The sequence below is a fragment of the Strix aluco genome, chromosome 1, assembly GCF_031877795.1.
Source record: "Strix aluco isolate bStrAlu1 chromosome 1, bStrAlu1.hap1, whole genome shotgun sequence".
Classification (NCBI taxonomy): domain Eukaryota; kingdom Metazoa; phylum Chordata; class Aves; order Strigiformes; family Strigidae; genus Strix; species Strix aluco.
The window spans coordinates 105,155,111-105,299,289 of NC_133931.1; the positions used below are offsets into that span (position 1 = coordinate 105,155,111).

General features: G+C 39.9%; 1 protein-coding gene across 3 annotated transcripts; it reads left to right on the forward strand.

Annotated features, from left to right (window-relative positions):
* Positions 1–12,355: 12,355 nt before the first annotated feature.
* On the forward strand, positions 12,356–117,218 carry TPPP (tubulin polymerization promoting protein). 3 transcript variants are annotated; one of them, XR_012623919.1, is made up of 5 exons: positions 43,642–43,752; positions 57,929–58,243; positions 92,085–92,238; positions 94,333–94,490; positions 108,889–109,017. XR_012623919.1 is itself a non-coding variant. In XM_074830168.1 (4 exons), the coding sequence occupies exons 2-4, from the start codon at positions 57,933–57,935 to the stop codon at positions 109,077–109,079; spliced, it is 660 nt and encodes a 219-aa protein (XP_074686269.1). In that variant the 5' UTR covers positions 12,356–12,416; positions 57,929–57,932; the 3' UTR covers positions 109,080–117,218. The 3 variants fall into 3 exon arrangements, 2 of the variants coding, with proteins under 2 accessions (XP_074686269.1, XP_074686260.1); XM_074830168.1 differs by lacking the exons at positions 43,642–43,752; positions 94,333–94,490 and adding an exon at positions 12,356–12,416 and having other exon boundaries at positions 108,885–117,218; XM_074830159.1 differs by lacking the exon at positions 94,333–94,490 and having other exon boundaries at positions 108,885–117,218.
* The last annotated feature ends 26,961 nt before the right edge of the window (positions 117,219–144,179 follow it).

A 144,179-nucleotide genomic window follows, 5' to 3' on the forward strand; every position in this document is an offset into this window, starting at 1 on the left:
ATGGACTCAGGTAATATTTATATGCAGAATTGCTGCATTTTATTAACAATTAGTTATGAGATGGTATAATAAAAATTCATTACCTCTGAGCTTTATTAAGCTAAGTAAGCTTTATTAAGCCTGGACTATAGTAAATTTTTAGCCTTCAGTCAAAATAATTAATTTTGTCCAAAAAATCAGGATATTTCTATTCACCTTCTCTCAAAAAATATTTGTCTGAACACAAGATATCTAATTATAATGAAATGCTAATATTATTATGTTTGCTTTATTTTTCTCTCCAGAGTTTATTTTAATGAAGATGACTATTATCCCATACAACTTTTTCCCACAGTTTTCATTTAGTTGGCATTGTCAGATTTCTACTATGGAGATCAAAGGAAGGTAACTGCTGTAGTCTCCTCCATAAAATTCTCATCATTGTCTCATTTCTTGGAAACTTTTGCTAAAAGCTTTATGATAAAGTGACAGATTTTATAAGTGAAAAATATCTCAAGTAGATTTGAAAGAAATTATTTATGGCATCTTTGAATGGTAAATTTATTATCAAACCAGTTGATACAGGTTGCATATTGCTGTCCTCCTTGGTTCCTCATTTCTTCTAAAATTACTGAACTACTGATTTTTTTCATGACAGCAGAAATGCTATAGAATGCACTGCAGGCATTTGAACTTCATCCAGCAGAGCATACCTGACCATGTTTAAGCAATGAAAAAAAAAGTGATCCTTTGCAGGATATGTATAGGGTAATTAAAACAAGATATGGAATCATAGAATCATAAAGATTGGAAAAGACCTATAACATCATCAAGTACAACCATTAACCTAGCACAGTCAAGTCCACCACTAAACCAGATCCCTAAGCACCACCTCTGTGAATCTTTTAAATACCTCCAGGGATGGTGACTCAACCACTTCCCTGGGCAGCCTGTTCCAGTGCTTGTTAACCCTTTTGGTGAAGAAATTTTTCCTAATGTCCAATCTAAACTGCCTGTGGTGCAACTTGAGGTCATTTCCTCTTATCCTATCACTTGTTACTTGGGAAAAGAGACCAACACCTACTTTGCTACAACCTCCTTTAAGGCAGTTGTAGAGAGCGATAAGTCTCCCCTCAACCTGCTTTGCTGCAGGCTAAACAATTCCAGTTCCCCTGCCACTCCTCGTAAGACTTGTTCTCTAGACCCTTCACCTGCTTTGTTGCCCTTCTCTGGACATGCTCCAGAACCTCAATGTCTTTCTTGTAGTGAGGGGCCCAAAAATGAACACAGTAATCGAGGTGTGGCCTCACCAGTGCCAAGTACAGGGCGATGATCATTTCCTTAGTCCTGCTGGCCACGCTATTTCTGATACGAGCCAGGATGCTATTGGCCTTCTTGGCCACCTGGGCACACTGATGGCTCGTATTCAGCCAGCTATCAACCTATACCTCCAGGTCCTTTTCTGCTGGGCAGATTTCCAGCCACTCTTCCCCAAGCCTCTAGTGCTGCATGGGGTTGTTGTGAGCAGCACTTGGCCTTGGCCCATCGACCCAGCCTGTCCAGATCCCTCTGTAGACCCTTCCTATCCTCAAGCAGATCAAAACTCCTGCCCAACTTGGTGCCATCTGCAATCTCACTGAGGGTACTCTTGATCCCCTCATCCAGATTAAAGAGAACTGGCCCCAGTACTGAGCCCTGGGGAACACCACTTGTGACCAGCCACCGACTGGATTTAACTCCATTCACCACAAATCTTTGGGCCCGGCCATCCAGTCAGTTTTTTATCCAGTGAAGAGTACACCCATCCAAGACATGAGCAGCCAGTTTCATCAGGAGAATGCTGTGGGAAATGGTGTCAGAAGCTTTACCAAAGTCCAGGTAGACAACATCCACAGCCTTTCCCTCATCCACTAAACAGGGCACCTTGTCATAGAAGGAGATAAGCTGAGTCAGGCAAGACCTGCTTTTCATAAACCCATGCTGACTGGGCCTGATCACCTGGTTGTCCTGTACGTGCTGTGCAATGATACTCAATACGATCTGCTCCATGACCTTCCCTGGCACCGAGGTCAGACTGACAGGCCTGTAGTTCCCCAGATCTTCCTTCTGGCCCTTCTTGTAGATGGGCATCACATTGGTAACCTCCAGTCAACTGGGACTTCCCCAGTTAGCCAGGACTGCTGATAAATGGTTGAAAGTGCCTTGGTGAACACTTCCACCAGCTCCCTCAGTACCCTTGGGTGGATCCCATCCAAGGGATGGGATTGGACTTGTGTGTTTCTAAGTGGTGTGGCATCTCACTAACCATTTTCCCATGGATTATGGGGGCTTCATTTTGCTCACTGTCTCTGCCTTCCAGCTCAGGGGGCTGGGTACCCGGAGAACAACTGGTCTTACTGTGAAAGACTGAGTCAAAGAAGGCATTAAGTACCTCAGCCTTTTCTTCAACCTCTGTCACTATATTTCCCCCTGCATCCAATAAAGGATGGAGATTTTCCTTAGCCTTCCTTTTGTTGTTAATGTATTTATAGAAACATTTTTAATTGTCTTTTACAACAGTAGCCAGGTTAAGTTCTAGTTGGGCTTTGACCCTTCTGATTTTATCCCTGCATAACCTTTGTAGTCCTCTGGAGTTGCCTGCCCCTTCTTCCAAAGGTCATACATAAACTCTCCTTTTTTTCCTGAGTTCCAGCCAAAGCTCTCTGTTCAGCCAGGCTAGTCTTCTTCCCCACCAGCTCCTCTTTTGGCACATGGGGACAGACTGCTCCTGTACCTTTAGGATTTCCTTCTTGAAGAATGCCCAGCCTTCCTAGAATCCTTTTCCCTTCAGCACTGTCTCTCAAGGGAATCTGTCAACCAGGCCCCTAAGCAGGCCAAAACCTGCCCTCCAAAAGTCCAAGGTAGCAAGCCTGCAAACCCCCCTCTTTACTTCTCCATGAATCAAGAACTCTATCGTTTTGTGATTGCTATGCCCAATGGCCTCCAGCCATCACATCACCCACAAGTCCTTCTCTGTTCACAAACAACATGTCCAGTGGGCTGCCTTCCTTAGTTGGTTCACTCACCAGCTGTATCAGGAAGTTCTCTTCCACACACTCCAGGAACCTCCTGGACTGTTTCCAGAGAGGTATTGTATTTCCAGCAAACCTCTGGTAAATTGAAGTCCCCCACAAGAACAAGGGCTAGCAATCATGAGACTTCTCCCGGCTGCTTATAAAATATTTCATCTGTTTCTTCATCCTGCTTGGGTGCCCTATAACAGACTCCCACCATATCTGCCTTGTTGATCTTTCTTCTGATTCTTACCCATAAACACTTGACACTTTCAACACCATCATCAAGCTCTAGACGATCAAAACGCTCCCTAACATGCAGAGATACTCCACTGCCTCTCCCTCCTTGCCCATTCCTTCTGAAGAGTTTATAGCCATCTATTGCAGCACTCCAGCTGTGTGAGTCATCCCACCATGTTTCCATGATTGCAACTATATCACAGTTTTCCAGTTGCACAATGGCTTCCAGCTCCTCCTGTTTGTTGCCCATGCTGCATGCATTGGTGTAGATGCACTACAGATGGGCTATGGATCCCGCCACCTTTTTTGGGGGACAAGCCCTAATACCTATGTGACTTTTCTCAGGCACTTCCATGGTTTCTAACATATCAATAACCTTTGTGTCTTTACTACATGGATCTCTGTCCTCTATGCCCACTGAGATCGCAGGCAGATCTTACTGTGTGCAAGGAATTTTTCTGCATTTTTATGAAAGAAAAAAAAATTGCTTTGATATTTAACTTGAGCCTCACCTCAATCCCTGGAAAAGTGATGGAGAAAATCCTCCTGGAAACCATTTCCAAACTACTTAAGGACAAGACAATGATCAAGAGTAGTCAACATTGATTTACAAAGGGGAAATCATGCTTAAACAACCTAATAGCCTTTTACAATTAGGTGACGAGTTTGGTGGGTGAGGGGAGAGCAGTGGATGTTGTTTACCTTGATTTTAGGAAGTCTTTAGACGCTGTCTCCCATAACATCCTTGTAGACAAGCTGACAAAGTAGGGACAAAATAAGTGGACAGCAAGGTGGATTGAGAACTGGTTGAAGGGCTGGGCCCATGCAAAATGTTGTGGTCAGTGGCACAAAGTACAGTTGGAGGCAGGTTGCTAGCAGTGTACCCCAGGGGTTGATACTGGGTCCAGTCCTGTTTAACATCTTCATTAATGATCTGAATGATAAGGCAGAGTGAGAAGCTCAGCAGTGTTGCAGATAGTACAAAACAGTGAGGAGTGGGTGATGGAACAGATGGATGTGCTGCCATTCAGAGGGACCTCACAGGCTGGAGAACTGGGCAGAGAGGAACCTCATGAAGTTCAACAAGGGGAAGTACAATGTCCTGCACCTGGGGAGGAATGACCCCATGCACCAATACATGCTGGGAGCCCACTGGCTGTAAAGCAGCTCTGCACAGAGGGGCGTTGGCATCCTTTGTGGACTACAAGCTGCCCATGAGCCAGCAATGAACCCTCACATTGAAGGCGGCCATCCGTGTTCTGGGCTGCATACAGCATAGCTTTGCCAGAAGGTTGAGGGAGGTGATCCTTCATCTCTCGTCAGTACTGGTGAGACACATCTGGAGCGCTGTGTCCAGTTCTGGGCTCCCCAGTACAAGCGAGACATGGACTCACTGGAGCAATTCTAGCACAGGCCAACAAGGATGATGAGGGGATTGGAGCATCTCTCCTATGAGGAGAGGCTGAGAGAGCTGGGACTCTTCATCATGGAAGAGGCTCAGGAGTGATCTCATCAATGTGTACACATACCTGACAGGAGGGAGTTAAGAAGAGGGAGACATTCTTCTCAGTAGTGCCTACAGACAGGACAAGGGAAAATGGGCACAAATTAAAACATGTTTTATGGGTTGCTCAGTTTTGATACTCTCTGTTGGGCTGAACCACATATCCACTTCCCCCATGCTGTTCCAGTTAGCTCAGGAAGACATTACTCTCCACTAGTCATCTCAAGAAAGACTGTTTATACAACCTAATGACATACTAGTACAGTCATGTATCTAAAACAACATCTAAACCCTCCAGTCCCCCTTGTGTTGAGATAAGTTCAGCTTTTTTAATAATAATTGGTGGTCATTCTTTATAGTGTCCCTGAGATAATTATTATTTTGGTCATCTCTAAGCCTTCTTCCATTGTTGGGATGTGTTGGTTGATTACAGTGGTTCATGATTAGAGCAACTAAGCAGTAAGGAAGAATAGTCATCCACTGAGCAAAATATCAGGACTTGAAGATAGATAACTTAATTAAGATTCAAGTGAAATAAATTCAACCTACAGATATATATCTTGAAAGCTGCAGCTGCAAGCTGTCATTTATTGGCCTCCTTTCCTGTGTCATTTTGCTGCTCTTCTGCCAGATCTCTTTTGTTGTATTCTGAGCAGTTTACTCTCTTTAGTAGTTTATTTTAAATTTTTATCTTATTTTTGTTTACTTTTAAAAGTTCTTAATGAAGTCTGAACTCCTATGGTTTTGTATATTCCAAATTAGGAAAAATATTCTATTTGAAAATATGCAACAAGATGTATTTTAGACATGGGATATGGGGATGTTTAAAACAGTAAGCATTACTAATATTTCCCCAAAATGGACTGTTTCACTGGCTGATTATTAGATTCTATAAGTTTACATCAACTTTTGTTTGATTGCAAACAGAATCAAATTAATTGAATTTGTTCAATTCCTGATCTATGACCATGAAGAAAAAGCTTCAGTTTAGACCTTGCTTGGTTTTTTTAAAGGGTGGGCAAGGAGCGGGGAGAGAGAGAGACAGAGAATAAAGACGGAGATATAAAATAACTTATTCAACACAACATTTATAGATATACTCCCACACACTTGTATGAAAACTCAACTGAAAGCAAGCTGGTTTGTCACATTTCTAAACCAAATCAGAACTAATAAAAACTTTTTGTAGTAAAATATTCAGTTGAGGACATGAAGAAAAAAAATAATGGAATTGTAAAGGCATGACTTTATTAACTGTAAGAATTTCTTTTCCAGTTTAACTTGCTAATATAAAAATAATATTTTTAATCTGCTTGTTATGATCTTCTCTGTATTGTAAGGATTTCCTGTTATCAGATGTAGATTTTTTGTTGTTAAATAATTAAAAAAAAAATCCCTTGTTGATTTGCATTTCCTTCTAGAAATCAGTTTTATTGCTCCTGAGTGCTGACAGAACTGATGGAGACCATCAGTGCATTTTAATTTTGTTAATTTTGAGGTACGGGACCACTGAAGGCTCTTTAAGGCTTCCTTGCTGAACTGCTAGCTATATCTGGGTCTGATAAAGACAAATTCTCAGGAAAATCCTCAGCTGCAGTATAGCAAAACACTAAAACTCAACAACCAACTTCGTAGAAAAAGTCAAGATGTAAACTATGAATTTCAAAGAAATATGTGACTAAAATAGCATTTAAATGTGTGTTATAAAATTACATTTTTTGACAAAAAGAGATAAAGCTGGTAATAAGTTAGCATAAGATTGTTTTTAAATTATTAACTCAGTGTTTCACTAATCCATATATGAAGGAGAGATTTTGAAATTTCAAAATTAAAAGGAAAGAGCAAGTTTTAAAAACTATTAAAAACATGGGGTTTAGGGAGTTTTTATTTCAAGTTTTCTCTGGAAAGTGGAAAAAAAAAGATCTTAGATCAACCATAACTGTAGATCAGCCTTGCTATACTATTTGACTTAAACCAAAAATATTTAGTTTTGATTTAGATAGCTTTAAGGTCTTCTGTTGATATTTAAATAGAAATGTAAATTTAAAGCAAAGTTCAGATTCTATGAACTGTTCTGGTACTCCCTTTTCCATTAAATAGAATGAATGAAATTCCACTCTTAAAAGTAAATATACCCCCTCTTTCATCCCCTCAAATTCTCAGATTTTCCAGGGTTTAACTTTGAGACAACCTGGAACTTGCCTGAAGCCAGAGATGGGGAAAACATTGTTTTTCCTGATAGGAATGGTAGAATTTTTTTGAAGTGATTTTTATTATTTCTAGACTCTAGCACTCTGTTTTTGTAAATAAGATTTACAGCAGTTTGAGGAAGAAAATAATTCTTTTCAACACTTGACAAAAGTTATGAAGCTTAGCTTTTCTTTCTTTTTCACTTTAAACTATGTGCTATAGGAAAAACTTACACAGCATAGAGAAATAAGTAATCTGTATTTTCTTTCCCAATGCAGCATTTTGAAATGAACCTCGTAGGAAACATGTATATGATCTCATAATAACTTTGTGATCATTGCACAAAACAGTAAAGCAATGAGTATTTTCAATAAGACCAGAAACCTTAATTGCTCTAAGGGTTTTTTTTCCGTTGCTATTGTGATTCTGAGAAAACTCTAAAGCAACAACTGAAGCAACTTCCTGCCATGGAAGCAATCCAAAAATCAAAACAAAAGCCTCCTACAGACTGGACATGACGTCCTGGATTGTTATCATTCAGCATTCATGTCTTAGTAAATTAGCAACCTTTCCTTGTTATAATGCCTAGAATGCTTCAGCTTCTTGTCTAAGGGCGAGAGAGCAGGTAAGTGTATTTGGGGGAAAAGTATTCAAATCTTTTAACTCACTGAAACTGCTTCCAGTTTTACAACAGAGAAAGTGGGTAAATGGTTTTGACATACTTAAAGCAGTCACTCGTGTTAAAAAGGCATCAGTACTCTTAGGGAAAAATGCACTGTGTCGCTCTGAGTATCTTCTCCTGATGAAAATTACTGACTTTATTTTCATTCCTCCTTTCTTTGGATAAGTCTTCTGGTCTGTGGGGATATGTCCTTTATTTATTTATTTATTTACATTTTAAAGGTCTCTGAGGCTTTGAAATTCGCACCCACAACTGCGAATCCTGACTGATGGAAACCTCTCACTCAGTACACAATCTCATTTCACACTTAACCGCTCTCACCAATCCTACTGATGTGTGAGAACTGTGAATTGAGACTTGTGAAGTGAAAGCTGTACAACTCGGGGGCTGCTCCAGACTCTGCAAATGAGAGCACTGACAGAGATTAGCAGGAGCATTGTCATGTTTCTGCTACTTCCTTTGTTTATAGCAAAGACTCCTGGACTCCTGAGTGGAGGTTTTCCTGCTGCTGATGGAATTCCTGAGGTCAGGCATAGGAATACAGTATGGCAAGGAAAGGGTGGGGAAAAAGCAAGTTGTTGCCACCTCTCCTAGTCCCTTCCAGGTCTTAACCACGTGTTCGCCTCATATTAGGCCATCTTCTTTTGCTGTTGGAGAAGCAATTTGGACCCATCCTGCTTACCCTTGGAGCAGCTGCATTCAGCCCTTGCCTCTGCCATTGAGAAATCTCAAGCCAGTTAGGAGGCAATTAAATGAGGAGACAGTAATAAGGCTGACATCATGGATGGGCGTTTTTTTATGTTACCGATTCTATGATAAACTGAGAATTATTTTGATTTATTTTTGTATGAGACATACCCATATTTTGGTGAAAAGATTTGCTTTCAGAAGAGTTATGTATTATTTGAGAAATAATTCCCAGAAGTCTACATCTATAAAGGAAACCTGCAGACATAAAGTCTAGTCATCTTCTCTGTTAAAACTCAGGTTTGAAAATGTCAAACTATACTCATATCTTTAGTCAAATACCCTCTGTAAATGGTAAGAGAAACATGGAAAATCATCTGGGTATTAGCAGAAATTTCAGAGAGAGATGTAAATCCGTCTTCAGAGAATTTAAAGCTAAACATATCATTTACTAAATCAAGTGACACTAGTCTGCTACTTTTTTTTCCCCTGTACCTACAGTACTGAAATGTTTTGGCACAGGTATAAATATTCTTCTCTTCTGCCTTGACACAGAACACTGGACTTGGGGCCAGCAGTGCTTGCAAATATGGTTGTCTAAATAATTGCAGAGCAGGGGGTAGAGGGCAAAATGTAAAAACTATACAAAAGCATTCTTGCACCCAGGCAAAAGAGAGTAGGAACAAAATTCAGAAAAGTGTGTTCATAATGTAGATTAAGCTTCATGTTATTCTTAGTAGAAAAAATAGTGGCAGCAGTGCAGGAAAAAACCTGGTATATTCTGTGGTTTCCAGAAATGATTTAGATGGTCCTTGAATTCAGCAAAGCCTGGAAACATTTTTAGCCAATGTGAGACATCTCCATGGGCCTTTCAGCTTAAAGAAGTCACTTTATACCACAGCAAATTAAAGAGATGGTGTTGATGAGCTATGGCAAGCAATTGAATTGCAAGGGTGTTTTCCAAAACACGGTGCTTAGAATCTATAGTGGCTGTTTCATATGTATGTGTCTACAGGATAAAGGTATTCCAACAAAATAAAATCTTTCTAATCTATCATGCTGGTCCTACTGCATTATATGCTGAAGATCTGAGATTTTGTTTGTTAGTTCTTTATTCTGCTCCTAGATACTGGCAACTGTTTGAAATTTCCTTTGTTAAATTGAAGGAATGTTTCATGAATTTTTTATTTTTTTCTGAAAGAGAAATTTTGTGGGTTTTTTTTCCTACCTTGCCTAGTCCAGGCCATACAGAACTGAAAAAGTATTTTAAAATGGGAAATAAATAACCACAGAGAAGCGTTCCATACAGTGTCAAAACACTGGCATATCAGATGCTGAGTTCAGTACTTTCTTGCTAGTATTTAAAAATAACTTTTTTTTTTTTTAATCTGTGGAATTAGATTCTGCATGTTCTTCCTACAAATGGATTTGAAGCAACAGGTGAATTCACTTCTCTCCAGATCTTTGATTCAAGATTAAAATCTTTATGTGGGAAAAATTATTAATTCTGGAAACCTCAAAGATAGTATTTTGTAAATGATCTTTCATTCAGGATAGGTCCTTTAAATTTGAAGCTGCAGTGAGTGCTTGGGTAGGTATTTTCTGGAGTGCTAACAAAATTCTGAGAGGAAAGGTAGTTATAACTTCCTTTTATAGCCTTCATTCCAGTTCAGCATTGTTTTGTTCACTTACAAATTCCATGTGGCTTGTGGGGAGGGGGGCATTATTCCCCCAGTAGGTTACAAATGCCTATGTAAAGAAGTGGCCAAACTTGTTTCTGCAACCTGTGTTGCTGCAGAAGATAAGAACTGTCTTGTCCTTCTCCATTTTTGTCTGGACGGTATTGTGATACACTATGGAGGTGTGTGTGTGCATACATAACCAAAATGAATGTATTTTAGTCCACGCTGAAATGAAGTATACTTCAATCATTGATATGCCTAATAGGTAGGAGTTTTAAGCAGGTGCAAATACACTTTCAAATTCATGCATTTCATTAATTAAAAATTTGAATAGTAGGAAAGCCTGGCTGGCTAGAGAGCAACTAATCCACTTCCCTAAACCTTAAATCTGTCTGCTCCTGTTCTGCTGATGAGCAAGAACCATAAACTTTGCTGATCTTTAGATCACAGTCTTGAGCATAAATGAAAAGTTTAATCAGAGTAAGTGTAAACTACTTTAGAGGAGTGTTTGTTAAAGTACTGAAAACTTGTAAATACAAAATTCTTCTGGTGGCATCCTGTAGTTCAGTCTGCCTTTTTTCCTACCAGTTTTTTTATGCCACATATGTATGGTGATGGAAAAAAAGAAATCCATTTTCTGTGTTATGAGAATACATACTGGGTTTCTCTGCTTGACTTTAAGTACCAGAAGAGCCATTTGGGTCTCATGTGAGCTTCATTAAAACCTCATGTAAAACAGAGAGAGTGATCATGTGGCTCTTTGCTGCCTTAATAGGAATAAGAAGGAAGACATTCTTTCCATGCTGATGAAAAATTGGTGGGACTAGAGGTAGATGATTTTGTTTGCTTGTTTTTAATAGGAACCCATGTGTGAGCCATTCCGGCATTAACTTGGGAAATAACTGCTGTGGGAATGAGGGACAGGATTTGCACCTTGGTCCCCCACATCAAAGGCTGCTGTCTGCAGTCAGCCACCAAATGAACAACTGAGTTTGCTGTGTTAATGTCCCCAAAATATCATGAGTTGTTAGTAGTCATTGACCTTCTTTGACTGTCCAACTGTTTTCATGAAGCGATCTTGTAGCATTCAAATTTTTAGTAGGTTCTGCAACACTTTACCTATCATCGATCCCTTTTACCACCTGGACAAAAACTGCTGGCTCAGTGGAATGGGGTGGAGCAAGGGGTTATTTCAGTGAGAAAGATCTGGAGACACTGAACTAAGAATAAGGTAGTAACAGGTTAGTTTGCAGGGCCTTTCCTTCACATTTAATTCCTTGACGTTCAGCTGCCTTTCTAAAGCTGGTAGGACCTGCAAGGGGCTGCAAGTCCTGATTAACCCTAGTTAAATACTGTTTTGAGGACCAAATAATGCAGAAGTCACTTGCACATTTTGTGCACTGGTGAAGTGCAAAGAATTGTCGGAGATTACAGACAGTAAAAGATTGCTTTGAGCATTCTCAGATCAAGCCGCTCTGGTTGGGTAAGGGTCAGGAGCTTAATTAATTTCTTCACTATTTAGATGGCTATTTAGATATTTACACATTTAAGAGTGTAAGCATGAGATTTACTTTTTGTGTTGCCCTGTTTTTTGTAATTTTTGTGTCTGTTTTGACAGGGCTTTCTGCCAAGGTCTAAGTGGCTGGAATATTCACTGAATTGAAAAATTGCTGTTAGTGTTTGTTTAACTGTGAAAGTATTTGTTGTAAACACCTGTGATAATCAGTTAACTGTGGCACTTCATGCCGTATCTGCTGAGATTAAGGACACAGTTTCCATTGGAAGGACCTTTCTTTTTAAAAAAAAACCACCAAACAACAGAACAAACCAGTGTAACTTCCTTTGTTTCCTCATATCTTTTCCCTTTAATTACTTTTATAGGAATTCCCAATGTCTTTCTTTTCAACACTGGATCTAGCATGAAATTTTGTTTGGTGAGGAGTTTTTGTGCATTTCTTTTGTTGTTTGATCCACTGCCCCCAAGTACTGTGTGTCCTGAGTCAGATCTGTTAGTGCAAGGTGTGAATTTCTGGCAGTATCTCAAGTAAATACTTCATGGAATCATCCGTTTGTTGTTCAACTGACAGCACCCGTATTTCCCACAAACCAAGAAGAAAATAAACACTTTCACAGAATTTTGCTGAAAAATCCTGAGATGGAGTAGATATTGGTTTTAAAGGCTGGGTTTTTTGTTTTAGCTGATTCAGGATTCTTGTCTTAGCTTACTTACTCGCACTTCAGAAATATTGCCTGCCAACTAGGTAAAAGCAGAATGGTTTGTCAAAAAATATGGAGGCACTGAAATGTAGATTTTGTCATTCCAGAAGGAGTTACAGGAGAAGTTTAAACTACAGCCACCCATTGAACAGCTGAGTTAAGGTGTATTCAGTAGTTTGAAGGTATGTATCACATGGATGTCATAACATTTTTGTGTGGCAAATGTTAGAGTTTATTTCTTGTTCATAGGGAAAGGCACCTGGTGGGTGCAGTACTGTACAGTATGATTGGCAAAGCCCTTAAAGAAAGTTATATCCAAAAATGAAGATGTGTTATTTTCAGATGCACCATTTATTAATACTTGTTTAAATAGACACTCATCAGAGAAGACCCAGTTGTTTGGTGAGAATAGTTCTCATAGCCTTCAGATGGAGTATGCAAGACAGAGCAGTAATGAGGAGCATATACCTTGACATTTTACTTAGCGTTGTTCTTAAAGTAGCCTTTGTCCAGTACCCTCTGGGACCATAGGTATGGGCAAGGTGCTTAGCAGGAAGAATTATTTATCAAGAGCATGAAGTAAAACTAGTGAGCCAACAAATGTTTTCAAGAATTGTCCAAGGGAGATCAGAGAATAAAGAAAATGTTGCTCGTGTTTTTTGTTTTTTTTTTAAGGAACTGTTTATTGTTGCACTGTATTGTGACCTATTGAGATGGTGTGTCTCTACATATCTGGCCTTCTTTGCTGGCTCAGTAGAAATGTTAATTTTCTCTTGTGTGCACACATACTGTCTCTCACAAAATGTCAAGGGGGATATTTGTACCTCCAAGATACCAGTCTGACTATTTTTCTGCTGAGTGGTTGGGGTTAGCAGTGTCTGGAAGTGGATTGTTGTGGAATGTATGTAAAGAGAATGATGATTTCTTTATGATGATTAAAAATAGAGTCCAACTAACTGTCTGTGCCTGCTTTGTTTGTTCCCCATACAAAACAATGAAGAAATTTTTTTTAAAGGCCTTGTAAAAGCATTAGCCTCTCTTCTGCACCAACCCCTGATGGCTTACCCTTCACTTACTCAATTGTTTGGGTTATGTTTACTAGTCATTATTGACCTCTTTGTTAACATAGCTACTGTTGACATCATTCCTTATCCAACAGAGATAAGCCCTTGTGTTCTGTTGCATCGTTACAGGGCAGCTCTCCAAGTCCAGATTGTTCATCTATATTTGAAATATTTATCTTTTGAGCTTTGTAATAAGACTTGTTTACATGGGGGAGGGAAGGAGAAAAATCCCTGTAAATGAATGCAGTAGTCTCAGTGTAAAAACAATAATTCAGTAAGATAATAAGGAGAATGTGTTTTCCAGCTGCTGTTTGTAGATCCCTGTTGCTAGGGTGCTTGATATCACAGAGTATAACCTTGTCCCATGGTTACAGTTTGCATATCTTTGCTTTTCTTGACAACGAGGTTAAAGACTATACCCTCATCACTTATCTGATTAGCATTGGCTCAGAAAATTAATGCTAAGAGAAATAAATCTTATCCAGCCCATGTAACCATCAGGATGTTGGATTTCATTAATGAATTGTTAAACCTGTGAATGACTCATTGGAGGGGAGGACATGAAAACCAGCCTTGCTTGAATTCTTTTTATTGATTAATTAAGGGAAACATGTCCTTCGATGTGATAACTTGCTGCTGTAGGCAGAAAGTCTTTGCAGGAAAGGGAAGCTTTTACTCTTTAGAACAAGGCTGGCAGCTTGCTTCTTACATTAAAAGAAACAGCCATTTAACCCTGTGGCAACCAGATCATACATCTCATTGCCCTCATCTGTGTTTGTAGATTGTAGAAGACCGCCCCTTCTCAGTTAACTCAAACATCTCTTTGGTACCGATTAGCCAGTGTCAAAATGTGTCCTAGGAGCTGCACAAAGAAAGCAAGCAAGAGTTTGTTTTTTCTTGAAAAATCCCTATGCTCTGTGCTTGAAGAAAGACTAAAACAAAATAACAACAAAAAGAAAGAAGGTAACACACTAACACCTGTGACTGGAGGAAAAGAAAGCAGAGGTTGGAGGAAATGGCAAAAGTTTATTAGTGTTCATAGTTACCAAAATGCCCTTTTGGGCTTTTATTTTTCTCTACTTTATAATATGATCCATGCCTTCAACAGTAAACCTTGTTTGTTCATTATCTGAATCAATCCTCTCCTGACCTCATTAGTCTAGTTGTTGGCTGTATTCTAAGATATGTGGCTCTTAGTTGCATATGATCTGCTATTCTTTTTCTGTCAGCAGTCAGGACCAGAACAGCTCACAGGGCTTTAAACTCCCAAAGAAATCTAACTGCTGTTAGTCTGGGCTGTAAATCCACTGGTTTGTTATAGTCACTCAGTGTAGTGACCTGCACAATACTTGAAATGTTAAAATGCCAAGACTGTGGCTTTTATAAAGCTGAGAAATATACATGCAATAGGCCTTTTAAAAATAAGTCAGATAGGATATTTTGATTAAAAATACTTTAGTGTGTTTCCCAGTTTTTCATTGCATTAATTCATCGGCATTAAGATAAAGAATTTTCATCAATAAATTAACCTTCTCTGAAAGATGTATCTTAAAAAGGAGACTCTGACCAACACCTTTCAGTTATCTTGCCATGACTCCTCTGTTCTGGGAGGCATCTTGGCCCCAAATCCCCAGTTTGTGATAAAGCAATCTTAGGGTTATTGTTTTTACATCAGTAGTAAGTGTTCTCAAAATGGCTGTTAAGAATCATTTGATTGTTATGCCTCCTTGGCTGTGCTTTCTCTTTTTTGGCTTATGTCCAAACATGAGAGCAGGAGTGAAAAATTAAGATGCAACTGGTCACCTGCTCTACTTTCAGGAAGTGACATTCTTCACTTGAGTTAAAGTAGCTAAGTTGCTTCATACAGCTGGTTTAAAGTTTGTAGTTGTGAATCTGTCATACTGAGCACATTTCAGTTAGAGAGCACCATTGATTTTATTCATTTATCTATTCCATTTGCTTAGGCAACTAAACTATTTGAAAACAAGAATTACAAGGATTACAGGCTATACTCATAATGTGACTTATATATGAATGACCAAACATCATGGTCCCCATTTCAGGAGGGACTTGAAAGGAAAGCTGTTTAATGGACAAAGACAGGGTCTAACTTCCACTGCTATCAGTAACTTATCAGTCTCCTGTTTTAGATAAACATAAAATGTCTGTAAATGAGCTTCAGACATTCACTTAGCTGTATGTGAATTATAAACATATTGCAATATGAAGGTAACTTTAAAATGTAAATGACCAGTGCTAAGGAGGCAGAATATTAGGCCAGGAGAAATCATTGTCTGGTTTGGCAGGAATTAATTGAAGAGTATCAAGGAACACCAAACTGAGTATTCTACCAGAAAGATGCTCTAACCACTCCTAATGTTCCAATATTCATGAGTCTTCTAAAAATACTTTTCTGAAAAAGTAGAGATTGAAAGAATCACCGTCAGAAATGAAGCAGTTCTGCAAGAAAGGTACTGAAGATTTAAGTTCCTATAGTTTCCTTAAAATCCTTAACCTTAAAACGGTCCAACTCCTTATGAGCAGTCCTGTGTCAAATCATGGGTAACAGAGGTGTTAAGTTACCAAGTTCAATTCCAAAAGAGCTCCTGTCTGTACAGATGTGGCTAAAAATAGCTGATGTTACCAGTTCTTAGTCTTATCAGGAATTTGTTTGTCAAACTAACTACACCCTAGATGGGAGAGAATCTGTATCTGCTCCTGGAGGCTCATGGATGCTGACATGGGGGTTCTGTGAAATTCCCTGGTTTGTCAGCTGGATTTTCTTTTCCCCTGTACCATAATTTTATTCCTTGTTTCATTGTTGTTTGTATCATTTTTCTGTTTACAAAGGGTCACAGAAATACTAGATCTCTGGAGGTTAGCTTGTCTGACCACCTTGGTCAGCTGCAGCTTTGCCCACCTGAGTCTTGAAAACTTTCAGGACAGGAGATATCAAATGTCTCTGGCAACCTGTCCCAGGGCTACACAACCCCTTAGGGGAAGCTTGTCCTGATGTATTCCCTGACTTCTAGCAAGAATATGATAAAACAGGGCCTGTGTACTTAATCTTGGAACAAATCCACAGCTCTAAAATAGCATGTAAAAAAGCAAGACATCTTTCTTCAAATGTTGTCCAAAGTTTTAGCTATCTGTATTTTACAAGGGAAGAAGTGGGACTTATTTCACACCAACATTTATCCAACTAAACAAGGTGAGAATTTGTATCGGGTTGAAAAGTGAGCATATCACATTAATTTTGCTGTTTTCTTGAGGTGAAAATCTGTCAATCCTGGAAATTAAAATTCACTTTCCTTTCTCCTAACCCCCACCTGTCACGTCTTTTTAAGGATTTTCCACACACATTCATGGCCATCCTTCTAGGACTGGTTGGGAAGAGCATGGAGACTTCTGTAAGAACTACTTCATTATTAATGTCCACTGATAAAGGGATGCTCTATAAAGAACTATATAAATCATGCACAAGCTTCCAAAGCCCTAAAGTGGTCTTAACTGAAGTCAGTTTTTTTTCCATGTGTGAGATAGTTCTTCCCTTCCCCACCTCCTCTTCTTACTTAAAATCTGTGCTCACGCTGCCTTTGACAGGAGTGTCATGAATCTGTGCCACACTGCACATTCTTTTTCTTATAAATGACAGAAAAACTTTGTTGAGGTCTGCCAACCCACTTCAAATTGTTGTGAGAAAAGTGGTGCCTTCTTTTTGCAGTCAGTGTTGTCTTTATGGGTTTGGGGTTATTTTTCAATATTTTAGCTTAAGTTCTGTGGGCAAGTAATAAACATGCATTTGTATGTTTGTTTTATTACTGAACATTAGTATGCAGCGGGCATGATGAAGCAGATTATATTCTCTGCTTTGTTGCCTTTGGGAAGGACTCAGGCTGTCACAGACTGGCAGTCAGTTTGTTGGAACAGCAGCTTTACAGTATGACATAATGTGCTTTCGAATCACTTCTAAGCTGGGTCAGCTGAAAAAAATGAAAGATTGACCACAGTGTTCCTTAGAGAGGAGATTTGCCTACCTGTCAGGCTGTTGAGGGGCTCTGTACACCTAGTAGGAGTGGGACCATGGATTTTTCTTTCCTGTTAGTACAAAAACATTGAAATAGAGGATTCCATTCCAATTTGAAGTGTGCTTTGGCACTGGTTCTAGGACAGGCCCTGTAATCCTGTCTGTTCTCACCTAAAACTTCATTTTAGTTTATTTATAAGCTTAGTCTTGTGAACAATTTCAGTGTGGGTGAGCAACTGAGAAACTGTGCTACAAATTATTTAATTCCTCTGAAAATAATCCAGCAACTATTAACACAACAGCCATAAATGGATTGCTTGTGACTTTAAAAGTGAAACAGCTGTAGAAATCAAGCTTCTATGAGAAGTGCCTGGGTGGTGCTTTGCATTTTACTGATTCTTCTGTAAAACAGCTTTCAACTGTATTGCTGATCTTTGACTGTATATTTTAACTTTTTGTTTGATTAGCTAAATATAACCTCCTAGGAGAAAGTAGCACATATTTTTCAAAAGGCAGATAATATTGCACTGGGAAGCAGTGTTTTCAAGAATGGTGCTCCTGGCCATTCTGTGTTCTCATATGAAGATAAAAAGCTCTTGGAGGAGTGCTAATGTCCATGACATATTTCATTCTCATTTCAGGCCATGATTTCTGGTACTCCATGGCCTCGGTGTGCTCATCGCAGCTTTGATTTCCCTCTGAAGATCTACTTAAAGCTGTGGTGTTGCTTTGTACCCTACTCTATTCCCGTTTGATCCAAAGGAGAGAACTGGTGGGAGGTGGTGGGGAGGCTGACTGGCTATAGCAGGAATGAAATTCAGTAGTAGAAAAGATGAGAGAGTGAATTTGGTCATAGACACCAGGCAGGCTCTGGCCTCATGTAAATGCAGTTCTTCCTTGTTGCTATCAGGTTTCTTTTATGCATTTAAAAGTGAAATAAATTTGAAATGCTTTAAATAAGACATTTAGGTTCCTTGTTTAAGCAGAGCTGTAAAGGCACTGTAGGTGATATGCAAGAGTTGCCTGGGATTTCCCACCTAGTCCTGTTCACTAGAACTGCCTGGCCAGCGGGGAGTGGTGTAGGCATCAACTGCTGTCTTTTGATCACAGTTTAGGGTTCTACACAAATTAAATTTCGTCCTGACCTTCCTTTAATGTTTTTAATTGTTTGACAAAGTACTAGTTTTAATTACATTTGACTTTGTAAGTGTCATTTTTATTTCAGTAATCTACCTTGTGGATTCCCAGTCTGAACACAAAGCTTTAAGAAAGTTTTGACTTGCTGTGTTTGTGGTTAGGTTTGTTTAAGTTCTAGGAATGTACACTTTTGCATTCAAAGTCCTGAATACAAAGTTGTATAGACAAACTTCCAAACTGGGTGGTTTCTCAGATAAATTAGTAAGAGTGAGAGTAGCTAAACCCTGCCACAGATTCCACAGAGAGGTCTGTCTGGAGATAGTGGAGAACTTGACTGAATAAAACCCCAAGCGCTGAGCTTAGTTCTGCCTTTGCCATAAGTGTGGAATGAGATGACCTCAAGAAGTCCCTTCCAGCCCAAGTTATTTTACGATTGATCTGAATACATCCTACAATGCTTCTCAGGGGAAATTTAATTTGTATTACTGGTAACAATTTTTTTAGAAGACTTCTCAACTGACCTCTGAGAAAGTTACCATTTAAAGACGCGAAGAATTGAAATGAATGGACTAGTACTGATTACAAAGTGAACCAGTGGTGAAACTGAATTTCTTTTACCACTGCTTATTTTTCATTTTCAAAATGTTTGTTAATATGTATGTAAAAGAGCAAGGGATCTGATCAAATTTATTTTAAACCTCTTCATTTTCCTACCTTTCTAATGAACTTGGGTATACAAAATGGAAAATAGGAATTTTTTATTCTTAAGAATTCTGTTCAATAATTAGTAGCAATTCTTAACACTCTTGTATCAGTTATCTGCTCCATTTGATCTTGCACAATATTTCAATATCTTATTTTATATCTTTTTAACATTCTGATTAAGGTGTACATTTTAAATAGCCTTCATGGTAATGAAAGATCTACATGGGGATGTTTTCTTTTACATATTATCCTTATTGCTGTATTCTAGTGCATGTCTTCTGTTGCTTAATAAAGTTATGTGTTTATTTTATTAACTAGCTTTCTGAACAAATTAGAGATGGTAAGGACCCATATCATGAAAACATGAAAATGCTTCAGCTTTCCTATGACTTATTGTGAATGGTTTGGTTTCTTTTAGTCTTTAATAACACCTGAAATGTGTACGCACCTGAAAAATGTTTTCCATTCCTTTTATACGCTAACAATTTTGTCTGTGTGCTGAAATTATAGCTGGAGAATTTTAATCTATCTTCTTTGAACAGCATAGCTTTTGTTAGCTATGTTCCCCAAAACATGTATAAAATGTTTTGGCTTTTATGTGTGAATACTATATAATTTTAGGTAAAGAACAAGTTATGTAATGTAATACTGAGAGAATAGAAGTGAAAAGGCATGTATCCAAACAATTACTTAGTGGGTGGAACTATTTGACAATATTTATGATCTGTTTGCTGTTAGTGATATTCCTGAATAAAATGTAATACATATCAAAACTGAGTACAGATTTTTCTGTCTAGAACCTTTACACAATATACCCAAACACATTCATTTGCCTTACCATTTATGCATTCGTTCTTTTCAGATTTTAAAGTCCATCTCTAGGTACAGGTTTTGATATTCTGCAATGTGTTCTAGCTGCAGTGTTTTTTGCTGACTATTTATAATTGCCTTGTCATTTGATAATGAAATTAGTATTTACTCTTGTGAAAACTGGACTACTTTAACAAAGGCTGCAATGGCTAATTAAAAGAACTAGATGAAGAATGTCAAAACTCAAAGCTTTGTACCCATTTTAATTTGTACTACTCTGCTGAAGAAACTAGAAAGAGGGAAAATGCAATAGTTCAGAGTTTCTTCCAAGCAACTGAATTTCCTGAAGAGTGTACAAAGTATTGTTGTTCTGTATGCTCAGAACTGGCTGATCTAAACCTGAGAATTTTTCCACAGCCTTTGGTCATTTTGTATTAGCATTTGGTTTTATTCTGTAATGGTTAACTGGATGGCCAGAGATATACAGGATACGCATATGAAATTCTCTTGTGGAAAAATGGCCAAAAGTTTTTGAGGCTCTTGCTCTTAGTGACTTATATGAGAAGGAACAAGTCACACTAGAGGCAACTGCACCAGCATGTCTGTTCTAGACACATGCAAAACAGGCACTTGCTTAGCAGATTACTAGGATTTTCAGGAAATATCTCTTTTTGTCTGTTACAAATAGAATGTTATTCTGGTTTCGGCTGGGATAGAGTTAATATTCTTCCTAGTGGCTGGTGCAGTGCTGTGTTTTGGATTTAGTGTGAGAATAATGATAACACACTGATGTTTTAGTTGTTGCTAAATAGCACTTATCCTAAATTAAGGATTTTTCAGTTTCCCATGCTCTGCAGCAAGCAGGTATACCAGAAGCTGGGAGGGAGCATGGCTGGGACAGCTGACCCCAACTAGTCAAAGGGATATTCCATACCATAGAACGTCCTGGTCAGTGTATAAACTGGGGGCAGTTGGTCAGGAGGGGCGGACCGCTGGTTGGGCATCCGTCAGTGGGTGGTGAGCAATTGCATAGTGCCTCACTTGTCTTTTCTTGGCCTTTATTTCTCTCTCTTTTTTATATTCCTTTTCATTACATTTGTTATTATTACATTTTATTATTATTGTCATTATTTTAATTATGAAACTGCTCTTACCTCAACCCATGAGTTTTACTTTTTTTTCCAATTCTTCTCCCCATCCCACTGGGAGCAGGGAGGAGTGCTGACAACTAAGCATCACACAACCACTTGCTCGCTTCCCCCACAGCGGGATGGGGGGGAATTGGAAGGGTAAAAGTGAGAAAATTTGTGGGTTGAGATAAAGACATTTTAATAGGTAAAACAAAAGCCACACACACAAGCAAAGCAAAACAAGGAATTCATTCACCACTTCAATTGGCAGGTGTGCTCAGCCATCTCCAGGACAGCAGGGCTCCATCACACATAACAGTCGCTTAGGAAGACAAATACCATCACTCTGAACATGTCCCCCCCTTCCTCCTTCTTTCTCCCCAGCTTTATATGCTGAGCATGACACCACACAGTATGGGATATCCCTTTGGTCAGTTGGAGTCAGCTGTCCCAGCTGTGTGCCCTCACAACTTCTTGTGCACCCTCAGCCCACTCGCTGGTGGGGTGGGGTGAGAAGCAGAAAAGACCTTGACTCTGTGTAAGCACTGCTCAGCAGTAATGAAAACATCTCTGCATTATCAACACTGTTTTCAGCACAAATCAAAAACACAGCCCCGTACTAGCTACTATGAAGAAAATTAACTCTACCCCAGCCAAAACCAGCACAGTGAGCAGCTGCATGGTGCTTAGTTGCTGGCTGCGGTTAATGACAGATGTAATATAATATTATTTCTCAAATAGTGCAGTTCAACCTCTAGACATTTCTTTATGTCTTCACCTTTTTTTTTTTTTTTTTTTTAATTTTCTTTATTTGCTTGGTATACTTTATTTGGAAGAAGCTATGTGCTAGGTTTTGCTGGGTGACAATTTTTAACTTCGTGTATAGGGTACCATAAACTGCACAGTGCTTTTCATAACAAGACTAAGTTTTCAGTAGGTTGTAACTTTGAAATAATTGGGACTGAAATCTTGCATGAGACATATTTCAGCCACTAATAAAAATCCCTCATAGGGGAAACCTAGCAAAAGAGTTTAGCGCTTCCACAGTTTAAAGAAGAGACGAACACTTGCCCATGTTACATGTTTTATAGTTTTTTTTCCTTTGGAAGACTGCATTTGTCAGTACTTTGCTGTCTGGGGAATCGGAAAAGAAGGGGAAGTTTCCAGATACTAATGTGTTTTGTTCATGCTAGAAGACATTTGCCCAGTGATGAGACATCTGTTTCTACATGTTCAGAAGACTTACTAAAGCTTGAAACTTATCACTGGAAGATGTTCATGAGCTACAGGGGCTGAACTGGCCTCTCTCTGATGGCTTGGAATCCTGCTGTGATAACTGCCAGAATATGGAGACTTTTCAGTTCTCCCTCCTCTCTTCATTGGTGCCCTGGTGCTATGGGACAGGGAAGTTTAACTGACTTGAATACAGAGCTGAAGCTAATAGACAGGAAATGAAGTCTGGGAAGCACTGAAGATTCCAGAGGTAGCGCTCAGTTCTTCTGCAGTGCAATGGGTTGTATGTGTATGGACTCCTCTCTTGATTCAGGGGTCAGAACCAGACTCCTAATAGCATGAAGGACCTCAAAAGTGTAGAGAAGTAAGCTGCTGTCAGCAGAGTCCTGTAATCTTTGGTGCTGGGGTTGGGCTGTGACTGAGGCAGAAGCATTCATGCAAGGGAAGAGAACTAGCCCCTGGAAACTATCTGTGTTTTTTTAAATGGGATATTTTAAACAAATCTATTTGGCTCTGCACCTATTCTATGTCATTGTGCCTACTTAATAGGTGTTAGCAAAAAACCAGCAACTTGAATTATTCTCTGTGCAAAAGCTAGTGGAGAGTATTAATCTGCCATTCTAATCCTGATAAACTGTAGAAAGTACTTCAAGCAGTGGATGCTGTCTACCTACTTTTCAGTAAGACTGTCTCCCATAAAAACCTCATAGACATGCTGTTGCTGTAGGGACTGGATGAGCAGACAGTGAGGTGGCTGAATGGCTGGGCCCCAAGGGTGGTGATCAGCAGTGTACTCAGACTGATCCAAATCAGCTAGTTGGAGGCCAGTATCAAGCAGTGTATACCCTCCCTGGGGGGCAGGGTGCATACAGTATCCAGTCCTGCTTAACATCTTCATTAATGATCTGGATGATGGGCAGAGTGTACTCTCAGCAAATCTGAAATAACATGAAACTGGGATGAGTGGGTGATAGACCAGAGTGGGGTGCTGCCATCCAGATGGAACTTGACAGTCTGGAGAAATGGGCTGACAGGAACCTCATGAAGTTCAGTGAAGGAAAGTTCAAAGTGCTGCACCTGGCAAGGAACAATTTCATGCACCAGTACATGCTGGGAACCATCCAGCTGGAAAGAAGCTTGGCAGAAAAGGACCTGCGGGTCCTGGTGGACACCAAATTGAACATGAACCAGTGATGTACCCTTGCTATAAAGAAGGCTAATGTCATCCTAGGCTGCAGTAGTAGGAGTGCTGCCAGCAGGTTGAGGGAGGTGATCCTTCCCCTCTACTCAGCACTGGTGAGGCCACACCTGGCATCCTGTGTCCAGCCAGAAGAATGATATCTAGGGCTATTGGAGCGAATCCAGCAAAGGGACATGAAGATGAGTAAGGGACTGGGTTTTCATGGGAAAATCTAGTTAAATCCTATAAATACCTGAAGGGAGGGTGCAAAGACAATGGAGCCAGGCTCTTTCCAGTGGTGTCCAGTGACAGGACCAGAAGCACAAACTGAAACACAGGAGGTGCTGCCTGACCATCATGAAACACCTTTTCACTGAGAGGGTGGCCGAGCACTGGCACAGGTTGCCCAAAAGGGTTGTGGAGTCTCCATCCTTGGAGATATTTAGCATCCATCAGGATGTGGTCCTGGGCAACTGGCTGTAGGTGGTCCTGGTTGAGCAGAGGTGTTGGACCAAATGACATCCAGAGTTCCTTACCAACCTCACCCATTCTGTGAGTCTGCGATATTACCTCGTAGATAGGAATAGGGAAAGGAAGGGAGCTAAGTAGTGTTGCCAGTAGTGGGCACACTTCCTCTGTTATGGCAGTCATGGGCAAGAAGTTATATGCAGTTGTCCACAGGTCCTATATTTCAGTGCTATAGTGAAATGTCAGGGAAGTGTAGTATGGTGCTGTGATATGGAGCCCACAAGAACAGGCCTGTGGCTCAAAAGAGGGCAGACCTTTATCAGTGCTGCTTTCTTTAGTTCATTTGAAAAAGTAGAACTGGGCTTGGTGGCCTTGCAGAAGGAAGTAAAGGGAAAGCCAAGAACAGATGTGCAAGAGTGTGTATGTTCGCCTGAGTGAGAGCAGAAGTGCTGAGATGTGTCTGCACTGTGTCTTCCCAGTGTGGGAACATAATGTTGTCAGGCTCGGCACCACATGAGTGTGAAGAGCCAGCCTGAGCCCAGCATAGTGCCAGGATGGTGAGCACTGAAAGCATGAGGCAAGCATGCTCAAGTGCTCAGCAACAGCACTTATCAGGCCAAATAAATCTTGTAGAGCCACATGGATGTTTGCCCTGCTCCTCCTAGCCCTTTTAATATCATCTATATTAATAGAGGCAAACCCACTCCCCTAGCCACTAGTCGATGGCACGCTGTTGTGGGCAGGGCACATCCTCTCTGCTCCCATCAGAAAGATGTGCCCAGGTCTCAGCTGTCTGGTGGGAAACGTTTTCTAACAACTGCCTGATTTTTTTCACAGTCAATGTATGCCTGATCTGTCAGTGTGCCACCCTAAAGAGCTCTTCTCTATCTCTGTGTTTACGTAGGCGGAAGCAGTCAGACAGCTGTTTCAATAGGTTAGTCTACTGAAACTCAGCCATCTCTCTGTATTATTCTCTTCTAAGACAAGTTACCCGTTCACCTGAACATTGTAGTAGCCCTTCTTTCTCTCTGTGCTACCTGAATTCATCTTTTGTTTCACTAATAAGCCTGATTGGCCATGAGTACTTCCCAGGTTTACTGGAAAACACTGTTTAACACAGTTTTTGAACGTGTTTGCTTTTTAATAATCTATGGGTTTTGTTTACTGATAGCAAATACCTGTCTTTATGTTTAGTTTCCAATTAATTTTCAGTTTTTCTTCAGCTAGTGCCCAAGTTTTCATATTTTATACTGTCCACTTGAAAGGTGTTGCTACAGTTCTCAGTCATTTGGTTTTATTGTTTGATATCTTCCTCCCCTAAACTGACTGTGTGTCCCAGCTGTGTTGCTTTATATGGGCATTCTCTTTTCTTGGGCCTCAGTTAAGGAACATGTTAAACCAAAGGCCCAGATGTTAAATTGAATACCCAGGCCCTTTAAGAAACACAACCTTTAACATCCCTCTAGTTATGGCATGGAGTAGGAAATACAGTGTTTTGTTTTGGTTTGTTGTATGATCTTGAAGAAATAATTTTATCTCTCTTTTTTCTTTCTCTCTTTATTATGTATCTTTAATAAAAGACCTTCCCTCTTTTAGTGTTCTTTGATGTCTAAGAAATGAGGGGAAAAAAAGGCAAAAACAACTAGAAGAAGGCTGGGGGTGTATGGAGAAGTTCAGGCAGAGATTACTATATCCTGGGAGGCTGGCATCATTTCAGTGACGATACTCGTCACTGAAATGACCTGGATTTGACTGTTCAGATATTCTTGGCTGCACATGGTTCCCTACACTAAGCATGGTTGTCAATGTTTTGGTAGACGCGGGGCTGCAGGGATGACCTGTGTAGGAGCAGGTCAGATATGGCCCTGTGCTGCTCACAGCTGCTCAGCAAATGGACAAGAAGCCAGTTTATGGCACCTCTGCAGAACTGTATTTAAGGAAGGGTGGTAACCACTAGGAGATGTAGCAGAGAGATGTCAAGCAGAACAGACGCTGAAGAAAAAGAGACATGGGAGTGGAGAGGGACAGAACAGGGCTGGACAAAATGGCTGCACAGGGAGAGATGCCAGCAAGTAGCTGTCTGAGCAGGGGCTGGAGTAAAGAGCCACCCAAAAAAGGCCTGGAGCAAAGAGCCACTGCTAAGAGACAGAGAGGAGACCCAAGGGGAGGTATGACTCTGAAGGTCCTGTGGCTGGTGGAGGAGCCCATGCCAGAGTAGTTGAGTAAGAAACAAGTAGCAGCAAAAGAAAAGGAATGAAAATGCACTGAGGCCAGCCTCCTGCACCGACTGCCCTTACCCATGGTACTGAATGTAACTCATGGCAAGGAGACTGGAGACCAGAAGCCAGGTGCGGAGAGGTGTCTGGAGGGAAGCTGAGGTGTTTTCAGAGTGTTTGTTTGCCATTATTTCTCAATATTGGAATAAATAATTAAATTTGATAGTTGCCAGTTAACTACTTTAGGTAAAATTCCACAACTTGAAACTGTTTTTTGTGACTGTGACACTCCCCCATGTATTGCACAGTTAGACCTGTTCTGCTATGTTAAACCAGACCAGGAAAGGGTGCAGACATCTGGCTGGGGATATATGCTACTTTTTATCATAGACTGTTACATCTATATTAGTGCAGTTCATTGCAGGACCAATTGATGTGGCATCTAATGTAAGAAAACGCTTTGCAAGACCATACAGGAAGGGATGATCGTTTTTATTTTAAAGCTCATCTCACTTACGCTCACTGTCTTACATTCTTTCAGACCTGTTCTTTCATACTGACATATTCAGAAGCACCAAGGTGTGTGTATCCAAATGGTCTGGCCAGCATTACTTCTGATGACAGAACAAGCAGCACTTGTTTGTAAATCCTCACCACACCTCCTGGATTATTCTTGATTAGTAAGCACATCCTGGTTCTCTGGGCATACTTTTTGTACCTTTAGAAGTTCACAGTGACTGTCATCTTTTGCTTTTTCATCATGTCCTACCTCTGAGAGTCATTATGCAACATCACTAATTTACTAGTTATCCTTTGACTCCTTCTCTGAAAATAGTCTGTCCTTTGTTTCCCTAAACTAGTTATCTTGGTAAGGTGCGTGGTTATGTGCTGAGATAGTGCTGACCTGCCGTTCTGCACCAGGGTCTGGGGTGTGGGTGAGGTGAGAGATACGGTGCAGGGCTCTTTCTGCAGCTTGATAAGAAAGGCCTGACAGCAAATGGCTTAATAAAATAGCTGTTTTAATGAGACAGAATAGAAAGAGGAATATAGATAGTGAGTAAACCTTTTGTCCCTTCAGATGCTGAGCAGCACACATGCGTGCAGCATCAGATGGACCCTGGATGGATTTTGCCATGGCACACTGTGCAGATACCATCTGTGGAGAGAAGTTCCTCCTTTTTGGTCCTTCGAGATACTAAATCATTTTCCTACAAGAAAACGTCTCTACTCCTAAAGGCTGTTGATGGAAGGACCTCTGGCTGCAATGTTAGACGTGGGTAAGGATGTTCAGGTGCTGAGCTGGAGCTGCCTGCAGGCAGCCGAGTGTGAGGGCTGAGGGGACCATGGGGCACCCATGGGACACACACAGGGCGGCACAGCCTGAAGGCCACGCTGGACGTGCGGCACAGCACAGCACAGGCCTGCGCCTGCTCATGTGAGCTGCGATGTGGATCACCAGCTTCTCCACATGCAGTGGTATCCTGCTCAGGATCAGTACACCACCAGCTGATCTAGGTGTTATCAGCACCTGCAATTTGTTTTTCCCCTCTGCTTTCACACTTAACCATTTCCATCCCTGCTTGGTTCATAGCAGTCTTGATGTTTCTGTTTCTCTGCAATACTACGTTTGTATGCTTCAGGAAGCATAGTGTGAACTCAGTGCTTTTCTTCCCATCAACTCAAAAAAGATATGAGATAATGAGTTTAGCCTCTGAAAGTTTTTACTTGAAAAAATACCTACTTGTGAAACTAGTTCTCTTTTAAACTAAAATGCACTAAAATCCAAAATATGGAGCCATCTTGCCATTGGAAGTTAATGAGTACCCCATCTTGCCATTGGAAGTTAATGAGTACCCCATCTTGCCATTGGAAGCACAAGAGTGGATTGTCAGACTGGTGGCCATGAAACACAGTGCTCTGATTTATTATACAAAAACCGATTCTGGCCATGAATAACTGGTGGAAGTGTTCTGAGACAGTCATTATGTAACCTGAATTTTTTTAGATGTTTCTGGGAGTATTCAATACATAAAGAAAGCCAGTGCAAAATTTGATGGTTTTATTGCTGCCTTATTTTGCTGGGAAAAAGTAGTCTGTGTTGCACATTGTAAAACTTTGCAGAATATTTTTCACAGAGGTTTCTCTCTATAATGCATGATGGGTTTTTTTTAACCCTTATATTTCCCTTTGCTTTTTTTGCTTAGCACTTTTCTGCTTTACCCAACCGGTAGATCAACAGTGTTTTTAAAAAATATTTTCCACTTGTACTTAATAAACCAAAGTGATATTATTTTAAGTCAATTATTTATGAATCATTGGCTCACAGGGGAATGTAACAATTCACAGAGCCAGAGCTTTTGAAACTGAGCTATATAGCTCAGTTGAGATGGTAGCTGCTAAATTACAGCTTTGAGTACATTGCAGTCAACTGCTGTTAAGGACTTTGATGTCATTTGAAACTTGAAGAAGCTGCCCCTCTGATTTTAGTTATTCTCAAATCTCTCTGCATTATGAGAGAAATTATTTTTTCTGGCTCACATTAGAAGTTCTGCTGCTGTAATAAGAGAATGTGGGAGCATATTGGACAAATTTCCAATGTTGAAACTTTTTTGTTGTTGTTTGATAATTTAGTAATGGGGTTTTTTTGTTGTTGTTGGGGGTTTTTTCCAGCACATCAAGTATTATCCCTCTGCATCTCTGTGATGCAGTCAGAGTGCTAGTTATTGTTCTCCTAAATAGGATGCATATCCAACATAAAAGCACAAAGCTGACAAACTATGTAGTGTTTGCTCTAAGTAACTCAACTGACAGGGTTTTAGTGATCATTTAACCATGAGCATTTAAATGTGATCTGAGACTATTCTAGGAAAAGCTTGATCCCATGCTGGGATCTGGTAATGCAAACACTGTAGCCTTACTGTTTGGCAGACATGACTTCTATGGCTGCTCCATGTGCAGAAAAAAACCCCAAAACAACAAAGAGCAAGGACATAGCAAACCTCCAGATTTGAGGCTTCGAATGTCCTCTAGCAATTCATGTCTGATTAAACCTCAGTTTAATGCCTGATCTCTTTTCCTCCTTATACCTATCTCCTCTTGCTCACCACAGTTTTGCACTCCTAGAGCAGAAGCAGCAGAGGATGTTTCTGTGTTCCAGGTACTCTCATTCACAGTCTGACACACAGTAACCTACCCGTAGCAGTACTTTGACACATGAGAGTATGAAATTGGCTGTTCAAGATGTGGACAAATACTCCACTTGGACATCCTGTTACAGTGGTGATAAAAGTGGAAGAAGTCTCATCCAAACACCTGAAGACAAGTATATCTTGAACAGCTTCAGCAGAAATTGACAGAGTATGTCTATGCCTTTTAGTGTGAAAAGAACAGCCTTCACCTCCATTGGGTAGCAAAAAGGATTCTTGTATTAGCTCTCATTATTGACCAGAAAATACTCCGATTTTACTAGCTGACTTTGTATTTTGTAGTTGCTTGGCTTTTGTTTGTAATAGTTGAAGGTCTAAATTAGGAGTGGGACTCAGCTATTCAAATACTTCTACGGAATAAGCACTAAGTGGCAAAATATGATATTAGACATAAATCAAATAACAACACAGAATATGAGAATCTTTATTGTATTTGGCCCTTTGCTTCTTGTCATGTTGAACCACATGCTCCCTAAGCAGTACACAAGAGATTCAGTTTTGGTTTGTTTTGCTTTGCTTTGCTTTGTTTTGTTTTTAAACTGACTTTTCTATGGCTTATTTAGTAACAGTATGTGAGAAAGTATGGGAATTGCAAATGAAATGCTAACTCCTTTTATGTTAATGGTAAAACTCTTAGTTTTAGTGGCGCTAGAACTTCACATGTTGATTCTAGGCTGAATTACAATACATCCACATGCAATATCAGCATATATTCATGCTGATGGGATGAGCTCTCACAAAGCTCTGCTTGTCTTAACACCACTAGAAGAAAAAAGTATCACAACTAAGACTGTTGGATAGGCTTATTTTATTGTCTCTAGTCAAGAGGAGGTAGCTGCTTGGATAACAATCACTTAGTTTTAACACAAATCTACATCTCTTATCACTTCATTTCCTAATCAATGAACATTTGTTATCAGTAGTCTGTTATAAAATGTCACAGTAAAAGAATTCTTGCTTTTACACAAAGAAAATAGTTGTGGAATTTAGTGCCAGGGACAGTCAGTGACATTTGAGATGAACAAATGGGTGAGTTTAAGAAACGCTTCATATATTTTCGTATCTGCTCACACAAAGTAATTTAAGCTAAACTGAACAAAAAAGTACCCAGCTTCTCAAATTCCAGCAGCTAAATGCTGCGAGTATCTGAGGGCTGCTTCTGTTCTGTGGGCAGTCTTGGTAAAGTTTTTATCTTTCATTTTGACTTCCCCACCTCACCCTGAAGCATTTGAGAATGTAGGTCACCGGAGGCAGAACAGTGCTGAAAAAGTCTTGCACTAAGGAAATAGCTTGGTATGGCCATTTCCATATAAATGCCATCAGGTTTTTTTTACTGTCTTAACTGCAATGCTGAATCTTTGGTATCAAACTTCACTGATGCTTACCTTCCCTCTCTGCAGTTCTGAGGTTCACTTCCTGGCCATTTCCCTCCCTGTCAAAAAGAAAACTGTGATTTATATCTCCTTCTGAGAGTATTTTAGGGCTCTGAATAAATGCTAAGCTAGCAAAGATATAGTGAAGTTAGGACTATATGCGATAAATTGAATAAACTACCAAAAAGTACAACAAAATGTTTTTCAACAGTTAACTGAGGGAAAAAGAAATCAGAAGATGAGTAAGGGCTGCAGCAACTACTTTAGTCTCTGTGCATTGTATGAAGTGATACAGAATATAGATATTTGGAAGTGTTTAAGTGCTGTGGGCTTTTGCATGTGCCATCTTTAACTATTAAGTCAGTGGATTTAGCTACAAAGTCACTTCACATTGAGCTAAGATACTCAGTGAATGAAGGACCTGCCTTAAAAAGCTTTTTTTAAAAAACTGTCTCTTGTCATAACCTTCACATCATTGAATGCTTCCCTAATAAAGACTTTTTCTTCTTTTTAAGTAATGGTTTTGTGCCATGATATTTCTATGCCTCTCAGATATTCTTACTGTAAAATGGATTATCCCCAATTTATGTCCACAGAACAGATGCAGAGGGAGATGGAGCATGTTGCTAGCTGCTCCATGGAAAGCCTGTACAAAATACATGACTGGAATTCAGGCTTCTTAAATCTTGATCCAAATTATTGGATCTGCTGCATAAATTTATCCTTTTCTAGAGCTGTTCTGCATTGTCCTACTTTGTTCCTTTTTGCTTTTTGGTAAGGGGTTGGGTTAGACAATATAATATGGGTTAGAATAGCATTCCATCTGAAAGAAGAAGCATGTGGTAAGGAGCTCCCCAAAAGGGTCTGTGTGAATCAGGCTGTTTTTAACTTCATAGCTTCTGAAGGTCTATGTGCTCTGATTCAAGCTCAACTTTTCATTAACGTTGTTTTTTGATGGGAGCTTTGACAAATAAAAATAAATAAGAAAATCTATCATGTTCAGGCATTTGCAGGACTGTGGTCTGTATTGTTAGTGTGATCAAGTTATTTCATTAATACATGTATACAACTCTGGCTTTGCATGATTTTATTATTAATTTCTATTTCAGTAAAATTGATGAGCACCACTGATTCCATAAACATAATTGGATTAGTTTCTATACAAAGTTACAGGACAGCACATTGCAAAATACAGAATGTCCAGAGTCAAACTTCCTGTGCACGAGAATGGCCCTTTATGCTTGTCTACCTATTTGAAATTCTGCCACATTTTTTACACAATTAAATGTTCCTTGCAGTTTTATGTATAAAAAAATGTATTTGTACTGCTAGTGGAGGTCTGGCAGGTAGCTAGTTTTGCCCTCCTGTAAATGACTGAGACTATACACACAGCTGGACATAAATTGACTATGTGTAACATAATATGACATATTGACAATATGTACGTTGCACATACAAATGACAATATATTTATGACTATCTGTATAATGTGGAAGATAGTACTTGATTTTCACCAGATCAAAGACTGGAGTAGACTTGATTGATTTTTAGTTTCTGTAACTATTTCAATCATTAAAAAAAAGCAACAGCAACAGAAAAAAGCCAATTTTTCTAAATGTTGTACCTAGCATTTAAAAATTATTCCATCATTTTGATGGAAGTTTCAACCAAGTTAATACTCTTTGTTTCACACATTCTGATTAAAACTTATCACATTTGACAATTACAAGTGAACTAAAGTGACCTTTTATAATAATAATACAATCTGGTGATACATTTTCCTATCCAGGCCTGAAGACTTGAAAAATCTTTTTACTTACTGTTTAATAGTTCTGGCTCAAGATATGATGTAACTGCTGATTCACTGACCACCCAGTGTTTATGTAATCTATCATTTTGTCAGTGTTGCATCTCATGTACTAACTCAGTCCGGGAACTAATGCTGGCCACAAAGTTTTCCAACTCTGGTGGAACTGGCTTAATGCATTAGTAAATGAGCTGCCTAAGCAGTAAATAATTCTCTGTCATGAACTAGGGAAGAAAGGAGGAAAAAGAAAAAAAATATTTAAAATAACCAAACCTTTAAACATAATTCATATGAGGATATACATTATAGAAATAACAGGGATGGACAGTAAGTATAGCAACTTGAAAAGAAGCTGTGTCAACTGCAGGAAGCAGATCTGCATCCCTCCCAGAAGACTTTGTCCTGAAATGAAAGAACTGGCATATTAGCTGATGGATGAGGAGAGTGAAGTAGGGAACAGTTTTATTTTGAATAGATCTGTGTACTTCTTGTAGTGTTAATTAAAGTCAGTAATATTCTGGAATTCAGCATGAAATCTCGTTGTGCTTTTCTTATTGTGAAGCTCTGAAAAGGGAAACTGTAGGGTCAGTTCTAGTCTCTGTTGCCATCAGCCCAGAGGCAAGAATGTTCACCCTTAAACTATGGCTTGTAGGAATTTTACATTCCAAAAAGTCCCTGTGGGACCCAGGGTATGGCCAGTGCCTGCGCTCTGCTCCATTCCTGGATTCTAAGGAAACATGCTCCTGCTGCAGTGGCTTGGGAATGTCTAACAAGAGTGTGTCAGAGAGAATGATGTTTGATCAGTCAAGTGTTTATTTAGAAGAACAAAAGAGAATTTAAAATGCTAGGTCACAATGACAAATCAGGTCAGGCTGCATGTGAACTTGCTTACACAGTGGCCTGTGCCTAGAAGAAAAGATGGTATCCTTCAGCCACAGCTACAGCCTACAAACACAGCTGTACTAACCTCTTTGGGAAATGCAACTAATCTTAGGATAAGATACTGAGATCTCAAGGTCATGGTCAAGGGTCTTTTTTTTCTTGTGAGGGAATGGACTTCCAAAGGAGATCAAACTAATCAAGGGTTGGACTATTCTCAGGATTTGCCCTGTTCTCTGGCAAAGCCCTACTGTCTTATCAGTGTAAAACTGAATAGATTATTTTTTGGACTGAGAAAAATCATTCTTTGTGCAGGGATGACAGAAGGCTTCTGGGAGCTCTAGGGAATTCCTCATAACAGTGTAATTGTATCATGTAAAGTAAGTGTATTGAATGCTGTAGAACTGCCCAACATAGATGCATGTTGACATTCACATAATTTTATTTTTTTAATAAGTGTCCAAGGCACATATAACACGTCATGATAGCATTCTTGAATTAAAAATTAAAATAAATGCAGACAAAGAACTGCCCAATGTCCTGTTTAAAAAATGGAAGGAATTAATTTGCACACAGGATTAAAATGAATCCAAAGTGACATTACTTTATTAAGGTAGTGTGACAATATGGTGGGTTGACCTTGGCTAGCTGCTAGGTGCCCGCCAAGCCACTTCCCTTCCTCAACAGGAGATATGACAAAAGGCTCATGAGTCAAGATAAGGACAGGGAGATCACTCAGCAATTACTGTCATGGGCAAAACAGACCTGACTTTGGGAAATCAATTTATTTTTTTACCAGTTAAACAGAGTAGGGTAGTGAGAAATAAGAACAAACCTAAAAACATCTTCCCTCCACCTCTCCCTTCTTCCCAGGCTCAACTTCACTCACTCCCAACTTCTCTACCTCTTCCCCCCGAGCAGTGCAGGGGGCCAAGGAATGGAGGTTGTGGTCAGTTTATAATATGTTGTGTCTGCCACTCCTTTCTCCTCACACTCTTCCCCTGCCCCAGCGTAGGCTCCCTCCCATGGGAGACAGTCCTTCACAAACTTCTCCAATGTGGGTCCTTCCCATGGCTTGCAGTTCTTCATGAACTGCCCTAGCGTGGGTCCCTTCTGTGGGGTGCAATCCTTCAGGAACAGACTGCTCCAGCATGAGTCCCCTGTGGGGTCACAAGTCCTGCCAGCAAACCCACTCCAGCATGGGCTCCATGGGGCCGTAGCTTCTGACAGGAGGTGCTCCAGCGTGGGCTCTCCACGGGGTCACAGCCTCCTTCGGGCACAGCTACCAGCTCAGGCATGGGGTCCTCCACGGACTGCAGGTTGAGATCTGCTTCACTGTTAACCTCCAGGGGCTGCAGGGGCACGTCCTGCCTCACCATGGTCTTCACCACAGGCTGTAGGGGAATCTCTGCTCCAGTGCCTGGAGCACCTCCTCCCCCTCCTTCTTCACTAACCTTGGTGTCTGCAGAGTTTTTTCTCTCACATATTCTTACTCCTCTCTCCTCGTGGCTGCTGTTATGCAATGTTTTTTACCTCTTCTTAAATATGCTATCACAGCACATTTCCACCAGGCTCAGCTTTGGCCAGCAGCAGGTCCATCTTGGAGAGAGCTGGAACTGGCTCTGTCCGACATGGGGGCAGCTTCTGGCATCTTCTCACAGAAGTCATCCCTGTAGCCCCCCTGCTACCAAAACCTTGCCACACAAACCCAGTATAGATGATCCTAAAATGGGCTTTTGTGATTTTATACAACACTTCTATAAAAAATAGTTTGGAAGGCGTAAAAGACAGTTGTCTTGAAAAACAAACATCAGTTGAAGAACAAAATAAAGAAAGTAACCTTTTTTCTCATCCCCACTCTGGCCCCTGGAGGGTGAGCTACCTGACAGACTGTGAACTAAAGGATGGAATGAAGGCCAGTGAGGATTAGGTTGGCAGAACATGCTTGCCCTGAGGTATCCTTGATTTCTTTTTGTGACTCATTTGTCTTTACCAAAACTGGATGATGGCACATTTTCAACAGTATGCATTCAGGACTAGAAATTAAATTAATAAATTTAGTTAAATTAACTTGCTAAATTAAACCTCTAAATCCCTCTCTATTTGAGGACAGAGGGACTTCAAAGTGTGACCAGAAATTAAGTGTTGTTAGGTTAAAAAACCTCATCTCCACACACTAAATGTAGCACAGAGCAACAATGTTCCTTATGGGGAACTCAGAGAAACAGATCCCCTGTCCCAGTGCCCCTCAGGACTGTCAAGAAAGAGAACTAACACCCATCGTTCAGGTCTGAAACCCACCAGATGAGTCTGTAAAGGTTCTCCAGAGCAACTGGAGTGGGGGGCTACTGCTTATGGGATATAGGATACATTATGGGATGCAGGGGAACAGAATAGGATAGAATAGAATAGAATAGAATAGAATAGAATAGAATAGAATAGAATAGAATAGAATAGAATAGAATAGAATAGAATAGAATAGAATAGAATAGAATAGAATAATTGGAAAGGACCTACAACAATCATCTAGTCCAACTGCCTGACCACTACAGGGCTGACCAAAAGTTAAAGCATGTTATTAAGGGCATTGTCCAAATGCCTCTTAAATACTGATTGGCATGGGACATTGACCACCTCTCCAGGAAGTTTTTCCAGTGTTTGACCACCCTCTTGGTAAAGAAATGTTTCCTAATATCAAGTCTGAACCTCTCCTGACATTCAGGGAATCTTGGGATTGCACAAGACTTCTTATGGCATGTTTAGGGGACAAACCAAAGGGAGGACCATGGTGGCTTGGAGAGGAAGAAGTGTGGGTAAATAGAAGGCTAAGAGGGCAAAACGTGTTGCTCATGTAAACAGGCTGCTGGTCAGTATGCTTGTCTGGCCATGCCCTGCACCTGACCATCACCTGCTGTCCTGCTTTCTTCTTAAATTCCATTTCTAACTATTTTCCTGGATGAGGGGACTCTCTGTTCTGTGTGGATGTGATCATATGGAGGTCTAAGTGTCAGCAGCTGGAGTCAAACCATGAATTACAGTGCCCGAATATCAGCAGTGTCATCAACTGGAGGGACTGGACTGAGTGAAACCAAGTGCCAACAACTGCAGTGCAGATCAAGGGTCATGTGTGTCTGTGGTGTGAGCAATTGGACCAAGCAAGAGTACAAATATCAAGCCAAACTAAGTGGAAAGGAGGCTAAGAGGCTGGGGAACAAGGTGTGTCTCTGGGAGTGAGGCAATAGGAGAAGCTGGCTTCCAAAGGGACCAAGAGGTCTATGCCAGCTGATGGAGGCTATAAGATCTCAAGGTCAACTGAGAGATGAGATGGCATGTGTGTGTGTTTCTGTGTGGGAGGCAACTTGGGAGAACAAGGACGCAGGCTGGATGGACTGTATGTCTAAGCTACTGGGTAGTGTGTGCTCAGTTTGCACGTTTATGTGCTGTTATGTGCAAGGAAATCTGTACCAGCAGATGGACTGGGACTGTGGGGTCTGGGGACTAGCATGCCCAGGTGTCAGCAACTGGGGAGACCTGGGATCCATGGCCAGTTACTGGATGGACTGTGTGTCTAAGCTTAGTTACTGAGAGATCCATAGTGTGTGTGTTTGTGAGTGAGGGGGTATGTACCAGCAACTGGAGTGGGTTTGCAGGCCTTGGGGGTTCATACATCACAGGGTACAGCAGCAGGGGATATCAGGGATTCTGGTACCAGCAGATCCATAGTGTGTGTGTCTGTGAGTGAGATCTGTACCAGCAACTGGTGTGGGATTGCAAGTCTTGGGAGCTTATATGTCCAGGGTACAGCAGCAGGGGAGATCAGGGATCCAGGGATAGACTAAGTATCTAAGTTCAGCTATTGGAGGAATCTACATTATATATATGTATACATTTCCTACTAATGGACCTTCATCCTGATCAGTCAAAGGGGAACAAGATGAGACCATTGGTGCTGTTTGTGTTTGTGTGAGTGCTGAGTGTTTCTGTCTGATCTGTGTAGCTGTCCATGTGTGTATACGTATGTATGTGTTGTGGAAATGTGTTTGTATACATGTGCCTACTGGGAATACCTGTTTAGTCTCACTACTGATTGGAGGTGGAGGCATGGAGCTGCAGCAGCCTTGCCTCTATCACACCACAGGATCTGACAAACTCTAACAAGTTTGGAACCATGCTCTGCCCTCCCTGAGACAGAAACAGGAACATCTACCAGAAAAACAAACACTATCAAGGGGATCCTGTATCCTCCCCTCACCAGGCAGAAGGCAGTAACTTAAAGGAAAGGAGTGAATGGAGACCTGCCAGTCAGAGAGAGACCTGGGGGTGTTGACTGACAGCCGGCTGAACATGAGCCAGCAGTGTGCCCAGGTGGCCAAGAAGGCCAATGGCATCCTGGCTTGCATCAGAAGTAGCGTGGCCAGCAGGGACAGGGAAGGGATCTTACCCCTGTACTTGGCACTGGTGAGGCCGCACCTCGATTACTGTGTTCAGTTTTGGGCCCCTCACTACAAAAAGGACATTGAATTACTCGAGCGTGTCCAGAGAAGGGCAACAAAGCTGGTGCAGGGTCTGGAGCACATGTCGTACGAGGAGCGGCTGAGGGAACTGGGGTTGTTTAGTTTGGAGAAGAGGAGGCTGAGGGGAGACCTCATCGCCCTCTACAACTACCTGAAAGGAGGTTGCAGAGAGCTGGGGATGAGTCTAACCAAGTAACAAGCGATAGGACAAGAGGGAATGGCCTCAAATTGCGCCAGGGAAGGTTTAGACTAGATATTAGGAAGTATTTCCTTACAGAACGGGTTGTTAGGCGTTGGAATGGGCTGCCCAGGGAGGTGGTGGAGTCCCCATCCCTGGAGGTGTTTAAGAGTTGGGTTGACATAGCACTGAGGGATATGGTGTAGTTGGGAACTGTCAATGTTAGGTTAATGGTTGGACTAGATGATCTTCAAGGTCTTTTCCAACCTAGATGATTCTGGATTCTGTGAGGCAAGCCTACATTCGAGGTGACAGGCAAACCGCCGCCTTGCCTACCTCGCCTTCCCAGGTGCCTCTATACAACAGGTATGATGCTCTGGATTTGGAAGGTCAGTCACCTGATGATGTGGCTGATGGTCCATCTACACCAGAGGTGTTGCCAAGGTCAGAAAGGCCTACCTTCTGTATCACGACCACCACCACAAGGAAGAAAAGATGGGTTATAGTTGTAGGTGACTCCCTTCTGAGGAGAATAGACCCTCCTCATAGGGAGGTCTGCTGCTTCTCTGGGGCCTGGGTTAAGGACATCACTAGGAAGCTTCCTAGTCTGGTACAGCCCTTGAATTATTACCCATTATTGCTCTTCCATGTGGGTGGTGATGAAGCTGCAACACGTAGTCCAAAGGCAATCAAAAGAGCCTTCAGGCCTTGGGATGGTTGGTAAGAGAATCTGATGCATAGGTAATTTTTTCCTCTACCTTTCCAGTTGTGGGCAGCAATACTGGAAGAAACAGACAGACCCAGTCTATTAACACATGGCTTCATGACTGGCGTCATTGCCAGAATTTGGGGTTTTTTGATAATGGGATGGTCTACATGGCACCAGGCCAGCTGGTGTCGGATGGGCTGAATCTTTCTCAAAGGAGAAAGAGAGTCTTTGCTCACGAGCTAGCAGGGCTGATTGACAGACCTTTAAACTAGACTTGAAAGGGGGATAACATCAGGCTTGCTCATTACAAGGTTTGAGGGATGGGGTGTAGTGAGACCCCTCAGCCTGTTGCTGCAAGATGTGCTGGGCACACTGGAGCACACTTGAAGTCTTAAGGAGATGAGCCAGGGGCCCCTGAGGTAGTAGGAATCAACAGGGAAACACCAGTGAAATACCTCAAAGGAATTAAATGTGTGCTCCTCTAAAATGGTGACATGGCTGACAGCCCAGCTGAAATACCTCTACACCAATGTATGCAGCATGGGCAACCAACAGGAGGAGTTGGAAGCCACCATGCTGCTAGAAAGCTATGACCTAGTTGCTGTTACTGAAACTTGGTGGGATGAGTCTCATGGCTATTGATGACTACAGGTTGTTCAGATGGGACTGGTGAGGAAGGAGGGGCAGAGGGGTTGCTCTAAGTCAAGAAATGGATAGAGTGTGAAGAGTTATATCTGAAGAATAACCATGAACAGGCTGAAAGTTTATGGGTAAGAATTAGAGATCGAGGCAACAAAGCGAACCTTGTGGTTGGTGTCTGTCATGACCCAGACTGGAAGCCCAGAGAGTTCTATGATCTCCTTGGGTTAAATTAAGGTGAAATGATACCAAATGACTGGTTAAAATATTTTACTTGTGGTAGAAAACAATTTAAACTTGGAAAAGGATAATAAGCAATGTGGTCTCTTATAAATCTATAAGAAAGAAAATAAAGGAAAGGAAAGAAAAAGAAAGGAGAGGAAGAGAGTCAAAGAAATCCAGATCACCACCTCTGGATCCAGCATTGTCTCAGGTCTGGTAATCTTGGGTGGTGGGTGCACGCACAGTAAAGTTTTTAAGTTCATCTTATCAACTGATTAGCATACTAGATGAGGAGGGGCAGGTATTCCACAAACTCATTTCCATGACAGACAAGGAAAAAGGTGGAGCATGGGTTCTGCACATATATTGAGGAAGAATGGGGTTGCACCGCCCCTTGTCCAATTGAATCAGTGGTCATACTCATCCTGCCCACCTTTGGTTTTTCCTCTGTTCCCACAGACTTTTTCTGACTTCATGCTTCTTGAGCAACCATTGGCTTCTGGGGCAGAAATGCTCACCTCTTATCAGGCCTTGTCACCTCTTTGGGCTTACTCAATGGAGCCAATGATTAGAGGTCCTTGTACTTGATGGGAAACATTTGGTTTCACTCAGTCCACGTTTCCCCCCTTTTGAGGCCTATCTAAGGAGTTTGTCAATACAACTGCAAGGGGGGGGTGGGGTGTGCATCCTCAGTCTTTACTGACAGTCTCTCTTCCCCACACCTCTTGAGTGGATGGACTTCAAGGCAGGGACTGGGGAATCAAAGTCCCTCCCACTGTAACAGAAGATCAGATTCGAGACCACCTGAGGAACCTGAACATGCATAAGTCTATGTGACCTGAGGAGATGCATCCCAGAGCCCTGAGGGAATTGGCTGATGTAGTTGCCAAGCCACTCTCCATGATATTTGAAGTCATGGCAGTCAGGTGAAGTCCCTGGCAACTGGAAAAAAGGAAACATTGCACCCATTTTTAAAAAGGGTAAAAAGTAGGAACCTGACAAATACTGACCTGTCAACCTCATCTGTGCCTGGGAAGATCATGGAACAGATCCTCCTAGAAGCTACGCTAAGGCTCATGGAGGACAGGGAGGTGATTGAAGACAGCCAGGACGGCTTCACCAAGGGCAAATCTTGCCTGACCAACCTAGTTGCCTTCTATGATGAAGTGACTACATCAATGGAAAAGGGAAGAGCTACAGATGTCGCCTATCTGGACTTCTGTAAGGCTTTTGACATGGTGTCCCACAACACCCTTCTCTCTAAATTGAGAGATATGGATTTGATGGGTGGACTGTTCAGTGGATGAGGAATTGGTTGGATGGTCGCATGCAGAAAGTAGTGGTCAATGGCTCAATGTCCGGATGGAGATCAGTGATGAGTGGTGTCCCTCAGGGGTCCGTACGGGGGCCAGTACTGCTTAATATCTTCATCAGTGACACAGACAGTGGGATTGAGTGCACCCTCAGCAAATCTGCAGATGATATCAAGCTGAGTAGTGTTGTTGACACACCCAGGGGATGGGATGCTATTCAGAGGGACCTGAACAAGCTTGAGAAGTGGGCTTATGTGAACAAGGCCAAGTGTAAAGTTCTGCACCTGGGTCAGGGCAAACTCTGGTATCAATATAGGGGTTGGGGGATGAAGGGATTTGGAGCAGCCCTGTGGAGAAGGATTTGAGGATACTGGTAGCTGAAAAATTGGACATGAGCTGGCAATGTGTGCTCGCAGCTCAGAAAGCCAACCATATACTGGGCTGCCTCAAAAGAAGCGTGGCCAGCAGGTTGAGGGAGGTGATTCTCCCCCTCTGCTCTGCTCTTGTGAGACCCCCCTGCAGTACTGCATCCAGCTCTGGAGTCCTCAGTACAGGAAAGACATGGACCTGTTAGAGCGGGTCCAGAGGAGGGCCACAAAAATTATCAGAGGGAAGGAACGCCTCTCCTATGAGGAAAGGCTGAGAGAGTTGGGGTTGTTCAGCCTGGAGAAGAGAAGGCTCCGGAGAGACCTTATTGAGGACTTTCAGTCCTTAAAGGGGGCCTACAGGAAAGATGGGAACAGACTTTAGTAGGGCCTGTAGCAATAGGACAAGGGGGAACGGTTTTAAACTAAAAGAGGGTAGATTCAGACTGGATATAAGGAAAAAATTTATGATGAGGGTGGTGAAACGCTGGAACAGGTTGCCCAGAGAGATGGTAGATGCCCCTCCCACCTCCTAGCTAAACCATTCTACGATTCTATGAAGTTTGCTGCTTTCTCTGTTGTTTTTATTGTTTTTTTTTTTTTTTAAATGAACCATAAATAAATTGTGAAATTTGTCTGAATTCTATCACACAATCAAATTTGGGTAATTCTGATTCTGCACGTTTTCTAAGATTGATGGCATGGTTTGTGACAGAAAATTCTACTAGAGAAACAGAAAATCATATTCTAAACTGTGTGGCATGGGAGAAATAATTGAAAATAATGTAGGACCACCCCATACTAAACACTAGGAGAATAGTCTCCACTGGGTTATTTACCATACCTTGTTTCATGTTAATCTATATTGCTTTAATTTTTGCCTTCAAAACTAGGGTCTGATTTAAAGCTGTTTCTCAGCTGTATGGGAGGGACTCTTCTTGAGTCTCAAGCCAGCTCAAGCTTCATATAGGGTAGGTTTTCTGAGTCTGCATGGAGAAGGAGAAAACTTGGAGAAAAAATGCAACATGATTTTGGTTTGTGTTCTCATGAGAGACCGCAAGTGCATTTGCCATACTCTACCACAAAACCTTCATCAGTAGCGCAGCCAAACTCAGCCCTAATATGAGGGGGACTTAAAGCATTTATGATGTTCTGGGTCATTTCAATAACTGCCTTAAGATACTGAAATAAGAGTATCTTGTATATTACTGTGCATCTTAAGGCAAGTATAGGCACATGATTGTTTTCATAAGTTAGCTACGTATCTATCCTCCATTTGAAAACCTGACACTCCACTGCACATGAACTGGATCTTTTTGCTTTTCTCCCTCACCTCTGCAGGCAGATTGTTTTACTTTGATTCCCGCACAGCAGCTCCCACGTTATGGTCCACCAAGCTCTGAGAGGTCACTGTGGAGTCTGGTTATAAATTCATGAATGAGGATGCACAACAGTTCATTAGATTTCTGCTGACTCCTGAACTGCCTCTGTGCTCTAAGGTTTCGGATGGCATTGCTCCAGATCAGGTTAGCGGCTGCACCCTCCGCTGTGCCAACCCCGGGCCTGCTCCCGGGCAACCGTCGAGCTGCGGGAACGCGAGGTTTTACGGAGCGCCTGCTGCGCTGCACAGCCCACTCTGTTACACGATTTTTATTTACTTTATGCCAACGCCCACAGCTTAAAGCACAGCCGAGCAGCGATCCGGACCCAAACCTGCCAGAGCCCGGCAGGGCGCAGAGGACTGTGGCACCCCTCGGCCTCTGCTTCTCCCTCGGGAAGGGGGGAACGGGATGCTCGAGATGGCGGCAGCTGCCGGGCCCGACCTCGACCCCCGCCCCAGCCGGGACGGGGGGGCACTGGACCGCGCCGCGCCGCCTCCGGCTCCCGCCGAAGGGGGCGGTCAGGGAGCCACCGCCGCTCGGCCCCCGCTCCACCTGCCCCTGCCCACCTGCTGCCGGGCCACAGGCAGGGAGGGAAGGCAGGCAGGGAGGGAAGGCAGGCAGGGAGGGAGGGAGGCAGGGAGGGAGGCGCGGGCAGAGCCGTCGCCAGCCGCAACCAGCCATTTAAGGCAGCAACGGCAGCGGCTCCCCCCGCGCTGACTCCCTACCTCAGGCTCCGCGGGGGGCGGGCGCGGCCGCCCGCCGGACAGCCCGCCCGGCCTATGGGGGCGAGCGGCGCAGGGGCGGGCAGGCGGTGCCGGGCGCCCGCCAATGCCCGGGCAGCGGGGGCGGTGCCTGCCGGAGCGGCCGCGCCGGCTTGACAGGGGCTGCCGACAGCGCCGGAGCGCGGGCGAGTGTCAGGCTGGGCTGGGCTGGGCGACCTGCCACCCCGCGAGAGCCGGCGGTGAGTGGGCACCTCGCGCGGGGCGGGCGAGACGAGCCCCCCTTTTTTTTTTGTGTCGTTTGTTGTTTGGTTTTTTTTTTTTTTTTTTGGGGGGGGGGGTGCAGGTGGGAGGGGTGCGTGTTTCTTGCCCTCTCCCCCCTTTTTAGCGCGCTGGCTAATTGATTTCCGTGCGGCGGGCGAAGGCGCGGAGGGGGCGGGGGTGCCAGCGGAGCGGCCCCGGGCTGGCGCCCCCCCCCACCTCCCTCACCGGAGGGGCGCGCCGCGCGCTGCCGTTATGTAACGGCCGCGGGGGGCTGCGGGCGAGGCGGCGGCGGCTTTTCTCCGCAGGATTAACCCCTCGCTGTCGCCCCTGTTTTTCCACGTCCCTCCTGCTCTCCCGCCAGAGCCCCGGGGAAGGGACCGGCGGGAAGCGGGGCTCGGCGCCGAGCTGCCCTCCTGCGCCGGCCCCTCGGGGTGGGCCGTGGCAGCCGCTTCTCCCGCCGCCCGCGGGGAGGGGACGCGCGGCCGCAGCCCGGGGGGGCGGGGGGCGCTTCCCCGGCGGCACTGCGGCAGCGGGCCGGCGGGTGGGCGATGCGGCGGGGGCCCGGCTCCGCCTGCCGGCGTCCCCCGGCGGAGCTGGGGAAGGATCCACCTTGCGCACACAAGCCGGTGCTCTGCTGTTCGCTAGAGGCGACGGCAAAGCCGCGGCTTCGTCGGGTTGTTGCGCAGAGCAGGCGGTCTCCTTTCATGGGGATTGATGGGTACAGACGGTTTGCCTTGTCTCCTTTTTGTTTGGTTTTTTTTTTTTTTTTTTTTTTTTTTTAACGCCCAGCTGAAGGGGCTTTGTCTTTGAGAACTGCTCCTATATGGCGTCGTCTGTGAAAACCCGCCTCAGGTGTGGGAGACTGTTTAGGGACTGCGGTGTAACACCCGCAGGTATGAAGCCCTCTAGGGTGAAAAACAACACGAGACAAAATCCTGTGAATTAATCTGCGACCTCAGCTAGCTAGTTTGAAAGCAAGTACACCACTCACCCACCCGCAAATCAGCAGCGGTTGCGAGTATTGCTGCAGCCCTGGGTGAAAGCTCTTGTACCTGCGTGAAATTCTTCCACGGGGAGTTGGGGTGTGCGCTACAAGGTGCTGAACACGCCTGTGAAAAGTGTGTGTCTTAAATGTTGACGGCTTTGAATCTTGCAGTAGATGCTGCTGACAAGTGGTTTCCCTGTCCGTGTTTTCCAGGGTCTACATGAGCAAGTTCAGGGGGAAAAATGATTTCAGATTTTAAAGAGGATTGCGTAATCGCTTATGTTTATTTAAAAAGAAAAGGAGGGGCAAACCCAACCCCCAGCCTGAAATGAAACGCACAATATGAGACTGTTTTCACTGACTTTTACTGAGCCATCACACTGTTTTCTCAACTAGTATCATTAAGTAGCATGCTTTAGAAGGTTGGCAAGTGTTAGCATGATAATGAAACATGAAGGTTTGTTTGTTTTTTTTTTTTTCCTCTAGAGCTGTGAAAACCTGGAGGAAAACAGAGATACCTATACACTTTCATAGTCTCAGGCTTAAAATAGCATGACTGTTTATCAAGTGTATACAATTTATCTATTTTTAAATTGTCAGTGGCCATTTTTGTGGCGTGATGAGCGACTTCTTTTTCAAATTTTGTTTTCTAGAGGCCCTACTGCAGCTCAACCTCACCCCTTCCAAAACCAAAATAAAGTGCCGTTTTGAATGCTTTTGTACCTCTCTGGGTCAGTGTCATATGCCTTTAAATAGTCCATAATTTGTAACTGCTGAAGTGCATGTCCAGTATTAAATCATAGTACAGTGTAATGCTTAGACAGCATGGCATGCAAGGATCAGATTGCAGATAAAGTTCACATAGGAATCTCCTGCGGTGCTTGCACTTGACCCTTGTAAATGTAAGAAAAGATCTTTATAAATGGAAATATATATCCAGCAAGTAGTTGTTTCTGTGCCCACTCTGGATTGACTGTGGTGAAAAATGTCTTTTTAGTTAATTTTTATGGTAGTTATATTCATTCCAGTTATTTTCTCTAAGCAGCTGTATGATAGAAGTTATTTTTACATCTTGTACCTTGAGCTTAATTTGAAAAAAAACAAAAAAAAGGGCTCTTTTAAGGATGGAGGCAGTCAGTTATGTCAATTTATGTTTAGTGTATTCTGATTATAGGTAGAGGCAATTAATCATACTTAATATATATCAGAATGCTTTCGAGAATACACTGTACAGTGTTTAAACTTGATAACTTGCTCTCAGATGGTAAGATACAAATCCAGATAATATCAGATATTTTTCTTGCTTTGCATCCGTCGATTTTGTAAGTCTTCACTGTGAGAATGTGACTGTATTCACAAGCCTGTATCACTGAAAAATTTGTAACAAGAACAGTCTTTCCTATGGTGCAGTCACTCGATGATGTCATGTCGTTTCTATTTGTACATGCATATTGCTTGCAGCCCTTGCATAAATGAAATGGACTCTTCAGCAAGCAACAAACAGGTTGGGTTTTTTTTTTTTTCTCCTGCCAAAGCCCATTTTTATGTCATGCGTAACTGAAATTAAATGCAGGTATGTAATTTTCACGCCTAGTGCTTCTCTGCCATACTGGCATGACTACTATGGGCATAAGAGCTTTTAGTTGCCTCTGACAGTTAGTTGAAATATTTTGCTTACTGTTTGTATTGCCATAGTGTCTGGGAGCTGTGATCAGGGACCTTAACTAATGTGTTAGGTGCAATATAAGCACGGAACAGAAACTTGGGCCTGGCCCCCAAAATATTATGATCCAAAATACAGAACAAGACATTGTAAGTGGCACAAAAAAAGGTAACGCAGCTGTTGTTAAGAAGGATACATTGGTACATGTGTGTGCATTATCCAGCTATGTATTTTCTCTTTATCGTATGTTAGAGGAAAGGGAATTGTAGAACTTACTGTAAGACTTGCACGGTTCTCTGAGGAAAGTTCTGGTATCAAAGGGCACTCCTGGGATGTGTGAATAATGGCTTGGTTTGAGAAGATTTTTAAATGTACTGACCTTGAGTAAATGCTGAAAGTTGAAATAAAATTTAGAAAATCTGAATTGACCTAATATGAAACATTTTATATTCAGGCTACTTAATTTTTAGCATTCTTTAAATTTAAGGTCACTCTTAAAAATTTTGAAATGGAGTTTTAATTTCAAAATCAAAGAGTTACACAGGTAAAATCATATGCTTTGACTTTTCTGCAATGTTTTCTATAAGCTGTTTTAGCTCTTTCTTCCTCTTATCTCCCTCATGTGCCTAAACCCACAAAAAATGGGTACTAACAAAGACACCTTCTGCAGAAGGAGATTTCTTAGTGAATGCATTGTCCTGCCCATCCCAAATTGCCCCTACATAGAAGTATTGCAAGAATTTCCCATTACAGTGGAGTCTGGTTATTGGAATACTTTTAAAATAGTAGTGAAAGTAACTGTACATTGAGAAGATGTTATTGGTAAAATACCCTGATATAAAATAAATATGGTCTAAGTACACAGGGCCTGTACATGTGGTTGAGGACAAGTACACATAGCCTGTTCAGGTTTCAGGACTCTTTTTCTGAATGGGTGTTTATCTCAAGTGCTGATGGAGCAGAACAGACTGATTTTTGTGCTGGTCGTTTTTCTTGGCTGTGGTATGTCCATCAAAACAGATGGGAAGGTTTTCTCTATTGTTACTTGTTATGTGTAGTGGGTGGACAATTCAGTTTGCTCCTGCTAAGAGGGAATCTTAGCTGTGTCAAGACTCTAAGGCAGATGTGGAGAAGCCTAGGTTCTTACTTGTACTAGTTGTCTTAAGGTTCCCTCCTCTTTTTTCCTCCTCATCTTTCCCCTGCCTCATTGTGTCCTGAGTGTGTGATACGTCCTGGATAGAAAACCAAGAGCTAGAAACCAAGAGTATGCAGACCAAAGCTTCAACGTGTTATGTGGAAGATGAAAAGTCAAAAATGAATCTGCAGTACAACTGTATTAAATAATCTTATGAAGGTAGTTCTTGCCCAGTTTGGCTAATCTCAAGAAAATGCTTGTGTGACAGTGTTCAAATATTGGAGCATTCGGCAAAATAAGCACAGAGAAACTTAAAATAAGAATCAAGGATGTAACAGTTTTTGCTTGAGTCTCTGAGGGATGCAGTCCTAGTTCAAACAAGTTCTTAAATGCACAATTGAGGAATGGATCAGCGCTAAGGAAATTGTTGCAATGGAAATTCAAAGGGTAAGAGGTCTTGTTCACAAAAGCTTTATTTCATTGTTGATAACTACTTATTTTTAAATTAAAAACAAATCTGCATCTGCCTGTCTCATCTGATTTCACTATCAAAAGGACCAGTACCCAGACAGTTCATTTTACAGGAGCTTATAGATGTGAAAGAAGTTACTGATGATTTAGCAAGGGAAGTATTCCCCTCCTATTTTGTATTGAGCTGTGGGTAGTTGAAGAAAATCTGTTATTAAAGGTTAGTTTATTTTTTGGATTCAGACAAAACTGAAGCAGCAGACTTTAAGAACATAAGGGATCTTTAGACAATCTAATCTGACTCATGTGTTAGTTATTTTCAGTTAGTTATCTGGGACCACTAACATTTCATAAAAGTCTATCTTTCAGAGATGCTTGACTAAGTGTTATATATTAAATGAAATCTAATGTGCTGACATCAGGATGTGAAGTATTTGCAGCTATTCTTGGAAGTTACCTTTAGTATTTCCAGTGGTTGATTGTGTCTCCTTAAGGAAGTCTTATTTCTAATTTGCATTGGTGTAACCTGAATTTTAAGCTGTTGAGTTTTTTGGTATCTTTCACAGTACAGAGCCATTTAGTACGTGATACAGTTTCTCTACACAGGTTATTTGGATACCTCAGTCAAGTGACTTCAATTACCTGACAAATTACATTGGTGGAATTCTTTAAGTCTCTCATGGTAAAACATCTTGTCTCATGATTTTGTAGCTTATACCATCTCCAGTTCTTTGATCAGAGGTGATGCTTTATGACTATTAAATCTTACAGTGCTTTCAAGGCTTGTGAGTCTGTTACCTCAATTTTTGTTTGATCTAATTCTGTCCCTATCAATAGCATCATTGTGGTTCTCTTGGTGTTTTTACCTATACGTGGTACATAAAGCCCCCTGTCTTACTGATGTTTGAAGTGATCTCCTTGCTGTACAATCTCTGGTCTTTGTTCACGGAGTGGATCTTCATTACTCATTGCTTTTGCAGAAATATTTTGAAAGGGTTCTATTGAAGTTCAAATTACTAGTCTGCTCTGGATGTGGTGGCGGGAGGGGCAAGGCATAGTGTATGAAGAAGCAAACTCTCCAGTTGTAATGTTACAAGTCTGGGAACCTGTACTCAACTAATCCAAAAGTGATGATAGGCCCAGCATGTTATTTGGAGCTGTAAATGAATTGTATGACTAACTACTGTGGAGAGCAGCTGTTGTCTTCTAGACTTCTTGGATCTGTGATTCCCAAGTCTTTTGTTGATACACCATGAAAAAATACCTCATCTAAACAGTTGAGGCTCCTCTTTTGTTGTGCTTTAATCAGTGTCATATTCATTTTGTTCTGTGAAGGCTGTTCTAGACACTGTCTTGTATCCTTGCCTACGTGTGGAATTGCAGAATATTTGTGTCCAGATTATTTCTTCATCTACCATCAATAGCAGCCCAGCAGAGCTTAGGATGGATACTTAGTAAGTGGAATCCTCAAATGGGATAGCCACATAATGGAAAAAAATGCACGATAAGAGTTTACCAGTACATAAATGTGTGGTGGATGCCTGTATTTATGCTTTTACCTTCATAGTGGAAACCTTGTGTAAGTGACATGGTGGTATTACAGTATATTGTAGAGCTAGTTAAGAGTTATTTAGTTAGATAAGGAGTTTTAAGTGTTGTCGGGTGAACATGTGTCTTTCAGAAGAAAAGTTCTAACAACTATTGCTGATAAAGATGTGTGTGTCTATGTGTATAGGTGCTTCATTTATGCTTATATAAAAAGGTGATATTTGATGAGGTGGTTCTTTGGAATGGAGGAATGCAATTTACTAAGAACTAAACTTAGTTTTGTATATAAGTGATATTGTTGCAGTAAATATGTAGGCAGATAGCAATAGTTTTCAGAAAAAGAACAGTAACAGCCATTTGTCAGCAATCAAAAATAATCTCTGCACTCGATAATGTGATTTCTAAGGTTGTTCCTTCAATGGCATATGTAACTTCATCACAGTCTGAAATACTGTTTTGCTAAGGAGAAACATTGGACAACTTGAGATACCATCTTTTTTGTTACTTTGTGTGTGTCCTGCTTGAAGGTCTTAATGTAGCTGTATGATCTAGCCAGCCTTGCCCTTGTCCAGAGTGCTAGATACAGGTATATTGTTAAGAGAACTTGAGGTTCAGCCATGCGGTTCCTCATAAAGCCTATGAAAGGATTTAATTTTCTTTAAGTAGAGATGGGTTTAAATGTAGATAGATTTGTGTTAGCTTTGCTTGGTCTGCAGTGTTCTCTGCTCATTTTCCTTCTGTGTTACATGCTAGGGAAAATGGGTGGCTCTCATTCACTTGAGCACCACATGTGGAGAAATATGCCCAGAGCAGAACTCAGAAGAGAAATGCCTTAACTCTGGTTCCTACTGATAGCTGTGAAGGAAGGTTGAGGGAAGCTTTAAGACCATTGTCTAAAGCATTGCATTTTATCAGGAGGATGATGCATTTCTCCAGTTGTTTATCCCTTCCCTCAGCTTGAATGTTTACACAAAAATGTGGGGAAAAGATTCCATCTGCTGTACTTTGTCTCTGCTGTTTTTATTTGGCATAAATAATTACAGACAGAAAATAAATGAGAATCCCCTTTAACTGCAATTCTGTAACATTTTTAAAACATGAGGAGGATAGATCAAGTACTAAAATAAAACAGATGCAGTCAAACAAATTCAAATGCCTTGTACAGTTTGATAATGTTATGAATCCAATTCACTCATAAAAATAGCACCTCTCATGCTCATTGAAGAGTTACTTTCTTTTTTGCTCTGGATTGGCTGGAAGATCTTAAGAAATATTGGATGGCAACTATTTGTGGTGTAGTGGATAAGTTTTACTGACAGTGGAGAAACCGATTCTGGTAAAAATTACACCTTAAGCACTTGCATGTGCAGGAATGATTATCGGGAGAATGAAAGGTAAAAACAAGTAACAATTAACATAGAGCTACTGGGTTGTGTGCCTGTGGGCAGAATTCTTTGTAATACGCCTATTTTCTAAAAGCTAATGACCTTTCAGGTTTAAGACCATCTAAGAAGTATAGTTAGGAAGGCTGGTAGTTTGGCTAGGCTGAGGAGCTGAGAATATAGATGTAGAGATGTTGAGGCTGATGCATTTATAAGAGAATGGTGTGGAAATAGGAAGCTTATAGTAGGTTAAAACAGAAGTAAAATGGTTAATGTTAGCAACATATGGTTCTTCAAATCTTTATGTAATATTGGACTTATCTCAACTTGCTGGCTGCCTTACCTGCATTGCTAGGGGTCCACCATCTCTCTCCTTTCCCCCTACTTTATTTCTAGTTCTCAATAAAATCAGTAGATTCCTGGTTACTGTTTTCTTGAGCATTCATTCAAATTTTTGGTGTGATCATATACATGAGAGATGCTATCTGTTTGAACTGAGAATCCTATTTTTCTTGGCCAGCTAAATAGATGTATAGATGCTTTTGCAGATTAATCTATTTTCCCCACTTTGGAAGATGAGGATGCAAGGAAGAATAGTTGGATGAAATTCACTCATGAGCTAGGGAATTTTTTGGTCTGAATACCCATTACAAGGAGGGAGAGTGTTGGAAAGCATGCATACTCATACTTGGTTTAAGGACTAGCAAAAATGGAATAGAGTGCTTGAAAGATTTTTTTTTTTTAACCTGCTGGTGACATTTTGCAAATAGTAGAACAGCATCTTTGTAAGTCTAGGGTTTGTGCTGTGGATTACCTACTTGCCCTTCTCATTTGACGGATCATGGAGACAAAATGTGCAATAGAATTGCTGGGTGGCGAGGAAGTTGCAAAAGGACTGTCTGGGGAATCTCTGTTTTGGATTATATCTTGGTGGATATTTAGGGTACAGTTAGGGTACCATCTCCACTCTACCTTGTGACCAAAGCTCTATGGTGCAACTGTAAGCAAAGTAGAACCCTGGACTTTGCGTAAAAACAACAACAAAGGGAATTGCAGAACAAAAGAAGGTAAAGGACAGAATTTGTAGATTTTTGCTTCTTAGTTGTCTGGGGCATATGATAGAAGGGGTTAAGAATTTAGGGAGGGATCAGGGATAATATTGAGAACTTGAGCAGATATTCCATTTTAGGGCTATTTTATCCTAGTTACTGTCTTTGGGCTCAAGATGAGGAATTTGTACTGCAGACTTTGGATTTTAGCTAGAGCATGACCCTGATGCTCAGTGTAAACGTAACTTTGGGGTCTTGTGGAGTTGTGTTGCAAGTTGCAATGGAGCTAGGTGTTGCATGTGAGACATAAGGTTGGCATATGCAAAGGTGAGCATTACAGTGAGTAGATGTTAGTAATATCATTATTGCATGGCAACTGTGCCATTGTATCTTTTCTCCAAATTCATTAATCTCAGCAGTCTCCTGAAGAGAGGCCTGCTTGATGCTTGAATGCTTTCTGCCATTAAAAAGCGTGAGCTGAAAGTTTGCCTTAGTTCACAGGACTCTTGACTTCGTTTTAGCCAATTCTTGGTTGGTAAATATTGTAAAAAATGAACTTGTAAAATAATCTGCCTGTTCTATTAACTGGATTGTATCTGAGGCTGTAATAAGTACTATAATGTTCTATCTAGTCTTTTGTGCTGTCTTAGACAAACACACTTTTATTCATTTCTGTGGCAGTTAGTGCTGCAGGAGGACTTCCATTAAAAACTGGTTTTGTAATACTTGCTGCAAATGAAAGCAATTGAACTTGTATTGGGACAGAATATTCCTAGCATGCTAGAGGCAGGCTAGACAAAGCAGGTGAGAAAGTACATGGTATAGCCCAAAAAGCTAGGCATTCACACTTCTGATAGTTTCCTGCTGATTTTCCTGGAAAAGCATTTTTTGGTGTGGAGATCATAAACTGGTTTAATACATTTGCAGCTAGTGAGACTATATTTATACTTCCTCCACAGAGTCAGAGAACGTTGGTTCTTCAGAGCACTCCATACAATCATGCACCTGCTTTATGTGGCCCAATAATGAAAGCAGTGTGGAGTATGGCCCCCAGGGTCCTCATTATGTTCTGAACTCTGGCAGCAGAAGGCATGTTTCTTCATCCCTCTGCTTTGGTTTCCCTGTGTGTGACATGGCAGCAGTGCTAACTTCTTTTACAAATACTAATCTATCTGCACTTCGTGAGCAGATTAGCCGTGCGTTAGTTCTCGGGAACAGAGCAGGGAAGGTGTTGCTGAATTCTGACCAGGTAGGATACATGTATATTCCATAGAGTTGCATAAGCTGCTGAAGTTGCTGGCAAAAATACCCTGGGTTTTAGTAAGTCTTCAGGTCCTCCTTCTTGGAGCTAAGAGGTGATTGCTTCTAAGAGCAATTCTCCCAAATCGAAATCAAAGTTGCACCAGAATTCTTGCAATATGTTGACACCTAGAGAGAATGTGGGTAAGTGAAAGAGTGTAAGTTAATATAAATCTTCCAGTAGAGCTGACAGTTGGTCAGTACTGAGCCTTTGGGCTTATTTATATGTACCTAGTATTCATGGAGAATCAACAACTGGAATTCACAGAAACAATAGCTGGGTGTCCCCTCATTTTTGGAAGAATCCAGATTAATATGTGACTTTATTTAGGGGAGTTCTCCTAGCTGTCTGCCTGCAGATGAGTAGTATGTATTGTAGTCTCTGGCTGAAAGGAAGTTTGATGATATGAGAAAACCATATTTTTCTAATGGGTTAGGCATGTGCTGAGAACACAGATCTGCGCTTTCAGTCTATTTTAGCATGAGTTAGTCATGACCTCAGTCAGTTTGATCCCTAGCTTATTCTCTGTCTGTATAATATGCTGTATTATTTACCTATTGCAGAGGCAGAGAAGGGACAAGAACTGTTTTTTTCATGATACTGAATGAGTATTACATGACACAGGCTATAGCAGTTCATAAACACCCCACCTAGTTGTCTAAATATTTCGTGGATTTCTGGAACTCCATTTTTTTTTTTTGGAAGTTGTTCTTTCACAAAGCTTTCTGAACTCTAGCATCTACTTATATCTCTTTCTTAATGTCTTCTATGGCTGCTTTTGGTGATGTGGACCTGCTAGGTTGGAGCCAGCAGTATCTGGAGAGGATGGGATTGGTGACTAGTCTCGCCTTCCTTCCCTCTGTTGGCGCTGGAAATATAGTATTATCTAACTGTGTGCATATTAGACTTTTTGTATGGTGATGAAAGTTGTTTCTTTGCTTAGCTGTAATTGTTACAGTCAGCATCTACGCAGCTCATGCTTTTGAACAGTGGCTTAATTTTGTTTTACTGAATTTTAGAACTGGTATTTTAGTTACTTTCTTTTTTCACTTCCACCTATCATGCTGCTGTGGCCCCTCCCCAAATTACTGCTAGTCTTTACTTCTAGCAGAAGCTAGCAAGCATGTTCTGATCCCTTTCTCCAGGGGAAAAAGGGTAAGGAAGACTCAAAACTGCATTTGATCTTGAGTTTTTGGTAAGCAGGTTATTCTGTATTTCTTTTTAAGAGATCGTTTCTTCAATATGGCATGATCTCCTTCCTTGTCTCTAATAACTAAAAATAGTTAAAGGAGCTGACCCTATTAAAAACCTGATTTCATATCCTGTGTTGTGCATTTCTTTACCTTCTAATATAGTATATTAAAGAGTCTGTTGTTTGTAGTGTCAAGAAACAAAATTTTAGGTTGAGGCTAGGTCAGTATTTTCATAAATCAGGCAGCTTCTTTTTAATAAATTTCATGCTGTTATGTGGGATTTTAACAAGTAAACTGTAATTATGGTTCAACAAGAAAAGGAGTATCCATGACAATTTTGGCAACCACAGCAGAGCCCTAGTTTTAATCTATCCTTAACCTTCTGCTTTAGATGGTGAGGATTTCTTTGAAATGAGTCTGCTTTGCATACCACATTTCACCATTCAAAACTGAAGCCTTTTCTATAGTGTGTGTCATGTTCCCCCCCTGCCCAGAACTAGTCAAAACACCCCAATACAAAGTTCATTTATTGATGTCCAAGAGAACTAAGTCTAGAAGTGAACTATCTTTCTCAAGGCCAAATATGTTCCTTTAAGTATTTTTCCTATACCATGTTAATAAACTTTTAATTTATTAGCAACTGAAAGTAAGTAAAAAATATTTTCAAGATGTAGCTGTCATATTGAAGACAGTATAAGACAGTATTACGGACAAAAAATAATGTAGTCTTTTTAAAAAAAAATCACACGATTCAGAAAATCAGAGCCCTTTCAAGTGTGGGTTTCAGCTTATGATTTGAAATCACTAGTTGCTTTTTAAAGCACATTTCTGCTGTGCTGTGCAACATTGAGTTATGGTTAGGGGTGAGATGGGATTAGGCAAAGTTGGACAGCAAGGCAGCTAAAGAAAGATTTTGTTCAGGAGATACTTCAAAATGTAGGCATGTGGTTATTTTTTTCTAATTTCAGATGAGACAGAGTGGCACACGTTTTCTTGCTTATAGTTTGTAAACCGTGAAATTATATCTTTCAAGGATATTCACATCGAACATAGCTGCTTGACAGAATTGCTAAGAGCAAGAGGGGTCTATCCCCAAAAATCTCTTAGAAGGTTTATTTGGCGCAAGATAAAATTGCAAAATGGTAACTGTATATACCTTTCTATAGAAGATCTCCACCTTCTTTTGTCCTGTTAATTGCTTACAGAGGTAACTTTGCTTTTTAATATCCTGTACAGACATTAAAATACAGGCTTTGCTTTTTGCTGATGTGTACTCTTTTCCTTTCTTTCTTTCTCTAGCCAGTTAGTGTTAGCTTGGAAAATTTCTGGTTCTGGTTTCCAGCTCCAGTGGATTTGAAATGGTGCAAGCTTGGAAGAGACTTCTGCTTTTGGAAGTCAAGCTTTCTCAAAGGTGGAGGTAGATCATAGGTCTTCATGATCTGATTTTTAACGTAATTCTCTTTTGCATAGATTGTGTCAGCAGTGTTTTTGTTTTCTTCTTAAGTTCTCTCACCACTGTTTTCATAACAAAAGAACGTGTGTAGCCTGATGAATCAGACAGTTTAGACTGATCTAGACACTTTTGTTAAAAATGTATGCATCTGTAATACTTGCAGTAGCTTACAATTTACTGTGTGTGCTTATTGTTTTGGAGTTTCAGTGTTGGGAGACTTTCAGAAGAGTTTGTTGAGGTAAAATTACTGTTCTTTGGAGAGCAGACAGGGTGCAAAGAAAATAGAAATGGGAATTGGTTACATTTTTAACTTTTTAATGAACTTCAAATTTTCAAACTCTTTTTTCCTCCCCTCTGTGCTTTTTCTTTTTATTTCATAGGTGCACATATAATTTTCAAGCTACAGTTAGTAAATTCCTGTCACATTAATTTTAATTTAGCATTTTTAGTTTTTTGGCCAAAACTTGTGCTGACAGTGTAAACAAAACAGAAGGATCCCCAGGCTAAAGATACAACAAGATTTTTAAGCATTTACTTGAATATTTTCAAAATAGACAGTAGTGCTTTGGCCATGCTGCATTTGCTCAAGTGTAAAGAACAAAGGCCCTTTAGTATAGTTTTTGTTAAAGGGTTGTTTCTAATAATGAAGCTTAACAATAACTGCTGCATAGCAGGTAGTTATGGTTAGTTCTGTTGCAGCGTGCAGAAAAAGGTATGCCTTGGTTGTGCAAGTGATAGAGGTTAAGCCATATTGGAAGAGGTAGAATTTTAGAATTGTTTCCATTGCTGAAGAGTTTGTATTGAAGTACAGTATATAAGCCAAAAGAACTTTCCATCTGATGCAGAAATAAAACCTTAACTAGAAATACATACCAATCTTTGCATATGTTAGTTGCCTACCATGTACGTCTGTGACTTTAGAAGAATGGACATGGTAAGTATGGTGGGCTTTCCAGCCCTTATCCAGTATTTGCCAAACTTCTGATATCTGAAGCACCTCTTTATGGGTTAAAATTTGTAACAGGGCAAGAGTCTGCATGTAGCTGTTGGGACAGGCACACAGTGTATCCTATCCCATGGCTTTTCAGTGCTCTTACTTCTGCTAAGCTAAGAGTGGATGGGCAGAAGGCAAAGGCTTCTGTGCCATGCTTCTGGCGTGTTAGGAGTTTTTTCTTTATGAAGACACCTGAAAATAACTTTAGTGTTCTGTTGCTCAGTTTAATGTTTCTTTTAAAAGGCAAATCTGTCCTACATGAACATAGGCTAATCTGAAAGTTGTTCTTTGCAGTAATGACATCCCTTCTCAGTGCTCCTGCATCATAGTTGTGTTCATTCCAAATTAATTCCACAGCTACAGTTCTTTGGGCATAAACTTGAGAAATGAATGGTTTTGTTAACAAGAGAATGTCTAAGCATTTCTGAGGCTTCCTTCCTTGTTAGACCTTACATTATATAACATAAGGATTATAACATTAATATTTTTGCTGCAATTTCCAAATATTTCATTTTTCAATTAAAAAAAAAAAAAAAAGCCACAGTCCAGAAAATAAAGGATTGGTTTTTTTTTTAACTTCAGAAATACAAGTAGGTAGTAATGCCTACAATGTAAAGGGCATACTTTTATTAGAATCAGTAGAGTGGCTGTGGTGATTGCCATTTAAAAAAAAAAAAAGAAGCAAACACTGTGTTCTCTTGTTGGCTGATGTAATGACGGTGAAATTAGGTTTGTGCCCTATTTTGGAATGTTCTTTCCCTGACTCTTTTTTTTTTTTTTTTAATATGCTAGAATTTTTTTCTAGATGGGCAGAGTTACATAGTTCTATGTATAGACTGTTGTTTGATGGTGGAGGGCACTGAGTTCTTGCTAACTTTATATACCACTTATTCATACTTTGTGATATGGACTGTAGCCTGTAGCGTAACAGAAAGTAAATTAGTGCAAATTAATGTAATGAGTTTACCCTCCTCTTCTTTGTAGCACAATGGCTGACAATAAAGCGAAGTCAACCAAACCTGTGAATAAGACTCCTCCAAAGTCTCCTTCAGATCCAGCAAAGGACCGAGCAGCAAAACGGTTATCCTATGATTCCAACAGCTCCCATGAGGGAGCTATGGCAGGAGAAATAAGTGCTCTGGAAGAGGCCTTTAGAAAATTTGCCATCCATGGTGATACAAGAGCCACAGGAAAAGAAATGCATGGGAAGAACTGGTCAAAGCTATGTAAGGACTGTCATGTGATAGATGGGAAGAATGTGACAATCACAGATGTTGACATTGTCTTCAGTAAAATCAAGTAAGTTCCTTTATGCCATCATTTCTTTGTCTCCCCGACATGTTTTGTAGATATCATCTAAATTTATCTTCTGTTGCTTACAGATGTGAGTCACTGTATGTCTTTGCCATAATCAATCTCTTTCTTGTTCTTTTATGAAACTGTGTTTCTTTGACTGAAGGTGCAGCTTTCAGCTTCTGTCCTGCTATCTTAAAGTGACTTCAGTGTCATAGGTCTTATGCTGTACAAAGAGGAAAGAGGTATGATGTGATCAGGACAAGTGCAGGTTATTCAAAGACACCGTGTTTGTTTGTTTTTTTTTTTTTACTGCAATAAATTATATGAATGTTTCCTGAAGGATATCTGAATGAAGTCAGGATGTAGTTTTACCTCTTGCCAAAACGCAGCCTCAGAGGACTGAGGCTAAGGTTGGATGTGTACTTAAAGCCATTATTCTAACAGTCCTGATGTCCAGTACAACACCTACTCAAGTTTAAAATGTAGGGCCATGCCAAACTGATGGTGAATTTGTGATGCAGACCCATGGCAGTGATTAATAGGTTAGGATTATCTCAGTAGTCCTAGCTTATTCTTGTAAGCAGACTGGAGCTTTAGTGAAACTTTCTCCCCACATTGAAAACCTAGGCAGGCTTGATCCAGAAACTCATCGAATCCAAGGGAAGACATTCAACTCTTCTGGCATATTCTGTATGAAGCCCCAGATAATTTTCTTTGTTCTAATTTTATGCGTGGAATTGGAACATTTTCACCTTTCCCCTCCCCCTGGTATCCAATAGCTTTGTTTAAATTGTCTCACACCTCCTTGTGTTGAGGGACAGGCTTTAAGGAAGGGTCCCTTAATTGTAGGTTGTAGGAACGTTTATTTGGCTTGTGCTCTCAACTACTGTGGTTGTAATGCTGGGGAGGGCATGCAAACTGAGTTGCTTACAAGGGTAGTTGGGAAAACTTGCTACAAGCACTGACCCTTTAGTGTGCATCAAAGCATAGAAAGGCAGAGAAGAAAAGGCCCCTTGATCTTGAAAGGTTGTTCAGTATAACATGCACAGTTAGAATGACATTACTTATTTGATTTCTGTCTGTCTGTCTGTCTTTTCTCCTGAGGGCTCTTCTTTAGGCAGTTGAAAACACTATATATGCACACTCCAATCCTCTTGTTTTTGTATCAGTCCACTTTCTCTTTGAGTCCCTACTTGTATTTTTTTGGAAGTTGTGTTGTCAGAATTGGGTATACTATCAGTGAAGTAGCTTATTTGAAATGGACGTTTAGGCTGTAGGGTTGTTTGTTTCTTTCTTGATCTATGATAGACAATGCTGGCATTCATTTTCAAATTTCCTTTGGCTTTCACAGACTTAAAAATTTCTCTGTATCTATCATCACAGGAAATAATAAGTCTTCGTGCTACTTTCTTCTGTTGGTATCTGGGCAAGTTAGTGATAGGACAACCCCATGATATGGCATAAACAGTTATGAAACATTAGCAGATATAAAGTAGTATCAGTTTTGGTGCCTGCTGGGGTAGAAGGAACCCAGTCCTGTTCTCCAGGAATGAGTTGTGAGGTGGTGAGGATCTGAGGCTCAAGGGGAATGTCAGCGTATCCCCTTGCGGTTCAGCAGTCTTAGCTCAAGGGTTCTTGTCTCTGCCTCTGTGGCGAGGTGCCTGTTCAGCAGTTTCTCAGACCTTTCGCCCGTGACTGCTGTGAAGTGTTGTCGTTTCTCTTCAAAAAAGCACGCCATCTTTTCCTCTCTCTAGTATTAAATAGTTTAGAAGACAACTACATCAAATGAAAAAGCATTTTTCTCTCAATTGTTTATCAATTACATGCTCACTCCTCACTTGTGCATGTACATATAACATGTATTTTATATATTCTTCTCTTTTAAAATTATTTTATTTTTAAGTTAATATTGCTTAAATGGCAGATGTGGAAACTTATAATAGCTGAGATTTGTTGTCTTTATTAGGAGGGTCTGTTTTTTCATGTGCATACTTTCAGTAGGTATACTTCCCCATTTTCTTAAGTGTTGGGGTTTGGGTTTTGTTACATTTTTATTCTTGAGAGTGTATGTCAGCAATTCTTTTTAGTCTAGATCACATTTATTTCACATATAATATTTTAAGTTTTAACAAGGGAAGATTTAATGGCTCTAGTTACTCAAGTGTTAGTAATATGCTGTAACTTAGGAGGCTTATGCATAGGCTAAGTATACAGGGTTTCTCGAGCGTGTTCAGACAACTGCTTTTCCTTGCTTCCTCTTTTGCTTCACGTTTAACCCTAAGCTAAAGGATAATGATAGATTTGGTGATGTATCAAAACAAACATACTTGTAAAATAAACTCTTACTCATTTCCATTTTACAAGAAGCTTTTTCCCAGCAGAGCGCTAAGGTTTTTTTTGACAACCCGAGTTTTTCCTTATCTGTGTTGAATGAAAAACATTAAACCCTATGAAAGAATCTCCAACTCCTCAGAAAGTGCAGAGTACTGCTTCCATGCCCCAGTAAGAGTAATGCTTACAGCTGTCAGAAGGCTCTGTGTGTCACTGTCGGTTTTAGGTTCTTCAGCTAGGCTGCGTCTCATAAGATGGACTTTGGCCTGGGATTCTTATGGTCAGCCATAGTGGTTCAGTGAGGTGGGGCTGGTGAATCTTTGCAGTTGTAGTTTGGCCAGGGAACACACCAAAAGATAAGAAGAGATGATTGTCATACCCGACTACAATTGTCATCCAGTATTGTGATAGAACTTCCAAACAGGTTTTCTGTTGGGTCTGTTACTGGAAAGCTACTGTGTTTAGCAGGATTTGTTTTCTAGCCGTCTATACTTAAAGTTTATGACAATGGCACATGTTGTTGAAACACTAGAAAATAATTGATTGAGTAGAATTGTTCTTTGGATTTATGAATTACTATGTCTCTGTATAAAACCCATGTTTGTCCTCTTGCTGAGTTTCCCAGGCTTCATTTATTGTTCTGCTACTAATACTAGCAAAATAGGTAGGAACTATGTGTTGCTGATAGTCAGGGTAAACTAACAGGGAAATTAGTAACAGATACGTTTAACTAAGAGCTACTGAAAGATAATGTTTTATTCTCTGATTGGTAACTTTCTCTGCTGCAGGAGAGATTTTATCAGTTCAATCCTGAGAAGTAATGACATTTTTGTAGAGTGAACACCCCCCTCCCCACCTCTACCTAACCAGGTGAACAAAACTTCTGAAAGATTTGATTAGTCTGTGATACTTCTTCAAAGCTGGGATTATGTGCCTGTGTTTCAGAGATTAGTTCATTTTAGGTTAAGTTTATGTTGTTATAAAGATTGAGGAAATTCTGATGAACCTTTGTTACAAATAAGAAATGTAGAATGCCATTTTTCCTTCTGTGTGAGGATGTCAGGTCAAACTGAAGTGTAATTTGGCTATTCATCTTGCATAAAAGGTCCACAGAAGGCCTTCATGTAAGCACAGCATTTGTATGTACATTAGGATAAAAAGAATGAATGGTCTAATGCAAAGAATGCACAGTAGTAGACATTAGAGACGAATTGCTACAATTGCATTGTTTGGTAAGAAATCCCCCCTTTTCCTTTTCTCCCCCTGCCCAAGGATTTTTTTAACAGTAATTTGTAGGTTCTTAAGGGTCGCACAAATCCTTCCAGTTTGGTGGACTGTAATATAAATTGTTGTGTGTTAAAAATTGATTTAATAGATGTCTTTCTGCCCTTTTTTTTTGCTTTTCTATTTTAAAAACTTTCTATTGTCATCTCAGAAAATACAAGAAATTAAGCAGCAATGAATTTTGCGATGGAATTACTTGAAATGAAAAGCCAAAGCCCACTTGTAAGTAGCCATGTGTATGAATATTTATAAGTTACACCCCTAGAGATCAGAGGAAAACCACCTACATTTATGCCAAATACTTGGATTGCATTATTACAGTTGGGATAGACTGCAATTTGTATAATAAGTAGAAAAGTAAATTTTTTTATTTTTAGATTATAAAAACATACAATAAAGGCATTTCATACAATATCGTTATCTTTCTATGCATGTTGCACCTGGAAAAGCAAAAGAAATTGTGAAGAGTGAATTATAAAGTTTTACAATATCTTATGGGAAGAACTCTATTTAAAATGGAGCAAAACCAACAAAAGTGTATATAACTGTAAATGCAATTATGTAGTAAGCTTTCCTTACTGTATTTTATAGTTTCACAGTCAGAACTTGAGATGTTGGACTCTTTTCTTCACATGTTCATTGGATTGCATAAAACAGTATCATGATGGTTGCAGGGTAAATTTTTATTTCAAAGCTAGCTCCTTGCCTAAAGTTATGTAAAAAAGTTCTTTTGCTAATTAGTATCAGGATAGCTTTTTCTCTTTAAATGGCAAAAATGAGGCAACCCCTTCTGTGAAAAAACTGCTCATATCATTGTTTTAAAAAAGAATGCTAAAAATACTTTATAGGAAGTAATTTTTTTAACTGTTCCCTAAATTCACTGCCATACTTGAAGACAAGGGTAAGTCATAATCATATTCTATGAGAAGGAAAGTTTTCATAAGTTACTGTATGTGAAATTTTCATGACAGGACTAAAACCAGTATTTCACCATTTTTGTAATGATAATAACTTCAACTTCCCTGTAGCTCAGGCTTCTGCTAAAATGTAGGGGTTTAGTATAAATGTCTTGGTAATACTAGATCATTCCAAGCATTCATTTTTCACATACTATCTGAACCTTATATAGACATGTTTCTTTTATATTTTGCACATTGAGTGATAATGTATTCTGGGTGTACTGAATTTAGAGACATAGAACTTACAGACATGCAATAGCATTTGAAAATGGATGATTTTCATGAGAATGGGAATTCCATGTGTATCTTTTTAGTAGATGAAACAATTGCCTGCTTTTTTGGAAATTTTCCTCATTAACTGACTGTTTCTTTTTATGTTACTCTTCCAGAGTTGCAAAAGTTTGTAGACTGTGTGTCTTGCATTGTGCTTGCAGAGTGTAAATATGGGTTTAGTGAATCTTGTTGTCTTGGAGGAAGCAAGCTCATTGGTGACACAGGAGAAGGGCACAGAAGTGTTCTGGATTTGGTATGAAAAGCAACATGTGGCTGCATTCTTCTTCTTAATCCAGCAAGACAGTGAGACAACAGTCTAAGAAGTTCAGGGTTTTTGTATTAAGGAAAGCAGAATACCCAAGAAGAATACATGTTCCTGATCTTGGACCAACATTCTGGCATGTTGCCTTAGGAACTTAAATGTCATTGTTTATTGGGGTCAACAACTGCTCTGGGAAATTTGATATGTTAGCTATGCCATACAGATACTCCACATGTTGTATGTAGTTAATATGGTAATAGTAATAGCCCTGATATAAATACCTCTGCTCTTATTTTAGAAGTGTTGCCACTCAGCACTGCAAGAATATGGTTTAAGCACTGCCATAAAACTTCTAATTCTATGACATTATTAGATAGAAAAATAAAAATACTTCTGTTTACACTGGCATGTTACTATGGTTGCGGGCAGGCCTGGGTGACGTCACGCCTTGGATCCATTGTGAGCATTTATTTAGGTAGCTGTCTCTATGGAAACATTTGTTTGTTTTGATGTTACTATGTGTTAAATTTTAAACAAATTTTTGTGGTTCTATACTGGATTGTTATTGAAGACTAGTTAATCTACACAAGCTTTGTAAATATACCTTACCCTCTAAAATATTTTTGGTAAAAGATCAAGTGAAAGCATAATTGTGCTCTCAAATTCCATTAATAGTTTCTTATGTTGCTTTGACATGTTTTCTTGTTGCTGAGGAAGCCATGTGTTCTAAAGGCCAGAAAATACTCCTCCATCTTTTTGAGAAAGGAAGGTTTTGTTCCCATGGAGAATCTTCACAACACACTTTTTTGTGCCCTGACTTTTGAGCAGTCCCACCCATGCTCTATCCTTAGTACATCTTGCACGGTCAGCTGTTTAGCCTAGTTCCCACAGTCTAGATCAGTCAGGTCTCTACAGGAGTGCTTCCACCTGAGACCAGCTGGGTCTTAATTCAACAGTAGTTCACCATTGCTGCAAGACTGTGGAAGAATTAAAATGGATTATGTTTGCTCTAAGCAGCTGGCAACATAACTCGTGGCAAGAATAAGTACATGTTTTCCCCATTTGTCAACTATAATATAATCATATTTTCTTTGTATTGAACAATTATGATACTTCTTACTTAATATATTTGAAGGGAGTAGTATTTTGACACCTGCACTCATTCAAAATAAATATCTCTCCATGAGGTTTCGCTGAAGTAATTTGTATTTAACAGAGATTTTACTGAAGCCTCTCTTAAATTTTTTAAACATGTAAATAGGTATGAAGTGGTCTTTATATGTAAATGAAGCACATGGGAGTTGCAAATTGTGTTTTACTTCCCTAATGGAGAGATCCTTTTAATAGTGACATAGAATCTGATTTGTGTAATCCTACTTTATGCATGAAGTAGGCATAACAGTGAACTTGTGTACTTTAATATGTCTGCATCGGGAAATAAGTTTTAAGTGGATATAGAATGGTATGCAGAACATAATCTGTGCTAATAAATCTCTCCGTTCCAAGCAAATGGTGAAGTAATGCAGTTATAGATAGAAAAGTAGTTGAGTTACACCAGAAAGTGTTCTTTACCACATCATCTATACTTTATTTTCATTGAAATTAAGATCCAATTTCCTTTCTTGTCTGAGAAGCCAAATATAATATTGCCTTTTGCACTTTATACTTGAAAGGCTTTTTATTTAAAAAAAAAAAAACAAAGCAAATCTTCTTCCCCTTCTACCAAGAGGCATAAATTCTAAAAGTAAAACCATGATCACTTATGAGAAGGATGGATTTAGATTCACTTGCTATTATGCAGGCTTGTTTTGTGCATGCAAAATGGATAAGTTCTGTATCCTTAATGATGTATGATAACTACAAAGGTGTTTAAAAACACCTTTTCATATGACTAGACGTCACATGAAAACCTATAGATAACAGCGGTGGCTGATTCATTTCCCAGCTGATATGGGATGCTGCATGATATCATACACAGTACTACAGAGCAGCTTGCTTAGTGTTTGCCACACTTTGTGGCATAAGCTACTTGTGGACTACAAGGACTTCTACTGATGTAGATGGAAGTAGGGCTCTTTATGTCTCATGGGTTTTTAGAGGGTTTTTTCCCCCTTCCCCCTTCCCCCCACCCCCCGGTCAGCCTAATTTCATCATATTGCACTATCATTTAAAATAGCCTGTTATTCATTTATAAAAGCAGCTATGTGAAATCTGCGTTAGTTACACAGTTACCTCATTTTACTGATTAACAAGCAAGTATTTTCTGGACTGTTAAACATCAATGTAGACTTTGTCGCTCATTTTCCATGGACTAAAGATGATTTAAATGTAAAGGATGAGGCAGCCTTGGCTGCAGCAACCAGGTGACTGTAAAGTTTAAGGTCGTGAGAGGAGGGAGCAAGGTGAACAACAGAATTACAAACCTGGACTTCAGAAGGGCAGATCTTGGCCTGTTCAGTTCCCCACAGGAAACTGCCCTGGAGGGCAGAGGGGCCCAGGAGAGCTGGTTGATCTTCAAGACAGCTTCCTCAGAGCACAAGAATGGTCCATTCCCATGTGCAGGAAGTCAAGCAAGCATGGCAACAGGCCCGCATGGATAAACATGGGGCTTCTGACTGAACTCGAACTCAAAAAGGAAGTAGACAGGAGGTGGAAGCAGGGAGAGAGGTATGTGGGAGGAATATAGCCCATGCATGAAGGAACAGAGGAAACCCAAAGTGCCCCTGGAGTTGAGATTAATGATGGAGGTGAAGGACAACATGAGAGGTTTCTGTAAGTACACTGGTAGCGAAAGTGTTGGCCGACTGCCAGGTGTGGCAGGGGACCTAGTGACAAGGGACACGGAAAAGGCAGAGATACTCAGTGCCTTTTTTCCCTCCCTTTTCAATAGGTAGGGCTTGCCCTCAGGGTTCCCAGGTCCCTGAGCCTGCTAGCAGTCTGTGGGCATGAAGCAGTACCCAGAGACTGAGTTAAGAATCACTTGAGCCAATGACACATACACGAGTCCATGGGACGAGGTAGGATGTGTCCAAGGGTGCTGAAGGAGCTGGGCAATCTCGTTGCAAAGCTGCTCCCTATCATCCTCAAAAGGCACGGGAGCTGGGGGAGGTTCCCAATGACTGGAAGAAGGCAAACATCACAGGTGTCCTCAAGAAGGGCAAGAAGGAGGATCTAGGTAAGTACAGGCCAGGCAGCATAACCTCAGTCCCTGTGGAGGTTGTGAAGCAAATCCTCTTGGAAGCCCTTTCTCAACACACAAAGGACAAGAAGGTGATTTGGAGCAGCCAGCGTGGATTTGCCAAGGGTAAGTCAAATCTGATGGACCTCATTGGTTTCTATGATGAAATGACTGGCACTGTGGGCAAAGGGGTATAGTATACCTTGATTATGGCAAGGCTATGGCCCTGGTCGCTTCATCACCAGATTGGTGAGGTATGGGCTGGACAGTGGGCTGACAGTCTAGGAAGCAGCTGTGGAGGTCGTGGTGGGCACCCAGTTGGACGTGAGTCCACAGCAGTCCTTGCAGCGAGTGAGTTGTGGTAGGCAGGAAGGGTAGGCGCATCCAGAGCTGCATGAGTAAATGTGTAGGCAGCAGGTCTGGGGAAGTGATCTTGCTGTTTGTGGTGGTTTGACCTTGGCTAAATGCCAGGTACCCACCAAGTCGCTCTATCACTTCCCCCTCCCTTCCCCCTTTTTTCTTAACAGGGCAAAGAGGGGAAAGAAAATAAGATAGGAAAAAAGCCAACCCTTGTGGGTAAAGCAAAAGCAGTTTTAATATAAGCAAAGCGAAGCAAAGGTCCGCGCGCAGAAGCAAAAAGAAAACAGATTTATTCTCTACTTCCCAGTAACAGGCGATGTCGGGCCTTCTCAGGAAGCAGGGCTCTGATACACGTAGTGGTTGCCTCGGAGGACCAAGGGTGACCCTGCCCCCTCCCTCCTTTCTCCCAGCTTTATACTGAGCAGACGTCATATGGAATGGAATATCCCTTTGGTCAGTTCGGGTCAGCTGTCCTGGTTGTGTCCCCTCCCAAGATCTTGCCCACCCCGTCCCACTGTGGGGGGAAAATGTTGGAAGGAGCCTTGGTGCTGTGTAAGCACTACTCAGCAGTAGCCACAACACCAGTGTGCTGTCAACACCCTGCTGGCTCCCAACATAAAACACAGCACCGTAAGGGCTGCTCTAGGGGAGAACCGATTGCGGCTCAGCCAGACCCAGTACACCGTTCTGTTTGGTGCTTGTGAGACTGTATCAGGAGTGCTGTGCCCAGTCTGGGGCTCCCCTGTGCAAGAAAGAGACTGAGACACTAGAACAAGCCCAGTGCAGTGCCACCAAGATGGTTGGGGGGCTGGTTACAGTATACCATGACTGTGGCAGGGAAAGGAAAAATGTTTATGTATAGACCATAGAAATTAACTTGCTGTTCTGAAGTTAGAGGGGAATTTTTATAGGAAGAAAGTGTGTGTGTCTGCATGTATGTTGTTTGACTCCTAAAAATAAGGACATGAACTAGAAATCATCCATCTCATAAAGAATATTGATAGATGATAAATGTTGTAATTAAGCTATATTTAATCTGCCTATGTGTATAAAGCTACTAAAAGAATTAAGATGTGGTCCACTTAAGATGTGATGCTGGTAAATGGAAACATGCACCATTTACTGCAAATTTTCATCTTCCTTCCACTTTTGGTTGGGTATTTTTTGTTTTTGTTTTTTTTTTTTGGGTTTTTTTTTTTTTTTTTTTCCAAAAACAGTGGTTGACTTGGGAGACACCAGTTCTTGTGTTCTGCTCATTATCTAGAAGTTTAAGAGGACTATTTTACAAGTGAATCGGAACAAGTCTCATTAAAGACTGGTTGTAACTTTAAGTTGAAGAAGGATTCACCAACACTCTAGCTTAAAAAAAGCAAATATGAGCATATGTCATGTCCCACTCAGACGAGGGAGACAAGTGACTCAGATTCGCAAATCCCCAACGGAGTGGACAACGGTGAGACAAGTCTCAAAGTCCACACATTTATTAACTTCCCACAATGTACTAATTGGATACACAGTAATTGGCTAAGTATATAGTGAGTTGTGGTAAGCAATACAGTATGCCTTGCATTTCTTAATGGTAGTAAAGGAAAAGGGGAAGAAGGAAAGGAGGGAGATGGAGATAATAGAGGAATAGAGATAACCGGTCTGGGTTCCTGCCTTGATCCTGCCAGTGAGGGTTCCAGCAGGTATCCATCTTCTTCACTTCACTGCAGTCTCAGGACCCTCCCCACCCTTGCCCCCCCCTCTATTTATACACACTTTCCTTGGGTCCATCCCCTAGGTCAACCCACATACCTATGTATCCCATGTATGGGGCGGGGTAAGGTGTTTCATGGGATGATGTAATTAACATGATATTGTTAGTCTTCGTTAGCATATTCAGGGTGTTAACTTTAATATGCATTTCATACATAATGAAGCAAAGGTCTTTCACCGGCATTTCATGGCCCTTGAAATTTGACCAGGTGCACCAGAGCAGAACCGTCCTGTCTCCACAGGGCTCCTTCCTCCAGCTGCATACTGTGTTATTCGGGCAGCCTTATCAGCTTCGACCTCCACACCATCCACCCCATGACTATAGTTTCACAGAATCATCTAGGTTGGAAAGGACCTTGAAGATCATCTAGTCCAACCGTTAACCTAGCACTGACAGTTCCCAGCTACACCATATCCCTCAGCGCTATGTCGACCCGACTCTTAAACACCTCCAGGGATGGGGACTCCACCACCTCCCTGGGCAGCCCATTCCAACGCCTTCATTGCTTGTGAGTGTTTGAGACGTTCCTTAGCTTGGAGGGCCTCCACTCCCCCCGCTATCCTTTATCTCTTTCTCAGTCTGTTTTTCTCAGTCCTTGTTTCTCGCAGACCTGTTTCTTTCAGGACCTGTTTTTACAAGTTGTCTCTCACAGTCTGTGCAGTCTTCCCTATTCGTTTTCGTCTTCACTACCAATAGGAATGTAAAACTCTCCCTCAGAGCAGTGTTCACAGAATCAGTAAATCACAGAATCATCTAGGTTGGAAAGGACCTTGAAGATCATCTAGTCCAACCGTTAACCTAGCACTGACAGTTTCCAGCTACACCATATCCCTAAGCGCTAAGTGTTGGCATATAGCTTTCAAGTTTGTGGAAGGCCATGTTAATCAGGCTCCTAGATCCCGTGATTTATAGTTGCTTGGAGTCTTGAAATGCTTGGGAGCTGGAGCCTGGGGCTAATATTACAGAGGAGGAAAAGAAAGGATCAGTTGTAAATGCTGAGTGTGCAACGTGTCATCTGCCCCTTAAGGCTGGACACTACATGGTCTTATTTTGACGGAGCTAGGTCTGGGCCAGGCAGGTTTAACTTACTGATTTGAAATTGTTCCTGGCAGTGATGTCCACATACAAGGCAACTTCTTAATGTTCGTTGGTCTAGCTCTGGCTGGTCTACTAGTTGGATGAGAAGTTTTAGGTGCTATATATAGTTAGGACTTGCAGTGTTAAAACACCCAAGTGGTGTTACTGGAAACCACTCCTCTGAAAGTCATCACCCTGATTAATTAAAATGGTGTTAACTACTTTCTGGCTTTATTGAAGTGGACTTGCTTATCACTTTCTTTTGTGTGTGTGTGTGTCTGTGTGCACGCTAAACTGCGGAAGCATGAACGAAATCCAGACTTTTCTTTGAAGCTTGATTTCTGTTCCTGACTTTCTGCAGGTTTTTTTAATGCATATGCATGTATTGCTGTGAATTAAAAATAAGAAGGCCTTTTGGTGTGGAGTCTTGGTATAATCCCTCCAAAAGGAAAAGCTTTCCCTTTTTTCCATTTCATAGTCAGTTTTAGGTTCTCTTTCGTTACAAAGGTTCTGGATGTTACTAGGAAATAAATAATTTTTAAAATCTTGCTAAGAATGCTGACAGCATTGGTGCTGATTCTGAAGGCTCCCAGAACATTTTAAATACATAAACAAATCTCTATGGCAACGTTTTCTAGGAAGAAATGCTGTTAGATACTAGAGTTTCATGGTTGAAGGAGCAAATACAGAGAGGCATCCAGTTTCTGTGAGGAATTGGGGAAGGATGATGACAGTTGACAGAGTGTATCCAGGAAGACCATGGCTAAAACGTTCACCCTTCTGGTAAGGAGTAATACTAGCACCTTAGCTACTGCCTATCACTAGCATTTTCAGCAGTGCAAGCCCTCCCAGCGCACTGCTGCTTTTCTACACAGAAGTATCGTTACTGAGCTACTGGTTCCTCTGAATAGCAGCATCGTATCCTGAATAGCCAGCACCACTTTTTTTGCAGGTCTCCCATCAGAGTGTTAATATCACTGATTTAATTTATCACTTGAGAAAAGATGATTGTTTAAAAAAACAAAGACAACAAAAGAACCAAACGGGTGGGAGGGAGTAATGCTCACAGTCTGCCATTTTGTTAGGTAATGTTTGCCTCCAGTACTTCCTTTGATCCACTGGTTGCTAAAAAGACACAATACCTAAGGTAGGAAGGGAATGTTTCTGTACTATCTGTACGTTAGTAATTCAGGCAGAAACCCCCAGAAAACCTGACTGCAGTGTTTTGCATCAGGCCAGTAAGTTTCTGCTTAAGCTGTGGAACAGCATTAAACCAAAGCTGAATCTTTGTCAGGGATGGTAAGAGTGGAAAATATCTTCAGGCAAATTGTTTCAGTGGAGATGGGAGTTCATTGTAAAACCCATGCACTTCACGTCTGTTTTGAATGTATGATATTCCTGATGTCCAGTAGCTTTTCATGCTGCATTTACTTTCCAGTAATTGGTTGTGGAGATCCTTTTTGGGAATGGTGCCGTGTTCTGTGCAAAGCCACAGGGTGCACAGCTAACGAGAGCTTGCCACGCGCTGTGCTAGCTGCAGAAATGGGAGCAGCGCAGCTCCAACTGTGTGGTGCTGCACTGCTCTGGTTGTCCAGCCTGTTGCATTGTGCCAGGTGAATGCGCTTGGCATTAGCTTGGTGTTTTAAACTGTGTGCTTCGTAAAAAGGATGGCAATGAGTGCTGACAGAAGATGAAGAACATGCATGACCTTATCAGCACTGAATCATCTTTCTTCTTCTTTGCCTCAAATTTGTTCTGGATGGAAGAGTCCTGAAAGTGTGGGGAATCTTTTTAGTCTTACGCTATTACCCTATTTTCATGATTGTAGCACAAGCTTCATAGGATGCTTAGAAAAGAAAAGAGCTTTTTGGAGTGCTCCTTCAGTATACATAAAAGTACAAGACTCTAAAGCAAAGCGTAAGCCATTATCGTCTGGTGAATAGGAGTTAGTGCTGTGGACCTGTTCATCTCTTTGTCTCTGCTGATACAGCAGAGCATTGTACCACTTAGTGCCATTTGTGATCATGGGCACCAGCAGCTGCAGAATAGTGGTGATCTTTGGCACCAGGCTGTGACTCTCATGATGCATGACAGCACTTGCTTCATTGCCCAGATGTCTTGGGTCTTTATTCTATGCCCTTCAGTTGCAAATATTGTTTAAAAAAAGAAAGTAAGCTAATGAGAGGAGCGGTTGTTGTGCTTTCAGAGGCTGTATTTTTTAATGCTATTTAAAAGATGCAACTGATAGCTTTTATATCATCATAAAACTGTGTACAAGGATATGTTCTTTTTCTTTCAGCTAACAACAGATATCCAGTGATACTGTAACGTAATGATAGTTCGTTACTGAAAAATCAGTATGAGAAAATAGGATAGGTCTGTGCTTATTGTTTGGAATCTAACTCAGTTACACAAGATCTCCAGATACACTCATTACAATTCCCAGTGCAGTACCAATTAACCCTGGATTTGTCTGCTTCATGATATATTTGAGGTGTTTGTTATTCAGTGTGGGGTGGTGTTTGTTAAGCTTCTGAATGGAACTGACAGTGCTGAGAATGGAGAATTTACCTGATGCAGAGCAGTGTGGGAGTAATACAGGAGGCTACTGAGGAGAGGGGGCAGCTCTTACTCATCATGTGCAGTCTGTATTTCACAAGAAGGTGTTGTGTGTTCACTTCTGCAAGAACAAGGCTCTGTGGTATGGGATAGATGAAAAACGGTGACTGCACTCTTTACCATTCTGTCCAGTTGCTTCCCTGTGTATAGCAGCTACTACTGCTGCATGCCAAGCTAGTTGGTGGCACTGGGGGAACATAATGAACCCTATTTTGATACTTTTAATGGTCAGTCTTCCTGTGTCTCAATCTGAAACAGGTAGTAACCTTTCTTCCAAATTTAAGCTATTTAAATTTTTTTCTAGTGATGGATGCTGGATGGAAACAGATTCCTGGGGCACTTGTAGTCCAAGTAGAGATCACTGTGCTCTTGTGGGTAAATTAGCATGTGTCATACTGTTCTCATTTGGCATGGTGTCCACAGAAGGTTTTGCACCTTTGTGAGCAGTATGCATTGATTAGTGTTTACACTTTGCAAGGGGGTGTCTAGGGAGAAGGCTTCAAGTGGGTTTTTTTTTTTTGGTGGTGTGGTTTTTTTAGCAAAAGAAATGAGCAGGTAAGTTCATATTCTTAAAAGAGCCTATAATAGACAAAGGAAGAAAAAGGGAGTAATTTGTCATTTATAGGGTCTTACATTTTTTATCTGAGGTGCTTTGTAAGTTGAGAGATAGCTTTCAAATATAAGAAGACAGTAGGAGAAGGTACTGAAATGTAGCTATGATGAAAGAAAATGTATACCCCATATGGTAGTTGATATCCACTCTATTAGGTGATATTCTTGTGTATATCCAAATATAAAGAATTTTGATACTTTTCAAGCACTGTATTGGAAATAGGTGTTGGATGAACATGGTGGTGAGCTGTCTGTGATTTGCGTTTAGGACATTTTCTTGTGCTAATAATTAAAGATAATGAGTGGTGTGAATGTAAATCTGAGAGTAATGACTATAATCTGATTAAATGTTTTTTGCTCCCAGTAGTCTTGGTACTGGTTTAAAATGAACAATGAAGAGTATTCAGTTCAGTAATTCCTTGTGAAGACCAATACATTGTCATATGTTCCAGCACTTTATCCTTTATTAAGACAGCACAAATAGCATGATTTGTTTTCCAAGCTTTTATAGTGAGAATAAACAAAAATTATTTCCTTACTTTTACAGAAAAGCTGGAACTCTGGTTTCCTCTTCCAGACAGGTTGCTTTTCTTTCATCACTTCACCTCAGATGAGAGTAATGGGAGAGCTTTACATTATGCTGAAGTGGATGACGTAGCTGGAAAAGCTGTTGAACTAAAATGCACAGAACTAGCTTGATCTTCTCTTTTGTCAAGACAGCACACTGTGGCTTATTGGGTCTCCTCTAGCCAGATGAAGAAAGCTATAGAAAGGCTACTGAGAAGTCAAAGAAGCTGTTTGGTTTTCCTCCTGATGTACCTATAAGATGAACGTCTCTTGCTGATTTAACAGTCTGGTTTTGAGTTTGACCTGCAAATCCAGCTGACTGCAACTTCAATCAACATTGGCCATTTTGAACAGTTTGTCTGATTTTAATAATTCCTTTTCTGATTTAGTCCTGTGCTCTGTGACCAGCAAAACAGTATCTCCTGCATGCTTGGAAGATTGTTCCTTTTATTCCCCTTTAGGTGCTACACTGTGCCACCCAGTCATTGGCTTCCCTAATTTCTAGTTCTACATCTTTAAGTATTAATCTGTGAAAGGCATAGTGATGGACATAGATGGACAGTGACGTGACAGTCACCTGAGATAAACAGTAAAGGTATATAACAGCTATCAGACTTAAGGGCTACACATAGGGAACTGGATTTCTTTAATGTTAGGGACTCTGATGTGATGTTATCTACCGTGACATTTGCACTTTTTGGGAGTGTTTCAATTCCATTTGTCAGAGCCTTGAGATAAAGAAGATGACAAGATGTACTTACTGGAGACAGTTATCCAAATAATTTATGCCAAGTGCTGATTAGATTCCTATATGTGCTTGCTGCAAGTGTAATCTCTTAATCTTGGAAGAAGTCATTTACTGAACAGCACAGCTTCTCCAACATACATAGTGATTTTTAAAGGAGTTATAGTATTGACTAACCTTTCAACAGTGTTGTGGAGTTAATTGTCATGCTGTTTAAGAAGATGGAACACGTTAAGTGTTCCTGATTTACATGTACTCAGAAGAATTCTGACCAACATTTCTGCTTGTTGTCTGCATTGAGCTCCATTTGAAAATCTGTGAGGCTTTTGAGGGCTTTGAATAGTGAGAGGATTTGACTTCTGATGCCTCTAAAGGGATGGACACGCTACCTCTGCTGCAGGGTAGAAAGGCACGAAGACATACTAGTTTTTGTAGCTCTGGTCTCACAGGGCTGCTTCGACCTATCGTTTAGGATAAGGTGTTTAGTGGTGCATAAAGCTTGCTTTGGTTATGTTCTACCCTATCAGACTTTGTTTAGTAATTGAAGCAGAGCATTGGCCTGAACGAGTTTCTGTTGAGCGAACCTCCTGGTTTTGCTATCCTTATGTGGGAAGTTAACTCAACTATAAATACATGCATCGAGTACTTAAGCTAGTTTTAAATTAACTACTTGTATAAACATACCTAATATAGAGATTCTGTGGTAAAAACGACCAGCATGTAACCCTGCAAAGGTGTTTGTCCATTGCTTGTTATGGGGGGTTTCCACAGTAGACCTGCACAGGCTGGTATATGCTGTGAAGCGCATAGAATTTAACAGTGTATATGTACAGAGTATTGTCTTAATCTGTTGTTTTTATGTCATCCTGTTTTTTTGCAAGAGTCAGTTTGCAGTTTCGCTTTATAGGCTATGAGGATATACTCAACTTGCTTATGAACAGCAATCTACCCTACAGGCAGTGCTAATGGAGTGTGAGAGACCAGATGTTGAATTAGTTCCCATGGAAATTCATCAACAGTCTGCATTCAGAAGATTTTATATCACAAATAAATGAGTATATAAGAATCTGGTAGGTAAGACACTCTTCTGACATACACACTGGAATAAGAGCACAGAATTCTAATACTAATTGCACCATTAACTGGCCACAATTTAAAAAACTTACCCTTCTGTACCAAACATTGTGAAAATGGATATTACTATAATGAATATCCTTGCACCAAAATAACATATTGTCAGCAAATGACAGTTTGGAGCAATACTTGGCTTTCTTGCTTCAGCTGGTAAAATCAGTGGCTTTGAAGAAAATGTCAGCTTCAGAATTGAGATGGTTACTTACATTCAGGAAATAAGACTTCACATCTTTTTTTCCTGAGTTACTAAGAGCTGCTAGATATTGCTACTGTAAGAATGTAATAATTCCTGTTTGGAAATAAAACAGAAAGTGCCCTTGTACAAAGCAAAAGTCAAGAGGGCAGCACATATTTAGCAGTTTGTATTCAAAAGTTGGAGAGTTGTGACCTGACAGGGAACGAAAAAGAGATGCATGGAAAGGGAATTTGTATTCCTCTTCAGGAAGGTTTCTGATGTTTGCTATGGCTTCTTATGTTGTGAGAGTTATTTTTTTTTGTTTTGTTTTGTTTTTGTTTTGGAAGGAAAAGCTTCTAAGGTATTTTGAGCTTATTAAATGCTATTAGCTATTCAGTGGTATCTGATCACAGCAACGTTGTTCAACTGGACTCATCTAAGGACAGCTTCAGTTTCATCCTGGCATGCAAGGGGGGTCCTGTGCCCTGATAGATTTTGCAGCAGGTGTAAGGGATAGGCTAAATTAGGTAGAAATTTCCCTAACAGTTCAGTAACTCTAGCTGCTTCCTTAGTTCAGTCACTGAAGTTATGTTAAACATCTCCAAAATTGTTGGAATCTTTCTCAGCACTGGCTTGATACCTTCCTTCAGTAGCTGTTGATCTAAATAAGTCACAGATTTCCAAAAGAATGTACACTTGTTCTTTCATAGTCTCCTCTCTGCTTTCACAATTCATTACAACATCTTGGAGGCTTCCCAATCGTTCCTTGTCATTTTGGTTCATGACAATGATGTACGCAAGATAGAAAACTATGTGGGTAAACCTCCATTTATTGTAGACTTTTGGATCTTTTAAATACATCCAGTGTTTTGAATTGAGAGAAAAGTGATGTAAATGAGAGAATACCTGTATTGGTGTTAACTGTCATAATTTTCTGCCTTTCTTTTGGATTGGTTTCAGATGCACATGAGTCATCACTGTAAAGACTGATAAACAAACATTTAATCCAGGGGAGGAGGTAGATTCCTGTAGAGAATTTGGTCACTGTTTATAGCTTTCACAAAGTGCCAAGACATCATTGGCATGGACTGTTCCTCAGATTCTGTGGTACAACTGAGAATTCCACTGGTAAGATATGTTTCCCTCTTGGGACACAGAGAAAGGATCAGTCTCTCTTACCCCAAGGAGGACTGTCTCAAGATCAAGATGGCTTATTTCTGAAGCTGGATGTGGCTTTGTTGTAACTACTTGTTTGGCAGACTTTCTCTGGTAGAGTTATCTTAGGATTCTTAACTTTAGCTTAGATTTTTTATCAGGAAATAGGTAGAACTCTGTGGTTTGCAAACCCTCTATTTTTTTCTCTTCAATCTCTGCTTTGCCTGCTTTCAGTTGTTTAGGTCTCAGAGCTAAAGGGCCTGCACTTACTCCTTGCAAGGTATATTGCACTTTCTGCAGATGTTCCTTGTTATGATTAGTAGGAGAATCTTCATTCAGATTGATGGCTGTCTTGTCCACTTCATGTTGGGATGGGAAGTGCATAGAGATGGCTCTTGAAATATACAAAGTAGGCAAATGCATTACCTATTTTTTCCCTAAGCTGTGCAAAGGTGCATATCTCCACAAGATATGGGAAGGAAAAATGATACAGGCATAGCAGAGGAACTTATTAAAGAATATTCTCTGCATTGGCAGTAGCATACAAGTCTTTAGACTTGTGGATCTGTAGAAGAAATGAAGCACCACCTTTCTCATATACAAGTGTTATATAGCTTTTGCTACTGTATAATTTAGCCTGAAGATTTCCTGTCTGCATTGACAGCTACCCCTAGCCCCAATTCTCTTTCTGTAGGAAAGATAAATTTGCTTCCAGAGAAATTAATAAGGAGGGAAACAGTCCAGAACTGGTACTTGATAGGCATGGATAACAGAAAAGCAAGTATTTACCTCTTAATTTATGTATATCTCTATGGCACGCATGAGCAATAATGTTTTGAGACCAGCTACAAGTGTTAGAAGAATGTGAGCCTTTTCAGCTTCTACATGAAAAGTCTTGCTCTTTTCAGTAATTAGAAACTGCTCATCACTCTGTACATTCTCATGGAGGTTATTTCAGTGTCTGTTCTGCAAAAGAACAGTAAGATTTTTCTGGAAATTACATTGATGCTTGAGTGAGCAGGGAGAAGTAACTTCTGTAATAGAACGTGCATCATTGCTTTATGGTAATGTTGCAGCAGAGTTTGTTTCAAGAATGTATCCTATGTATGAAGACAGACCAATCAAAGCTAAATTAGCTTCTTTGGGTCCATACGAAAAATTAAAGCACTGTGTTTAAATAAGGATCCTGTTGACTTGACAATTGTCCTACACTTATTCTTTGGTCTGAATGGAAGCAGCCTTCGTTTATGCTTCGTTTAAGCTTTGGTTGCTTGTCATGTTGGTTTGCTTGGTTTTGTTTTCTTGTCACCTGATTGCAGCATCAGCTCTGAAAAATCTGTCCTGTTTGTTTTTATTGAGCTGTTTTTCACTATACTTCAGTTTCAGCTTAACTTGAAAGCATTTTATTATGTGCCATGAGAAGAATTCAATGTGTTTGTTGTTCCCCTATTCATTCACTGTGGTAAGGACATATCTAAGCTGTTGTGAAAGGTAAACTGAGCAAAACTGTGCTCTTGACATAGAATTTGTCTTCTGACATTCTCTTGAACACCCCACCTTAGAGAATTAATTTTCAACATAATTTCTGAGTAGGTAGCAGTTTTGCATATGTGGTTTTCAAAAATACCGTGTTCACCAATTAAAACTCTTTGTTGCTTAAAACCTTCATTTACATGCATAGTGTTCTAGATGACTTGTATATAATGTGAATAGGAATGAATGATGTCTACCAAATAAGAACAAGAGCAAATTCAGAGATATTTCTGAAAACTTGGATTTGATATCTGGAGTACCTTTGGCTTTTTGTTTGTTTTGTTATGTGAAGAAGATTTAAAAAATGCAGGACTGGACATTTTAAAGTTCTTAATGCTTGTTTAAATTCAGCTTGCTTCCTAATTTTTCATATCAACAAGAATTAGCTTGGACTCTTAGATTTCCCGTTTTGTTTCCTGTCTCCTGTGGTTTTATTTTTCCCCCCCATTTTTTTCTGAATGATAGGAAAATACTTTTTTCACAAATTTTTCTGTGCATTCAGTTTTTAAGTGATCTAACTCACTTTGTTCCTGGTGGAAGTAACTTGATGTTTCTGCAAGTTTGTAGCTGGTTGAACAATGCTATACCCAAAGCAAGAACGTGATTTAAATTGTTGAAATGTCAATTGGATACATCTCATATTGGTGCAATTTTTTTTTTTCCTGTGTGTGTGCTTTTTTTACTTGTGGGCAAAGATGAGGAGAAACATTTTGCACATCAAACAACTATAGGTTTCCTGTTTTTCTTTTTTAAAATAGTACAGTTCTCTTCAGATGGATATCTCTTCAAATATTCTCCTACTCTCATTGTAACCTGAGAGACTCTTTTGGCCAGTCTGCCTGTTCTTCTGTCTTGCTTTTTGTTTTGTCAAATGGGAATAACTGCTGACAATGCAGACAATTGCATTACTAATTTTAAGGCTCTAACTGCTATTTCAGAAGACATGAAGATAAGAGGGATATGGGGAGCTGGATATTGTGAATATTGCTGTTTTAACACAGATTCAATCTCTCATACAAGGGATACACATAGAATGGGAAGACTGCAGACCATCTGCATACTCAGAGCTTTCCTGTGACCATCAATTTTCTCTGTCCTGTGGAAAGGCAATCTTCCAGAAGGGGAGGCATGTGCAGTTTCTTTGTTATTTAGGTTATATCTTGTTTTGCTTGAAAGAGAACTTGTGATAATTCTGCTGTGTGCGTACCTGCAGTCTGGAGTCTCCCTTCTTGAAGATTGTGATTTGGTCCTTGGCCATTGGTTATGACAGATGTCTTGTGGGATTCTCTGCATGTGACCTCTGGATATGGGCTGTCACTGTAGTTAGTTTCTCTTCTTTCACTTGGTGTGTCATTCTTGATTTCACACCTTTCTATCTCCATCCACGGTCAATGATTCCCATAGACTGAGCTTGCACTCTCAGTTACCACCAGCTGTCTATTTTTAATGCTGCCATCTTCTCATATTGCCAGCAGAAAATGTTAGCAGATATATGTACATCCATGTTTTCTCCCTGTCTTCAGGATCTCTAAAACAACACCTCCCACATACACACACTTTTTTATGTACCTGAATATATCTGACCTCTCAGGAGAGTTCACTATCACTGAGCTGTCACTGGGTTCAGAAATTGCTTCCATGCTTATGTGTAATTTGACGTGGAAAAAATTCCAACCCTGTTGGAATTGGGGCTGGAATCTTGCTGTTGTAAAACCATCTGACAATGGCATTTTCTTATTAGGACAGTGATAAAAATCTATTATTTTTCAATTCTGTGTTATTAAACTGTAAAGTGAAGTCCCACCTTGGATTAGATGAGACTGATGGTCTGGCTTCCATAGTAGCATTTTTGGAAGCAATGAGCTGCTATTACAGTCCACAGATACATCAAGCCATGTTATTTAATGTTTAAATTATGTTTCAGAAATAGCTATGCAAAGACACTTGCTAAGTGTAGTGTTAAATGGTATTACACTTTTCTCTCAAAAAACCCACAAACCAGTCTCTAACTGGAGATATTTACTTGGAGGGTAGAGGGGAATGTCCTGGTGCTGGAGGGGACCTGGGTACCTCAACTATCAGCTAGTGCCTTCTAAATTTCTTGGCCACGAAATATGAGTAAACTTGCTGTTTCTTGGCAGTATCATTAACAAACAGCTGCAGTGCCTGAATAATAGAGTAAGTATACTCTATGTGAATTAAAGGTTGCTTTTTCCATCCCTTTCCCTTCATTTTTCTTGTCTTCAGTCAGAGACTTTTTTCTTTGTACTGAATGGTGTAATTTCTGAATTAGGATGGGAGTTTTGTTAGAGGCCTCACTGGAACAGAGTGTTCCAGACATCTTTCCCTATAGGAACAAGCAATAAAATGTTCAGCTTGCATTTGTAGTTTTACTTGATCTTCATAGTGATTTTAAAAACATGTCCCCGCAATACAAACCCTTTGCCTTGCCACCAGCTTGCATGCCACTCTGAGGTGGATTGGCCCAACGTAGCTGAAATGGCCATTTTGGTAGCTATAAAGATCCTGCATGGGAATTAAAAAACCCTCATAATATTAGACATTGTAGAGATACGGAGCTAGGCTTTTTGCTGAAACAACACAAGATCCCAGGAGGAAAACAAGAAAGATTCTAAGAAAGTTAGCAACACATAAAAGGCTTTTTAAGACTGTTACTTTAAGGAAAAACTGGGAAGAACTTTTGGATTATATGTTGCTAGAAGGAAGCTTGGATCCTCACTGTTGTTGCATAATAATGAGTGAGTTGGATTCAGTTATTATTCTGTTCCTTGTGCAATGGTTTGCTTTAAAGGTCCAATTCAGTCTTACTGAAAGCATAATTTAAGCTCTAATATCTTTAGACTTAATGAGTTAAGATCTTACTATGTCGAGTTCTATTTAATAATGCCATTGTTCTTTGACCTCTTGTAGTTGTGTTTGAATTTTGTCTGAGTAAGGTGTCGTATAATAATCATCCAATATCTAGTCCTTAGTGAGATACTGAGCTTTTCTGTTCTGAGTCTCATTAATAAAAATATCACTGTCTTATGTAACTGTTCCATTTCTACTCTGGAGATTTCATCTTTCTTTCCTCTATAAAATGCTATGTCCTGTTCTTGGTTAACTGGTCTCATCAAAAGAGGGAACTTGTCTTCCCTGAATGTTAACACAGTCAAAACATAGATACTGCATGTGAAGAGAAGGCAGTAAGGAAGGTTACTGGCTACCCAAAGCCTGAGGGAACTGGGCACTAACACAGAAGTTCATTGGGTTACATCTCTTTTCCTATCTCTGATTGTCATGTATCTATATGAATTCAGCTTAATAACATAGCAGAAGTCCTGAAAAATAGCTAAGAATCTGAAAGGTGTCCTTGAGAATCTTTTTCTTTTCATACTTACGAACAATTTTCTATAGTTTCTATGGATTAACTGCTTGGGATCACATACATTCACTTCTGCTTACAGGACGTTTGGCTGTGCAGCATTGGCCTTGTCCACAGTCACGGCTTGTGGTGGTATTCTAGCTTCCTTTTAACAGTGTTTTGTGTTGGACATTGTTTCATTGTACATAGACTGGTCTCCTTTTTAACCAAGTATTTTCACACTGCTGGGGAGTGAATCAAAATAAACCTAGCTGCTGGGTTTTTTTTCCTGGGACATGAATGAGATGTGTCAGCTCATATGGGATTGCTGGTGAGCTCTAGGACACCTTATTTGTGTTTCCTACTTTTCTTTCTCTGGGTTATCAGGCAAGGAGTTCATGTACACTACTTTAACTGGCAGAAAAAGTACAGGTGATGTTGGTTCTTTGCCCTGACCGTTCAGCTGTAATGCTTTTGCTATAAGCCTCTGCACTTCAAGAGCAGAAAGAGCTTTTGAAACTGTAGTGGGTGTGTCAGCTGCTTCAGCCCTTGGAAAGATAAAATGCTAAGCATTATTATAGGAAAATAGCTTCTTATCACTAGCTTATGTAGTAAGCTCATCACAGCCTGGGGAAGACTGACAGATGAAATGATTAGCTATTGAGGATTGTTAGTAAATCTGCAGCTATCCTTAACTGCTTTCATTTATTGGTAGGAGACTGACTTAATGAGCACTCTGACATCATCCTCTTGGATTTTCATATTTTGGATGTGCTCATCAGTGTACCTGTCAGCTGTGAACTGTATTAGGTTGTTACACTGTGGTTAACAGTTTCTGCTCCCTTCCCTTATGATCTATGTGTATGTGCCCAGTCTAGTGCATATCCTTAAGATGACAAGAAAGAACCAAAGAGAACAGCAAATAAATTGAACCCTCTGGAGAAAAAATGAGCATATCTGCAGAAGCCTGATTCTGAGGCACTGTCTTCCCGCTTCAGCGCTAGTTTGTCCCCTACCATTTGGGTCTAAGACTTGTCTGCAGCCTCTCTTTTTTTGCTGTCCATTTCTTACATCATTCTGTACTTTGGCTAACTTCTTTGCTGCTGTCACTCACCTCTGCCATGTCCTTTAATGTCTAACTTCCATTTGAGTTGTGCTGACAAATAGTGCTAGTCCTTCATGCACCCAAAAGATAGATTTCTTTGTTACTGAACAACATGCTCTGTAAGTTGCACGTCATTTATTGGATTCTTTCACAGAAGCAGACAGCATTCTAAGGATAAGGGCAATAAGCTTGTGATAAAATTGCTATCTTTTATCCATTGTGTGTGTACAGTTATTACATTCTTTGTGTAGAGTCCAGGGGATTGACAGCCAGAACATCTCTCTCCTTTGTATGATACCAGTTAAAATAAAGCCTGGTATCAACTTTGGTTTAGTGAGCTGCTGAAGTCCTCTTGCTTCAGATTTTCAAAACATGGCCGTTCATAAGCTGTCACAGTTTCCAATGCTTAGAATGAACTAGGCGTGCTCTGCTTTACCCTTGCTCAGTAGTGAGACAAAAAGCACCTGGAGGGAAACTGGCACTTCCAGGTTCAGTTCCCGAGTGAATGATGTGTGTTCTTCTACCCTTGCTGCCCACTCCCTGACTCCAGAGGGGTTTCTGCAAGCCATGACTATTGTGATATATAGAGAGCATTTTACACTGCATTTTGCATTGTGCCTCTCTTGTTGCTTTGCTCTCCTGGAATGATGAGAAAACTGATGATGGCATTCCCTTGTGGTTGTGAAGCCATTCAGTCCAACTCCGTATATCTGACTTGGCCAAGATGCTAGAAGTTTTATTTATAGAGTAATTGTGAAGGTCATCTGGATGTCTTTGTCGGCCCTAATCTTTCAATCAAGGGAATCCCCTTTTGGTAAATAGCCATGCACTCAAAGCTGTGTGTGTTCCAGAAGTGGCCACTATCTTAGCTGAAGATCTCTGTTGTATCTTCTTCCTAGGATCATTTTTCTGAGGATATCTTCTGGAAGGATATCTTCTTTCCTAACAATTTTCCAATTTATTCCTGCTGCATTAACACCCAGATGTCTGATTTCAGTATCCCAGTTCTACCCATTAATTGGGCAGAAGTTTCTGATGCAAGGTGATACCTCAGGTTTTGTCTTCTTAACTGGTTCTTTTACAGCCACCTTTCTTTAGAACTGTTAGTGCAGCACAAAGAACCTGATAGAATTGTATTGCAGTATCTTTCCCCCAACTCCGCTTCTCCCTTCAGCTGTATTTGTCAAATTTTTACACAAGTGTCTGCTTTGGGTTAGTCATACATTGTTCAGTTTTATCCAAGAAACTGTGTTCTCTTTTTGATTTGTAAGGTTTTTGGATTGTATGCTTAAATTTTGTAATTTCATCCTTGACTAATATGTAACAAGAAACAGATCTTCACAGGATATGTTAAATACTGCATTAGATGGTAAGGTTCTAGCAGGCTGGTTATCCTACCTAGGGACCTAGCTTTAGTTTGGGACTTTTTTTTTTTTTTTTTTTTTGACTGCAAATTGTGGGGCTGGTGGCCTGTAAAACTGCTGAGCTGTGTATCCCAAAGAGAGCAGAAAGTGAAAATTGTAGACCACAAAAGGGAAAAAATAAACTGCCAGCCCCATGTCATAATTTGCTTCTTGGTTAAACAGATTAGCCTTTGACTTTGTGTTGGTAACATTAGAGCAGGCATTCTTGGAAAAAAGAACACACCTGTTAGATGAGTGATGTATTTTGCAGAGACCAGTACACACCTTTTTTGCTTCAAGGAATTTGTCTGTGGTACCTCTTTACTGTCAATATGTACAGTACAAATACCACTAACTGTTGCTATTAATGTACATTATGTTTATAAACTACAATCAAGAAGACTTGTTGTGTTATCATAAGTAGTAAGAAAAGAATAAATGTCAGTTCTACTAAATGAACAGGAGTGAATGCTTTGGGAAATACCACAGTAATAATCATAAAGTTGCCGCTGTAAAGTGACAAATTAGAAAAATTGATTTGTATGAAAATCAAAGTTTCAGCTGTAGTGAGTTTTTATGGCAGATTGCTCTTGGGAAAAAAAAAGTAAAAAAATCTGGACAAGTTGAGCAAGATCCACCTATTATTTCTCTTTAAAAAAAAAAAAAAAAGAAAAGAAAAAATGACATCTGTTTTAGAAGAAGCTCTTCACATTTCCCTTTTTTTGTTTCCTTGCTAAGATAAAGTAGAAACAGTTCAAAGTCTGGTCTGAATGTTATTAGGAAATATGCATTTGTAGGGCTTGGGGTAAAAAGTCTGACTTGTGGTCTGTTCTCAATGTTGTCATGAGACCTTTATATGATTAATTTCAATAATTTAAATGATTCATTCTGATAATTCAGGAGTGCTTCTTATTATTTGATTATCAGTTACCTACATGAATGTGGGAGCAGTAGTGGCAAATCAGAAATTGTCCAATTAAACTTACTGTTCCAGTAAGTCAGAAACTGTGACAAACAAGCCACTTGGGCATTCTCTTGCCATCACAGTCCTTCATTCTCTATTCTGAATGAATGAGACTGCCTTGGAAAGGGAATAAATATAGCGAGTACCCAAAATCCTGTTTGTTCCTATTTGCAAGAGATGATGCTGTTGATTTTTACTTGACTGCTTGGTTGACTGAGACACCCAAGTCCATGGTGAATTTAGACTAAATAAGCCTTATAAACAAAACTTGTATGAGAGTTTATGCAGAAGTATTTGTTGGGCTCCCACCTCTAGTTATGCTGTCTTCAGACCCTTGTCACACTTTCTGTGCTCCTTAGACTTCTGTGGGTAGATGACAACTTCCACAGCAAAAAGTCCTGGTTAGTGTATGCTGCTGTAATCCTCTCTGGTGTGCTAGGAAGAATAGAAACTTCTCTGAGTATTTTTATATCTTCTTTCCCCTCTTCAGTCTAAGAAAATTGAAAAGAAAAGTGACCTTTTGGGATGGGAGTATGGGATGACTGTTGGTAGCTCATAGATTAAGACAGAAAACTATTAAGTTGGAGACTTTGCTGTATTAACACTGAATTGTAATGCTATGGAGGTAAAGATTTCTAGTATTGGTGGAGGATTTTGTGTATTGGGCATGTGGAGTGTATTTGTATAGCTTTTTCAGCTAAAATTGTAGACAACTATTAATCCACATAGTATTCAAGTCCAAATGACAGAGAAGTATTAATTTGCAACAGTTTTCACACGGTTGTTCTAATCTTGTGAACACAGGACACTGTGAGTAGTAATATTTGCAAATGAAAACTGCATCACTTGCTACCGCAGTCTACTTTGGGCCAATGTTTGGTCTTTTACAGGTTAGGTTCGCTATGCTGATGTCCAGGATCAGAACTGATGCTTTTACATATGTGAACTTGAGCTCCCAAGAGCAAACTGAGGAGTTCGAGCTTTAGTTTAGAATCTCCCCATCTGTGGTGGTTACATGTGAAGAGACCCATCAAGGAAGGGGAAGTGATGACAGGCTTCCTAAAATTCTTCTGACTATGCTCAGTCTGTTCCCAGAGGTAGACATAGATACAAGCAACTTTCAGGAGTGTACCATGAATACACTGTTTCCTTCACCAAAGGGTGATGTATTAGAGTAATTTGTTTGTTGTAAGAAGCAGAGCTTAAAATAGAATGTCATGTAAGAATGTATCCTTTTTAAACATAAAGGTTTCTTTGTGGCATAACAAAATACAGGGCTTTAAAAACGTATTTTATTAAAGCCCCTCTTATATATATTTTGTTCTTTTCATTGAGGTTGACAACTTTATGATGCCTGTTTTCATAAAAGACTTTTTTCCCCCACCTTCCCTCTATTGTTACTGTTTTCCATTTTGACTCATTTTCTGGTCAGATAGCTTTAACTTGCATTTCCAGTGTCTGACTGTGTCATGTTTCTGTAGCTGTTCACACATTCCTTCTATTACATTCATCATATTTTTTTTCTTTTTCTTTTTTCTTTTCTTTTTTAATGTACAGTATTTTCTTTTTTCTAGGTCTCTATTAACTCTCTGCAGTGCTAAACCTAAAAGAAGAGTGTTAATAGCTGAGAGATCACCCTTGGCATACTTAATTGTAGACAAGTTGTTTGAACTTGTAACACTTGGAAAATGAAAGTTAATATATTTGTTTTGTTATTCCCATGGAAACGAGATATTTATAATGAGCTTCTAAAAACAAGTTACAAATATACACAAAGAAGCTGATTCTTTGTAGCAATTGCTTAATAGAAAGAAACTGGTTTGTTTGGGGTTTTTTAGGGTTTTTTTTATAGTTTAACTTCATGACCTCTGAAAAGCTGGTGTCAGGAAGGGGCTTCCTGAATGTGAACAGGGCATTAAAAATGGTGGAAATAAACTGAGGGTACAACTGCTTTGTGTGGTGTGTCATGCAGTCTTCATAGTATTACAATTTTTCATAAAATACTTTGACTTGGAAAGGACCTTTAAAGGTCATCTAGTCAAACCGCCTTCTGCCATGAGCAGGGACATCTTCAACTAGATCAGGTTGCTCAAAGACCTGTCCAACATGACCTTTGGGCTGGGGAATCTACCACCTCTCTGGACATCCTGTTCCAGTGTTTCACCACCCTCATCATAAAAAAATTCCTTCTTATATCTAGTCTGAATCTACCCTCTTTTAGTTTAAAACCATTACCCCTTGTCCCATTGCTACAGACCCTATTAAAAAGTATGTCCCCATCTTTCTTATAAGGCCCCTTTAAGTACTGGAAGGCGGCTATAAGGCCTCCCTGGAGCCTTCTCTTCTCCAGGCCGAACAATGCCAACTCTCTCAGCCTTTTCTCACAGGAGAGGTGTTCAGTTGTTCTGATCATTTTTGTGGCCCTCCTGGACACTCTCCAAGAGGTCCATGTTTTTCCTGTGCTGAGGACTCCAGAGTTGGATGCAGCACTGCAGGTGGGGTCTCACCTGAGAGGAGTAGAAGGGCAGAATCACTTCCCTTGACCTGCTGGCCACGCTTCTTTTGATGCAGCCCAGGGTACGGTTGGCTCTCTGAGCTGCAAATGCACATTGCCAGCTCATGTCCAACTTTCATCCACTAGTACCCCAAATTCCTTCTCTGCAGGGCATTTTTGTGGACCTGGAGGGGGCTGAACCTTTGGCTTGAGTGTATAAATCAAGAGCTATGTAGGTTTGTTGGCAGACTTTGCCTGCGTCATTTCTACCTACTCAGTCTGTTGTCTCCTCTCCATTCAACCCATGTACAGATAGAAGAGAGGGTAGGAGCATGCTGTCCTGATGAGTAACGATGACAGCAGCTGCTCAGAGCTCTTTGAGACCTGCCTCTAGAGACAGGAGGGGTTGTAGCATTGCTGCTTGGTAATTTAGATGCTATGGTACATGGCATACAGGTACTGCACATGGCATATAGTTACCATGCATAGCATACCAAAAGTGCCAGAACATGTGAGTTAATCAAGAGTTATGTTCTTAGGGTTCTCCACAAGATTTAGCGTACCTTGCAACTATAGAATTTTTAAGTTAATTATGATGCTTTTCAAATAGGTTTGATAATGTTGTAATAGATGGATGGTGGAGAGAGGATGTTTTTTGGAGTGTAGAAAAAGATAACGAATTAAAAATTAAAGCTGCTTTATCTAGGAAACTTTTACTTGGCATATAGTTCAAAAAATTCCTTAACTCCCAATCCTGTTTTTAGTGTTACTCCAGTTAGTGTTTTTTGCTGGCAAAGAATATCTGCCATGATGCACATTTTCTTTTGGGTCTAGCAGCAATACTACATTGCTCATATATGTATCCAATTTGTGGTTACACCTTAAGTTGGATGGGAAAAAAACTCATTTCCTTTCCCTATGTTAGCGTGACAGGGAAAAGACCAAATATGAGAGGTAGGAATGGCAATACCTTAGACTAGAAGATGCTCTTTGTTCCTCTTGGCATCCTCATTTATGTATTTTTCCTTTTAATACAGAAGAAAAAAAAAAAAAGTCATGTTTGTCTATTTGATAAGTGCAAGAATCAAAAATTCTACATGTGTTAGTAAAAGGAATCAACATGAACTTCAACAGTTTTTGCTGAAAATGGTCATTCTCTTCCCTATTGTGATGATCGTGACTGATGGTCCAAGCTAAATTGTAGCAATCCTATTTGGAGACTTCCAGGTAACCTACGTGCTACAGAAAATTGCATTTGAAAGGTCTGTATTTTAGACTTGCCTGTGAGTCTGTAGTGAACAAGGGCCTTAGTGTGGTGTTATGCTGAAGCTTTGCAGTGATTGCCAATGCCATCTTTTTCTACATAAGAGTTAAAACAAAATGAAGTCCTGACCTCTTGAGCTAGTTAAAAGTTCTTGGACATATTGCATCAGAAGAGGGATGCTAATCCTATTAATGAGAATCCTGGACAAATTCCAAGTAGTTAGTTGCAGTTTATTCCGTGTGTCTTTCTGATTAATGAAATATTGAATTGTATTCTTCATTTCCACTGTCGTGATGATCTTTTACTAGCTAATTCCATGAGATACTCCAGCATACGCTTTACCTAAAGCAGACAAGTAGTTGCAAGCAGCAAAGTTTGGTCAAAAAACAAGTAAAGTTTATTTCTGGCTAAAATAGAGAGTGTGAGGAATGTAGGGATTTGCTACATGTTGGGCTGTGCTGAAAATAAAGGATACTAGTAATGAATGGTATGTAAAGGATTGCATTAGTGTTGAATTTTGTTGTGAATAACCAATTTCTCCTTACTTTAAAAGCCTGGGATAAAATTTCATTTTGTGTTTGTTTAATTGAAATAGGATTCACTTCCTAACTGTTAATGTCTAAAACTGCGAAATCTCACTTACCCCTTTCATTAGTGGAGGCCCCCTACAACTGAGGGGGATTTGACCTCTGAAGGTGTCCAAGAGAAGATCAAAGATAAATTGATCATAGAGAGATTAATTGCTCTTTGAAGTGGCTCTTTACGGTGCCTAAATTAAAATTAGATTTCTATGCATAGTTTTTCTAGCCTGAGATTTCTGTTACCAGTGCCCAATTTCTCTGTCCTTGCATCTATTGTTTATTTCTGTATAAACAGCTGTCACTGTTGGAAGGACTGGTCTATGTTTTGTGATGTGGGGATTTTTGGTTTTTGGCTTTGTTTTTCTCTCATTTGCTTGAAATGCTCTCTAAATTGGCATAAAAAGAAATGCTTAAGCAGTGAACAAAACTCATGTAGTAGCATGTTTCCCAGTAACATGGACTCTCAAATATTTCTTTGACTTTGAGGGTTTCATAATGTTGTAAGCAACTGAAAACATCTGCTATTAAAGATGGTACTATTTAAAGTTACATCTGCGTAAGTATCAGAACATCTTTTTGAAATTTTTTTTATTTGACCTGTTATATTTTAGCTGAAAACATATGGCTAAATTTTGGTGTATAAATTCTTGTTCTATAGATCAGGGAATCTGTAATCTAATAATACAGGAAAAGGTATGTTTTGTGTGTGATAGAATTAATAGAAAATATTTTTTTTTTCTTTTAAATGGTGAGTAATCTCACTAATGCTGTGGCCCCCTACCTGAATTTTAAAATGAGAAGCACTAAAAATAGTTCTGTATTAGGGAAAAGAAAGGAACAGTGTGTACTCCACTACATTACCTTAGAATCACAGAATCATCTAGGTTGGAAAAGACCTTGAAGATCATCTAGTCCAACCATTAACCTGACACTGACAGTTCCCAACTACACCATATCCCTCAGTGCTATGTCAACCCAACTCTTAAACACCTCCAGGGATGGGGACTCCACCACCTCCCTGGGCAGCCCATTCCAATGCCTAACAACCCGTTCTGTAAAGAAACACTTCCTAATATCCAGTCTAAACCTTTCCTGGTGCAACTTGAGGCCATTCCCTCTTGTCCTATCGCTTGTTACTTGGTTAGACTCATCCCCAGCTCTCTGCAACCTCCTTTCAGGTAGTTGTAGAGGGCGATGAGGTCTCCCCTCAGCCTCCTCTTCTCCAAACTAAACAACCCCAGTTCCCTCAGCCGCTCCTCGTACGACATGTGCTCCAGACCCTTCACCAGCTTTGTTGCCCTTCTCTGGACACGCTCGAGTAATTCAATGTCCTTTTTGTAGTGAGGGGCCCAAAACTGAACACAGGAACCGAGGTGCAGCCTCACCAGTGCCGAGTACAGGGGTAAGATCACTTCCCTGTCCCTGCTGGCCACACTGTTGCTGATACAAGCCAGGATGCCATTGGCCTTCTTGGCCACCTGGGCACACTGCTGGCTCCTGTTCAGCCAGCTGTCAATCAACACCCCCAGGTCCCTCTCTGACTGGCAGCTCTCCAGCCACTCCTCCCCAAGCCTGTAGCGCTGCTGGGGGTTGTTGTGGCCCAAGTGCAGCACCCGGCATTTGGCCTTATTGAAACTCATACAGTTGGCCTGAGCCCATTGCTTCAGCCTGTCCAGATCTCTGGATTTTAAAATGCTAGAAAACAGACTTGCATTAATCCCCTTTTGGTTAGCACATCTCTGTAGTGAATGCTGAGTTTCTTAGTATGAGTTTTATCATTTGAACCGTTTTGGCTTGATGGGTGTAAAAGATCTCAAGGAATGACTGTATAAAAAGTGTGAATTTCCCACTCTACCTGTCAGATTTTGCACTGTACACTGCAATAGCAAAATCTTCTCCACTAGAAGTAAACCTAAGCAAGTAATCTACTAGTGTGGAAATATGGACTTCCTATTAGTGAAAACAACAGCAAGTCTTCATCTCTGAATTTCTGGGGGGTTTATGAGTTTATCAGACTGCTATATTGTGTTTTCCATGAACCTGTGAATGTTTTACAAAGGTGATGGCCTAAGAAGGAAAACAGGTACTGAATTTAAATGCGTCACTTCAAAATTTGACAGTCTTTAATAGAAGAGGAATGTCAAACTTTTAAATGCTTTTCAATAGTTTGCTTTGCAGAACAGCATTATTTTTAATTTGCTTGTGAATACATGAATAGTGACCTATGAATATGTCATAACCTTATTCAAAGAGGGGTAAAAATAATTAAATAACAAAAGTCAGCTAAGGTGCTTCAGTTCTTGTCTTTTATGCATGCAGTCTTTTCAAGTGATCAACCAAATGAGACTGTATTTGATTTGATGAGCTGCAGGCATTCTGACAGCAGGGCAGGTCCCTTTAATTCCTCTTTATTTCTGAATGTTCATCAAGAGAAGTTTCTAAAGTGCTATCCTACTGATGTACATAAAAAAGCAAGTGATGTTGCTGGGATATGTTTTATTTGACACCATAAATGGGCTGCATGGGTCTTCCTGTTCTTTTGTGGTTTTCTGTTGTTCACTGTGGTAAACTGAAACCATTCTGCTATTCTTGGAATGCTTGTTGTGCTCTCTTGTAATTTCTTTCAATTTCTGTGTGTTTTGACAGGGGAAAATCTTCCAGAACTATCACTTTTGAGCAGTTTAAGGAAGCTCTTCAAGAACTCTCCAAGAAGCGATTTAAAGACAAGAGTGATGAGGAAGCAGTTCAAGAAATATATAAACTAATTGAAGGAAAAGCCCCGATTATATCTGGAGTAACGGTATGTTACTGATTTAATGAATGGATTGTTCTAGTTGTACTTTGATCTACTGCGGTGTTGTATTCACCTGCTTCCCATTACAATCTACAAATCCAAGCAGCATGCCTCTGTGGGCCTGAAGGCAACAGCTGTGCTGAGCTGAGTGGGAGCAAAGATTATGCAACAGTCAAGTACTGCACTACTGTGTATTCTTGCGTGGCAGTGTCATTGCTTCTGCTAGGAATTGTAGTATCACCCAGCAGCATGGTCAGGAAAATTCAAGGCGAGCTCTTGTGTGTAGTTAGAACATAGAAATGGTCATGACGAGTGGTGTATCCAAATCAAAAAGAGTAGAAGGGAATTAAATTTAGAACCTCATTAAACAGTTCTAAGATTGTGTTGTGTGAAATACCAAAACGACTAAAGCGAAGACATCCTAAAATACATTAATAGACAATGTGGATCCCAGAACACTGGAAATCTGGGAATAATTATCATGTGGTCTGATCTTTGTTTTTTGTTTGTTCCAAGTCTGCCAGAATGCTAATGTCCTTTCTTTTTCTTTTTTTTTTCTTTTTAAAATATTGGTATTAAGTTTTATATATGAAAAGAAAGTTATAAAACCTAGTGTACATAAGTTTGGTTGTCTTTTAAATGCTCAGATCAGGCAAGATTTTACACTCTAGTTTAGGAGATACTGGAATGTTTACCAGCAACTTGAATACTCCTGTCAATTTACTTCATTGCTTAAAATTTGCGATCCTCCTGAATTTTGGCTGTAGAGCTGTGGATGAAAGTCTCATTGAAAATAATCTTTCCAGAAGTTGTTTTTGCACGAATGAATAGTGGAAATGTCAAGTGGAGATTTTGACTTGTACAATTTGTCAGATTTTTACAAGATTTTGTTTTGTTACTCTTGTACCCTTATTTGAAACAAGTGGTAGTTTTGATACAGACTTAAAATAATGAACGTTTGTTTTTGTCCTTCACTCATTTTAGTTTGAATACCTTGTTCAGCTGTCCAGAGATGATCCCTTTGTATTGTGCACATTCTTCTAGGCCTCATTTTCAGTATTTCAGCAGTCAGATACTGAAATGATCAATGCCTGCTAATTGGGGAACAGCCTGTTTCTGTGTGGATGACAGGGTGATGAGAGAACTTTGCAGATGCAGGGTAGTATCCTGTAGGTGCTGCAGAGGTATCCGAATGTGCCAGGGAGAGAGGAATGGAGGAGGAATATGAGCCCACAGTGTGAGGCTTGCCTGTACTCCTATTGTATGTGCAGTCCTGGGGAGGGTTGGAGAAGTGGTGAAGAAATAGTGGGAGAGCAGGGGGGGATTACAATATTCTCTCCTGCTTGCTGGCAAAGTAAGGAGCAGGAGGCAGAGTTTAGAAGGAGGGAGATTGCAGGCTGTGAGTGTGTGTGTGTGTGTGTGTGTGAAAACCCCAAATATTATGTTTGTTTTATCATGCTAATTTAGTTCCTGGGTAATAAAAATGAACCAAACACTTGGTTATTAAAGGCATTAAAATTATTAAATACATGGCCACTGTCCACCCAGCAATCTGGGAATGCAGATATGAAATCTATATGCAAGCATTCTAATGCTTTGTTTACTTTGGGAAGTCTATGTCCTGGAAGTGTTAAGTTGGACTGCTTTCTATATGGTTAGACAGAGTTACATGCAGCTTTTCTTAAACTGTTCTAGGGTAACTCAGTCATGCCATGTAGTATGTCCCCTGCTCTGTATAGCTCTGCTGTAGGTCATGTAGATTTAGTTCAGGTTTCAGTCAGAAAACTTTAGTGTGACTGCTGATACATTTATCTAAACATATTAAGGAGTGAGTTAAAAGCATGATTAAGTGAGGCTTGTGGATAAGTATACTTCAGCAGCATTTGGAGATTTTTGTGTCTTCTTATGTTTTATGCTCTCTGTTTGGGTGGGGGAAGGGGAGGCAGGGCAATATGTCTGTACTGAATGGCAGCCTGGGGAAACCACAGCTTCAACAGGATGGTTGGAAAGTTTACTTTCACATCAGACAATGAGGATTTTAGTGTATGCTGTAATAGAAGATTTTTTTTCTGTTTCTGTTTATTTTTTCTTCTCCTTCAGAATGTGGTAGAATTACAAAAATCCCTGCTTGTGGTTGATGTGGTTGAGAAGGCTCAGCAGCCAGACATTGAAACTGAGTGAAATTTTGGGCTGCTTTCTAATCTGCAACGGAAGGTGTATGGTTGGCTTGGTCACACAGGAAGAAAAACAACAGGCAAGTGATAGGGGTTAATTAAGCCATGGCTTTATTAGCTCATACGATAGTGATCTGGCAATAGAATATACAGTGCAGGTCGTATATCTTTGACAGTTTACAATCAGACATGTAAACGAAGTCTAGGGCCTTTTAGTTGCCCTCACTCCTACACAAAGGCTACAAGAGCAAGACTGAGGTTTGTTCTTTTGCTTTACCAAAAGCTGTGTGCTGTAATTATGTGAATGCATTTCTACACCTCCTGTGGATATAAATGCTTGGTCATTGATGGCTCTTGAACTGAAATCGATTGAACCTCTGTATATTCAACAGGGTCACTGACATAGCAATGTAGAATAATTTCAATTGGAAGGGACCTGGGATGACCTCATTCAACCTTCTGCTCACAGGAGGACCAACTTCAAAGCTAGATCATGTTGCTCGGGGCCTAGTCCAGTCAAATTTGCTGTGAGGGTGGTGTGGGTGGCAGGGCAGTACAGCAGTGACAGTACTTTAAAAGCTAGGTGATGGGTGCTCAGGGTGATGGTGCTGTGGGCAGGATTGTATTCTCACAAAAAGGGACCTGTTAGGGAAAGAGCAAGGAACCCAGAGCACAGCAGATGAGACATAGCAGTTGTTGCAGCAAGAGTGCAAAGGCTCAGAAATTGCACTCAAGACTATGTGGGTCTGTTTGATGACTCTACAATAGTGGTCTCAACATGCTTCAGGACATACTGTCCAGCACATGGACATCTATTATGAGGTAGTAGTAGTCCACAGGACTACCCTCTGGAGCCAAGGACTCTGATGTGCTCATGGAAGAACCCTTTATCTAGGTCCTGTGCTGCAGAGTGCTCCTACCTCTCCCCAGAGGTTAGGACAGTGGTGGCCTGTCTGCTACTGAGGGCTACTGAGCAGGGATGGAATAAATCTAATGAAACAGAGCAAGAGTGTCTTTGCAAACTAGGCTTGCTAATCTACTGAGGAGAGTGTTAAACTGGGTGTGGAAGGTTACCATAACCTGAAGAGAAAAGGTCATAAGGGGCAGAGCATATATGTCTAGGTGACAAGCTTGTCAAGAGAGGCTCTCACCCTTCTCTAAATGCAGCAGTATTTGGTGCCCATTTCAAATGCCTGTACACAAAAGCACATAGCATGGGAAACAAGCAGGACATATTAGTTGCAGAGCTATGACCCCACTGAGATTATGGAGGTGTGGTGGGATGGCTCTCCTGACTGGAGTGCTGCAAGGGATGGATAGAGGATCTCCAGGAAATACAGTGGGGAAGATGAGGAAGAGAGATTGTGATCTATGTAAAGGCTTCTCTTGACTGCATCTAGCTTTGCCTTGGGGCAGGTGATGAGCAAGTAGAGACCTTGCAGGTAAGGAGCAGAGTACAGACCAGCACAGATGATGTTGCAGAAGGCATCTACTACAGACCTACTGGTCAAGAAGAGGAGATAGACAAAGCCTTCTTTAGGCAGTTGGAAAAAAACTCGCAATCCCCAGGCATTGGTACTCATGGCTGAGATTAATCAAGCTAAAATGACTGGAAGTAAGCAATCCATAAGATTTCTAAAATGACTTAAATTTTTTTTCTTCATGTAAACGATCAGTGATTCAATGAGATACTCTGGACCTGTTACAATCAAAAGGAAGAAGTGGTTAGAGATGCAAGAGCTGAGACAGCCTTGGCTGCAGCAACCAGGTGACTGTAAAGTTTAAGGTCGTGAGAGGAGGGAGCAAGGTGAACAACAGAATTACAAACCTGGACTTCAGAAGGGCAGATCTTGGCCTGTTCAGTTCCCCACAGGAAACTGCCCTGGAGGGCAGAGGGGCCCAGGAGAGCTGGTTGATCTTCAAGACAGCTTCCTCAGAGCACAAGAATGGTCCATTCCCATGTGCAGGAAGTCAAGCAAGCATGGCAACAGGCCCGCATGGATAAACATGGAGCTTCTGACTGAGCTCGAACTCAAAAAGGAAGTAGACAGGAGGTGGAAGCAGGGAGAGAGGTATGTGGGAGGAATATAGCCCATGCATGAAGGAACAGAGGAAACCCAAAGTGCCCCTGGAGTTGAGATTAATGATGGAGGTGAAGGACAACATGAGAGGTTTCTGTAAGTACACTGGTAGCGAAAGTGTTGGCCGACTGCCAGGTGTGGCAGGGGACCTAGTGACAAGGGACACGGAAAAGGCAGAGATACTCAGTGCCTTTTTTTCCCTCCCTTTTCAATAGGTAGGGCTTGCCCTCAGGGTTCCCAGGTCCCTGAACCTGCTAGCAGTCTGTGGGCATGAAGCAGTACCCAGAGACTGAGTTAAGAATCACTTGAGCCAATGACACATACACGAGTCCATGGGACGAGGTAGGATGTGTCCAAGGGTGCTGAAGGAGCTGGGCAATCTCGTTGCAAAGCTGCTCCCTATCATCCTCAAAAGGCACGGGAGCTGGGGGAGGTTCCCAATGACTGGAAGAAGGCAAACATCACAGGTGTCCTCAAGAAGGGCAAGAAGGAGGATCTAGGTAAGTACAGGCCAGGCAGCATAACCTCAGTCCCTGTGGAGGTTGTGAAGCAAATCCTCTTGGAAGCCCTTTCTCAACACACAAAGGACAAGAAGGTGATTTGGAGCAGCCAGCGTGGATTTGCCAAGGGTAAGTCAAATCTGATGGACCTCATTGGTTTCTATGATGAAATGACTGGCACTGTGGGCAAAGGGGTATAGTATACCTTGATTATGGCAAGGCTATGGCCCTGGTCGCTTCATCACCAGATTGGTGAGGTATGGGCTGGACAGTGGGCTGACAGTCTAGGAAGCAGCTGTGGAGGTCGTGGTGGGCACCCAGTTGGACGTGAGTCCACAGCAGTCCTTGCAGCGAGTGAGTTGTGGTAGGCAGGAAGGGTAGGCGCATCCAGAGCTGCATGAGTAAATGTGTAGGCAGCAGGTCTGGGGAAGTGATCTTGCTGTTTGTGGTGGTTTGACCTTGGCTAAATGCCAGGTACCCACCAAGTCGCTCTATCACTTCCCCCTCCCTTCCCCCTTTTTTCTTAACAGGGCAAAGAGGGGAAAGAAAATAAGATAGGAAAAAAGCCAACCCTTGTGGGTAAAACAAAAGCAGTTTTAATATAAGCAAAACGAAGCAAAGGTCCGCGTGCAGAAGCAATAAGAAAACAGATTTATTCTCTACTTCCCATTAACAGGCGATGTCGGGCCTTCTCAGGAAGCAGGGCTCTGATACACGTAGTGGTTGCCTCGGAGGACCAAGGGTGACCCCACCCCCTTCCTCCTTTTTCCCAGCTTTATACTGAGCAGACGTCATATGGTATGGAATATCCCTTTGGTCAGTTCGGGTCAGCTGTCCTGGTTGTGTCCCCTCCCAAGATCTTGCCCGCCCCGTCCCACTGTGGGGGGAAAATGTTGGAAAGAGCCTTGGTGCTGTGTAAGCACTACTCAGCAGTAGCCACAACACCAGTGTGCTGTCAACACCCTGCCAGCTCCCGACATAAAACACAGCACCATGAGGGCTGCTCTAGGGGAGAACCAATTGCGGCTCAGCCAGACCCAGTACACCGTTCTGTTTGGTGCTTGTGAGACTGTATCAGGAGTGCTGTGCCCAGTCTGGGGCTCCCCTGTGCAAGAAAGAGACTGAGACACTAGAACAAGCCCAGTGCAGTGCCACCAAGATGGTTAGGGGGCTGGTTACAGTATACCATGACTGTGGCAGGGAAAGAAAATGTTCTTTGGTCTAGCTCTGGCTGGTCTACTAGTTGGATGAGAAGTTTTAGGTGCTATATATAGTTAGGACTTGCAGTGTTAAAACACCCAAGTGGTGTTACTGGAAACCACTCCTCTGAAAGTCATCACCCTGATTAATTAAAATGGTGTTAACTACTTTCTGGCTTTATTGAAGTGGACTTGCTTATCACTTTCTTTTGTGTGTGTGTGTCTGTGTGCACACTAAACTACAGAAGCATGAACGAAATCCAGACTTTTCTTTGAAGCTTGATTTCTGTTCCTGACTTTTTGCAGGTTTTTTGAATGCATATGCATGTATTGCTGTGAATTAAAAATAAGAAGGCCTTTTGGTGTGGAGTCTTGGTATAATCCCTCCAAAAGGAAAAGCTTTCCCTTTTTTCCATTTCATAGTCAGTTTTAGGTTCTCTTTCGTTACAAAGGTTCTGGATGTTACTGGGAAATAAATAATTTTTAAAATCTTGCTAAGAATGCTAACAGCATTGGTGCTGATTCCGAAGGCTCCCAGAACATTTTAAATACATAAACAAATCTCTATGGCAACGTTTTCTAGGAAGAAATGCTGTTAGATACTAGAGTTTCATGGTTGAAGGAGCAAATACAGAGAGGCATCCAGTTTCTGTGAGGAATTGGGGAAGGATGATGACAGTTGACAGAGTGTATCCAGGAAGACCATGGCTAAAACGTTCACCCTTCTGGTAAGGAGTAATACTAGCACCTTAGCTACTGCCTATCACTAGCATTTTCAGCAGTGCAAGCCCTCCCAGCGCACTGCTGCTTTTCTACACAGAAGTATCGTTACTGAGCTACTGGTTCCTCTGAATAGCAGCATCGTATCCTGAATAGCCAGCACCACTTTTTTTGCAGGTCTCCCATCAGAGTGTTAATATCACTGATTTAATTTATCACTTGAGAAAAGATGATTGTTTAAAAAAACAAAGACAACAAAAGAACCAAACGGGTGGGAGGGAGTAATGCTCACAGTCTGCCATTTTGTTAGGTAATGTTTGCCTCCAGTACTTCCTTTGATCCACTGGTTGCTAAAAAGACACAATACCTAAGGTAGGAAGGGAATGTTTCTGTACTATCTGTACGTTAGTAATTCAGGCAGAAACCCCCAGAAAACCTGACTGCAGTGTTTTGCATTAAGCCAGTAAGTTTCTGCTTAAGCTGTGGAACAGCATTAAACCAAAGCTGAATCTTTGTCAGGGATGGTAAGAGTGGAAAATATCTTCAGGCAAATTGTTTCAGTGGAGATGGGAGTTCATTGTAAAACCCATGCACTTCACGTCTGTTTTGAATGTATGATATTCCTGATGTCCAGTAGCTTTTCATGCTGCATTTACTTTCCAGTAATTGGTTGTGGAGATCCTTTTTGGGAATGGTGCCATGTTCTGTGCAAAGCCACAGGGTGCACAGCTAACGAGAGCTTGCCACGCGCTGTGCTAGCTGCAGAAATGGGAGCAGCGCAGCTCCAACTGTGTGGTGCTGCACTGCTCTGGTTGTCCAGCCTGTTGCATTGTGCCAGGTGAATGCTCTTGGCATTAGCTTGGTGTTTTAAACTGTGTGCTTCGTAAAAAGGATGGCAATGAGTGCTGACAGAAAATGAAGAACATGCATGACCTTATCAGCACTGAATCGTCTTTCTTCGTCTTTGTCTCAAATTTGTTCTGGATGGAAGAGTCCTGAAAGTGTGGGGAATCTTTTTAGTCTTACGCTATTACCCTATTTTCATGATTGTAGCACAGGCTTTGTAAGATGCTTCGAAGCCTTTGACACCAAAGTTGAGTTAGAGGTCCTGTTGAATCCATAAAATTCATGCTGACTTAACTGTACTGATGCAGTTTCTCTGCTGCAAACAGGCCAAGCCAGTGCAACAGCATGGCTTTCAGTGGATGTCTTTTTCTTCAGCATATTGCTATATTCTTCTGCAGTTATATTGATGGAATGTATGTTCTTGATTTCTGTACTCTCATTTCCTTTTTACTGTAGTTCCTTTCAATTTCATAAGAATTGGTAGTACATTTCTGAAACTTATTCTAATTCTCGAAACTGGTGAGATGGAATGTCTGTTTGCTCTGTTCACTGCTTTGATTCACAGGATCATCTAGATTGGAAAAGACCTTGGAGATCATCCAGTCCAACCATTAACCTAACACTGACCATTCCCAACTACACCATATCCCTCAGCGCTATGTCAGCCTGACTCTTAAACACCTCCAGGGATGGGGACTCCACCACTGCCCTGGGCAGCCCATTCCAACGTCTAACAACCCGTTCTGTAAAGAAATACTTCCTAATATCTAGTCTAAACCTTCCCTGGTGCAATTTGAGGCCATTACCTCTTGTCCTATCACTTATTACTCGGTTAAAGAAGCTCATCCCCAGCTCTCTGCAGCCTCCTTTCAGGTAGTTGTAGAGGGTGATGTTTCATCTGTTGTCATGAGGTAGAAGGCAAAATCTGCCTGAGTTTGCAGAGGTGTCTTTCATAAGAAAGGAGGAGGGAGGCATGTGGCACTGTTGCTAAGGGCTTCAGGCTTTAAAAAGACTCTACAGCTTTCACTTCCTATCTTTGGTATGCGGGCGGTTTCAGACAGACAGAAGTTGGAACATGGATAATTTGTAATTTGGATGAGATGTTGGATTTTTTGTTTTGTTTTTTACACTGGGTGTAGTCAGACATTGGAACAAGTTTCCCTGAGAGGCTGTGGAACCTCTGTGTTCTGGACTTGACTGGAGAAGTTTCTGTGCAAGCTCATTTGAGCCTTGCTGTGAGCAGGTGTTTATGCCAGGTAAGGACTCATATGCAAAGGTTCCTTCAAACCTAAATTGTTCTGTTACTTTATGTTTTTAAGTATTGATAATCTCCAGTGATAGAGAATCCCCAGTCTCTCTAGGTAAGCTGTTTCAGTGCTTGACCACCCACAGTGGTGAAGAATTCCCATGTGTCTAGTTGGAACTTCCCACCTTCTAAATTGTGTCCATTATCTTTTGTTTTGTTTTGTGATTTTTTGGGGCTTTTTTTGTTTTGGTTGTGGGTTTTTTTGCTATGTACTTCTGAACTAGCTCTATTTCTCATATAACCCCTCTATTGACTACAGGAATAAGATTTGCCTCCCCTGGTTTTATTTTCTTTTGAGTCACCTTCTCCTTGTATGTCACATGCTCCAAGTTCCTTGCTGTCTTAGTAGCACTTCTCTGTAAACGCTGACAAATGGAGAAAAAAAATGAATTGCTAATAAAAAATGCATCATCACTTTAAATTAGCAGTTCTACTGGTCTAAATAAAATTTCTTTTTATTTCCCTGAGTCTGTGGCCTGTTCTGATATTCTCAGTGAAGTTTTGGTGTGAAAGGAGTTTCAGTTGAAAGAAGCAGGAGGCATACATACCTTTCCTGACTCATCTGAGATGTTTCCATGAACTTGGAGGTCATGTGGCCACATTTTTGGTTGGAAGCTGACAATGAAGGAGCAATAGCCATTTTAAAATTTTTTTTTTTAATATTAGAGGGAGCACAATGGTGCAGCAAAATATCGGTAAAATTACAAGGTTGGTGAATGAGCAGGTCTTTTGTGAGTGACCTCCTCTTTCAATAGAGGCAAAGACACTGAAATTATAGCTGCTGTCTTGTGTTAATAGAAATAACTGGGTGAAGGAAAGAATGGTGAGTCTTGGAGAACAGAAGTCGTGACGTTTTTGGAAAGTACCTTTGGTTGATTCATTTGGTGTTCCAAACTGTGTTTATACACTGATTATATTGGATTCTGTTGTGCTAAGTAACTTTTCTCTTAAAGAGAAAGTTTTTTTAAAAAACTAAAAAAAATAAAAGTTCATGTGCATCTTCTGTGATATGCAAACTTTGTGGTTAACTCTATGTGCAAATAAGAGTAGGAAAATAGAGGCTTCTGTGGGCTCACAGAAAGGAAAGGAGGAGGTTGGCTCCAAGTAATTTATTGCCTTTAGAAAAATGTAACTAGAGAGATTATATAACATACTCTAGATAGTAAACAGTTCGAACACAATTGCTATGTAACATGATAGAATCACAACAAACCACAGACAAAATAGGTTTGTTGTGAAAAAGAAGGGAGAGTGTTGACTTGCTAAGATGGAAATTGTCCTCATCCAGCCCATTTTGGTGTTCACTGTATTTCTTCCTACATTTTTCCCCACTGATGAGGGATGGTCAGCTCCCCACACACCCCTCTTTTTTTATTTGGCCCCCAATGCCCATGTGTAATTAGTAATGAACAGCTGGGTTGCACAGAAGAATGAGCTCCCGGCTGCTCTTTCAATTGTTTTTGCCCTTTGCTCAATTGCCAGTTTAGTCTCTGTAGTTGGTTTTGTTATTCATAAACAGAAACACCATTTTGATAAAACCCAAGTTGGGTGCATAAAGGCAGTTCACTAAAAATAAGACATCGGCTCAAAGAAGATGAGCTTTATGAATAAACTTGTCACCTTAGGACACTGAAGGTGATGGAACAGCTAATCCTAGAAATCATTTCCAGGCGCGTGAAGGACAAGAAAGTCATCAGGAGTAGTCAGCATGTCTTTACCAAGGGAAATTCATGCTTGACCAACTTGATAAACTTCTACAATGAAGTGACTGGCCTGGTAGATGAGGGAAGAGCAGTGGATAGTATCTATCTGGGCTTCAGTAAGGCCTTTGACATAGTCTCCCATAAGAGTCTCGTAGCCCCTCAAGTTGTTGCTGTAGGGGCTGGATGAGCAGACAGTGAGGTGGATTGAAAACTGGCTGAATGACCGAGCCCTGAGGGTGTTGATTAGTGGTGCAAAGTCAAGTTGGAGACCAGTAACTAGCAGTGTACCTCAAAGGGGGCATATTCAGTCCAGTCCTGTTTAGCATTTTCATTAGTGATCTGCACAATGGGGCAGAGTGTACTCTCAGCAAGTTTTCTGACGACACAAAGTTGGGTGGAGTGGCTGATAGGTCACCCAGATGCCGCCATCCAGAGGGACCTTGACAGGCTGGAGAAATGGGCCAACAGGGACGTTGGGAAGTCCGTCGAGGAGAAGTGGAAAGTCCTACACCTGGCAAGGAACAACCTTGCACACCAGTATATTCGGGGGGGCACCCAGCTGGAAAGCAGCTTGGCAGCAAAGGACCTGGGGGTCCTGGTGGACACCAAGTTGAACACGAGACAGTGATGTGCCCTTGTGGCAAAGAAGGCTACGGCTATCCTGGGCTGCACTAGGCAAAGTATTGCCAAGTGGACTGAGGGAGGTGATCCTTCCTCTCTGTTCAGCACTGGTGAGGTCACATCTGGAGTGCTATGTTCAATTCCAGGCTCTGCAGTAGAAGACTGATATGGAGCTACTGGAGAGAGTCCAGTGAAAAGCCATGAAGATGACTAAGGGTCTGGAGCATCTCTGCTATTAAAAGAGGCTGAGAGAGCTGGGACTGTTTAGCCTGGAGAAGAGAAGGCCCGAGGGGGAATCTCATCCATGTATATAAATACCTGAAGGGATGGTGCAAAGAGGATGGTGCCAGGCTCTTTTCAGTACTGCCCTGTGATAGGACAAAAGGCAGTGGGCACAAACTGAAACATCGGAGGTTTCTGGAAACACCTTTTCACTATGAAGGTGACCAGGCACTGTCACAGGTTACCCAGGGAGGTGTCTCCATCGTTGGAGATATTCAAAAGCCATCTGGACATGATCCTGAGCAACTGGCTCTAGGTGAGGGGGTGGGAGTTTGGAGCAGATGACCTCCAGAGGCCTCTTCCAGCCTCGGCCCTTCTATGATTTTGTGATATATAGTACCACTAGCTGCTTCTGGTTGAGGAGTCCAAGCCAGACGTGAAGTCCTTGTATATTCTACTCTGTTTTACAAAGGCTTTTTTGAAAGAAAGCACCTTAGCAGGATGCTTAGATTGCACCTGGCCCTTCTGTGTAATGTTCACACAACCTTAAAGAGGATGTAATATTTTCTTTGTAATGGATATGCATTCATCATAGGAAACATAAAAGGAGAAGAAGTGGGGTGTTCTGCATAGCCTTATGGTGGCATCTCATTATCTGTGATCTTTTATATGGGTGAATCAGTTCAGGGAGTGAGAGCTTATTGTACAAGGAATTAAAATTGTTTGAATTTTGTACTGTTGGAAACAAAGCGAATCTCCCATTTCATAGAAATTGTGCCAGCTAGTAACCAACAGGGATTTCCAGCTGTCACATGTGGGAAGGGGTGCACCAGTGACTTCACGTGCAACTTAGGAAAAGACTGCAGTTCTTACTCAGTCAAAAACAGTTGGAAGAAAGCATGTTTGCCTTGCAGCTACTGCCTTAATGTTCGTTTCACATATTGTGACTCCTGGGATGCAGAAAGACTTCTGATACATCCTGGGCTGAAAGAACACAGGATGTGGGATCACTGTTGTTCTTGCTCTGCAGTGGTGATGTTCATTGTGCTGGGGCTTTAGGTTTTGTTTAACTGTTTTTCAGGACAAAAAAATTGTATTTTTTAATCTGTAGTATTAATTTACCTTTACTTAGAATGTTGTTGTTTCTTTCTCCCTGCACATACACATATCAACTTTCAATTAATAGATATGAAAGCCAAAGATCTGAACAATTGTCCCAAGTTGTCTGCTAAATAAGTGTGATGGTTTGTTTTTTTTTCTTTTTGAGATATATCAAAGGGGTGCTAAACCATACACCTGTTTTTTTCTGTGTTTCAACCATTTGCTCTATTGCTGTTGCACTGGGAACACACTTGACTCTAGCATTTGAAGTATGAATTATAAAAGAATGTTTTCATGTTAGTCCTAGCACAAGTCTTCACTGGAGGACGTAACAATGTTATGAGACACTAGAAGGAAGTAGTGGATGTGAAATCTGTAGACAGATGACTAGTAAATTCCAAATGGAGAAGTATCAAGGGAAAGTAGTGGGGGAAGACAAACAAACAAACAAAACCCAAAAACCCCTCTCAGTGCTAAGTGAAGGTAAAATCAAAGTCTCTAGTAAGCTGATTCTCATTTGCATGTACCTATTTTCTGATAGATTTCATTCACTCACACTCTCATGGTCAAGCATGAAGATGTGTGTGCCAAATTGGTCACATTTTGGCACACACATCGCATCCCCTCTGTGTGTGGGACACAGAGGACAACAGATACTCACTACTGAGACATCACTATGTCTCCTGGGTTCTTCATGATTGGCAAAGACAAACTAGTTTTCGCTTAAATGTTTCATGACCTTTAAGAATCAATAGTTTTACAGACTGGTCCTTCGTTCAGTCTCCATAAATTGTAGGCCAAGCTGTTGCCCATTCTCTGTTTTCCATGTTGTTTTGAAATGTGTCACTGTTTCCCCAGCAGACTAACAGGAAAAGGAAAGGCTTCTGTGGCACGCTTCAACCTTGTTGCTATCGTCTTGTTAGGATGCACCTTTTTTTTCCTGATAAGTCATCTGTGTTGTGGTCTTACCAGAGTGCAGAATGTCTTGATATAAACAACACATACCTCAAGTTTACCACTGGGAAGGATGTCCTGGGAGTAGTTTCCTGAGAACGCCCCTTGTTATTAACATAGGCCATTCTATTAATCCTCATTTTACTATTTCTTCTTGTGTGTTAATATATGTGTATTTCCTTTCATATTGTAATTCATATTCATACTTCATACATTCATACTCATACAAGTCTTAGTATGTCTGTTATAATTATGTTACTGTACCAAAATTCATATTTATTATTATTGTAATTTGGGTATTGAGGCAAATTTCATACTGTCATGCCACTGCTTTGAAACAGAGGAGCAGAAGCTGTAGTCCTTCTTTTTCCAAACAGTGATTAAACTTAATATTACAAATTCTCAGAACAGCAGTCTGTCATGAGAATTAATTTGGTAAAGAAAAAGACAGTCAACTAGAGTTTCTGAGACTTCTCTCTACATGTATATTTAGAGAAAACTGAATTTCTGTAAAGTAGTGGTGATGAAATACAAGGAAAGTAAATATGTGTTAGGTTTAATTAACTTTATACTGAATATTGCCCCTGTCTTGCATTTGGAGTATTTCCATGTTTACAATACAACACTGGTAGCTTCCTGTAGCTTTTAGCAATAGTGTTATATAAGTAAACATAGAGCAAAGTTTAGTCCTTTGATCAACTTCTATAGCAGCTTCTCCTGATGTTAAGGATGGTGAAAGATACATTGGCAAGTATGGTGCCCTAACTTTTTCCTTGCTGGCTTACATGGGGAGAATCACAGATGGGATCTTCATTTTCTTCATAAGTTTGTTAAGAACACACAAGAAGTGTGCTAATAGTTAAGAAAATGCCTTTATTCAGAAGCATAATATGTTCTTTTTGGAGGGAGAATGATCTAGTAATAACTTAAACAAGCATAAGAAACTTCCCCACATGTATTCTGTCCTAAGTCAGCCTTTATTAGTATGCTTCTGCAGCTGTTATGACCTATGCGGGTTTTAAAACGAAAATGAAATGGGGACCCTATGTATTTATGAATTAGGTGAGCGTGTACTGCCCGCTTCTATAGGTGCTTCATGGTTCAAAATGGTTGTTGGTAGAACACTTTGTTCAGTTAAGCAGTCTGACAATTTGTCTTCAAGTAGTGGCTGGGTTCTTACTCATGAACACTGCATAACAGGAAGCACTACACCATATAAAAGCTTATTCCTACTGGTTTGTGCCAGAATTTTTTTCAAGGTACAAGCCCCCATGTTTTCCTTGACTTAACAAACAAAACAGTGATCCACAAGTAAGACTTAAAATAGCACAGAATTCCTAGTGCCTGTGCCCAGGGTGAAGCTAACAGGTTATGCACTCTTACAGAAGTGTGTAACTTCACTTTCCTCGAGTCGTCAGCATAATTTCCAGTGGCCAGACAGTCCTTTGGTGCTGTTGTGTGACTGTGTGTACAACTCGTTCGATTTGTTAATACCTTGAGGAACAGAAAGAATAAGTTCTCAGCTAGGCACCAGGCTGGGAGTTTTTACTTTGCTGCTTTTGATGTTTCAGCTTATACATTTTTATTGCATTTTCATTTTATCTAGCTGGGTGCTAACACAATTACTGATCACAGGGTGTATTTTTTTAAATTACTGTGAATACTTGTTTCCTGGTTATAAGGTGCTAGCAGGCCAATGTGGACAAGAAACCTGTATGTATTAAGAAGCAATACTTCTTCCTAAGCATTGTCTTAATTTCTGTTTTTCAACACAGAAAAATAACCACTTCTGCAAATAGTACTCTGAGACTGCAAGGCAAGAGTCCATAAAGGTCATTCAGTAATGCTGTTTTGAGAAATCAATGCTGCAGTGGTTGTTTTCTTTCAGATAGTGATGGAACTCTCACTTCCACACCACCTTTCCCCTCAGGGCCTTATGTGAAAGTAATGCTGTAGAGCAGTGCAGTATTTCACATGTTGGGTATGTTTGGAGGGAGAAAAGCGGAAATATACAACCTGAGATTCTCATTAAGTAGTTATGTATGTGGACAAATTCCCTCAAAACAGCTTTTATTTAAATGGTGTGGGGGACATTCAGCTTCCATGGTGTACAAATTATAGCATTCATTCCCATTCTAACTGAATCCAAATATCCTCTTCCTCTTGGTACAGATTGAAAGATCTTTTCCAAGTCTCTGATCTTTTAATGTTCAGCATTAAAAGATATTCGACGTATGTCATCCTATGGAAGAGCTATGTGTCAGCCCATTTGTTAGGTCTCATTAATAAGCATTTATTTGGGCTGAGGATGTGTAGAGGGAGAATGAGGTTTTTGATGAAAGACAGTTTCCCAGAGCATTTACTTCACTGCAGTGAAGCCCATGTCACTTTTGTTTCTAAAATGCACGCTAACAGGGTGGCACACATAGGAAAGATACCCAAGATTTCCAGTGCTACACAAAATTTTTTTGTGTTTTCCCTTCTCCTTTAGTGTCCTTTCTTTTCTGATTATAAAATGTAAACTTAAGGATCAGAGAGACTGTTCCCAGTCCAAGCACACAGGTTAGCGTGCTTGTATATTGTTCTGTGAAATTTATTTTTCTTTCTGTTTGTGTAATCAAATTTTCTCTGTCTCAGTGACAGCAAAACTGATTTTTAAGTAGCCTGATATGGCTCAGTGGAAACAATGTAGAGGAAAGTCTTTGCTCAGTGCCATTTCATAGACTGCTAATTAGCTAACATCGAAAATAAGTTTCTGTTTTTCTAGTTTGTTGCTTCTCTCATGAATCCTAGAGTTTAGAATAAATTTGTCTCTTGAAGCAGTGAATTCTGGCTGTATTGCTTTGTTTCTCCTGTATTGGTGGAGCCAGGCTTTTATGATTGGATGTTGACATAATGGATTTTGAACAGGGCTGTTCCCTATGACTTCTTTGTATCTTTGATGCTTAGAACTTGATTAATAAACAGAAGTATCTCATATTGAAAATCTCGTCCAAAAGTTTTTGACATAAATTGCGCTATTTTGTTCTTGGCTATATGATTATTCTCATTGTATGTAATGGCAAGAAACAAATGTTTTTTATGTTCTTTTGCTGGAAGTGAGTAGATACTTATGTAGTCTCCATCATTAGCAAAGATTTAAATGTTGGTAGCATGTACAGATATCTGTATTAAGAATAATTGATTTCTGATGTGTTTTTTTTTTTCTTTTCTTTCTTCCAATAGAAAGCCATTTCATCTCCAACTGTATCACGCCTTACAGATACATCAAAGTTCACAGGTTCTCACAAAGAGAGGTTTGATCCCAGTGGCAAAGGAAAAGGCAAAGCTGGCCGAGAAGATCTGGTGGATGCTTCAGGATATGTATCTGGCTATAAGCATGCAGGCACATATGATCATAAAGTACAAGGAAGCAAGTAAGGCTGAGGGTTTACAACACAGAGGGAGAAAAAGAGGGGGAAAGAGAATATATTTGTAAGAATGATGTAGATGAATCCCACATGTTTTGGTTATTGTGAATGCTAAGACTATGTTGTCAAGAAGTTGTTTTCAGGAACTGGAACTGATTTCAACATCTGCTGAGCTACTTGCAGCACAAAGCCACTTCATTACATTCCTCATGTGTATATTGGCAAAAATAAATATATTGGTACAAAAAATACATCATTTTGTTGAGCTTTAGACAAAAAAAAAACCCAACAAAGTCAAGAGCAGTTATACCACACTTTGTCAATTCAAGCAAAAGATGTCAAACATTCCTAAATGTCCAGTTGCCCTGAGGATGTCAGAGAGAACCTCTTGAAAAGAAGGGTCTTTCATAGCAGTCTTTCTGAAGAATATCCCATTATTTGTGCAGCTTGATTTGACTACTGTTTTGGGGCTTTAAAAAAATGTCTTATAAGGGATTTGGCACTTTCCTGAAAACATTCAACAATATACTATTGGGGAGTAAGTGGTTGTAATATACAAGGTGCTAGCCTGTCATACACCACTCATGAAAAACTGAAAAAAAAAAAGCTATTTCTAGGACAGTATAGGTTCTCAAGTATATTATGTCAACAGAAAGAGGTGAAAAATACCAGCCCTTACTTTCCTCCTGTCTATACTTTGTGCTTGTTACTGTGTGTACTGTAGCATGGTTCTGACTGGCTGGATTTGGACAGAGCTATTGTACTAACCTGAGAGGTGAGAAACAAGACATTACTAAAAAAGTCTATTAAAGCTTTTTGAAGTCAGTTTTCAAGTTTGCACTGCCTCACATTTGAAATTAAGGGGCATTAAGCTAATAAAGCTTTAAAATATAGATTATAACTAAACACTGCCAATCAGATTGCTATTAAGTGAATGTTATTATACACATACATTGGCACATATTCCCTTTAAGCTATAGCATATATAAGGAAATTTTATGGCCCCGTGAAATAAAGACATTTACAATTAATATCCATGTAATTAGGTGCAATTTGCCCACAAAAATATACTTTTATAACTGGGCTACATTTTATGTTAGATTTTGTTTGAAGCCAAGTGATTTGATTTTAGTACCTAACTTGGGAGTAATAGTATTGATGGGAATGGCTTTCCACTGCTGTAGAATGAGAACCAGTTCCACAGACCTAAGGTACAGGCAGCTATTTCTGACCTGCCTGGGGCCCAGAATGCCAAAACAGCTTAACAGGAATAAAAATAACTTGATTTTTGTGTTGGTTAAAAAGGAGAGAAAAGGCTGGTCCAATTTTCCACAAGAGCTGAACAAGTAACCCTAATGTATTGCTCTGCTTCTCTAAAATTATGAAAGACAAGATTTCCAGTATTCAAAACCAGCTGCTAGCAATTCTGCTTTGCTTTCTTTCAAAAAGAGCTCATGCACTGATTTTCATGTTCGACTCTGAATAAAGGTTAATAAATTCATTGCTCTCCCCAACTTGTATCAGCAGGTATCAGCATCCCACTGAGAGTACATAAAATTTAGTGAGCAGTGTGTGCTGCCATGTGCCATGCAGGTCAAAAGTCTATATTTTGGGCAATGTCTGGGAACAGAGCACTGGTTTTCAGCCCTTAAATTGTTCATGTTTTGGTTTTCTAACATTGAATGGTAGCCTTTCTTGTAACTTTGCCTCCAATGACCCTTTGAGCCCATACATCAGCCTGAAACCAAAACAACAATAGCAAACAAAGGCAAGGACTTCCTTGTGGACTTGGAGATTGGGTTGTTTGTTTATAACTTATTTTAGGTTTTGTTTTGAAGAGGGAGGGAAGTTTGCCAAAACTTAGCACATGTTCTTGTAAAGATTTAAATGGCTTTTCCCGTGGTTGGCTCTGGTTACCTGGGAGGATTTTTGATGTATATAAGGATGCTCAGGATGAGAAGCATCCAGCTTTGTGAAGCCTTTCCAAGTGTTACCTATTGTTCTTGAAGAAAAATTTCCATGGAATGGATGATTATCCGCTCCTGCATTGCACTGGTGACCTGTGAAACTCTGAGGCAGAAAATAGCATACTGTGATACCAACAATGGCTAAATTATTCCAGCATGCTCATGAACTGTCTAAATGTAGAGAACCTTCTTCTACATCACTGGTGCCTGTGCGCCTGAAGAAGGCTCCAGGATAGTCCTGTTTTTTATGAATAAAAAGACTAAGCCTCTAAACCTTGATAAATCCTTCAGCTAAGTTACAGGCAAAACCAGTGTTCCTATTCTTCCCATTGACTTTAAGACTTGACTCATAACTCACTGGTAGCTGAAAAAATCTGGACCCAGCCTAAATGAAGTCCAGTCCTCTGCAGAGCCCTTTCAGCACACTGTTGGTCTGGCTGTTTGTTGTTAGCCAGCTGCCTTGTCTGGCACATCAGGTGATACTTAACCTGAGATGCACAAGTGTCAGGCTTTCTCAAGTACCCAAACACTGAGTGTCAGTAATGCCAGACTTGCTGCACAGGAAGAGCGATTGGTTAGGAAGGTTTTAAGGTATAATCAGGTTTTAAGTTGCTAGTTCACAGTGTGAAAGAGCCCAGGTATGCAAAGGAATTGAGAATGCAGGCAGATCCAAGCTGGCACTGACTAGAAATTGAGCTACTCTGCGTAGAAGAGGCTGATGGAACTAGCTGGAGTTCTGACAGAGTTTACTTTACATTACTTGTACAGTACAAAATCCATGCCATGAACCAAAGCACTTTGTATAGACCTGATGCAAAGTTCTTTGAAATACTTTTGCTGGCATAATGAGCTGTGGACCAGGACCTGAGAAGATGCCTCAGATAGCAGTATTTTATTTTGAGGAACACACTTTGTTGTTTCTTTGTTTCTACAGTTGGATAGTTTTAAAGTTCAATCAAACAGATGTATGAAAAGAAGTCGTTCTGATATGACAGTGACAAAGGGAATTTGTGGCTGGAAAGATAGTACTTTGGAAAGATTTTTCTCTTTTACTACACTTGGTGTGGAAGATAAGGGATATGAATAAAAGCACCAAATGCAGCTGTGTAATGAGGGGTTCAACCACCTACTTAAGCTCTTACTTTTACACTAGTATCTGTAGGAAATGAAAAGCCTGAATACTAGCTTGAATGTTAGCCATAAGTTCCAGGCCTGCTTGGGAATGAGGCAAAGTACATTTTCTTGTTCATCTGCCATTCCCTCAACTCTCAGGACAGCAAGTAACAGCTGGTACCTCAGAGATGAGGGGAGGGGATAGCTCAGGGGGTGCAGGAAGTGACCCATTTTTCAACCCTTGAAGTGTTGTTGAGCTATGCTCTTCCTGTGCACCATAGTCCAGACTGTAACTAAATGTCCTCTCCGAAGTAAGGACATGGGTACCTAATTTTACAAGCATCTGCTTTTTTTGGGCATCTTAACTCCTTCCATCTAGTCACTCCATGTGCTTTAGTTACTTGTAAAGAGTTTTGCAACAATCTTGCCAATATTGAAGTACCAGAAACAAAAATTACTGTCCTGCATTTTGTGGCTATCAAAGCTATCCCAGTAGTGTCACTGAGAAGCAGGCATTAAAAAACCATACATTGTTTCAACAGTCCTATGTGAACAGTTGCCATTAACTGTAATCAAATATTTGGATCTAGCCACTTTTTTTAAAAAAGCTATGATATTTCTTACCTCTTTTTCACTTTAGAGAAGGGAAAAGGAGATTTCAAAACTAATCACATGTCACAACTTGTGTTTTTCATCAGCATAGAGACTGGCCTTCAAAGGTATTTTGGGTTGAAGTATGATATTTTCCATGTATTTTACTGACCTTACCGAAATTAAAAATTCTTCTAACAACTTTTTGGCATTATAGAAAGCTTTGTTCATGAATTAGCATTTCAGTCACTTGTATTTTCCCTCTATTGGCTCAATTAACATTTTTTTTAATGGTAGCTGGAATTAGCCAGCACTAAAAGACAAATGGCTGTTACGGGTTTGGCTTGCAAGTGATAGGTTTCCCAGCCATCTGTAACCATCTGTAGAGAAAATCCTTGTGTATCTTTCTCCATAACCAAAACTTTAAAGTTGTAATTGATAGGTTTTTTTTCCTTAAGGCTTGTCATAATTATAAAATAAATTTTAATTCTTTGTGCCTGCATGTATAATACTCAAAACATAACCGTGCCTTTCAGTGATGCATGTATTCTGGGGGCATGTGACTGTCATCCATGAATGAGAATTCTGTTTGCACTGGCCAAGAAACAAACCTTTTACCTTCATGATAGAGCAAATATAATGTGTTGCACTAGTACCTGTCCTCTTAACTGACTGTTAGCCTTGCGTGTGTGCCAAAGTAACTACACTTTTGTGTACACTGTTTGTAGTGTGAATATTCTGTTCTTAGCTTGTCTATTAGTTGGTAATAAGTAATGTAATACACAGGACTTGTACAGGTTTGCGTGTGCGTATGCGTACTCTCTGCATCCAGCTAAGTAATTAAACCATATATATGTTGATCTAAACCTTAAATCTTACTAGGGCCAAACTCTAGTCCTGCAGCCAGTGCTGTTCAGCTTGGCCAGTTGGTGACACTGCCATTCTCCCTCCATAGCATGAAGGTAAAGATCTAAGGAGGCTTTTATGTTTTTACACATCTACCCTATTGATTCTAACATAGACTCCGTGTCACAAGAAGAGTTTTTCCACAGTGAGGAAGTAAGAGAGAGTCAGGGTGAAAGCAAGATTTCCTCTGAGCGCTCTCAAGAGACCATTTAAAATTATGTCCTGGATGGGCCCTATATTTTCCTTTGTCCCAACTTTGTGAAGCAAGTTGACACTCACTATGTATACACGCCGTTGTTCATCATCAGTTAGTAAGTCCAAAGTCATGGTATATTGAGGTGGGAACAGGAAACAGAACTGTTGTACAATACCTATGGACTTGAGTCTTGCATAAACCTTTATAAAATTAAATACCTGAAGCATAATGACAGATCTCAAACTTGTGTGAAATTCTCATAGTCTGGAGTGCCTCAACTTGATACACATGCACCTCCTGTATTTGGAGTGTTTGCCCATAAAATAGCATCAAGACATTCAGTTATTCATTTTGTGCACCCAAGTGCCCATTTGGTTTACCTAATATAAGCTGGAAATGATGGATTGGGATGTTCTTTTTAAGTCTTCAGAATCCTAAAACTAGTGAGATGCCTTTAGTTGCATTCATGCTTGCTCATTAAACTCAAAAACAATGCTTTGAAAGACGTCCCAGCTAGGAATGGTGCTTCAGGGAGCTAAAGAATATTGCAGATAGAACCTCCATGTCTTAATTGTCCAAGTAATTTGTTTTTGCAGGGAGAAATAACTGTAATATATTTTGTATTTTTAAATGTTTTTCAGTATATTACCTTGGCTATATTGCTTCAAAATCCATACGGAGAAGGTGGATTTCAAAACAACTTTAAGCTATAACTCTTTACTTTGTTCTCAGAAAATGTTTGAATTGGCTTGTTTCATTCGAACTAATTGATCATGTACTCTAGGTAGACTTTGGCAAGAGCAACCCTGATGATAAATAAAAGGGAAAAAAACCCAGTCTATTTCCTCGGTATTCTTGACAGGCATTTGCAATACTGGTAGTCTGAACCGATTTTTTAAAAAATAAATTCTCTTTTGTAATCATGCACATGTGCACATGTATGCACACATGCACTACTTTGGGGCATAGGTATACATGAGTGGCAAGAAAAGCCCTTTTTTTTTTAATACCTTACATTTGGAAATTGACATTGAAATGCCCAACTGACTAACCTGATTTGGAAAAAAGTTAAGCACCCACCATTTTCCATTGGAGGTAAACAGCCAATGAATTAATTTTCAAATATAGTTATACAGCATCTCTTTTTGTGAGTTACTGTAAAGCTTATGGCACTGTACAAAGTAAATTTTGTTGTAAGCATTTGTAAAGGTCTTAAAGGTAATGCTCGTGATAATTTGCCCTTCAGTTATCTTGATTCCATATTTTTCTATTACTTTGCACATTTTTCAGAACAGATCACAAACGTGAATAAAGTTACATTTAAGTTAACTAAAAATGTAGCCCTAGAAATACACTCATACTTCACCCATCTTTACATTTTGATCGGGAGCTATATTATGGATGATCAACAAAATAAAAAAAAAATGGCAATCTGTATCCCCACTATGGTGAATTATTTTAAACTCCAGTTTACATCAGATGAGTTTCTGTATGCTTTCATTTGCTCAAATGCTATTTTCAAACAAAGTAATTAAATAATGTGAAATAATGCAGCCTGGGCTCTGTTAAATAGGGTTGTATTAATGCAACTGAAATGCTGTATGTCTGTAATATTCATGCTAAATACATACTAGCTCTTTACAAACGCTTTGTGTAAGGTCAGTTAACCTACAAACTTTGATGTCCCGTATAAAATCCTGTTGGCAAACTACTTCTGTTAGCATTGTAGTGTATGAAATGACAAAGTCATAGACAAAAACAAAGTTATTGGATGCAACAAAAGCGTGTTTGTGTTTATCTTTGTGCTGGGTTCAAAATATATCAGCTTTGGCAAACTATTGCAGCAGGGAAAATGTTTTGTATAATACTTATAATACAAAGTAATTTGTCTTTACATTCTGTAAAGCAGAGAAATGGTCAATGTTGGATAAGTATATTGAAGTTTATTCTTAGCAAGGTTTTATGTTTCACAGATTTAAATATTACAGGAGAAATATATATTTATACAGAAGTATAATTTTTGAATGTTTGAGGTTGGTTTTCTTCAGTCATGAACCATTTATTTATCCACATTATGCTTTATTCCTTTGATTGTTTATCTGTCCATGCTGTTCCAACATCCATTTCTAATTTGATTTAGATATTTTGATTCTTTATTTGCACAAATCTGGATGTGCATGCTGTCAGGACCTGATCATAAGGTGTAGAGGCAAAACTGTTTTGTCTTTGATTACCTAGAGCACTAATAAAAATTTAATCATTAAATAGTTGCGATATGGAGATAGGTCTTGACATAGTCTTCCTTGGAGAGCACTGTACAGCATGATTAAAAACCTTCAGTGAATCTTACTATTTCTTGTTATTATTTTCATTTGTCTTTCATCTTGGTCCAGAAAACCAGGAAGCTGCTGTGTGCTAATAAATGCCTGCAATATTTATAATTGCAGGCATTGCAAACATTAACATTCAGCTGTACTAGCCTACTGTGTTCACTGTGAAATTTTCAACATGGTAAAAATTTTACATGATCATTTAACCTTACAAGTTTACTTGTTTTCTCACTGATTTAACACTGAACCTTTTTGTTCATTATTGCAAATGAACAACTTGAGCATAGCATTTCTTAATCTTAACTATAACAGATAAACACATCCTAAGCAAAGATTTTTAACCACTTGATGAAGGGGGCCAGGCACCATCCAGTGCGAAGCACACTGGGCAAAATCTTATCCCCACTGTAGTCAGTGCCAAAATTCTAACTGGTGTTAGCAAAAACAGAACCACCATTACCAAGGGGTTAATATGCTTAGTGACCATGACAAGAGGTTATGGGGGAGCACAACAGTGATTCTCTATTTCCATATCTTTGTTTCTGTTAATTTAAAACTACTACTATTCAATCTTTAAAATAAGTAAAAGAAACTTGAAGGGGGATCATATACTACTAGTTTGTACTAGGGTTTTTCAGGAAAAGGAAACAAATTTATATATATATATATATATGCAATATATTTTTACACTGTTTATTAATGCTAGAAAGTATTAAATGTATCACTTTATCAGTGTGAATGTTAAAGTAATGACAATGTTATGGATGTTATAAAACTTTTAAAGTTGTCTTGTTAAATTCTAAACCCACATTAACAATGGAAAAGCTACTTTGTCTGCAACATTATTGTTGGTGTTTTAGGGAAAAAGTACAGCAGTTGTTTGATTAGCACTGTCAAAGCTTGGCTTGAAAAGTTGTAGTGAAATCCATATTGTAAACACCATTTTAAAAGCATAGCTTCTCATAAAGTATGTTACTGCTGTTGACTGACTGTATAAAATTGTATCTTTAGTTGGTAAAGTGATCAATAAATGTGTTACTACATCATTTTCTGGATTTCTTGAAGTAAACGGTATTTGCTGATAAGCTTTGTTACCAACAGTTATTTTACAGTTTAGATGTTAAGCAAATTGCTAATGAATGTATAAATTACATCAAAATACTCTCTGAACAACCAGCTCCCTGGTTCTGAGCATATTATATTTCTTCTTTACCATTTGTTTTCCTAGTTTTAATAATGAGTAAAGCTGACTATTAACATTTTGAGAACTCTAGTATGATCCTTGAATAGTCATGATGATAGTGATCCATCAAATGAGATTTGTCAGGGATAAATTTCTTCTTAACTAGCTACTTAACATAGATTGGTCCTCAGTCTCAAAAGCCTGAGTTACTTCTCTCACCTTCTCTGAGTGATGTTGAAAATGTTTTACTTGCAAGGAAAGTAATTTGCTACATGAAACATTGTTTTAAGTACATTACATTCAAAAGCAAATATGGACCTTTTATTCATAAATAACAATATTCTTCAGCTTCCCAGTAGCAATAATGCCATGATTTTTCAAGAAACAGAGGACTGAAGTTATTTAATTAAACTGAGAACATCATAATCACATAATGAATAATGTGACAATAAGCCAGGCATGGTACTGCTCTAGAAATGTAGAGGTGCTGATTAGCAACTACAAGAAAATGTAACTAAACAGCTTACAGCTACACTCTCTCTTCTCCAGTTGTTCTTGAACTGGAGGTGGTGGTCTCTGTGCTCACACACTAGACAACCCTCTTTAGAAATGCCTTTTAAGTGAAATCTAATACAGTTGTGTCTTGTGATAGCTTTTCTTCCTGCATAGAGACCATATACTGTTTGTAGTATGAGTGCCAGATAAAGCTCCTTTTGTCTCTGAGCATCTGTGCTTACTGAAACTGTAAAAAACCTAATGAAGCAGAACCTTTAGGGATTACTAAAGGAAAAATCAAGATTTTTTTCCCATTCAAAAAGCCCTTAGGGAAGGGGAGATAGTACCCTTCTGCCCTATATAAGACACTAATATCTATATTTTTAGGAGTTGAGGATTTTTTATTATTTTTCTGTAGAGCCTTTAGAAATACCCACTCAACCCTATACTCCACTTATGCATCATGACTTTAAAATAAAAAAGCATCTGCCAGGATGTGTTGTCTTTACTCCAGGAATACAATTATTTGGGTTAGCTTTTCTGTATGGATAGCTGCTGTTGCAATAACTACACACAGATTGTACATGTAGAGATAGTACCATTGAGACGGAACTGACAGAGTGCCACCTAACCCTTGCTGGCTTTCTGTTCCAAGTTTTCAGAACTGACCATTTACATCAGCATCAGTTAGGTCTCCTGCTCTCATGTCCATATGCCAAATGTAGGCTGATCTCTCTCCCGGTTGTACCAGGTGTTCTACCATAGCCAGGACTGCATGGAGAAAGGAAGGGGGAGGAAACGAATGAAAAAAAAAAGCAGCTACCTCTACCAAATCTGAGTCTTCAGGGGACTTGTAAAATCTGGTCTTCTAATTAGCCTTTTTTAATTTCCTCAGCTTCCTATTTAACTTACTACACTGCTTTATTAATAATGTAAACTAACCCAGGCTCATTGCAATTTACTGCTCTGGTTCACATTCCAACCAGAAGTTCATTCTGGGTCTACATCACTTTATTTCCAAAACAATGAACTCAAGAGATTACACAACCATCCACGGGTCACTTAAGGGCTCAAGGGCTGCAGGGGTTTTCAGGAATGAATGCAGGAATATAAAGAGTGGCAGGAATAGTAGGAGAGAATAGCCAACTGGGGCTGCTAGTATGAATCATATAGATCTTGCTTCCAGGTAGCACAAGACTGTCTTCCCTCTTCAAGGCAGGTAAGCTAGTCAACTGAAGCATCAGTTTTACACCCTGGTTGGAATGATGATAAAAAACTGTTACTATCTGTTACATCGTTACCATGGCAACAAGACAATTTTTTTCTGTAACAGTCCCTGGTGCTAGATGATACTATAGAAAATAAAATACAGGTTTTAATCCCATTTTCACTTGATTTTTGTGAGCATTGTAATGCCAGGAGAATTTTGTGTGCAGAACAGAAATTGGCTAACATGGAATATTTTCTCTGAGCCAGCTGAATAGCTTCTGTACCTGTGATCATCTCATTAAGTGCTTTTATAATAGTGGATAAGACTACATTCTTCATCCAAGGCAATTTTGTTTGTACCCAAGAAAGAATTCCAGTTGAGGAACTCAGGGTCTAACTGAGGGTCATGCATGAAAATAAGAATTTGCCATTACTGCCGTTATTTAATGATTATCAAAAAAAAAAAAAAAAAAAAAAAAAAAGCAGGGTCTGGGAATTCTACACACGGTGTGGTGGAATGTGAATAATGTGAATAAACTCCAGATATCTAGACTCGCATTTATTTTTAAACAAAAGACCATTTGATACCAATATATGACCAGTGAGTCCCTTATTAAGAAAATATCACGTATTCAACCTGAAAGCTAATTCAGCAAAGAAATGCCTTTATTAGAGCTTGCGGGTCTTTTGAACTCATCCATTTGAGACAAAATACATACAGTATATTATGCTGATGTATTTGTTTGGGATCATTTGAAAGCAGCTTAGTGGTTGTAGTATTTCTATAGTTCCACACAGAGTTGTCAGTGACATTTCATACATTACCCTTATCTGCTATCATTCTGATTTTTTTAAGCAAAAGATAAACAAATAGACCGTATACTTGACATTTAAATACAATCTCTTGATTTAAAAATGAACTGTTATACTTCAGATAGTACAGCTGTTTTTAAACAAGCAGGATTTAGAAAATAATTCAGCATCTAATCTGTTTGAACTGCAACGTTTACTGTTGCATCAATAATTTAGCTAAGCTTCCCTAAATTCACCAGAGACCAATTCATGCCCTTAACCATCCCTTCACTCCTGAAGACAAATTGGATCAGGCTTTTTTCTGCTGATAATAGGGTTGGGCAGGTAGGGAAACTGAAGCAACTTCAGTAAAGGCATTCTTTATTATCTGAAGTAACCTGTGCACAATGCCTTGTAATTGTTTATTTTACTCATCCTGTTACTTTTGTTTCCTTCTGCCTCTGCTCTATTTTTCTCAGATTAAGAAAGCTGAGGAAGGGAAAAAAATGAGAAGAGCACTTGAAAATTAGGAGCAGTGTTCTGGTCAACATTTTACAAATACTTCTATTTTACCCACATTTTTTTGCCCATTTTGTCTGTTGTAAAATGGCCTCGAGTTGGATTTGAAACATACATAGTATTAGTATAGAAGATTCACTTCAGTCACCACTGAAATGGATTACCTATGGGTCAGTGCTTGAATACTGAAAACAACCAAGTGCAGGCAGGATTGTTCTGGTAGCTGTAATTGACAGTTATTAGGTTAGTATTTGAAGAGAGAGTTGTTAGTTGCAGTGGTAGTAAACTGAGAATGAAAATCTTCCTCTTTTCATTCACTGTTTAGAACAGCTAAAGCAGCAGGGTCAGTACTGCCGGGAAAAAGAAGGGCAGCTTCCAAGGTTTCAAATTAAGTAAGTGATCAGGTTTCATACTGTCTATGAGTGTGGCCAGTCATTGTCCAGCAACTCTATCATTTCTTCTGTGATTAAAAAGCTTATCCCCACAAACAGAAAGGAGCACAAAGTCATGATGGCAGGTTGGGGAACCCAAATAACTCAGAGAGAAGGGGGGGGCCTCTCACAGCCCTTCCTGGGGCTGTCACAGAAGAGCCATCAGCCTCACTGTCCAGGTGTCAAACCCATTGAGAGGAGTCAGCAGCTCTCCAGAGCACTTTACAGATTACCAGCTCCTTACAGATTACCATGCAGGTTACTACCTACAGGGCTATGCAGGCATGAGCGTTTAGGGATTGTACAACATTATGAGATATAGATACGGAAGGAACCAAAGGCAGGGATGTATGTGGTCTGGGAGGAACAAGCACAGGAAAATAGAGGGATAAGAGGCTGATCACTTGTCTGTACATTTGTTTGGCAATGCCCTGGACCTTCTAAGTGTCAGCTGCCCTGTCTTATTAAATTTCATTTCTATTTTCTTGGGTGAGGGGATTCTCTATTCTGTGTACATATGTGCATATAGATGTCTAATTGCCAGTAACTGGAGTCAGATCATGGGTCACGTCAATAGCCAATGGTACCTGTGGTGCCAGCAGCTAAGAGTGAATGAGGATCTATGAGCCAGCAGCTGAAGTGAGGACCGTGCGTAAGGGGAAACCATGTGTCTGTGGTGCCAGTAACTGAATCAGGTGAGGGGCTGTGTCCCACCATGTGACTGCTAGCAAATTTCAAGCTGAATCTAGTCAGCAAGTAGGTGAAGGGGCTTGAGCATCAGTTACCAAAGCATCCATAAGACTGGGCCTGATGTGTCTGTCTCTGAGACAACTGGAAGAGCATACTGGAGGCACCAGGCAGTCCAGGCCAACTACTGGGGAGGCCACAAGGCCTGAAGGTATGTGTCTCTATGCAGATAGTAGAATCCAGGGGCCGGTTACTGAGCTGGCTGTGCATCTAAGCCTAGTTACTCAAGGGATCCATAGTATGTGCTGGTATGCAAAAGGATGGGGTGGGGGGGAGGAACTGTGCCAGCAGCTGAAGTGTAGCTGTGGGTCTCACAGTCTTGCATGTCCAGGTACCAGCAGCAGGGGAAAAAAGATCCAAGCGCTAGCTGTCGGATAAGCTGTCTGGAGAGAACCACACTGAACATATGCAAGTTTCCTACTAACAGCCCTTCATCCTGATTGGCCAGGGACAGGCTGTTAGTACTAGTTTTGGTTTTGGTGGTGATGCTGGCTTTGTTTTTGTGAGTGCTGAGTGTTTCTGGCTGTGTTGATCAACACTACCATCATGAAACAACTTTTCCTTCTTTGCAATGTTGCTAACTTCTGTTGTTGCATGTATTGTTATGAAGAAATTGATTCGTTGTGTTTCTTAACTGATAATAGCTCCAATTAAATTGTTCAACGTGTCTTGTGGCATGTGCATGTCTGCTAATTCTTGGTAGAAATTAAAGTTCTGTAAATTAAAAAAAATCAGGCAACCAATTTTGTTCATTTCCCCAGATAAATGAAATTATTTTTTAAAAGTTTCCTCTCAGTAGTATTTTGGTGGTTTTAGTCTATTTTAGTACTACTAATCTGAACTTTTACACAAAGCAAACTTTTTAAGGCAACATTTCTTATAGATTACTTAGTGGAAATAATTCTTGTAGTCATACATTGATATCTATCCAATGAGATTAGGTTCCACATGCTGAAGTCACTGGACCAGATGCAGTACAAAATATAAACTATAAAAAAAATAAAGATAAAAATGACAAATATATAGCATATTTAAATTTAAATATATCTTTAACTATAATTATATGTATAATCTATCAATAGATATATATATAAAATATTAAAAAAATATTTCCCATTATTTGAAATTCTGGCTGTGTCACCAGCATGAAGTGATATTCTGTGTTAATTTTGAGATTCTTTTTTAGCTAATTGCCATGATACAGACATCCCCAGGATATATTCTTCTTTTACTAAAGTAAATTTTGTCTGCCTTAAAGCAGCACTACAGCATTCTGTCCCATGTACAATCTATGCTCATTATCACCCTCTCATTATCTCATCAACCTCACAACAACACTTGACAATGGTTTTCATGTTGAGCTGTGTCTCATTCTGCTCTCCTCAGTTTTTTGTCTACTCTTGGGCCATAGCTTGATCTCATATAAATGTTACTGAGATAATGTTAGACCAAGTGGTGTTTCTAATTCTTTTTAGAAGTAATATGAGATTGTCTTTTAAAATTTTGTTTTAGCCCAAATGTTTACTCCTCTGCAGATCCACTATAAGACAGACCATAAAACAACTCTTATTTTAATTACTGAATAGCTATTTTTCCCAGATATTTTACACAAACTAGAATGCTATAAACTATAAATGAACAGAAAAGCAGACAAGGTCCTAAAACAAGCAGGCCCAAGCTCATCTCTTTCAGAATACAGCTATGTTAACATGACCTTAAACAACAGAGAGTTCACCTTAAGCCTGTCTAGCAAATGAGATGTAGCCAACAGTACATCCACTTGTCCCTGCCCTCTCTACCTCCATCTTCCCACTAAACAGGCTTAAACTATCAGCACTTTTATAAATTGTTAGTTCATCAGACAAATTTCCTGGTTCATGAAGAAGAACTTGAGTCAATCATAGATGCAAAGGTATTTTGCTTGTTTGCTTGGATTCATATACACCTGGCTCCACCTAAAAGGTGGCAACTTACTACAGCAAAAAAAAACCAAACAGCCCAGCATTTAACAGATTACTTTGGTCAAACACTCAGTGAAAAATTCTGTACTAGAAGGAAATGTTTACTTTACATATATATTTTATTAGCAACATAATGTGAAAGCTTAATTGCACTCACTAATTAAAAGAAACCCACAAAACAACAAACCAATGAAACCAAAACCAAACAAAACCAAACACCTCATACCACCACCACCACCACCCACTCCCCCGAAAAAACCTACATCATGGTGTTATCACCATAACTTCCTAGCTGGGAAAACTTTGATCCCCAAAAGATATTTATTAGGATATTAACTTTTCATCTGGTCTGGACAAAACCAGCAGCATACATCTATTTCCCAAACCAATCTATAGGTAATTTGTTGCCTTCAACATTGTAGATTACTTTAACATTATTCAGGAACATAAGAACCAAAAAGTTAGCTGAAGCTAAATTGACTAGCAGCACAAAGAATGATGTTATCTTACATTACCTGATCCATTTATGATGTGTAGTCCAGGAGAACTAATGGGTTAGGTTTAGTCCTCAAAAGAGTCCTTCTTTATTATACTTATGATCTAGAGCTGGTCCTAGAAGATAAATACTTCCTGTGGTATTTCTACATTTACATTTGGAATGTAAAGAGCTTCTGTTTTCATGTGACAGCTTGAACTCTTTTGTGTTGCTAAAGTAGGTCATATGCTTTTGCTTCTTCTTTGTCTTTAACCACCACTTGTCTACTTTCTAGGAAGACAGCCTAAAAACTTGCCTTTGATGGCCACTGTGTCTACAATTGCATTTGCCATCAGTTTCATACACACTTAGATGTTTTTATTACAAATAAAGTAGTTTCACAAATTTCCTTTAGCATTGTCTTGAGTATTACAGAGCTTAATATATTTCAGATTTAATTCACTAAGACACCACTGCATCTAAATCTCATTAAATAAAGCTCTACATATAGTTTAAATTTCAAATCTTTTCTAGTTATTATGGTTGCATCAACCTGAAGGGTATACAAAGAACTGCTACCTTCTGTAGAAAATCTAGATCTCTTTCTCCCTCCTTAATGGAGATATGAAGGGGAACAGCACGTGTTAGAAAAGAAACATTTGATTTCAGACATGCATCTGAAAAGTAACCTTTTCCTTCATTACAGTATTTGTAACAAGAGTTTAATCTTGGACGTCATAATCCAGAGCCTTCAGGATAGGCTAATAAAGGAGTAACTGCACAACAGTTTTTGACATTTTGAAGAATTCTTCTTTCTGCTCTTCTACTATTGCATGAAGGGAATTGTTCTGTCTTTTCAGAAAGGTCAGCCATTGTCACCCTGGATGTCTGTTTCCTCCTTCACTTCCCTTCTGTTCTTGGTTCATGGGGCAATCAGGTGTAGGGAGTCTTTAAGGGCTTCTTCATTCTCTTTTACAACTAGAAGGAAAATGCAAAGTAAAATCCACAGGCAGGCCTGGATCCTTAGTTAGGACCAGGTTTCACAGGGGATTTTAAACTGATTTTATTGTTATTTACCTTAGAAACTGGGATGATATCTAAGGGGTGTTTTTCCACTATTTGCATAATGAATTGCACAAAGAAGTTCAGGGAGCTATCCCAGTTATTGCCAAGAATCTTTGTAATGCAGGTAGTATCCCCTCTGTTGGGTTTCATGGGCAGCAGCAGAATTAGTGTTCTTTTAGAGAAGTATTAAGTACTGGACATACTAAACCATTCAGTCTCTTTTCTGGCACAGCAGAGATTATTAAACCGTATGGATTAGTGACAGAGCTGCCTGAAGAATGTTTTGCATTTTGCCCTGCTCCTCCCTACGATGGGAGTATTGAAGAAACAAAGGAGCTTGAACTTTGGACAGAAATTAGCCTCAGATCTTCAGAGTATTTATGAGAATACTACACCCTTCTAAATGCTACATGAGCATCACAGATGTCACTAAGTACCTATCAAAGCCCATAGACATCTTACACTACCCTTGCCATTAAAAGTTGAACAAATTGTTGTTATTCCTGCAGGAGATGCTGACTACAAGCCTTTACAGTGAAGATAAGCCTGGAGTTCCTTCTAGATTCACAGGGGGCTAGAGAAGAGTATAAGCAGGGGTTAGTAGCCTTTAAGAGGCGAAAGAGAAAGTGATGTTGGTGATGTCAGATAATGAGTATTTTACAGTGTTGAATACTGCTGCAGAAGAACTGTGTGGCTTTGTATGAGGTCCCTGCCCTAGAACCACAGTTTGAAGAGGCAGATTCCTACAGAATTTGGAGGAGCTAAGTTACTGAAGTGTTGAAGGAGGCCTAATGCTTGGATGGGTTAACTGGCAGGTTTTGGGTGTGGGGGTTTTTTTAACCCAGAAACTGAGAGGCAAGTATTGACCTGGCTTAAAGTAGATTCTGTGTAATTGCCATCAATGAGAGGGAAGGTTAGATTCATTCTCTGAAGTTTTGCTAAAGCCTCATCCAAAGCTATTACAATGTAAAGCTGTGATCTTTGTTGACTTCAATGGACCATTCATTGAATCATCACATTTTTGCTCCTGGTGAGACTGAGGCAGATGCCAAAAGCTAAATGCTATATTCCTATTGTGCTTTACTCTTGGACTGGTAAATACAATATACTTATAGAAAGTTGAGATTAATTTGAATGGAGTAAATAAGGGGTAGGACAACAACAACCAAACCAAAAATAGGCAAAGTTGTGGAAACTTCAGAGAAAAGGGAAGCAGAGCGAGCTGGTCACAGAGAAGTTAGAGAACGCAGACAAGAAGCAGCCTGAGGACTACGCATTTCATAGAAAGACATCTGTACATGAAGTTTAGGTGTTTCAATCGGAACTTACAAACTTGTCACAATGTGTCTGTTACTGGTTTGAATCAGCATAAAGTTGCTCAAAGGCTAGAAAGCCTTAAGAGGCTTAAGACCTTGTTTATAACAAACAAATACGAGTTGGCTAATTTGCTACTGTTGAATGCATCAGTGAAAAAGCAAATGTGTAAACCAGTACCGAGTTAAGGGGTTTGTTTTTTTAAAATCACAAGGACAGATGTGCTGGCACCTGGGAGAATGGTATTTACTTTATCAGATGAGCTGCTCAGTCCTGTGAGAGTTGTTACAAAATGCCAGTGGAAGCTTTCCATACACACACTACCATGTTATCACTACCTTTTATGTAGGTAATCAGAATATTTAAAAGATTTTGCTTTGATTAAACCAGCTTTCTTTTAAAAACTGACTTATACTTATTTCAGTATTTTGGGGTACATCCATACTCCTTCACAACTGCAGCAAGCCAGTCAGCAGCATCAGACACCTCCTGTCTGCATGTTGCTTGGCCTGGCCTGGCCTCCGTCCCTGCTGCATGACCAGCATCCACCCGTGGCAGCAGCCTGAATATTCTCAGCTGCTGCTTCTAAACAAAAATATGAGGGAGGGCTGCGGGAGAGGTTTATGCACATGCACAGTTTTCCTCTACTGCACCCTATGGCAAACTTTATAAGTTAAATCTTCTACTTAATACTGCTCAATTCTGACATCAGGTCATTATTTTCAGTCTGTGCTGTTGTTTTTTCTCTGATGAGTGGCTTTGTAAAGGTTCTCTGAGAACAGGTAATTAATTTCTTGATGAGTTTTTGCAGAATCTTTCTATTGATCTGCTTTTGGACTTTTTCACATTACAGAAAACAGGTCCTGCCTTGCCTGTAAATTAAAAAATAAAAAATAAAAATCAAGATTGGCTACTTAAACACACATTTGCTACATTTCCTGATAATGCAAAACTTTGCCTCAGCTGCAGTCTGTTGGTGACTTCCATGAACTTCAGTGACATTCGTTGGATGACTCAGTATTGTAGTATAATTCAGTCATATAAACCTACCTAGATAAAAAGGCAACTAGTTCTTGTAGATTTAGTATCTGTAGCTTAATCTGAAACACCTGCATTTGAAAGAAAGTACTAAAACTGTGAGTTTTAAAAATAACAGTCTCCTGTTCAAAACATTTTTTTAGGTGTCCAAATTTATTTCTTAATCCACAGTCCAGAGACAACTGATTATCCACACAACATCAAAGATTTGTGAATGCGGCACATGATCTGCATGATCAATAGACTAACCAAAATGAGTTAAATACTTTGGTTCAGACACAGCTTTGCCCAGTGTAAGGGACACTACAATGTTAAGCCATTTCAATAACTTTTCAGAAGAAGCCCGTTGACTAACATGAATAACCTGAACCAGGCTTATCTCCAACTCTGCACAAATTATCTTCCGAGTTGTCCTAGCTGTGTTAGCTGACACACAGCAGAGGAACAAAAAATAGGTTACAGGAGCTAAGGCAGTCTAGAGCCACTACTCAGTGGGGCACTGTCACACCTATGACCAGTTAAGCAGTCTTACTTGCTACACCTCACATTACAAATAGCCCAACTCAGGAGTGTAAACAGAAGCCTCACACCCCCTCACACTTCTGCCAATGCCTTTGCTGAACTACAGTTAGGCCTTAAGCTAACTGTAGTTAGCTAACCTTTGTTAAGCTTGCTTAACAAAATTGTATTATTTTGCCTGCTCCAAAATCATCAAGACAACACTGCAGATTCACTTTCTGAGTTCAATTCCTGTGGATTTAATTAAGGTTGTGGGTTAGTTATTATGTTTTAAAACTTTATGTAAATTTTACTATGCAATTATGTAAATATTCTTTACATAACTGCTTCTGTACTTATACTAGAATGCTGATTTTCATACCACAGAGGAAAGAAGTTTATCTACCACAAGCTATCCAAAATTTAAATTGCACTGTACTAGCTCATAGACTTTACTGAATGTACTACAGCCACTAGGACAGGAAGACTTAAAGTCCATTTTAATGAAAGTCCCTCAAAACATCAACAGAATACACTATTTATATGTAAAATTCTTAAAAAGAAATTTGTAATCGCAGTGAAATGATTTACTACCACTCCAGTATTTATCCACTATGTCCAGAATATCATAGATGTTACTTTATATACATATTTATTGACTGCCAGAGCTTTTGTCTTATGATTTTCCTGAAAATAACTGGAGGAAAAAAAATAGAAAACTTTCAATTAAAGGTGATGTTTTATTAAACTGCAGTCATATCTTAATTGTGAAGTGTGAAATGCAACAACAATGGATACAGTCAGGTAGTTTTGCCAAAAATCCGTTACATTCTTTATGCAATAAAAAGCCCTAAAACAGGTACTCAACATTTTCTTCTGTAGTTCTAACTTTTTTCTGAAAAAAAGTATATTCTTTTCAAGATGAGAATGCCTATGTTTAGCTCTGGTATTAAGCAGAGTTCAACAAGCTCTAGCTTGTTTGTGAAGACCCCAAGCACCACTTTGCTGGCCATTCTTAAGTCAAGGGTTTTACTTTGGAAAAGTTCAGAAGCATTTTCTTTCATTAAAGCTCTTGAAAAATTTCCTTTACAAACTTCCATTCTTCAGTTTCTAAATAGTTTTTACAAAACTGTAGTCTCTTGGACTAACACTGAGCCTTAAAAAAAACCTTTTTGCATAGCTTCTCTACTACTTGATTAGCTCTTCCACTTGATAAAGTTTAACTTTTCCTGTAATGAAGTCCTTACTAACATTATTACAAACCTGCCCAACCCAAAGATAAAACAAAGAATTAACACAATTCTATCTTTGATTTCACTAAAAGACAAATTGGGATCACAAATAATGCTAATGCAAATATGTGTAAAACAAATTGCTACCATACTGTTCCACTTCCTTGCAGTGATCCTTCTGCAAATGTTATTCCAATGAACAGGACAACATGCTGGATCTTTCCTTATAGGACTGGCATACCATCACCACAGTCTTTTGACTGCTTACCAAATGAATGAAAGCATTAGAGAGCCCTAAGTCTGGCATTGCAGAGAACAGGGTTCTCAGGAGTTCTTATTTTTGCAAGCGAAAAAGGTACTAAGTGACAGAACTATCTTAATTTTTGAAAAGCAATCTCAGAAAAAGTAATTGTCCTTAAAGGTCCATTTTAAAAATTGAGATATATAATACACAATAATAAGCTTTCTTTTCTAGTGCTTACCTGTCTGCCAATTTTGTTCTTTGTTCTTCATGTACAGTTTCCAGAGTGGTGACCAATAATTTTTGCTTAGGCATTGATACTCCAGCATTAGGATGTTCATTATTTTTCTGAAAAGCCATGAAGTTTTTGTTTCTCAGCAGTTTGTTTCATTATACAGTTTTCTATTGCTCGGCAATTCAGATGCTGAGAGTGTGTTAGAACACTCCTGAGCTTGCATGTGTTCCTCTGAAGAAGTGGACAATTCATCTATTCCTAGTAAGTCTGAAAAAGAAAAATATTACACAGTCATGTCAACAGAACATCCTCATTTTAAAATGACTTTCAAGAAAAATCCTTTATCAATTTTTTACTATGAGAATCCATCTCATTTTTGAAACTATGTCTGGAGATTATAAAAACCCTTCCAGACTAATTCTCAGGTATCTAACTTTTTTATTTTGAAAAAGCTTAGTTTTTCAGTAAAATTTTACTTGCTTTGAAATACTTTATATATTCCTCACAATGGCAAACTGTGCCATGACCTTGTATACAAGTTACTAAATGTAAAAGGATCTTCACTTAAGGAAAAATAATGCATGTATGAACTACTGAAATAATTTGTAATACACATTGCATGTAGTAAATAGAACCGAGTCACAAATTTAACTTTACAGAAGTGAAAAGCCAGTAACCAGCCTGATGTATGTGTGATGCTTAGCAAGGGAGAGAAAGAATATCAAGACTTAGTTTCAGCTGTGTAAAACATCTTCACTGCCAAGTCTCAGTAAGTTCTTTTCACATAGTTTCATGCAAACAGTAGATAAGACTTTTGAAAGTATTGTCCTTCTTGATTCTCCAAATTTAAACTAGATTGCCACTAATGATTATTGATGCCATATGTTAAAGCAGGAACTCTTTATGATGTTGCTAAACACAGATGGAAGTTAAACAGAAAGGTATAAATTACGACATATTTTGTTACTAGGCAAAGTAAGTGGGGTGTGAGTTATCTTTTTGGAAACAAGCAAATAACTGCATTTCATAGACCTGTTAAAGGATGACTCTTTGGAGGGATATTAAAAGAACCCACTAGGTGGTGCAGAAGGCATAGAGACAGGCAATAGGCTGGAGACAAAACGCCCACTTAGAAACTGTTTGCAAATAAAAAAATCGTCACAAAGAATTAAAAGAAACCCCAAAATCTAAGGTTAAAATTATTGATGACAAACTGCAGTGAAAAGTCCAAGGTAAAAGCAAATTTCACCTCACTTTGGCAATGCAAGTTCACTTCTATGCACATTCACTGACTACATCTAGAGGAAAAAAAGACTCTGCTAAACAGACAAAGATTTTTCTCCTAAAGCCTATAGTATATGTTGTTGCTAGAGAAAAGCAGGGAGAATGTGAACTACCAAATATCTAATGGATGACACTGAGCTGAAACCCAAAGGTCACATCCATTGCTCTTATCACACAGCAGAAAGGAATCACAGGGACTTGTGCATCGGTTCCATGTCATTTCTACCACAAGATGTGTGTCCGTTATGTCTCTGAGAATTGTGGGGTGTCCCAATTCAATGTCAGGAGAGGTTTCGATATGATCCCAAGAGCGAGATTAAGACACAAACGAGGTCAAATGCTGTATACCGAAAACAGGTTTTTATTATTAAAAAAGTGAAGAGGGGTAGCGATAGGACAGAATGGAAGGAAAAGGCAGAAATAAAGCAAGGATGTGGGATAAGGCAGCAAGAATAGTCACCACCATGGACCCAGCGATGTCCTGTTGGTCCTCAGTCTTCAGTTCTTCGGTGGTGGGTGCACACGGATCTGGCTTCGATGGTGGATGCACACTGAGCAAAGTTTTCTGCTGCCTTTTTAAGTTCATCATATCCACTGATCAGCATATCTGCTCACCTTTAGTTTTTTCTCCTCTGGTCCCACAGGTTTTGTTGCATCTGGCTTCAGGGCAGGAACGTTTGCCTCTTGTCAGTTCATTAGCAAGGCATGCATGGGGTCTGGCCTACACAACAGAGACACAAATGGCTACAGGATGGGGCCAACCCAGTACAGGTCTGCCCCTTTGAGGCTTGTGTAAAGAGTCCGGACAGTGCAACTGCAAATAAGTGAGGGGGTGCATCCTTCAATACACTCCTGCTTCTCTGGGCGACATCCCCAGACCAATTCACAGGCCGCAGCAGCTTCTCTTGGAGGTTTGCACAGACACAAGCAAGCTCTGAGACAGTCATATGACATTTCAGTCTCTCACATGGGGTAGAAGAGATTTAGCAATCTTAACAGAACTGCGAATCAATATCTAGCAGTCTGTATGACACCTTATACCTATAAATTTGTTAGACCTTCCTATTTATGCATCCAACACTCAGTATTTGTTCAAGATCCTCTTTTGTGCAAGCCGTGTGCATCTCTTCCTCCACAACACTACTCCCAGTTATTAGCCAAATTACCTAATGTTTACCTAAGCCATGAGCTCCCCACACTCCTGAAGTATTCTGACACACACTACCTGCTAAGCAAGAGGCACTTTTTGGCCAGTCTGCATGCAACTCAGAGCCAGCCACAACAGGTATATGTAATGACTAAAGAATGCAATCTTTTCTTCAGTAAAGACACCAATTAGAAAGCTCAAAAATTCCTTCTATTTGAAGACTGAATTTGATTTCTATTTCATTACAGAGATATCTCTCAGAGATACTGACATTCACAGAATAATAATCAAAGTAGAAAACAACCATAAACAGCCATAGATACATACTTCTTATTAGAAGATACAGTAATAATTTGCACCATAGTAATCAACATCTTGAACAAAGCAAGCAAAAGAATTAAAGTGATAAAATTGATACCTGGTTGAATTGTAAAGTTACCCTGAAGAGTAATTTTATCATAAGCTTCAGCTTCATCTTGAAGTTTTAGATTTGTTTCTTTTTTAGGCAAATTTGTAGTCCTACTTTCTGAAAATGTAACTTTGCTACTTCTTTTTCAGGTCCTTGTTTACTGTTGAGGTGTTTAGCTGGTGAAACATTAGACAAATATTTATACTGTAGAAAAGAAAGAAATTTAGGTTTGCTATCAAATAGCTACTGATAATTTATTATAGGGATATACACTAGAATATGCAAGAGAAAAGAGTGATAATGGATCACCTAGACAATCCTCATTTTCCAAGCATGACAAAATAGAATGTGGTGCTTTTTTAACAGAACTGAAATACAGTTTTTCAAAGTTGAGCCACTGAGCAGGTACTCCATATTTATTGATTGTTTGGGATTATAAGAAAACTAGGTGATAACTGATTAATAATATTCTGATTTTATGCTACATTGTATTTTTGCTTTTTTCCATAGATTGCTGACACAATGTGCTGCATTATTTTCTTATAGCATGTAGTGTCAGCACTACTGCTGTTAAAATTGCTTTCTGTTGATTCAGAGCATAAGTACACTGAACTCATGGTTGCCTGCAAAACGCTAATATAATCTTCAGCAATTTCCACTACACTGAAATTTCATAATCTAGGCATAGGGATTTAATGCAAAATTCTGAACAAGTTCAAAATATAGGTGATTAAATATAATGCAGATATCTCATGCTGTCTGTTTGTTGGTTTGGGTTTTTTTTGTAAAGCACCAAGAGCTAATTCTTATAAGGTATTTCATATATCATTCTACTCACTTGAAGTTAAACACTTGCATTATTTAAGAAATCAAGATGCTAGTATTTACACTTGCATAGGAAGTGTTATGAGAGTTAATAGTTTCATAGCACTACCTGAACTTCCTATTACAAAGGTATCTAGGTATATCTAACAAATTGTATTCAGAAACATGCTTGTTGAAATGGCTGCTAATGATTCTCCTCTCATTTTTTCCCCTTTTTTTTTCCAAAGGAAAATCATAAAATTCTGAAGATGCAGTATTCCATGTGTGTAGTAGGCTAGGTTATGCACCCTTTTGCTAATGAAGTGATACAAAATGCTAGAAAATAAATTGTATAAGAAAGTTTTCAAGACCACAGATCTTTTAGCTGTCATCTTTGATATTTATCATGGACTAATAAGAATCTTTAAGTGCTCTTTCAACCTCTTCTCTCAAACTTTTGCTTTGAAACATAACTCTTCAAAGCCAGTATACAAACTTACTCTATCTCTGCCCAAAAAAGCACAGACAGCAGCGCAGCCTTCATTGAAGTCTGTCATCTCTTGCAATGAAGCCTCAATCTTTCCTCTTACAGAGATATGACAACTTCAAGTATCAGTAAAAAATCATGAGGACTGTGAAAAATTCAGGACCTGATCATCCTGAACTTACAGTTAGCTGGTGAAGCAGATATATAAGACGACTGTGCTATGCCAACTGTGAAGCACTTCCTGCAGTAGCCTCCTCTTCCATGTAATTGTACTTCATTCATTAGTAATGGAAATGTCAGTCCTACTATCTAAAATGTTAAAGAAAGAGCTGGTGGTAGAAACACTTTGATTCCAATTAGTATGAAGTCACTGACCTTCAAGCAATACCAGAAGAAACCCTATACATGTTTCACAAGTAATGGAAAGGTTCACCTGGAAATAAGTATTTGAAAGAAGTATCTACTTTGGTTTTTTGTTTTGGCAAAGCAGGTAGTGTCAGGCTACTCAGTCCAACTGTCCCTTAAGTTACAAGCTAAACTTGCAAAAGCCATGAGAGAGATTTCATCAATTCAGCAGAGTCCAACTTTGAATACCATCATAGCTACCATTAGCAGTGGGAAGAAATGTTATGACTACACACCACAAATAAAAACTAAGCATTAAGGAAAGAGATAAGAAAGATGTAAAGAAAGCCAAACTAATAACGCAAGGCAAGATTATTCCAACAATAGCACAATGTACCTCAGTTGTAACCTGAAATGCTCCCAGTTTTGAGCAAATACCAGACTGAAAACAGAACAAAGGTGAATATCCCAGAAAGAAGTTCAGACATTTAAGATAATTTAATCTATAACCAAAAGAAAGGTATTTCTATAAGCCTACAGGTGCAGGTATACCTACAGGTATGGCAGGTATGCCTGCCAGCTAATGGCAATAGAAGCTTATTTATTTATTACCATGTTGCTTCCATACTTCAGAGGTGGGTCGAATCTCAGGCTTCTTGTTCTTTAACATTTATGCCATCAATTTTGTAAATACCAAGGAAATAACATTTGAAAATTCAAAAACATGAAAATAAATTGACTACAAGAACCAAACATGCACATTGTTCTTAAAATTATGTCTCAAACAACTGTATAATCACCAGCTGCCTTCACCACTTGAAAGTAAAATCATACAAATGCCAAACTTAGCTCACATTAACCCACATGCAGAACTTTAAGATCTGCATGAATCTGAGTCTCACAAAAGCCAGAGAAATTATACTATCTTCTCCTTATCTACAACTTCATTTACCAAGCTTTCAGTTTTTTTTCCTGCAGATTTCACAAAATATGTAGATCTAAGATGACTGAATTATATTTCACCTTCCTGAGTGCAAAGATTAGGTTACACAGGGTAGAATTACCAGGAAAGACTGCTGATCTCCATCAGATCAGTAAGACTTTTGATGGCAAGCTGATGACCACATTACTAGAGCTCATTCCCCTTTTCCCTGCAGGGGTCTCTCACTAGAATGCAGCAGCCAGAACACTGCTCTCTCAAAGCACAGAAGAATCCTGCTGAAATCAAAGGGGAGGAAAGGCTGCTGCAGCAACAATGAGAAACTGATGGTGTCCTTGGAACCTGAAATACCAGCAAATTCCTGTACTTCCTAGTACTTCTACTGGGTCCAAATTCAATTTGTATCAAAACAAAAATGCAAAGGGAAATCAGCAACAGCAGTTTCCTGTCTGATATGTGAGACTAGGCCTAAGTCTGCGTTATGGCTATCCTTCAGATTCTAATAAAGGTTTAGAGGAAAATATTAAAATGTCTGTATCGGTACTTTTGCTGCAGAGCCCTGCTGGTTTTGGTTGCTTCACAGGATTTTTCTAAGCTTCTAGCAAAGGGCATGTCACAGGACAGTGTAAGCTTTGTTCACTGAATTGTAGTAGGATATTCTTGCAGTTATGGCAGGAACAATTTAGTTTTAATTAGAGTTCTGTCAGAAGTTTCTTTGAGTGTTCTTGGTCTATCCACCTCCTCAGTGTTCCATCTCAATTTTATAAAATGGGGAGGTCAATAATTGCTCTCTCCAACTTATTGTCTGTGTCATTTTTCTGTGTGGCCAGCAGGTAGAAGGAGGTGATTCTCCACCTCTGCTCTGCTCTTGTGAGACCCCACCTGGAGTGCTGTGTCCAGCTCTGGGGCCCCCAACATAAGAAGGGCATGGACCTGCTTGAGCAGGTTCAGAGGAGACCATGAAGATGATCAGGGGGCTGGAGCACCTCCATTGTGAAGACAGGCTGAGAGAGTTGGGGTTGTTCAGCCTGGAGAAGAGAAGGCTCCACGAAGACTTTATAGCAGCCTTCCAGTACTCAAAGGAAGCCTATAGGAAAGATGGGAAAGAACTCTTTATCAGGGAGTGTGGTGATAGGACAAGGGGTAAGGGTTTTAAAACAAAAGAGGGTAGATTTAGGCTAGATATAAGGAAGAAATTCTTCACTGTGAGGGTGGTGAGACACTGGAACAGGTTGCCCAGAGAAGCTGTGGCTGCCCCCTCTCTGGCAGTGTTCAAGGCCAAGTTGGATGGGGCTTAGAGCAACCTGGTCTAGTGGAAGGTGGCCCTGCCCCTGGCAGAGGGGCTGGACCTAGGTGATCTTTAAGGTCCCTTCCAACCTAAACCATTGTACGATTCTATGATTTTTCACCACAGTTCTGCATGGGACTTCACTAATCCACATTACAACTTCAGAATAGGGTTTAAATGAAAGGCAATAATGTATTAGAAAATTTTCCAAGATCATTTTGAGAGGAAATATCAAATTTAAAATACTAAGTTATATATAACTAGCTTGTAACTTAATTAGAATCATAAACTGTAAGGGACTTCTGCACATCCTCCATTGTCCAACCTTCTGCTCAAATGAGCTCTAACTTCAATGCCAGACAAAGTTACACAGTGTTCTGTTCAGTCATATTTTGAAAGTTCTCCCTGGGTGCTTGATCAGTGGAAAAAATCCTTCCCTTACATCCATCTGGAATTGTCTTTGTTGGCACAGAAATGCTAGCTGCCTTTTACTATGTATGTTTGTGAAAAGTCTGGCTTCATCTTCTCTATATGTCCCCATTAAGCAGTGGAAGACAGCAATTAGATTCTTCTCCTGCTCCCTTTCCCCCAATTCTTCTCCAGGGTAAACAAAACCACATCTCTCAGCCTATTATTTGTATGTTATATGTTCCAGCCCCATACCATCTTAGAGGCCCTTCTCAGGACTCTGTTCAGTTTTAAGACCTCTCTCTTACTGTGGAACCCCAAAGTGGGCAACAGTGTTCCAGATGCTGCCTCATAGTTGTTGAGTAGAGGTGAATAATTGCTTCTCTCAATATTCTCTTGTTAACGAAGCCCAACATTTATTGCACTCATGTTCAGCTCATTATCCAGCAAGACCCCACATTTTCTGCAGAGCTGGTACCTAACCAGTCAGATCCTGTACCTGTTGTAGGGGTTATTCTACCCAAGGTACAGGACTTTGCATTTGTCTTTGCTGAACTTAATGATGTCAGCTAAATCCTCAAGCTTGGTAAGGTTCCTTTCCAGCAACAAGCCAAGTGCAGTTTGTTCTTTGCTATACATTTGTAAATACCAAATTCCTTGTTATCTAGAAATTATCTCGTTGCTTTGGGATGGGAATAGAAAAAGTAATGTAATTTTACCCAGAATACATTTATTCAGAATAACTTCCTTCATTAACTCATCTCTTTGAGAGATATCTATAGAATCACATGAACAAGTGAAAAAGCAGTTATAACTGAAGGTGAAAGCCCTAAACATGGGTCCACTTTAGCCATCTAAGTTTGAACATGCTGAGGAATTTAAGTAAATGCACACTAAACAGCAGTGGTCTTAAATCATTTTTTCTTGTTCCACAATTTTCTGACCGCCTGTCCAGAAAAACAAGATCTTAAGAGGAGCGAGAACTGACGTATTAGGGTCTCTGTGGATTCCCCACATGAGCAAGTTCTACATACAGCACAGGCTGTAGAGTAATTTCAGCTGAACAGAAACTAGACAGCAGAATTTCTTGTTGGAAACCTTATATCGCTAAACTTTCTATATGCTCCCCCTAGCTTTAAAGAATGGAGGCTAATGAAAGTATTTCAAACAGTCACAGGACGGTTAGAAAGGAAACACAAAGCCTTTATTTTATTTACAAGTAATTCATTGTGAGAGATCTTTAAAAATGTAAGACTAAAAACCTGATGAGTTAACCATCTCCACAGTTAAAATCAGATGGCTAAAATAAGTATACTAATTTAGACCTCTTGATAGCAGAATAATCCACCTGAGAACAGCTCTGAAACCTGCAACAATGTGTGATGTAAAAGGAGACAATGAAGCACTGCTAAACTGGAAAACACTGGGCAAGTTAACAATTGTGTTATGTCTGTATTTATATGGGCATACATATAAAAAAAGGTAAAGTTATAAAAATAAATTTCACAGAAATATGTAAAGACAAAATACTAAAATTACTATAATTGTAATTGCTATAATATTGTCCTGTATCTGGATATAACAAAATGATAGTACCAAAGCTGACATGCAAAACATAATATAAAATTGTTTTTATTGCGAGAGGGGTGCTTAAAGGCACAGTATACAGTTAAATGAATACAAAGAGTGAACACAATGGAAATTTCAATGCAACTGAACTATGCTCAAACCGGGTATTTCAAAACAGCAAAACCATTCTGAATACACTGGAAATCTTTTCTCCTCTATGGTAACCAGTGGTATTCAACTCCCCAAATGCTTACAAACCCATTTCAGATTTAGAAACAAGCTAGCAGGAACATAGGATGCTGGTGTTGAAAATTAATGTTTTTATGAGTTCACAAATGATAAATATCAAGACACTACCCAGAGACATGTGATGCCAACAGAAAAGGCACCACCAAAAGTAAATTAATGCACAAGAAACTGCCAAGACTTATTAGATATATCTGAGGTCATATCTCTGCTGTTGAGCATCCTGAAAGACAGCTATTTTTAAATGAGACTTGTGATGTACCGGGAACATTCTAGCCACTGAAGCATGAAGCTGTATATAAACCAGTTCACCACATGGAGAGGCAGCAGTACCATAGTTACATGTAATTATCTTTCCAAAATACTTGAGAAAAATTCAATTGGTGAGTGAAGGCTTGAAGATTTTCTAAGTGTTTCCAGACTTCACAGTGAATTTTTCTGAACTCACCTAACTATACCATTCACTTTTGAATGAAACTCTAGCTTCTGTGACAGCATTGCAATATCCCTGTTTCAGTTAATGCATTTGTACTTTTTAATTTCATCTATTTTATTCTGTTGTTGAGAAAGACTTAATTTAAATGCATGATCTGTAGTAAAATGCAACAAAGATGCATTTCATTCACTATCACTCACTGGATGATCACCTAAAGTTTCCGAAAAGGAATTGATTATGTTAGGATTTTCACAAGTGTTTAAGTCAGGAAGTTAGAGCAGCACCATTAAATCTTTAAGATTACTGAATTAAAAGACAGTTTATCAATCTAATGCAATGTGTCAATACTTAGGTAGGTAAGAAATGTTAATGGAAAAAACAAGTGCACTTGAGATAGCATTGTAGTACATGAAATCCATACTATCATAGCAACCGTACACAAAATCTTGACAAATCAAACTATTGTTTGTAAATCAAGCTGTTCTACAGAGGAAAGGAGATTTTTAATTTTTTTAACTCAGATGTGAGGAAAATGTCACTTCTTGTCTGTCATTTTGAAAAAATCCATTATATTACATCAGTTGCTGAAATTTGTCTCCCACTGATATCATGTTAGAGATATAAGGGCAGCAATAGGAACAAACTTGCTGACTTTATGTTAATGATACTTTCAGATTACCTAGGAATATAAAGGAAGGGAGTGACAAATATAGAACTTTGGCAACAGGCATGTAGGAAGTTTAGGCTGGCATTGTACAATGAGAATTTTTGGCAATAGAATCAGTGGGCAAAAGTGATGAATAGTGTCAGTAGCACTGGGACTTCATATGGAAAGAAAGCTTCTGTATACTTAATTTGAGTATGACTATTCTTTAACTTAATCTTACACCTGAAACAATGTGACTTTATTCATAGAAAGGTAAACATGCAAACTGTCTGCTATGAAACTCTTGAGATTTGGTAGGAGGGAAAAATTGAACAAATAGCCTCTTCATACAAAAAATAGTACAGAAATTACTCTAAGAAAGTCACAGAAAACATAAGAAGGTCACACATTTAACAGCCACTTAAAAATACAGTTTTCTGCGGTGTTTAGTCAGCAGTACTAGTTCTACTAGTAACTACTAATAGAAGTAGCTATCTTCACTTTCTGTTGCTTTTGATATCAATGACAAAGCAATAAACGACAATACAGATGACAGATCGAAGTTTACAAAGCAATAATATAGTAATTTGTTTTGTAGCTCCACAGAAAAGAAAAAACAGCACAGCTTCCCAGAGGAAACAGAATCTAATTTTCTTCCCTTGTGTTACTGTGAGCACAAGATAAGCCTATTATCAAGACATTTCAAAGAAACAAAGGCAAACAAAAAAGCATTTGTGTATACAGTTAATCTGTAAATGACATGTGTGCATATCTGTGAATTTAATCAAGTTGTATCCTCATAGGACAGTAATATAAAAACTTAAGTGCAGAATATAGTATTGTTTTTTATTCATCAAGTTTTACCTTGATTCCTACTTAAAACCAACTTTATTTCAAAATAATTTTGTATTTTCAAAATACAGTCTGAACTGACAGAATTATTTACATTTCTTCTATAGTAAACTAAGAAACCACAACACTGACTGACATATTCCTTAATACACATTATGATGGTGATTTTGCTTGAAAGGCACCCCTGTAAAGATATGGCCTTGAAGCCATTTCATGTTATAAATGGAACAGCAACTGAGGACACTGGGTTTGTCTAGTTTGGAGAGAAGGAGGCTGAGGGGTGACCTCACTGCTCCCTACAGCTTCCTGAGGAGGGGAAGTGGAGACGGAGGTGCTGATCTCTTCTCCCTGGTACCCAGTTGCCAGGACATGGTAATGGCTCAAAGCTGTGTCCCTCAGGGAAGGTTCAGACTTCACAGGAGGAAGCATTTCTTTACTGAGAGGGTGCTCAGACCCTGGAACAGGCTTCCCAGAGAGGTGGTTGATGCCCCATGCCAGTCAGCATTGAAGAGGAATTTGGACAACACCCTTGATAGCAGGCTTTAACTTATGGTCACCCCTGAAGAGGTCAGGCAGTTGGACTTGATGGCTGATATAAGTCCCTTCCAACTCTACTATTCTCTTCTATTCATACCTATTGAACTATGGCTCTGACAGTCACACTCTGATTGCCTGTTACAGTGCCTAAGAGAATCATGGGCACATACTACAGCAACTAAGGCCACCAAAGTTATCCCAGGACTGTTTAATTTACTAGTACAGATGCTAGCTGTATAAACTCAAGACGCCGTCCCAAGGTCACATGACAGTCTGTAGCACAACAGAGAATTAACCATCCATTCCCCACATCCTAGACAGGATGGATGGACAAGTGCCCATCCAAGAGAAATGCATTCTACAGCATTTTTAAAAACACAAAAGGAGTTCAGAAATATTACTGACCATTCACTTAGACTTTACTAGGAATCTGTCATGGCTGATGAAAGTATTTTATCCCAAACATTAAAAAAAAAAAAACCCAAGACAGAAGAGTCCCAAACACACAGATCAGAAAAACTGCAGTCCACTATTTTAAGTAAAGGATAAAAATTTAACAATGTTATGATTGCATTACAAAGGTTACATTATGGCACATATAAAAAGCATAAAACACATGGTAGAGTCTCTACACAAAATCTTTAAGCAAACTCCCAACCCTAAGCCCGCTTTCCTTAAAATTGCCTGTCCTATAAAAATAAGGAAATGCATTTATACAGTAAACATGTATTGTTTACTTATTAAATAATTGTCTAAGGCTTGGAAGCATGAGCACTATGAAAAGGCAACAATCACATTTTTTTACATGTTAATCCAAATGCAGGCCCAAACCTTGGAGTGCAGTAAGCTATGGAGTCTAAATACTTCTGATAGATATGAAACATGGTTGTAGTAAAGACTGAGTTTTTCTAAAGAACTAGATGCTGAATACTCTCATAACACATAGAAAACAAACCAAGTTAACATTTGTACATAACTTCAATAAACCAGAAAGCCAGAAACTGAAAGGGTTTGCTGCATGGCATGAGTCAGTAGCATCTTCTCAGTGAAATGAATGCTAATATTGTCCATGTTCTGATGGACAACTGAGTTAAACCTCCTCCTACAAAATCTATAAACAAAATCTTAAATTATATAACATCCAGTACGCTGTATCAAAAGAACCAACGTGCTCAATCTTCCTTCCATACAAGGTTTAGGTCTTCACATAAAATGGCTTGGGGGTGCGGGCAGGTTGTTGTTTCTTTAGGGTTGAGGAAAGGTGTGAGAAGAGGAACAGACATGCCTGGGTATCTGTAGTCCATATAAAGGTACCTGGTGAACAAAACCTGCCTTTTACTTTAGATGAGCATAAAATTAAAAGAGAAGCAAGACTGAATTATGAACTCAGTCCTTCTTTAATATTTACGTTCATCAACCTGAGACTGTGGCATCATGAGATGTCTGTTCTAACATCTCATGGACCCTGAAGGGGAGGGAGCTGACAATCCTTTTCCCTTATTTTTCACTCTCCATGCTTCCAATCAGAAGTTGACAATGCACATACTTTTTGCCTTGCACAAACTCTTGTGTTGTCTGGATTCCTCTGTGAGTTCATGCAACATGTCAACCTGCCAGAAAACAAGTCTACCAGGAAAAAGAAGACTGTCTCCTCTGCTAGGTTAATGAAATTAACTGACTCTCAGAATTGCCTGATGAGTGCCAGAGAGAAGGCAAGGGAATGTACAGAACTATGTGGCCAGGAGCCATGGATGAGGGAGGGAGGGAGGACCTGAGGTATGAGAAGGAAACAGAGAAGGAAGAGACAGGAACCAAAGTTCTCCCTTGATGTGGCAGCAAGCCATTCATTTCACTCCATTTTTCTTGAAAATAACCTGATTGTTACAAACTAGGAAAAAAATAGCAATTTTATTTTTGTATTGCCATTGCAAAAAGCTATAAAAAGTAGAACGAAAATTAGCAAACTTTCTTTTAATTACAGAAAGGCATCTCAGAGTAAAGTCTGACAACCAGCTTTTGAAGCAGCATGTGAAATCTAAGTGCTTTGCTATTTCTCCTTTGCCACTTCCAGTCACTTGTTCAAGTTCTTACACCACTCTCTGCATTATATCTCTTCATTATGTCAGGTGTTACATCACTACAGTAAACCAAACTGGAAAGCTGATTCAGCTGAAAGATAACCACCTGGGGTACTTTTGGTGTTCTAATATCTTTTTTTTTTTAAGATTTATTTCAGCACTCAGCCATACAAAGCTCTGTTTTAGTGCTTGTGGTAGGGGCAGGAAGAAGCAAATACATTTATTTCAGTGACACTACTGCTCAGCATCAATTAATGGACTTGCTTGCTATCTCACCTGAGTCAGAAAAACTTTAAAAGTAGTAACTGCTGAATATACTGATGCCATTTTTCAATAAAAATACTTAAGTAACTCAGATAATTCCAAAACACAAGCAACTACTTAAGATCCTCACGATAAGCACCTGGGATTTGCTATGTTTGAGTTTTTGCGAAATCATAGTTGCTATTAAAGAGAAGTTCCTCCAAGTGTTGTCAATTCAACACCCAGAGGCAATATGTTCTTCTGCATATTCATCCACTAATGCAATGTAATCTTTGTAAAAGACACTTTGAAGTTTGAAATACTTATCCAAGCTCTACATCTACTTCAAACTACTGCCAAAGGTTTACTTGCTATGGCTGCTCATTTTGAAACAGGCTAAATACATGCATGCTTTCTAAAGGGTATTTTGAATAGCTGCAGGAAAATAAGCTTTAGCCACTGATGATCAAGTGCAGAAGGAAAGTTACCACCTCAGCATGAACCTACCATTTCTTGCCCATCTGTTAGGACACATATCTCAGGAATCAGCACCTTAGTTACAACTTCAGTGATATGTTGGAACTGGAATTAGGCACTGAGACTCCCCCAATTTATAAATGCTGATTTTCAATTTTATTGGAAAATAAACTTCTCTCTCATACTTCCCCTTTGTTTTTCCACAGAAAACAAAGGTGAACAAAGCATACAGGTAACTACTACAAAGTTGTTCAAGACAGCTGACACTTTCTTAGCCTTGTCTTCTGTATGCTTTCAAGAATCAGTGTGTATTGGTTACATCTTTCTTAAACTAGTTAAAAACCCAACCAAACAAACATACAAAGTCCTTACCTCC

Coding starts and splice junctions, on each gene's coding strand:
- TPPP (XM_074830168.1), top strand. CDS start 57,933: ATGGCTGACAATAAAGCGAAGTCAACCAAACCTGTGAATAAGACTCCT. Junction 58,244..92,084: donor ATTGTCTTCAGTAAAATCAA/GTAAGTTCCTTT, acceptor GTGTTTTGACAG/GGGAAAATCTTCCAGAACTA. Junction 92,239..108,884: donor CGATTATATCTGGAGTAACG/GTATGTTACTGA, acceptor TTCTTCCAATAG/AAAGCCATTTCATCTCCAAC.